The 144,179-nt window shown below is 37.3% G+C and overlaps 5 protein-coding genes, 1 long non-coding RNA gene and 1 pseudogene across 8 annotated transcripts in view; 3 read left to right on the top strand and 4 right to left on the bottom strand.

Moving 5' to 3' along the window:
• Window positions 1–549, bottom strand: part of LOC132144303 (NACHT, LRR and PYD domains-containing protein 12-like) — a gene marked incomplete at its 5' end in the record, with an annotated part of 8,689 nt that extends 8,140 nt beyond the window's left edge. The window contains one exon of the mRNA XM_059555081.1: window positions 1–549. This exon is cut by the window's left edge and continues 1,283 nt beyond it. Within this exon, the coding sequence (XP_059411064.1) occupies window positions 1–549 (549 nt within the window).
• A 10,201-nt stretch (window positions 550–10,750) lies between these two features.
• On the top strand, window positions 10,751–30,780 carry LOC132144302 (GTPase IMAP family member 9-like). Its single transcript, XM_059555080.1, has 3 exons — window positions 10,751–10,841; window positions 15,127–15,381; window positions 30,443–30,780. The coding sequence occupies exons 1-3, from the start codon at window positions 10,751–10,753 to the stop codon at window positions 30,778–30,780; spliced, it is 684 nt and encodes a 227-aa protein (XP_059411063.1).
• Window positions 23,095–24,493, top strand: LOC132144177 (uncharacterized). The gene is made up of 3 exons (XR_009434336.1): window positions 23,095–23,834; window positions 23,971–24,036; window positions 24,212–24,493. It is a non-coding gene; the product is annotated as an uncharacterized LOC132144177 (long non-coding RNA).
• Window positions 30,781–31,430: 650 nt separating the features above from the next.
• LOC132144301 (GTPase IMAP family member 9-like) lies at window positions 31,431–32,225 on the bottom strand (annotated as a pseudogene).
• Window positions 32,226–39,228: 7,003 nt separating this feature from the next.
• On the bottom strand, window positions 39,229–62,976 carry LOC132144300 (polymeric immunoglobulin receptor-like). Its single transcript, XM_059555079.1, has 12 exons — window positions 62,664–62,976; window positions 49,036–49,153; window positions 48,630–48,944; window positions 46,807–47,157; window positions 46,385–46,690; window positions 45,973–46,284; window positions 45,579–45,881; window positions 45,239–45,507; window positions 45,072–45,137; window positions 43,142–43,188; window positions 42,856–43,050; window positions 39,229–39,274 (listed from the first exon to the last, which is right to left on the bottom strand). Exons 2-12 carry the CDS (start codon window positions 49,079–49,081, stop codon window positions 39,229–39,231), a joined length of 2,256 nt encoding a protein of 751 aa, XP_059411062.1. The 5' UTR covers window positions 49,082–49,153; window positions 62,664–62,976.
• Window positions 62,977–76,282: 13,306 nt separating this feature from the next.
• LOC132144157 (polymeric immunoglobulin receptor-like) lies at window positions 76,283–101,319 on the top strand. The gene is made up of 10 exons (XM_059554918.1): window positions 76,283–76,494; window positions 76,586–76,900; window positions 79,374–79,724; window positions 79,847–80,152; window positions 88,067–88,378; window positions 88,470–88,808; window positions 88,880–89,158; window positions 100,689–100,784; window positions 100,900–100,943; window positions 101,046–101,319. The coding sequence occupies exons 1-10, from the start codon at window positions 76,449–76,451 to the stop codon at window positions 101,304–101,306; spliced, it is 2,349 nt and encodes a 782-aa protein (XP_059410901.1). The 5' UTR covers window positions 76,283–76,448; the 3' UTR covers window positions 101,307–101,319.
• A 35,667-nt stretch (window positions 101,320–136,986) lies between these two features.
• Window positions 136,987–142,807, bottom strand: LOC132144159 (polymeric immunoglobulin receptor-like). Of its 3 annotated transcripts, none has more exons than XM_059554922.1 (7): window positions 142,686–142,807; window positions 142,280–142,594; window positions 139,674–140,024; window positions 139,252–139,557; window positions 138,840–139,151; window positions 138,410–138,748; window positions 136,987–137,172 (listed from the first exon to the last, which is right to left on the bottom strand). In XM_059554922.1, the coding sequence occupies exons 1-7, from the start codon at window positions 142,729–142,731 to the stop codon at window positions 137,060–137,062; spliced, it is 1,782 nt and encodes a 593-aa protein (XP_059410905.1). In that variant the 5' UTR covers window positions 142,732–142,807; the 3' UTR covers window positions 136,987–137,059. The 3 variants fall into 3 exon arrangements, with proteins under 3 accessions (XP_059410905.1, XP_059410904.1, XP_059410906.1); XM_059554921.1 differs by lacking the exon at window positions 136,987–137,172 and adding an exon at window positions 138,025–138,338; XM_059554923.1 differs by lacking the exon at window positions 136,987–137,172 and adding an exon at window positions 138,025–138,134 and having other exon boundaries at window positions 138,482–138,748.
• Between the last annotated feature and the right edge of the window lie 1,372 nt (window positions 142,808–144,179).

Genomic DNA, 144,179 nt, shown 5'->3' with positions numbered 1-144,179 from the left:
CAGATCTTGAAGTTCAGGATGAAAGTCCAGCAGAAGTCTGTGAAGACTGTACTGATGATGACTTCGGATCAAGTTCAGCTCTCGAAATGGAAGCATAAACATGAAATCTACATCCTGATTGGCTCTTCCCTCAGCCCAGTCCAGAATGAACTTCTGCACAGACACGGTTTTTCCGATTCCAGCGATGCCTTTAGTAAGAACAGTCTTGATCTGGTCTTTTTCTTCACATAATGCTTCAGCTGAGGCTTTAAATATGTCATTGCAGTCAATTGCAGTGTCTTGTGAGTGTTGTGTTCTGGCCATTTTCTCCATCTGTAAAACCTCATGTTCTTTATTCACTCCTTCTCGCTCTCCCTCTATGACGTAGTGTTTTGTGTAGATCCCGTTAAGCCAGGTTTCATTCTCTTGGAGTCTGGTTCCTCTAAATAATCTATTGTACTTTTTCTTCATGCTGGTTTTGTACTGGTCTTTGATACTGTGCAGTTCTCCAGTCTCCAGTACGTGTGTCTGCAGTAATGTTTCAGGTTTGTCTTGCCTGATCAGCACATGAAAAAGAAAAGAGCAGCAAAAATGTCAATGACAGTGGTTACAAGGACAGCTGGAGACCATAAGAAATATGCACCTATACACTGCATGTAAATGTTTTGTAAAGTTTATTAAATCTGGGATGCACTACAGTAAATTAGCAGCCAAATGTTTGTACTAACAGAGGCACAAAAGTCAATGATTAATCACTGAATCTAAGAGGTTGATCCATGAATTTTCTACTCTTTACTGACAAACCACTGGGTTTGCAGATATTTTTGAGGCGTATTATAGTCATGGAGGGAACTGTCAGACTTCAAGGGATACTCCATCCCAAAATGAAAATTTTGTCATTATTAACTCACCCCCATCTTGTTCCAAATCCATGAAAGCTTAATTTGTCTTCGGAACACAATTTAGAGGGATAGTTCACCCAAAAATCAAAATTATGTCATTAATAACTCACCCTCATGTCGTTCCAAACCAGTGAGACCTCCGTTTATCTTCGGAACACAGTTTAAGATATTTTAGATTTAGTCCGAGAGCTCTCAGTCCCTCCATTGAAGCTGTATACTGTCCATGTCCAGAAAGGTAAGAAAAACAACATCAAAGTAGTCCATGTGACATCAGAGGGTCAGTTAGAATTTTTTGAAGCATCAAAAATACATTTTGGTCCAAAAATAGCAAAAACTACAACTTTATTCAGCATTGTCTTCTCTTCCGTGTCTGTTGTGAGAGAGTTCAAAACAAAACAGTTTGTCATATCCGGTTCGTGAACGAATCATTCGATGTAACCGGATCTTTTTGAACCAGTTCACCAAATCGAACTGAATCATTTCAAACGGTTCGCGTCTCCAATACGCATTAATCCACAAATGACTTAAGCTGTTAACTTTTTTAATGTGGCTGACACTCCCTCTGAGTTCAAACAAACCAATATCCCGGAGTAATTCATTTACTAAAACAGTACACTGACTGAACTGCTGTGAAGAGAGAATTGAAGATGAACGCCGAGCCAGATAACGAACAAAAGACTGACTCGTTCTCGGGTCAAGAACCGTTTCTCTCAGACGCGTCCGATTCGAGAACCGAGGAGCTGATGATACTGCGCATGTGTGATTCAGCATGAAGCAGACTGACACACAGAGCATCTGAACTGAACTGATTCTTTTGGTGATTGATTCTGAACTGATTCTGTGCTAATGTTATGAGTGCGGATGAACCGAAGGCTTGAATCAAGGGCAATCATCGCCAATGATGCCATTACGTCGAGCACAAAAAAACTGGGGAACCGTTTTCTTCAACAGGTTTATTGAATCAAACTGTCTGAAAGAACATCTGGTGATCCGAAAACCGATGCAACCAGTTCTTGACTCGTGAACGATTGAGTCAATCGTTTGTTCGTTATCTGGCTCGTCTCTGTGTTCATCTTCAGTTCTCTCTTCACAGCAGTTCAGTCAGTTTACTGTTTGAGTAAATGAATTACTCTGGGATATTGGTTTGTTTGAACTCAGAGGGAGTGTCAGCCACATTAAAAAAGTTAACACCTTAAGACATTTATGGATCATTGCGTATTGGAGATGCAAACCGTTAAAAACAATTCAGTTCGATTTGAACTGGTTCAAAAAGATCTGGTTACCTCCAATGATTAGTTCGTGAACCAGATATCACAAACCGCTTTGTTTTGAACTCTCTTACAACAGACATGTATTTTCGATGCTTCAAAATATTCTAACTGACCCTCTGATGTCACATGGACTACTTTGATGATGTTTTTCTTACGTTTCTGGACTAAATCTAAAATATCTTAAACTCAGTTCCGAAGATAAACTGAGGTCTCACGGGTATGGAACGACATGAATAACATAAATAACAGTGTCAATGTCCAGGAAAGTATGAAAAGCATCGTCAGAATAGTCCATCTGCCATCAGACTTACCAAAATCATGACAACTCATATTTTTGTAATAAATTTAATTTTTGATGTTATATGTCAATTTAAACTTTGACAAGCATCATACATCAGAAATTGCGCCCACATTTGCCGCAGAAAGACCGTTTTGCCCATGACCAATAAATAGGGGGAAAATATGTGAGTGAAATAAAACCATAATTTTACATTTGGGTGACAATGTGTCTCTTCAAATGTGTTAGTCTTCCACACCATGTTACATTTATATATTTGGAAAAAATAGACAGTTGTAGTGTTGTCAAAAGACCCGGTACTTCGGTACCAAGTCGGTACTAAAAACATTTAAATGTGACGGTACCAGGTTTCTTTAAGTACCGGTAGTACCGAGGTCCCGTTCAAACCCGGTTCAGCGCTATGATTCCCGCGAAGCAGAAACCGAGGATGGAATCTCAAAATCCAGTCATGAAAATGAAACTTACATTTTAATATGGACAGTCATGGAATTTGTCAAAGTTAGCATAAATTCAAATCTCCATATGGACCAGTATCTGTAAATGTTAAGCCGCAAAAGTTGTTTGAAATATGAATCCGTGTTCTGCGCGTCTCTGTGTGAATTAATGAATGGCAAAGACGTGCGGGTTTGTTTACTACATAGACAAGCGTATGACGCTTGCATTAATTTCAGCATCTGAGCTTCAGAGTTCTGTCTCCATCAAGCGATCTGAACTTTTCAGTTCATCTCAATGGACGCACAGCGCACCTGTATTTGATGCTCTGTAAACTCTTTGTGAAGGTGCACGACTCACCATCGCTTTACTGATAGCGCTGTTTCTCACACATGCAGAGAGAGAGAGAGAGAGAGAGAGTCTTACCACGCTGAATCGACACACTATATGTAAACTATTCTTTGTTGTCTTCTCCTGTCAAAATGGAGTTCATTTAGAATTATTCATATTTATTTTCGAACAAGCAGAAGACATACCGGTTTCTCCGGTAGTGGGCGGAGCTAATGCGCAAATGGCAATTTCATTGGCTGGCGCTGATTTCTTACCGTCCCTGTTTTGATTTCAGCAAATCATTTTGACCGAACGCAGAGAACGTGATTGATATTCATGAACCCAGCAGCTCATCAATTCATAGTGCATTGTATATACATTGGTATGATAGTAGAATTAGTAGTAGTATTGTCTTTTAATAATAATTAATATGATCTATTACTATAAATTTTTACAGAAACCCTCAATGACCAAAAATATCTTAAGCATCACCACCAGTCTTAAGTTCAGTTAAAATGACAAATATGCATTCATTAGGCCTAAAAGTTAATTTTTACATAAAGGCATTGTGCTAGAAATATTACTTTTATTTAGTAAAATGTATGTGATACTGCTACTACTGTTGAAAAAAATTATAAAACTTTATTTTTTTAAAGAAATAAATCACAATATTTCTTCCATGTTTTAATTTTAATAGCAAATCCCCTTTATTTACCAAAAATAAAATGTGTTTAAATTTCATAAATTAAAAGACAAATTAAATTTGGGTGAAACTTGTTTACTGTTTTTCATAATTATATAACTTGTAGAAAAACTTTAAACACAGTTGTAAATAAGTATAAAGAATGGCATTGGTTTTATTTTTAGTGCTAAAAAGTTATTTTTATTTTTAATTAGCATATTTTTTTTGTTTTGCTTTGGTACCGAAATTGGTACCGAGAACCGTGGATTTTCACTGGTATCGGTACCGAATACTGAAATTTTGGTACTGTGACAACACTAGACAGTTGAGAAAAAGCATTTCTTGCTGATTACCATTTGACATATTAAGGACTAAAAAAAATAATTGTGGTTTTAGTTAAGCTTCTAAATTACATTTTATTATTATTTATTACAAAAATAAAGAGACAAAGGAAACACAATTTGTGTATTTTTAGTTTCAGTTAGCTTCAATTGCTATTAGGGACACATGAGCATTAGGTAGATAAAAAAAAAAAAAAAAAGTTTAAGGCCTAGCATGTTACCTGGGGTCAGAGATCACTGTTGCATCACTGAATGCAGAGGAAGGATTCCCCCTGGGTTGATCACTGCTTGATCCAGCAGATGGAGAACTCATTTTAGAGTCTGTGTATTCCCACTTTTAATTATGAAGGACTGCTTAGAGACTGATTTCAGACCTTGTATAGAGATAAAAAAAAATACAGAACATTTGTATAGTACAATTATCCCATTGAATGAAAAACTGGGCCGGTACCACCATAGACATTTTGGGAAACAAGCTCCCCCAATAATCAGAAATTGCCAAATTGTTTTACCGTTCACAGAAGCAGAGCACAAATTCCAGTTTGTAGCATCAGTTTTAAAGGGTTAGTTCACCCAAAAATGAAAATACTGTCATTAATTACTCACCCTCATGTCGTTCCAAACACGTAAGACCTCCATTCATCTTCGGAACAAAAATTAAGATTTCTGACCCTCCATAGACCGCAAGGATTCGAACACGATCATCTTTAAAACAATCCATGTGACATCAGTAGTTCAACAGTAATTTTACAAAGCTGTGAGAAATTCTTCATAATAATGACTACATTCAATAATTTGTCACCTCCACATCACACTAGCATAATTTTGGAAAGTATCCACTGAATGTATGCAACGTATGAACGCGGATACATTGTTGACATTCAGACCAAAGTGAAAACAGTTTAAGCAATAGGGGTGTAACGATATGGAGTGATACACCGATGTAATGTCTAACGAGATACAATGCATCAATGCCACCCGTAAAATATCGATATTTGTAGTATAAATAGGCACCTTATTTTGATATTGTCCACATTATGACCACTGTCCATCTATGCATCACTGGCAACATGTGCATTCTTGTTCAAATGAACGTGTCGGGACGATAAGTCTGCCTGAAGGGTGAGCTTAAAAGATGCTTGAGTCAGGATGGTTGACGGAATTGTCAAGGGGTTGTGAGAAGTTTTCAGCGTGCAGTGACACGCACACACATCCAAAGAGCACGCATACAGAGAGACAGATTTATTTTGATTTCCAGAGTTCGATATTAGCTTATAGTCTGTTAGCATCTTGTGTACATTATCAATACTGTATACACACATTACCATTGTTTACTCGCTGTTACTTGCTTTAATGGAGGATGAATGTCTACCTTTGATTACAGGTAAGGACACGTTGGAGGCAGTGGAGAAACAGATTCGTCACCTTGAGGTGAGGCAGGCCCAGCTGAGAGAGCGGGGAGCTGTACTGGAATCATCCCAGGCTGATGCTCACAAGTCCGGGGTAAGTATACAGCGTGCTGTTAACAGTCCCACCACCTCTACTCCGTGTGTTTCTCTGCACAGGCCCGGTGCACCCAGGACACGATCTTCCCAGATGTCCTTCACTCCGCCGCCGGGACACCACAGACCCTGGGTGCATCCACAGCAAACTTCTCCCCCTCAGCTGCCTCGGTCTTTAGAGATTTCCAACCGGAACTGATTCTCTCCCCTCCGTGAGACAGAACGTGATGCTGTGATCGTCGGAGACACCCATCGTCCGACACGTCCGTCCTACGTTAACTAAAAGTAAAGTGCACACTCACTGTTTCCCTGGTGCTTGTGGTCTCTATGTTTCTGCGCAGATACCCATGATCCTGAAGGGCAACGAGAGCATCGGAGTGATTGTGCTGCACACAGGGGTTAACGGCAGCACACTGCCGCAGACAGAAACACTGAAGAGGGACTTCAGGAGCCTTCCCATGTATCGACAAGGACAACAATTTTGTTCCACCCGCTTAAATGATAGAAGTACTTGCACTGTCCAATCTAATGTATTTCATTTATTTTTCTGTACATTTCTGCCCTATATACATTAACTGACAGTAAATGCATATATTGTAGAAACTTAGTTTTCTGTAAAGTTGCTTTGCAATGATTTGTATCATGTAAAGTGCTATACAAATAAACTTGAATTGAATTTAATTGTAAGGATTAATCTATATTTAATATATATGGAAAATACTATGCAGTGTTATTTTACATTTGATTATTACATTTCTATACCTGATTTTTTTTTCAGATCTACCTAAAAAAAAACGAAATGCACTGTTTATTTGTGTCTTTATGTCTGAATGTCTTTGTTATATTGCATTTATTTTCTGCTATATGAATCTGTCCGCTACCACCGCTACTTTTTTACAAGAGTATCCTACAATAATTAAAAACAATTATCATTTAAAAATTCATTTAAAGATAATATAATGTTGTGTAGTCCATAATAGCCTACTAAAGACAGATAGTTTTGCTCACTTAAATATTTATTCATAAAACGATAAACTTCATAATTGTATTAAAGTCTTACACACAAGCAATACAGATAATGTAGAGTCGTGCATTATTTGAGTGATGACAGATATTATGGGAGTGGCTTGATGGAGCACAGGAGATGCAGAAAACGTGATCTTCTTGACCTTCAATGATCTTGAAGAAAATTTCATTAATGCTATCACGTAACAAATCTGTCCAAAAATGTAGATGGTTCAACATAGGTATATAATATAATAATCTAGATATATCAATCAATATTCTCCTGTATCGAATCGTATCGAAATCGTATCGTTTCATTTTTAGAAGTATTGGTAAATATAATATCGCGGGTTTATGAGAATCAATATCATCTGAACCATCTGATTTACACCAAAACAATGTACACGCATACATATGCTGCACTGATATATGTTTATGCATGTGATACTCTCCAAATGGTGCTATAGGGTGACACAGAGGAGACAAATTATGGATGAACTACTGATGTCACATGGATTATTAGGATCCTTGCTGTCTATGGAGGGTCAGAGAGCTCTCGGAATTGATAAAAAAAAATATCTTAATTTGTGTCCGAAGATGGTTTGGAACAACATGAGTAATGAATGACAGAATTTTCATTTTTGGGTGAACTATCGATTTAACTGGAAAGAGTGGGGTAATAGAGATAACAAAACAATATTTAACTACTTTTTTTTACAATAGTAATGTTTCTCATGTAATTTTAAACAGTTGTAATTGACTTTTTGCTCGAATACTGTATGTTAGTTTTGAATTGAAAATATGGTAGGCCTATCATTTAGTAATTCCTAACTGATGAGACAAGACATTTATCATTCATGTTTGCATGTAATATACATTTAAAAATGTATTTTTTTTAATTTGTTTTGCAAATAGTTCACGATGATTATTCTCCTCTACAATTTTTATTTTTTTTCCATCACTACTCAAGTTCTTTGTTTTACTACAAAAAAAAAAGAGTGCAATTACTTTAAAAATTCAAGGAGCTATTGTTTCTGAGTACAGTACGTAATACAGCACAACTTCCAATGTGTGTCCTGGTAGAGAAATATCAAGCTCTCTAGCCAAACTTATACAATTGTGTTTAAGCAAATTATCTACACATAGGATAAAAAAAAAAAAAAAAAAACTTTCATGATGTTAAACATATCAAAGATCAGAGTAAAAAAAAAATATTTTAAAAATAATCTACTGAACCACTTCCATTGCCAATGCTTCTGCCATTTTATTATTCATAATTATCATGATTTATCATTATTAATCATTATTATAACTGCATGGTTATATAAGTAATACGATTTAAAATGACCACAAAATATGCAACCATTTAAAGGCTTATGGCGTCTTATTTTTTTCTTTCACTTTCAGTATTTCGTGATCTAGTGTGAACTTCACCTAGAAACACACAACAACTATCTTACTCCCACTAGTGGCGCTAGAGAATATCTGAGCTCCCATACATGGTTCCGCTTTTATCATTCAAAATGTTTTTCCCATCCACTTTCCTGTGGTAGAATGTAACAACGGAATAATCGAGTTTGAGTTAACAGATCTGCTCACTGTTCGGGTATGTGATCTGACTTGTTTAACACCACTGTGGTCTGATCTGGGTCAGTCTATGTGTGTATTACCTTGCAGTCATGCAGTTCTCCGTGTGTATCAGTCAGCTCTCTCTCAGCTCACAGTGACACAGCTCAGATGATCCAGACACCAGCTGTGTCCCACAGATAGATGCCTGCCCTGGACACACGGACTCACAGAGACCAATGAAGACAGACTGAGAGATGAGAGATGAGAGGAGAAACCAGAAAGACAGATAAAATGGAGGAGAGCAGACAGTGTGTGAGTGTGACGTTTCTCTGAACCGTTTCTCTCTTGTGATGCCAACAAGGAAGTAATGTCAACTGTAATTCATCGACTGGCCGCTAGAGTCTGGCTGCCAAAGAGAGTCAATCCCATAGACTCCAATGTTAAAACAATATTATCTGTCTGTAATACCGGACTTTCAGGAGCTCATTTGAAGGACCGCATTTCTAGGACCCTAGTTTTTTCTCCGACCTACCAATTCGGAGAACCGCAGTCCCTCCTAGGAACACATTTCCAGGACCCTAGATTTGGAGGACCGAATAAATTTCACCCAAATACTACTTTCTTTATTGCAATTAAACCTGGTACCTAGGAATGTTGAGTAATTATTGGGTCTATATCATAATATAATAACTCATCAATAAAATAAAAAAGGAATCATGGTATAGTATTTTAATTCACTAGATTAACCACATTTTCAAGTACAGAGGGAACACACAAGGATGACTCTGGGGGTAGATTTAAGATTGTGTATATTTTATAAAATAATATATTACAATAGTTGAACTTGAACACACAAAAAAACCTCATAGAAAGAACTTGATGGAGAACATCTTTACTGACTCCTAAGAGAGAGAAAGAGATAGAAGTGAATTAAATAAGGAACATTTTAGTTGAATATGTTCTACTCTCTAATTTTACATTTCATATTTCAAATATCTTAGTGACCTATATTATATTATGTTATTATAAAAAATCATGTCAATAAAGCCCATCTGAACTGAGAAAAAAAAATTATAGAGGCGCAAGAAATCTAAATAGAAATAACATATTATTGACTACTTTTCCTGACCTTTAAATATTTAAAGCACACATTGTGATGTATGCAGCATCTCTACCTGCACCTGGATTCTCTCCCTATTTTCTTAATTGTTTCTCTATCACCCTATTATATTCGTCAACTTCACTGAAATAGTAAATTGAGAATATAATCATTGCTGGGTTAACAAAATTAGTGTTATCACTTAAAAAAGGATAGATTGGACATTGTGTAAAAACAAAGGCCACTTTACCATAAGTATAAAAATCCCTGTCATTTCCACAGACCTGGCGCAGCAAGCCCTATAATCAATAAAAGGTAAGATTAGTGATACATGAAACATCAGCTGCAGTCCTCTTTATCACATGTCTTGTATATAAAATGCAAATTACGGGCAACCATGTTTCATTGAAATATGTAGTTATGCAATATATTATTCACCACAATATCATGCCCAGTCTTCTCAGTCAAGCTACCAGGATCAATTTTTCGAGCGAGATCTCTACACAATAATAAAAAAAAAAATACTAATAATTGAAAACAGAGACACTAGGCTGTACAGGCTATAGGAATGTAGCCAAAACATGACACAATCGAACACGTGGTATTTTAACAGTCAATTATTATGATGGCCTCGTAATGTCTATTAAAATGTCATATGTCTCAATCGACATTATAAAACCATGTCAAAAGGAAGAGACATACTCATAACATGTATTGTGGGATAACGTTAAACAGGCTGACTGTGAGCATGTGACAGATAAAACATTAAGATTATTTGAACTTAATTAAAATGGTAAAACAATGAGTAATTATCAAGCTTTCACCACGAATGTGCTACAGTTAATTGTGCTATCACTAGGTCAACACAAGCTTACCAGTCATGCAACAGATTCATAAAACGAATCAGAGGCTAATATATGATGGCTATAAACATTCAAGACTATTAAGCAAATCACGAACTCTGCGGCTATGTTAACTTTCCAGTGAAATGCATCACAATTGTTTTTTAAGTTGAACAAATAAGAATTGTTTCACATTTGATACTCACACTCTGATTGTCATCCATCTTCGCTGGTCCTCTAATTCAGTAGGTGACATCAAAAGGGTCCTAGAAATGCGTTCCTAGAATTGCGGTCCTGAAAATGCAGCCTCTGGTTTTGCAGGCAGATGATTGTTAAAATTGGCAACTTTACAGCAGAAAAAAAAAACGTTTACAGCCTGGTTCAACAAATTATTTTGGTCTATATAGCTAATTTTACCCTTCATGACAACTGTGAGGGGAGTGAAATCTTTTATAACTTTTTTTAATATAAGCCTTAAAGTTCTGCATAATTAAGGGAATGGCCATGTGGCTGGTTGCTGAAGCCACACCCACCTATCGTGACAGCTATGTCAGCAGCGGCAACTCCGCTTTTCCACTGTCAGGCCAGTGTGAGCCAGGGCTTTAAATGGGCCGGGCGGGGCTTATAGCCTCGGGCCAGTAAAAAATTACAGTCCGTGTATGTTTTGATCATTTCATTTCCTATTTAGAATGCGATAACGAGAAATGGAAAAATGGATCGTTTATTCGTTTTTGAATAAATTCTTGATTTTTGCTCGATTTCTTATTTTTTCGTTTGAGGTTTACAAATCGGTTTTTGGCTTCAATATTTTATTTGCACTTGTGGGCGGAGTTGGAACGCTGCTTTCATCTGATTGGTTGAATCGCTCCGCCTTCAGAATAAGAGTCAGTACGAGTGCGGCACTGTAATGTCTGAAACCACCGCTCACTGTTAATTAGCATAATATTTGAATCAGATATTGCTGGACACATAATTCGTGCTGCTGCGACCTTCTTTGTTGGGCTTGAGAAAGCCAACATATATTTGAACATTATTATTATTTATTATTAGAGTAATTGACACCGACTAGAACTTTAATGTTTTACCAAATTCAGCTCAGATCTTCAGACTCGTTGCTGTATAACTGGTCAAACTTTTACCTTCACAAAAAATCCTAGTGACTTTTGTTATCTGAGCAATGCTGTCCACTAGAGGGGGCGACATGTTTAAAAAAAATCCAGCCTACTCTTTTTCTGTTTACATCAGTTTAAATGAAAAATAAACGAATTGATTACATGTGTACTGCCATATCTGTGTACAAGAATAAACTGCTACAAGCTGTACAACTACTTAAAACTTCAAACAAAAACACAACAAAAGTCCAAAGGGGTGTGAGACCCGCTACAGGTTGTACACGTGGACCTCGTTTAAAACTGTATAAATTAGCACAAAGAAATAAATAGAACAAAGATACAAATTAAAGATTTTTTTCTATAGATTTGCAGTTGTCAATGTTTAGAGACGGAAACCGAATAACGAAATGTAAAATATCATTGCATAGTCTTCACTTTATAAATTAAATATAGATTAATTATTATTAAAACTAAGTAATTCAGTAAAGAGCAGTGAGTGATTTTCTAAATTTTTTCTTGAATTAAATCAAGGACACCGACAGCAGCTAGTAAATTAGGCACGGACAGTCACTTTAAGAGACAACGCATCCAATATAATGAACATCTGATTTCGTTCTCAACCGTTTTTGAGGACATTACAGAAATTTTTTTTTAAGGGTACTCACAAAGACTAGTACTGACATAATTTTGTATATATTTGTCAGTTCAAGAGCAATAAGAGGCAAAACGTAGTTTCTTGTTTAAGGGGTACGAGACATGGCTCTATAAATATATACAGAGGGAGGGATACTAACAGACCGAATCACAGCGCTTGCTGTCCACGTAGAATTGATGCGCTGTGCCATTTTGGAGAGGTGCACATCAGTACACCGTAGCCTGCGCGTACTACTTATGGCATAGTTTCGACGCACAGTTCGCAGCACCTGATGATGCAGAAAATCCTACTATATCCAACAAACAATGAGGCTAGAATTTGCCGTCTTGACTGGTGGACAAGCATATAGGGGATGCTGCAGTTATGGAGGCCCCTCCCCAAAGCACGAGGCCCAATCGGCTGCTCTGCCTATAGCTTGCGCTGACACTGGCACATACTCATGAGCCAAAATATGAACACAATGCATTTATTTACACGTTAAGTGTTTTCCTCTCATATAAAGACAAGGCTTAGTGCACAGAGACAGTGATATTAAAAGAGTACATTGTGTTCACACCTTACTAATACTACTGTATGTGTGAAAAAACAGATGAGCTCAAAATATGAATTTTAAATATAACTGTCTGTCTTAATACATAAACCATGTTAAGTTTTTTACTTTGTATATTTTTCTAAAGGGAGGGAAATTCAATGTGTCACGTTAATGTTCTGGCCTCTGCAGGTCTTAGCATCAGTGTCTTTCAACAGAATTTTAAAATGGTTCAAAACTGTTCACAAGCTTCCAGGGTTTTTATTTTGGTTTGCATTTGTTTAAAGACTGACCAGTGCTTTCTTCCACCTTTAATACCATGACTGAGGTGAGACACTTGAGCAAGAACACACATTGCAAGCATGGAATACGTCCTGACATTCTTTTCCTTTCCTTATTTTGTATTTTTATAGTATGTAAGTGCAAGAGTCACAGCAAGTTGTCGCCATAGAATTATAAGGTTCTATCTGATATTTCTGTCAAAATGGAGTTATTCACATATTCTTGTTCTGTGACAACTCTTACATTATGTGATTTATTGCAACACCCGTTAACTCAATTTTCACCAGGTAAGATCCTTTGTCTTACCCACTCCTAGCACAAGGCCTCCTTTATCTCCCTCTTTAGTGCATTGATGCAAATCAGCAATTAACAATAAATCATCCTTTCAACACTTTTCAAATTGTTCTTCTGTAGATGCAATTGTAAATTTTTCAAGTACAAATTTCAACGCCCTATTCAGACGGGACTAGTTTTACTGGGGGTCGTCAAGTCAAGTCAAGTCACCTTTATTTATATAGTGCTTTATAACAAAAAAGATTGCGTCAAAGCAACTGAACAACATTCATTAGGAAAACATTGTGTCAATAATGCAGAATGATAGTTAAAGGCAGTTCATCATTGAATTCAGTGATGTCATCTCTGTTCAGTTAAATAGTGTCTGTGCATTTATTTGCAATCAAGTCAACGATATCGCTGTAGATTAAATGACTCCAATTAAGCAAGCCATTTACAGTCTATGGAATGCAAAATCTTTGAAGCTCAATATCTCAAAACTGCTCTGAATGCAGATAAAGCCTTATAATTCTAAGGTGGGAAGTGCACAAGAACAAGAATTGACCTGACCTCTAAAGTTTGCCCAAGTGTGTGTTTATACCACCATCAAGTGGCATTTGCATTTAGCTGTGTGTATTTAAACGCTGCAAGGCAAAAAAAAAAAAACTCTTGTTTTGTCTTGTGCCACTCTTGTTCAACTATTTATAAGTGTAGAAATGAATGGTCTATCAAGGTAAATAAATACTGGTATGGTCTGTTTTGATTTATAAATGATTTTAGTAGTCACACAGTGTACTGTATATGCAGCATATGATCTGTAAAATGTTTTATATAAACAGTATCAGAATGCAATTTTTATAGGAGAACAGTCCTGTTAAATGTCAACATCAGGAAACAAGTATCAAGTTCTCACAGACCGTTGTGTATTTTGTGTTTTTGAGAAATTAAAGTTAAATTACTGTGAGCGTATCATCAGCAAATCAAAAGTGAAACTAAAAGCTCTCAGGAACTCTTTAGTCACGTGATCATGGTTTGAATGAAAGCATTTGACTGGTGTCAGCAGGAGCCGCAGCATTTTGACTCTGTGCAGCTCAGCGAGAAGACGGAGCAGAAACACAAGAGACGACAGTAACAATGACTTCAACACACACAGGTCTGTGGAAACCTATAAATGTATAATATATTTTAACATAAGTTTAAACATATTCAACAAAATAAACTACAGTGTCTGTTGTAATTATTAAACAATGTCTGTTTTAGAACTGTCTCATTTCAACAATAATCGTTGAACATTACAACAATACAAAAATGTATAGTTGTTTTTGTAAACTACAGTAACTTTTCTATGTAAGACTTCATAACTTTTCAATATAAATGTTTACATATCACTGATAATGTTGCACGCATATTGCAAAGAGAGAGAGAGAGAGTCATGCTATATCAAGTAAATGACGGTGAGTCAAGAGGAAATGACTTAAAGTGTCATTATTGAGTTTAGAATATATACAGTATATAAAAAAAGCTTCTGAACATCCAGTATAAGGTTACGTTTCAAAAGATGATGATTTCAGACTGATATATAAATTTTGGCCTGCTGTTATATTTTTTTGTATTCAGTAAAGATGTAAAGTCTCATTGATTTTAAATCCTTTATTTTAGTTAATCACTCTTTATTAGATGCCCAAAAAGACTCAATTAAACTCTTATTTTGATCTGTTGTTTATGAATTAGATTATATACTTTAAACAACAGCAATAATACTAATAATACTACTATTAATAATAATAATGAAATATTAATTTCAAATTATTATTTATTTTTATAATTAAAACATTCCCTGAACATCCTGAATAAAATTGTTACATTAGTTTTGTTAAAATCACTTTGAAATGAATCAGAAAGGATCACTAAAAGCTCATAATTTAATTGGATTTTTCAGTATATAGATGTTTCAATGTATGAATGTATATGTGTGTGAATGTTAGGATTTATTATTTTTTATTAATATTATTATTATTTGTAGGGTCTGATCTGAGGATCGTTCTTCTGGGTAAAACTGGATCAGGAAAAAGTGCAACAGGAAACACTATACTGGGCAGAAAGGCTTTTGAAGTTGATGATTTCATGAAATCAACAAATAAACTGAGTGAGAAACAGAAAGGAAAGGTGGGAGGAAGAAATGTCTCCATGATAGACACTCCAGGACTGTTTAACACAGCTATGGATAAACAACAAGTGAAGGCTGAAATAGAGAAGTGTGTGCAGATGTCATCTCCTGGTCCTCAAGTGTTTCTGCTGGTGCTACAGCTAAAGAGGTATTACTGCCTGAAGAAGAACCCCCCAAAACCAACCTTGTTTCTTTCCTTGCAAAAGAAAAAAGACGATGTTACTGAGATACCCTAGCGTGTTTTTCGTTAAATAAAGTAGCGAGTAATGGCAGCTAAGGGTATTCTCTGCATCGGGAGAACCGCAAAACGAGCAGCATGTCCCTGAGCTTGGTATGAGTGGTAGGTTTTGTAACTGTTCTTGTTCCATTCCTGCAAAAGAGAAAGATAATATTATTGAGATGTCCTTAATGCAGCCTATGGCTAGTAGAGGGGTATTCTCCCCTCTAAACGTGCTCATCTGCTCATCCTCCTCCTCATTCTTCTCCTCCTCCTCCTCATTCTTCTCATCCTCCTCCTCATTCTTCTCATCCTCCTCCTCATTCTTCTCATCCTCCTTCTCATTCTTCTCATCCTCCTCCTCATTCTTCTCCTCCTCCTCCTCATTCTTCTCATCCTCCTCCTCATTCTTCTCATCCTCCTCCTCATTCTTCTCATCCTCCTTCTCATTCTTCTCATCCTCCTCCTCATTCTTCTCCTCCTCCTCCTCATTCTTCTCATTCTCCTCCTCATTCTTCTCATCCTCCTCCTCATTCTTCTCATCCTCCTTCTCATTCTTCTCATCCTCCTCCTCATTCTTCTCCTCCTCCTCCTCATTCTGCTCATCCTCCTCCTCATTCTTCTCATTCTTCTCCTTATTTTTCTCATCCTCCTCCACATTCTGCTCATTCTCCTCCTCATTCTTCTCATCCTCCTCCTCATTCTTCTCATCCTCCTCCTCATTCTACTCATTCTCCTCCTCATTCTTCTCATCCTCCTCCTCATTCTTCTCATTCTCCTCCTCATTCTTCTCATCCTCCTCCTCATTCTTCTCATCCTCCTCATTTTTCTCATTCTCCTCCCCATTCTTCTCATCATCCTCCTCATTCTTCTCATTCTCCTCCTCATTCTTCTCATCCTCCTCCTCATTCTTCTCATCCTCCTCCTCATTTTTCTCATTCTCCTCCCCATTCTTCTCATCATCCTCCCCATTCTTCTCATTCTCCTCCTCATTCTTCTCATCCTCCTCCTCATTCTTCTCATTCTCCTCCTCATTCTTCTCATTCTCCTCCTCATTCTGCTCATCCTCCTTCTCATTCTGCTCATCCTCCTCCTCATTCTTCTCATCCTCCTATTCATTCTTCTCATCATTCTTCTCATTCTTCTCATCCTCCTCCTCATTCTTCTCATTCTCCTCCTCATTCTTCTCATTCTCCTCCTCATTCTGCTCATCCTCCTCCTCATTCTTCTCATCCTCCTCCTCATTCTTCTCATCCTCCTCCTCATTCTGCTTATCCTCCTCCTCATTCTTCTCATCCTCCTATTCATTCTTCTCATCATTCTTCTCATTCTTCTCATCCTCCTCCTCATTCTGCTCATCCTCCTCCTCATTCTTCTCATCCTCCTCCTCATTCTTCTCATCCTCCTCCTCATTCTGCTCATCCTCCTCCTCATTCTTCTCATCCTCCTCCTCATTCTTCTCATTCTCCTCCACATTCTTCTCATCATTCTCCTCATCTCATCCTCCTATTCATTCTTCTCATCATTCTTCTCATTCTTCTCCTCCTCCTCCTCATTCTTCTCATCCTCCTCCTCATTCTGCTCATCCTCCTCCTCATTCTTCTCATCCTCCTATTCATTCTTCTCCTCCTCCTCCTCATTCTTCTCATCCTCCTCCTCATTCTTCTCATCCTCCTCCTCATTCTGCTCATCCTCCTCCTCATTCTTCTCATCCTCCTCCTCATTCTTCTCATCCTCCTCCTCATTCTGCTCATCCTCCTCCTCATTCTTCTCATCCTCCTCCTCATTCTGCTCATCCTCCTTCTCATTCTTCTCATCCTCCTCCTCATTCTTCTCATCCTCCTTCTCATTCTTCTCATCCTCCTCCTCATTCTTCTCATCCTCCTTCTCATTCTTCTCATCCTCCTCCTCATTCTTCTCATCCTCCTTCTCATTCTTCTCATCCTCCTCCTCATTCTTCTCATCCTCCTCCCCATTCTTCTCATCCTCCTCCTCATTCTTCTCATCCTCCTTCTCATTCTGCTCATTCTCCTCCTCGTTCTTCTCATCCTCCTCCTCGTTCTGCTCATCCTCCTCCTCGTTCTGCTCATCCTCCTCCTTGTTCTTCCCATTCTCCTCCTCGTTCTGCTCATCCTCCTTCTCATTCTTCTCATCCTCCTTCTCATTCTTCTCATCCTCCTCCTCATTCTTCTCATCCTCCTCCCCATTCTTCTCATCCTCCTCCTCATTCTTCTCATCCTCCTTCTCATTCTGCTCATTCTCCTCCTCATTCTTCTCATCCTCCTCCTCGTTCTGCTCATCCTCCTCCTCGTTCTGCTCATCCTCCTCCTTGTTCTTCCCATTCTCCTCCTCATTCTTCTCATCCTCCTCCTTATTCTTCTTATCCTCCTCCTCATTCTGCTCATCCTCCTCCTTATTCTTCTCATCCTCCTCCTCATTCTGCTCATCCTGCTCCTTGTTCTTCTCATTCTCCTCCTCATTCTGCTCATTCTCCTCTTTTCTGCTCATCCTCCTCCTCATTCTTCTCATCCTCCTCCTCATTCTGCTCATCCTGCTCCTTGTTCTTCTCATTCTCCTTCTCATTCTGCTCATTCTCCTCCTCATTCTTCTCATCCAGCTCCTCATTCTGCTCATCCTCTTCCTCATTCTTCTCATCCTCTTCCTCATTCTGCTCATCCTCCTCCTCATTCTTCTCATTCTCCTCCTCGTTCTGCTCATCCTCCTCTTCATTCTGCTCATCCTCCTCCTCATTCTTCTCATTCTCCTCCTCATTCTTCTCATCCTCCTCCTCATTCTTCTCATCCTCCTATTCATTCTTCTCATCCTCCTCCTCATTCTTCTCATCCTCCTCCTCATTCTTCTCATCCTCCTCCTCATTCTTCTCATCCTCCTCCTTGTTCTTCTCATCCTCCTCCTCATTCTGCTCATTCTCCTCCTCTTTCTTCTCATCCTCCTCCTCATTCTTCTCATTCTCCTCCTCATTCTTCTCATCCTCCTCCTCATTCTTCTCATTCTCCTCATTCTTCTCATCCTCCTCCTCATACTTCTCATCCTCCTCCTCATTCTTTTAATCCTCCTCCTTGTTCTTCTCATCCTCCTCCTCATTCTGCTCATTCTCCTCCTCCTTCTCCTCCTCCTTAGGGTTGGTTTCATATTATTTTATTTATTTATTTTTTAAATGTACGTTTGTACAAAATATTTCATGAGCAACAGACACTTTTAGCGCCATATCTTTCAAGAATAAAAGTTCAACATGATCATATGTTTAAATGCTAATACAGTGGTGTATATACGCTTAGATCTGTGTTGTATGATAAATGTGACTCAATACCACAGTGCGACTACATTAAAAAGGCTTTTACCATTCTAAAAACACAGATTTGTGGCCATTATGAGAACTGAAAAGGTTGAATAAACCCCGAACACACGTGATCTTTGTCATGTGGTAAATCTGGCCAATCGTGAACAGCTTTGTCATCATTAGCACTCCTGCAGTCGCTCTGGAGAAACTGCGGTGGCAGTAGGGTGTTCTCAAAATATTCTCGCTGTACTTTGATGCCACGTGTAACGGTCATGTGGCGTCAGCACGGTCCAAAGTCAGACAAAATTTCTAACCGGTATGCACTTATTCACAGTGCTGTGTGAATTCGAATGCACCTAATGCCTGATACTAAGCGAACCAACTGCCTAAAGAATCAGATGCAGCCAATATTTCTCACTAGTGATTCCCGATGGTTTTAGAGGATGGTTAGTCCTCGTCGCCCCCTGTTGTTCAGAGAATGGTAAACCAGGGTTCTTCAAGTAAATCCAAGCACTTCTAAGGACATTTCAATTTCCTGGACATTTCCAAATTACCTTTTTACATACACACTCTTACCTTAGTTAAGCATACGCACAGATACCCCACGGACACCCTTACTTGTAAATTGTTTGGATTTTGAAGGCACATTAGCAATTTGCATTGTTCTAAACAAAAATCATCAAATTGCCAGCAGGCGGCGCATTTGGACGGGTACAATGGTTAATCCATTCGGGATTTAACGTACAGAAACGAGCAACAAACATTCCTGATTAATGACTGATGATTCCACTGCATCTCGCGGACTACGACACAAATTAATTCTTGTTTTTGTTGTTTCCACTGTTTATGATGACAATGTTCGAGAGAGTCCAGTCCAGTGACACATGATCTGAGAACAACTGTAGCGTTCAACGCCGTGTGTGATTAATTATAATGCCAATAATACCTACCCTGAGGCTGGGCAACCCTGCATGAGATTGTATGCATTGCGGCCTTAGGATATAGTTTAACTGAGCAGGGAAATTTTGTTTACCTTTATATGCTCAAAGCACATGCTCTCCCATGGAAAACAAACCAAGAAGACTTTTTTTCTCTCTCTTTTATCGGAGGGTGGTAAAACAGCCACAGGCAAAGACTCAAGCGGAGCTGCTTTAATGAAACCATGGTTAACCATTTAGTAAAGAAGCAAATATTAACCCAATGCACACATTTTCAAGCACTTATCTAAATCCAAGCATTTTTAATTAACATTTTAATTTGACCGTTTGATCAGGTGCACGCTCAGTCAGCGGAGGCTTGCAAGTGGAGCCAGTGAAAGCATGAATCCCTCCTATGCAAACGGCAAGACTAGCACATGATACTGGACAATAGATAAGCCTCAACAAGCAAGCGGTCCCATATCCTGATAGCATTAAGCAAAGACCTTCTTAAGTGCATGGAGTTGGGTGGGATACCCTACATAGAATAGGAATTGCAAAGGGTGCTCTTTTAAAACAGCTAAAAGATCAGCATGCACCTGTAAAGCAGTATGCCATATGGTCAGAACTCTAATTTAGGCAACAGCATTAGCCCTTGTTTGGATAACGTTTTAGCCTTGATACAAGCAAAATTTATGATCTCTACATTTATTATCAAGGACTTTATTGATACACTAGTTTGAGCAACAGCAGATCACTGATTAAACCCAGTGTTTTGGAGTGGTCGGATAAGTTTGATCGACACACTGTAAAACCTGACAAGTAACTTAACTCAAACTGTTTGAGTAAACGGATATCCTTAAAAACCTGAAAAATTAGGTTTACTCAAACCGTTTGAGAAAACCGATTGCCTTAAACCATTTAAGTTTTAAAACTAACAGTTATGAGTACTCTGAACTTAATTCAGTTGAGTTCACTGAAAGAAGATATACTTTGCAATTAAGTAATTAAGTGATTAAATGAGAGTGATAATTGTGAATTAGTGATGAACAGCTGCTGTTAACAAACAGAATCACTGAAGAAAAGTGAAACACAAGAACTACAACTGACATCAGACACAGCCTTAGATGAAATCAACTGAAATAAAATACATGAAATCTCTCAAGATCTGATTAAACAACCCCACAAACAGCATCACCAGCTCAACTTATTAATAACCAGACTGACTTTATTTCTGTCAGACGTCTACAGAAAATCTTATTGAGAATGAACTAAGGTTTAGATGTTGATTTATTGTTTCATTTGAAGTAACCATGTTAGAGATCAGTGTTTGCTTTAGTTGGGCTCTTGACCCTTGATTTCAGGCTTAGTGTTTTCTCGGGCTGTTATGACCTTATGATTCTAAAACATTTTTGTTGTAACTCAAAAGCTCAGAAAAAATATTGTCAGGTGTTACATGCACACACATAAGCACAAAAGCTGCTTTTATCCAAAGCAACTAACCTTGCCTAGTACTGTACCTAGGTGCTGGTTGTTATACTGTATATTGGTGATGAACTGTCAACTGCTCTGGGTGTGTCTTCACTCTGTATGTGAGTGTTCACTACTCACTGTGTGTGTGTGTGCTTTTGTTTTTTGTGACATATCAGGACACAACTCTGTAGAATGACATGGGTATGACACAGGTATTACAAGGAGAGGGTGACTTATGAGGACATAACCCATGTCCCCATTTTGCTTATAATTCATAAGCAAAATGCTTATAAATCATACAGAATGAGTTTTTTTGAGAAAGTAAAAATGCACAAAGTTTCCTGTGAGGGTTAGGGTTAGGCAGTGGCGGCTCCATACAATTTTGATTGGGGGGGCAATGGGGGGTCCTGGTCATTTCAAGGGGGGGTCACATGAAAACCAACAAAAAATACAGTGGACACAGCTAATAACTGCATATTACTGCTACTAAACAAAAAAAGAACACAGCATATCAACTACTTTGTTTTTAATTAATTAATCAATTGCAGTTTGCAAACAATATGCTCAAACTTTAAAGGGTTGGCACTTTAAATGGTTCGCGTCACCAATACGCATTAATCCACAAATGACTTAAGTGGTTAACTTTTTTAACGTGGCTAACACTCCCTCTGAACAGGGCCATGCAGAGACCTTTGGAGGGGCAGGTGCTCAAAGTATAAAAGGGGCAAATGGAACAAGGCTTTAAATGGCGCTGTTCAAAATATCAATAGAGCAATATATTGTGATGCATTCCTTGCTGATTCATGTATAGATATGGATGATTATGTATTGATACAGCAGCAAATGCTTTGATGCAGTTTTGAAAAAGAAACAATAGAGAAGACAATTTTAAGTTTAAAATAATAATAGCTCTGAGATTAGAAACTGAAAAGTCTTAAATTGTCTATTAGTTATATTAGATTATATTTTAGTTAACTGGACAATTAAATGCAAAAATGTTGGCATAACTAGTAAAAAGACGTTGGTTCAACAATCGTTGTACCAACCTAGAATTAATTGTAAATTCAATTTGTAAATTCAAGTTAACAAGCATACAAGTTGGGTTGGAGGTTGGAGCATGCGCACTGTAACGACAATGAAATTGGCACATGTGCAATGAAGCGCGCCTTGTAATTTTAAGTTAAGTCAACTTTTCTTTTTTTACAGTGTTACTATTGTAGAAAAAAATATTTGCGTCACATTTAATATATAATTATATTTTAATTCATTTCTGAATTGTTTTTATTTTTATAATGATAATTCAGAGAATGAGAAAATCTGAATAAGTCTTACCAGTTTTGTGATAATTATTTTTAAGGCACTCTATGTGTAAAGAATAAATAAGTACTGTAATTTAATAATAGTTTAGTCAAATAACATGAAAAAGACCAGACCCTCCGATGCCTGTGAAACTTTTCTTCCTCAAACAGCACGCTAGTGTTACATCTACACTACAGGCTACACACAGCAATATAAACAACATATCTGCATGTTCTCACATCACATTGTTCTTTTAAAATAAAAATAAGTAAATAAACATCAAAATCACTTTGCTGAGAATGAAACGCCACTTACCAACTGCCGCGGTGTTGAAAATATCCTCTAGCAATTAAAAAATGCGCGTGCGGCGTAAGGAATCGTCCCGGTCGAATGAGGTCGTCGTCGTCGGGTGAAAGGTCATCATGTTGGTGATTTTATTAATGGCTAAATTATTATAAATAAATTGTACTAATATTATGATTGGGCGTGGGCAGGCATTCACAAAAGGGAATGTTATTACAAAAAAAAATTCCAGGAAATTTTGCTTTGACTAAAGGGCACTTAAGGGGCAAAGGAGCAGTGCCCGATTGCATGAAACTCCTTAAGTGAGGGTTTCCCTGAGGGGGAAAAAATCCCTGAGGTAATGGATTTCATTAAGAGCATTGCAAGAAACCTCTTAACTGTCACCCTTACCTAAGTGTTTATACTAAGCGTTTCACAGTAGTTTCTGACAACAAACGGCAAAGATCGCCGCGGTTGCTATAGTTACTACCTCTAACAGTAAACAGAACATAACGAACCACAAAGCCAAACCCTTACTAAAACCACACTTGTATTAATATATTTGTGCTATGGAGAGTACAAACATAACAGAAAACAAAAAACGTAAACCAAACTGGACAGAGGACGAAAAGGCAATTCTTTTAGAAGAATTCACAAAAAGAAAAAACATTCTCCAAAGCCGCTATAACCCATCAGTCACTCATTCGCACAAATCGAAAGCTTGGCAGGAGATAACAGAAAAAATAAATTCAAGAAATCTTGCTGTCAAGCGAACTGTAGAAGAAGTTATGAAAAAGTATGAAAACATAGTGGTGAGTTCAAGAAAAGAAATAGCAAACAATAAAAAAGAATCCGGAAAGACCGGTGAGTAACGTTCATGCTTGTGCCTGATAAATTGTATCAAAAAGGTATCGCGCTTGGTATGGAATAATGTTATTGTTTTGCTGTGTAAAGGAGGAGGGCCACCGCCACAAGACCTATCCGACACAGCGAAATTGGTACAAGATATATTAGGGAAGGATTCTCCTTCTCTAGTCGGTATTCCAGGCGTTCCTCAAAGCAGTTCGGGAAGCAGGTAAAATAATGCAAATGAGCGCTACAACCTAAATTACATATACATACATATGTATAAACTGCATTTTTTGCGTGCAGTTTGTAAAACAACTTTTGTTTTCGTAAGTGGTTATAATAATAATAATAATACTTTTCAGCCTACCTACTCATAACTGGGAAGATGTTCGAGTGACAAGCCCCACTCCCGGCAATACAGCCCAAAGGTAGTGACATCTAGGTTATTATATATATATATATATATATATATATATATATATATATATATATATGTGTGTGTGTGTGTGTGTGTGTGTGTGTGTGTGTGTAACATTGTATAACTGTTCGTTCAATACTAAAGTAACTGTGAGGTAAATAACTGGTTATTTGTTTTGTTTTCAGACGTTCGTTTGAGGAAAGAGGATTGGAAACCACCAAGGCTACATCAGGGCTGGCTGAACTTCAACGAGAAGTTCTTTTGCTGCAGAAGAGAAAAGCAGAGTTGGAGATTTCTAAAATAGAACTGGAAAAGGAAAACTTGTATATGCAGAATATAGTTCTCCAATACAAAATTAACAAACTTGCTCTAGATGGATTAATAACTATACAACCAGTACGGGAAGAGTAACACAAACTTTGATCTGTTGATAGGGTGTTTATTATTCAAATGATTTGTAATATACACATTTTTAACAACAATACTATACTATAATAATACCTAATGTGATTTGCTTACTGTAAATGTTTTATGGCTGTTTTATGTATATAATCCTGAGTCCTGAGTAAAGAATAAAGTATATAGAATAAAGCTTCGATTTTACTTATTTTGAATTATAAATGCACTGCTTTCTACAGTATCTAAACACTATTACAGCCCACAGTTTAACATATTCTAGCTCACATTAGGAAAAAAAATATTGCACAAGCACATCTCGGATAGCATGTCCCTCTGTTGTCACATCCTCCACGATATGATTTGGCTGCACTACGCCTTCAGGTTCACTGTAGTCATCCATGAGCACACCTAAGTCTTTGGATATGTTAAAGAGGATGACGCATGCAATGATGACTCTCCCTGCTCTTGCTGGTTCTAGACGTAGCTCCCCGTGAAGACAGTGAAATCTCCTTTTAAGCTGGCCAATCATTCTTTCAATGATTACTCTAGTTTTTGTTAGAGCAGTGGTGTATCTTTCCTGCAATAGGAAAAAATATTCAGTTTTACTTTTACTAATTGTATGCTTATTTATTTATCCATAAACAACTTAACTGAAGTAAATAAATTTTGCCTGTGCATCTCCTACTGGATTCCTGAAAGGTGTCATCAGCCATGAACGACAGGGATGACCGCTGTCCCCCAAAAGTAAGCCCCTGTGTGATCCATTCTCAAAACTGCGATAAATGTTACTCTCTGATAACACGCGTGCGTCATGGGAACTCCCAGGCCACTCAGCGGTAACATTTGTTATTTTGCAGTCTGGATCACATATTAGCTGGACATTTATGGAATGGAAGTTTTTGCGGTTAACAAATTGATCTTCATATTGGTGAGGGGCTTGAATTCGGACGTGTGTTCCATCTATTTCTCCGCAAATGCGTGGGAATCCAGCGACTGCAAAAAAAACGCTCCGCTATTGCATCCTCCTCGTCTTTGGAAGGAAATTGTACGTATTTGTCAATTTGGCGACACAGAGCTAAGATCACTCGATGTACAGTTCTGCAGACAGTAGATTTGTGTACTTTAAAGACGTCGGAGATGACAGAATGAAAAGTACCGCAAGCAAAAAACCTCAATGTCATGTTCAAGTGTTGCGGTGAGATGAAGGATTGACTGGCGGTCAAACCGATACTCTCTCAATAACTGCTTATTATTCATAGTCTCCAAGGGATTATTACGATCTTTAAAAACACGCCTTGGTATTTCCTCCTCTTCATTTAACACTAAATCAGCCATCTTATTTTGAGTTAAAGTTGACTTAAGGGAGCTGTTTTGGTCCCTTAAATGTATTAAGCTGAAATGGTTACTAAGGACTTTGTAGCAACGCTTAATGGAACACTTAGATAATTAAGGGGAAAAACTTAACAACAGCCTTAAATTCCTAAAGGAAACCCTTGGGTTTTTTTTCTTGCAACCCAAGTTTCACTAAGGGTACCCTTAACCTTATATCTAAGGGATTTCTTAGCTTAAGGAGTTTCATGCAACCGGGCACAGGTGCTCAAGTGAACCGGTTCTTTCGGACAGTTCGATCAAATAAAACCAGTTGAAAAAAAAAGGTTCACCGGTTCTTTTGCGCTCGATGTAATGTCATTGGTGATGACTGCCCTTCATTCAAGCCTTCGGTTTACCCGCGCTTATAACATTAGCGCAGAATCAGTTCAGAATCAATCATCAAAAGAATCAGTTCGGTTCAGACGCTCTGTGTGTCATTCTGCTCCACACTGAATCACACATGTCCAGTATCATCAGCTCCTCGGTTCTCCAATCGGACGCGTCCGACAGAAACGGCTCTCGTTCAGTGTATGAATATATGTCGAAATAATTATTATTTATTATTGTTCTGCGTAGTTTGAAGATAATTTTTTTTAATATTTATCCCTGATAAATATATATATATATATATATATATATATATATATATATATATATATATTAATCAGGAAGAGGGTGGGTGTCAAATGGGGGGTCAAGGTGTTTTTTCACCCCCAGGGCCCCCTGGCACCGCCGGTAGGGTTAGGTGTAGGGTTGGTGTAGGGCCATAGAATATACAGTTTGTACAGTATAAAACCATTACGCCTATGGGATGAACCCACTTTTCACAAAAATAAATGTGTGTGTGTGTGTGTGTGCGCATACGCGTGCACATAATGCAGAGCACAAATTCTGAGTGTGGGACGCCATACTTGGCACTTGTCACGTTACTTTATCATTTAATATCATTTTATTGGTCATGTTGTTTTGAGCAGTGTGTGGGCAAATGACAAAGCGTCTGTTGTTTCTCTCTGTATCCAAGGCAATAACAAAACATACGAAACAATTGCAGAAGTGAAAGTAAAAAGAAAGCTGATGCGTTTGAACATTATTAAATGATGATATTTTAAACTAAAATAAACTTCTGTGACATCATGTTAATTCGTCCAATCACAACCCTTCTTATGTCAGCTGACAGGTGGATTAAGGCGCTTCAAAATGTGAAGATAGTTTCACTTTGCTTCATCGCGCTGTTCTCTGCTGTGTTGCTTTAGTGAACTTCTTACCACAACATTGGAGGAATATATATGGTAATCAAAAATAATTACATATTATTAAGAGCACCTAATTTCGACTGTGTAAACGCCAAGCATTTGCTGTGAAATTAGAATTGGAAACTACATAAACTTAATCAGAGCTTCCAGAAACAGTTGATTCGTGTATTTCACAGGCGGAGAAGCAAACACCGGACAAATAGAGAAATGTCAGGGAAACATTCAGGTGAGCTGAAACCCGCATAACATGTATTATAATACTGTGCTTCTGTAACTGTAGAGAAAATAAAATTAACAGCAGTAGCCTAAGTGTGAACAATATCATACAAATGTGATTGAGGTGACTAATTGTGTTTCTCCGGGTCTTACAACTTTATTTAAATTAAGTAAAACAAAACGATAAATGTTTACTTTCAAGCAGTAGTGTAGCCAGAAAAGAGACTCTGGGTGTGCATATGAAAATCTGGGTGTGCCACATTTATTGTCAGATTACTGTGCTAAATTATGGGATAATATTTTTGTCGCGATGCTTCCGTCCAACCATACTCCTAGTGGTAATTTGCAGGTCGTGTCAAAATGTAGTTGGTTTACAATAGATAAATAACTCTTTTGACTCGTGTATGATAATTTTCTTCCAAATACACAGCAAAATCTCCAGTGTTAATTTAACACTCTGAGTGTGGACTCATATAAACACTGAAGCAGTGTTAAAAGTAACACTGAAGCAGAGTTGAAGTTAATGAGATAATTAAGCAGTTAATTGAGTTATGATTGAGCATAATTGAAGAAACCTGATGTTAACAAGCAGAATCACCAAACGAGAAAATCACAATTTGTGTGTCACCATTATAGTGGTCAGTGTTTGTTTTAGTTGGGATCTTGGCTCGTGACTTTTTACTTTTAGAATGTGTTTGTTTTGTAGGCATCTTTTGCAAGTGATTCTGATCTTTTCTTTTTTTTTAAATTAAAATATTTGATATTAGGCACACACATATAACAAGAATCAGCGTATGAATCTCAACAATGGTGACGAACAGCATATCCAGATAAACAGATCTACTCTGAACATCACAAAACTAGATACTAAAAATTCACATAAAAACTGCAAAAATAAAATATAGTTAGAATAAAAAGTTAAAAAGACAGTTCAGCTCATAATTTATTCATGCTGCAATGCATAATGGGAGCCATGGATGAGTTTTTATTGGCTACAACATGCTTTTTTGATGGTCACCGTTGTTGTGATGTTTACGCTGATTCTTGATGTCTGTGTGTCTAAACTAAAGAATTTTTTTTCGTTATGTAGAACTAAGTTTTAAAAACGTGTCATATTGTGCCAAAAATGCTGGATTGCTATCTTTTTTTCCACTTAATTTATGTATACATTAATGAAACCTGAACTCACACATTCAGGTCATTCCATGGCAATTAGTCCAAACCACAATCAATAGCACACATGATTGCCTTTGCTCTGGTCTGTATGTTATAACTCAGTTACCACAGCCACTCAAAGTCTAAAGTAAATAACTGAAGGTTCAAGATCCCAACTAAAGCAAACACTGACCACTATAATGGTGACACACAAATTGTGATTTTCTGGTTTGTTGATTCTGCTTGTTAACATCAGGTGTCTTCAATAATGGTCAATCATAACTCAATTAACTTCTTAATTATCTCATTAACTTCAACTCTGCTTCAGTGTTAATTTTAACACTGCTTCAGAGTTTATATGAGTCCAAAAACTCCACACTCAGAGTGTTAAATTAACACTTGGGATTTTGCTGTGTACGATCATTTTGAACTTCTGGTACGATACTTGGACATTTCCAATCTGGCAACACTGTCTGTTGATGTTGGGCCCGGGGAGGGAGAAACATCCTCATCAGGTGTAACATTAGGCCTTGTGTCCGACTGTCCATCAAGCCGAGGTTTTTTGCTAAAAAAAATTAGGAAGGGAGCTCTGCGACATAATGCTAGCTAGCAATGTGCAATCAAAAATGATCTGTTTATATCATAGACAGTAAGGGTTTATATGCGCGGCAAAGATCTCTGGGGAGCTGCTGGGGTCACAGTCAGCTGCTGTTTGCTGATTGGTTGCCAGTCCGAATTTCGGCAGATATATTATATTTTAACATTTTTAGCATTATTGCACCATATATTGAATTCTGTGACCCTGAGAGTCTGATTTAGAATGTTCAGTGACGTCACAGAACTGCCAGATTCAAACAGCTTCCACGCGTTGGCTGGCACTGAGCCAGAGACGGACGCGCTCAGCGCTTGTCATATATCACAGTTAATATGCAGTGTTTTCAACCACATAATGTTTATTTTAGGTTTCATATATTTAAATATACATAATCACTAGTAAAACAATACATTGGTAGTTTGTAAAATACACACTGATGTCTATGGAAGCAGCAAAAACTATCTATTCAAATGTAATTTGCCGACGGGTTTTATTCATATATAAGACACACATAGCAGAAAAATAAAGTTTACTCTATTCTTCTCCCAGTTCAACAGCCACTTACTTTCATGTATTTCGGGAGAAACTGGGGAATTCAAGTGCTGTACGTTAAATCCGGCTGACAGGACTCTGAACTGCAGCGCTCATCTCTTTATAGATCAAGATCATTTATAAAGGTTTTTAAACGAAGAATCGGAATATCAGATAGTTGACATGGTAAGCAAGTTTGTGAATATATTTTAATAAAAAAATGAAAAACGAAATAAAACTAATAGGGATACATCTGTTATTGTGGCTGCGGTGTGTCACGTGACAATCATGAAGTGTCGCCATGGAAACAAGGGGTCAGTTAAAATATTTGTAACTTACACGTGAAAGGGTTGATTTAAAAAATATATATATTTTCTAAGTAAACAACAATAGCCCAAGTTTAGTAAACATTTTTTATTCAGACTATAAAAAATAATTCTGCATCTATTTTTAGGTGTGCCAGCTGCCACTGTGGGTGGCACAGGCACACCCTGGCAAGAGCCGTCAAGTATTTGCGAGAGCGAGTTTAAGCTTGCAGGTTCCCGTACCCCGTACCTACTTGCACATCTAAATAATTTAGGACACACAAGTCTACTTGTTACATATGCAAAGTAAACTTCACTGTATATAACTAAATGTCTTAATTGTAACAGATCTGAAGATTGTTCTTCTGGGAAAAGCTGGAACAGGAAAGAGTGCATCAGGAAACACAATCCTGAACAGAGATGCGTTCACAGTGAAAAACTCTCTGAAGTCAGTTACAACGGCCTGTGAGAAACAGGAAGCAATTGTTGATGGACGAAGTGTATCAGTTACAGACTGTCCCTGCCTGTTCGACTCTTCAGCCAGTCACAGAAACCTACAGACTTTATTACATGAATGTGTCTATCTGTAAGCTCCTGGCCCTCATGCGTTCCTGCTGGTTATAAAACTTGGTGCAAAATTCACAGAGGAGGAGAAAAACTCACGGATTCAGGAGAACTTTGGAGAAGATGCTGTGAAGTACACCATCGTTCTGTTCACTCACGCTGATGAACTGAAGGGTAAACCTGTAGAGGAATATATCAGCAAAAGCAAAGATCTACAGCAACTGATTCAGACCTGCTATGGTAGATATCACTCGTTCAACAATGAACACAGAAATGATCGAGATCAAGTCACAGAACTGCTGAAAATGATTGTAAAGATGGTCAATTTCAATGGAGGGAAGCCCTGCACTAGGAAGAGGAATTAAACAAATAATATATGTTATACAATAAAAATAAAAACTCAAACTTGCAAGCACACCAATAAAAAGCTGCAAGGTTTGTGTGATTTAATTATTAATATTTTTATATTAATATTAATATACTTAACTTAAGGATGTTCATGACTCATAAAGATGATGCCTGTTTAAAGAATGCCATTTCATGGCATAGAAACCATTTCACTCTATTTGTTTAACACTTTTCATGGTCTTCTGCATTGATGGATGTATACCGAAACAGATGTAGGAACCGAAATACTTTTCATGCTTTTATGTTGGCCTAATTTCAGTTACATTTACATTTTAATGTGGATTATATAAAAAGTATTGTTGCAAATAAAACTCCCTCTATAACTACTGTAGTTTTAACTTATTTTAATATATAAATTCAGTTAAGTCATCAAACATTTGTATGACCTGACAGTGACATGACTTGAATTGCTTGACATAAGAAGTGACTTGACGTGATTTGACTTGTTTGATTCTCATAAAATTTGACTTGGACTTGCTTGAGACTTGCACATGTGACTTACTCCCACCTCTGATGTGAATACTAAAGATTACTAGATTTGTATAAATTTTTATACATTAAGTAAGGTAAAAAAAAAAAATACTGGTGCTATTATTATTAACTTTCCTCAAACTCCTGCTTGTACTGCAAATAGCACTGCTACTAGTACTACAACTACTGCTATCAACCAGTTAAGCATTGCCTGGGTTGTATGGTGCACCACATTAGTGTAGTGCTTCCCTTCATTTTTAAGCACCATTTTATCCATCTTTAACAGCAGTTTATTGACTTGAGCTTTATTTTTGTCCTCATTGTTGACTGCGTGATATCTGCCACCACAGCTGATTATTAACTGTCGTAGTAGTGAGTGTAGAGAATGATGGTAAAGCAAGCAGATTCTTCTCCAAAGTTCTCCCGAATCCATTTCACTGTGTTCATCTTTTCCTCAGTGTATCTTTCATCCAGTCTGATGACCAGCAGGAACACATTAGGACCAGGAGAGGACATGACCATACACTTCTTTATTTCAGCGTGCACTTCATTTAACTTTGTTTTTTAATCCTGGAGGCCGGGGGTGTCGATTATCATTATCAGTCTTTCACCTTTTTTTATCTCTTTTTTCTTAGACTGTCGAGTAACTGACTCTGGATTGAAATCCACTTTAAACTCATCTTTTCCCAGGATGCTGTTTCCAGTTGCGCTCTTTCCAGCTCCAGTCATTCCCAGCAAAACAATCCTCAGATCTCCTGAAGTTAGACAGACACATTGTTTTCACAATCATAACACACACTTGACTTTGATAGAACATTTTGTTTAGGTTTAAAATCAAATTAAATCACTTAAGTTACTAAGAGTTTTATTTTAATTTCCTTTTCTTTTTTTGTGATCAGTGATTTTTACCATCAACACCAACTGAAGTCATATCTAGAGACTCTTCAGACTCTTACACGAGTAGAGAACCTCCTAGAACAACCTAGAATTATGATGCCTAGTGTTATAATATTATGATATTTGGTAAGAGCTTTTATTCAGGTTATTTAATCATTTTTATTGTGTATTTTATCTTTTTTAAGTCTCTCAGTGATCTGTTTGATTTTTCATATTCTCAGTGGTTTTACGTCTAAGTTTTGCTGGAGCTGTAAAGCAGTTCAATTTGTGTTGATTGTAAATGTGCTTTAAAAACTCAACATCCCTTTGTAACTAACATATCAGTTTCTCAAATGGTTGAGTCATGTGGCTCCCATTATTTTCTAATCCATTTAACTTTTTTTTTTGTAATATAATAGTAATATCTTTGTACAGTCTACATTAGACTATAATTTTGTGGCTATTAAATTATTTATAATTGACTTTTACTGACCTGAAATTTCTGAAGCAATCTCTGTAGAAATCCTTGTGCTCAGAGAACAATTTTCTATGCAGTGCTCACCGCTCTCTTTCTCTTTCTTCTTCTATCTGGATGAATGAGAAACGAAAGGACTGAAAGAACACGAGGGTGCAGAGTAACTCCCCTTTTTTGAATTTATGGTCACATGACTGCTGTTGTTATTTTTCAGTATAACTGCTCAAAAATATTATTGTCATTATTACGATTATGTTCTTAAATAATAATCATTTGTCATTCTAAATACAAAGTGTCAGTTTGCTTATATGCATCTTAGACAATTTATTTCTAACTTGTACATTTAAGAGTTTAATTTGTTACAGAAATCTTTTGTAGAGGACTTGTAAGAAGAAAAGCAGGTAGCTTCTCGGATTCTGTCTGTATGAACGAACAACCGGAGACAAGCCTGTATTCCTTCCTAGCAAGTAATCATAGCGACAGTGGACAAAGAAATATCAAAGATGGTGCCATCCATAAAACTGGAACTCTTATCATTTTCTGACACGACAAGAGTACAATCGTAAAATCTGTAAAATCTTCATTAACCCTTTGAGCCTATGGTTACGCGGATGTGATAAGAACGTTCAGTGCCACGTGATCAACTGCTAAATTCAAATCTGCTTTCCTCTTTTCCTGGCACTGAGCCAGAGACAGACGCACTGAGCGCTTGTCAGTGTGTTCAACCATAATGCTGATTTTATGTTTTAGATATATACATACACATAAGTACTAGCAAAACAATGCAGTTGTAGCTTATAAAATACACTCCGATGTCTATGATTTGACGACATGTTTTGTTGATTTCATTTAGAAAATACATCACAACATTTTTTACTGTACTGTTCTCCCAGTTCACCAGAAACTTACTTTAATGTCTTTCGGGAGGAGAAGATGAATTTACGTGTTGTAAATCTGGAATATGATTCTGAGGGTGCAAAAAAAATAAATAAATAAATAAATAAATAATATTATTAAGAAAATCGCCTTTAAAGTTGTCCAAATAAAGTTCTAAGCAATGCATAATATTCCTAATCAAAAATAAGTTTTAATATATTTACGGCAGGAAATTTACTAAATATCTTCTTGAAACGTGATCTAATAACATGAAAAGTATTGCTTTTTATTTCTCCTCTTTCCTACTTGTTTAGTGTCTGTTTCAGTTTTTATAACAATTTCTTACTATGTGTAAGTTGTTGTTTTCTAGCATGTGTGTTTAGCAGTGTTATTATTACTACTGTCGTTTAATTAGTATTATTTGTATTTGTTATTTTGGTAAATTATGTTTTAATTTATTATGTCTGAATACGTCTCTTATTAAGCTTTAGTTTTATTTAATTTGATTTATTTTAATACTTCAACAAACTAAATGGAAATGAAATTATTTATATATACATATGTAGTTTTTTTTTTCTTTTGGTGTTTCTTATACCTTTTGCTCTTTAATATTTTTTAGTTGTTTTTATCTTTTTTATTTTAAATGTTAAGTTTTGAAATATTGTTGTATGCATCTGTCATTTGCCTACAAAACACATCCATTACACATTACAAATTGGCCTGTGATGGTTTTTCTCTTTACATGAACATGCTGATAAAAGTTAGGCATAACCTGCCTGAGGTTGGCTTTGTTAAAGTCCCCAATGAGGATAATAGCAGCATCAGGATGTTTTTTTGATGTTGCCACTGAGTGCATCGTGAAGCTCAGACAAAGCTTAGACAAATGTAAACAGCAGTAACAATGATCAATGAAAACTCCCGGGGCAGATAGAATGGGTGGGAAATAATGGATAAATGTCCCATATGAGACGAGAAGGAGCACGACAGAGTGAAGATATTCCTGGGGTCACACCATTTCTTGTTGATCATGAAACACACTCCTCCACCTTTGGATTAACCGACCGTCCTGTCCATCCATAAAACAGAGAAGTTTTCAGACGGCGTTACAGCAGAATCCTGCACGAATTGAGGGATAAAGTATCCTAAAACAGGTTAGTGAAGTTGTTACCAATGTCCAAAAGTGTTCCTTTGTTGTAAGTGATCAGTTCAGAGGTTATTTGTGTAAAAAGAGAAAGCAAAAGTAGGTAAAAAAAAGAAAATAAAAACACAATTTAAGCGCAGCGACCTGGAAGGCGACCGGACTCGGAAGCGCCATCTTGGAATGTCCGTTGTCTAATTTTTTTGCCCCTTTGATCATGTAAATGGACATTACATCCATCAACACAACATGTTCTTCCCATAGATACGACTTCATTGGTGCATAACAACAAGTAGACTCATAAAATGACGATTTTTCCCATCAGCCACCATGGTGCTAGAGCTGTGACATCACGCCCCCTTCCTCTATAACAATACAAACAAATTTAATTTGCCAATGTGTTTTATTCATATAGGATACACATAGTGTAAGTAACTATAAAGTTCACTCTATTCTTCACCCAGTTCTCCGGCCACTTATTACTTGTATTTAGGGAGAAATTGATGAATTTATGTGCTGAATTTTTGGGTGAACTCTCCCTTTAAATGCAAAATGATGATTCCTCAAATAAATAAACAAGTTATATTTCAAGTGTAATTCACTTATTTTATACAAAAAATACATTTGAGATAATGCACAATACAAAAATATGACAACTTAAAATCTTCATTAAAACACCTGAGACAAAGGGGTGCCAGAACCTAATTAACTTACAGACTAAAGCTGTTACAACAGGACCAACTTCAATTACATGAAAGGTAGTAAACTCAATATGTACAAAAGGTTTGAGCTTAGGATGTTCTGGGTTCATTCTGACTCTGTTGAACCCAAGGTACTACATATACTTTGTCACTGCTATGCTGCAATAAACATCTTCATCAAGATCTTAAACGTCTTCATCACTTTTTCTTAAAAGTACTGTTCTGATTGTGTGCAGTTAATGTGAAAGCAAGTGCAGTTTGACGTTTTCTTTACAAATCTGTTGTGAATGCCACTGAACGTGTGTGATTTTACCACAGTGCTGTAGCTTGATCCTCTTAGTAAATGCCCAGTAAAGCACAGTAACCACAACACTTACCATACCTCGACTATAATTACTGATTTTATTGTGTACTCTTTGCAGTTAAAAAATCTCAACAATAATTACATCCTTCATGCTGCAATGTATTCTTGGTGAATCATACAAAACTCATGCAGGGCTCCAAGAATGCATTGCTGCAAGATGCATGTCATCATTGTTTAGATTCATTATTTATTAGTTAAGAAAGCTTTGACTTCCAAACACACTGTAAGTGACACTGTATGATGATCACTAAATTGGTAAATTCTTCATATTATTCTCTTCTGCATTTGTGATCATCCCAAATTATCTAAACACCATAACTGTTGACTTTCATCTTCTCTATAATAATTAAGAAATTAGCATGATCGATTGTGGAGTGGAATCCGGGTCGGGGAAGCCTACTTTCTTACAGTCCCCCCTCTTGGCTCAAAAGAAGCATCACATTCATTACTGTTGCAGATAATACACCTCTGTTCTTGGGCAGGTGCCTAGTGCTGGTGGACAGGGCTGGGGACTAACGAAATACATGTAACTGCATTACGTATTTAACTTATAAAATATGAGTAACTGTATTTCATTATAATTACATTTTAAATAGGGGGTAACCAGACTACATCTCAAAAGTATTTTAGATTATCAAAGTGATTACTTTTATTTTTAATGTCATTTTCAATGTAATATTTAAGTAAACAGTCTGGGGATTTCAACCAATATGGCAACTGATTCTCTGCTGAAACAAACATTCTCCTAGAATTCACCCTTTGCATTCAGTTAACAAATCCATAAAAATAATGCATGAAATAAAAGTTTATAAAGTCAAATGATAGCTTTATGCACAGCAAAATCCCCAGAGTAAAATTAACTCTGTTCAGAGAACATTTGGTCCCTCTCTACAGAGAGTTAAAATAACTCTGAAACAGAGTAAAAGTTAATGAGATACTTAAGTGATTAATTAAGTGATGATTGGGCATTAATGATGAACACCTGCTGTTAACAAGTTCTCAGCAGAGGAGGATTCAACAACTCCACAAACAGCATTACCAGCTTCACTTATTACTAACCAGACTAACTTTATTTCTGTCATACATTTACAGAAGTTCGTATTGAGCATTGAGGTTTAGATGTTGACGATTTATTGAAAATGTATGATCACCATTATCGTGATGAATGTTTCCTTTAGTTGGGCAGTTTGACTCTAGCTTATATTTTTTGAGTGTTTATGGTTTTTGTAACAGCTTTTACCAAAACATGTAATTTGTTGCAACGAATGCCAGATGCAAAGATATTCAGGTGATCTAATTTTCAACAACAAAAAGTAGAATGATGCGCTTATATCATCACTGTCCAAAAGTGGTCATTTGATGTTAATAGATTATGTTCACTAACAATACTCTCTTGCCACAAATTGGACATTTTGAATTTTTTTAAATACATAATAGGGGATTTTTTTTTTCTGAGACACAGACATCAAGAATCAGCTTATGAATCTCAACAATGGTAACATGTTTCATGCCGCAATGCATCCTGGGAGCCATGAGTTTTATACTATTGTGGCTCCCAGCATGCATTGCAGCATGTTACCATTGTTGAGATTCATAATCTGATTCTTGATGTCTGTGTCTCAGAAAAAAAAAATCCCCTATTATGTATTTAAAAAAATTCAAAATGTCCAATCTGTAGCAAGAGAGTATTGTTAGTGAATATAATCTATTAACATCAAATGACCACTTTTGGACAGTGACGATATAAGCGCATTTTTTTACTATCTGCTGTTAAACACTATATCACCTGATCATCTTTGTTTTTGGTTTTCTTTGTAACAAATTACATGTTTTGGTAAAAGCTGTTACAAAATCCACAAACTCGCAAGAAGAGTCAAACTGCCCAACTGAAGGAAACACTCATCACTATAATGGTAATCATACATTTTCAATAAATCATCAACATCTAAACCTCTGCTAATTCTTAATAAGACCTTCTGTAGATGTCTGACAGAAATAAAGTCAGTCTGGGGTGCGTTTCCCGATGAACTTGCGACCATAGTTGGCCAACGATGCTTTCGGGAAACGCACCCCTGGTTAGTAATAAGTGAAGCTGGTAATGCTGTTTGTGGAGTTGTTGAATCCTCCTCTGCTGAGAACTTGTTAACAGCAGATGTCCATCATTAATGCACAATCATCACTTAATTAATCACTTAAGTATCTCATTAACTTTTACTCTGTTTCAGAGTTATTTTAACTCTCTGTAGAGAGGGACCAAATGTTCTCTGAACAGAGTTAATTTTACTCTGGGGATTTTGCTGTGTGTGCTTTACAGATGAACTTGAAGTCTTTATTCATTTGAAATGTTCAATAATAGATCATCTTTGGCTTGGTAATACAAGTTTATGATCCGATTCGTGAACAGAATATTCTTTTCAGTCAATCTTTTAAAATAATCATTTCTTTTGTTTAACGAAACCAATGTGGAATCCAGTGTTTCACAAACAGGATAGATCTGAGGTGCACGGCTCGCAAAATCGCTATCCCGATGTCCCAGGACTATTGTGTTTTCCAGTCGGGCTCCAAAATATATCTCCACCCTGACCAACAGGCTATCTTGAATAGTGATGTAAAATTCCTAACTTGATTTGCGTTGTGCACTCTCTTGTTGGGGTAAAACGGATTGCTGTTGTTCATTTGCACTTGTTTCTAAGTCTTGCCGACTCAAGCGTTTTAAACCATTCGCGCATATTCGGAGCTTGCACGCACTCATTCAAAGCATGTGCCGAGAGCAGCTTCAGACAATGCGCTTACACAGAATTGATTCCTCTTTTGCATATCCTTGCTTCTGAATGAACACATAGACACAACATTATTTCCATATATTTGTCTTTGCAAGTATTCTCGTAAACACAGTCGGTTATGTCTTAAGGGAACGTATACAGTGTATAAAGAAATCTCATGTGCATTATTATATTGGATCTTAAAGGGGCACCAGCCTTTACATACCTGCTGTTCCATTAGTGGCACCTGCTGTCAGAGAGTGACATTTGCGTCTCATTCACAAAGCTAAAATCGGACCATTCTGTTTTTACTTAAAAACAGTGCTTTAAGTGGCCCAAAAGAGGTGCCGGTACTCTATTATATATATATATATATATATAGTTTTTTTTTTTGATGACTCCCCTCATCCCCTGAGGTAACAACAACTATATCAGAGGTGGGAAGTCCAGGGGCCAAAGAGTAAAAGTCCTGCCATATTTTTGTTCCACCCATGAACTCAGCAGATGATTTCACCAGAGGAGGAATAAAGTCATTCCTTCCAAGTCACAAACTAGTCTTGAGTCAAATCCCAAGTCCTCAAAGAGTTAAAGTTAATGAGATAATTAAGTAACTAATTAAATGATGATTGTGCATTAATGATTAACCCCTGCTGTTATTGAAAACTACAGAGGATCAGATGTTGATGTTTAATTGGTTAAAATGATGCCACCATCATGGAGATCAGTGTTTGGTTTAGTTGTGTTAGATCTCTCTCTGTATCTGATGTTGTGGAGAAAAGAGACATGTGCTATATGAAGAACATATAGTCACAATGAGCTGGTTTAATATAACTCAAATAATACTTCTTTTTTTCACATGTTTAGATTTTGAATAATCCCACTGAAACTACAGCACACACAAAAAAGAATTGTTCTAGTAGTTACAGAGGAGTGCATTTTAAATTTGTGTAACACATATAGAAATATGAACTCCAGTGCTTGCTTTTTAGACACACACAGATATCAAGAACCAGCATATGAATCTCTACAGTGGTGACAATCAACAAAATGCTTCATGTTGTAATACATGAAAGATTCCCATAATGCACTGCACTATGAATAATAATTTTCACCACTGTTGAGGATCATATAATAAATGGTCATGGCTAAATGCCTCATCCCAAACTTTTTTATTTCCTTAATATTGAAGCTTTACGGTGGCAATTACATAATGAGATTTCTCTCTTTTTTGTGAAAATGACATACAGTAAAATATGGTGACCCAAACTCAGAACCATTAAGCCTCAAATTATTTTATTTAAAACTATAATCAAGAAAATCTTAATCAAGAACTCACAGTCATCAATTGCATAAATTACTAGCTAGACTAAGATTTGTAGCAATATTGTACAAATGTTTGCTGAAAAACAATAATGCAATTGCTTAGAAACAAATGTATAGAAACTGCTTAAAGGCTCAAGAGCTCCACTTAAGCAAATACTTACCACAATTATGGTGGCACAGTTTATTTTTCTGTCAGTTGATTTCATTCAAGGCTGTGCTTAAAGTCAGTTGTACTTTTTGTGTTTCTCTTTTCTTCAGTGATGTTGATTGTTAACAGCAGGTTTTCATCACTAATGCATCTTCATTTAATTAGTCAATTAATTGTCTCATTAACTTTAACTCTTTGAGGACTTGGGATTTGACTCAAGACTAGTTTGTGACTTGGAAGGAATGACTTGTTTCCTCTGGTGAAATCAGCTGCTGAGTTCATGGGTGGAACAAAAATATGGCAGGACTTTTACTCTTTGGCCGCTGTATTACCCACCTCTGAACTATATTGAAGGGGTTTTATATACATCAGTCAACAGACGACCTTATAAAAAATAATAAATCCTTTTAATAATTTGTGGATTTGCTTGAGAAAGAAAGAGCTGAACATAAATAAAATGTGCAAAAGGATTTTGAAAAAATACCCTTAAATTCGGGACTGGTCTTGGGTGACGGGATGGGGGGCTTATGATATTAGACTTCGTAGCCTATAATAAAAGATAATGAATTTCAAACCTTAACTAAACACATTTTTATTCAAAGATCAACCGTCTGTCATTACTCTTTAGTCTGCCACAAGAAACAACAACATTAAAATCATGAACTCAAATGTCATTGTAAAAAAACAAAAAAAACTATGACTGTTGTAACAGTGCGTAAATCAGACCTTTCTGTAACGTTAACACTAATGAGCTTAAACTTATTTTTTGTACACAGTGCCGCGAACTGTCAATCACCCCAGATAGCAACATTGTGTCGGCCCATATCCGGCCCACATCTGGCACCCATGGAAAGATGATCTGGTCCACATGCAGCGTGGAATGATGGCACTTGGGCAGTCCGCTCCTGTTTGCCAGAACTGAGCCACCTTATCTGAGCCACAAAATCTGTATGTATTAAATATGAAGTAATTTCAGCCTTAATAAGCCTGTTAACAAGGAGAATCACTGAAGGAAAGAAGAGAACAGAAAAACAGAAGAGCAAAAACACAAGAACTACAACTGACTTCAGCCAAAACCTTAGATGAAATCAACTGTAGATAAAAGAAGACATTAAATCTCTCAAGATCTCACCAGAGGACGATTAAACAACTCCACAAACAGCTCTACCAGCTTCTCTTATTACTAACCAGACTGACTTTATTTCTGTTAGACATCTACAAAAGTTTTTTATTGAGAATTAACAGAGGTTTAACTCTAATGTGTTTCACCATAACAGTGATTAGTGTTTCCATTAGTTGGGCTCTTAACTCTTATTATATAGTTTGTCTTTTTTGACTGCTGTGACGGTGTGTTTGTTAAACACGTTTGCAGCATCAAAGAAAGCTAGAGTGACATGATATTAGGTTATGGATGTTATCTGTTGATGGTTTTATAACCATCATGAAGTACACTGGTTCATTGATGTTTTTTTAATCTAACAATTATGTTGTTCCAATAATACATCCATGTTACAATCCCTGTCTTTCTGCTGCATGAGATCCAGCAGTATTATAAAAATCAGTTATAATCTTTTAACAAACATGAGCTCAAAAAGCTTAGGCTATGCTGACACACAGATACAAACAATCAGAACATGAATCTCAATGATGTTGACAATCAAAAATATTTAGATAAACTGATCAATTCAGAACTTCACTGAAAAGCTACTAGGTCACAACAAAAACAACAGCAAAAATATAAGCAAATATTTAGAATTAAACTAAATAATAGGACAGTTCAGCTGCATAATTTATTCATTTTGCAATGCATGCTGGGAGTTTTGTACTATGCTATTACCCAGCATGCATTGCAGCAAGGTACATTTGATTGTCACCATTGTTGAGATTCATGTGCTGATTATTGATGTCTGTGTGTGTCGTCATATATTGACTTTTTCATGCTTGTTAAAATATTCTAATTGATTGTTGTAATATTGCTGGATCTCATGCAGCAGAAACACATGATTTTCTGATGTGAATATATTAATGAAACAATTGTTAGATTAAAAAAAATTAGCAAATCCGTCTGTTTCATGAAGAATATAAAACCATCAACAGATAACCTCCATCACCTGACCTCAATTCACTTTAGCTTTCTTTGATGCAACGAATGTGTTTAACAAACACATCGTTACAGCAGCGAAAAAAGACAAAAGATAGAATAAGAGTTAAGATCCCAACTAATGGAAACACTAATCACTGTTATGGTGACACACATTAGAGTTAAAACTCTGTTAATTCTCAATAAAACTTTTGTAGATGTCTAACAGAAATAAAGTCAGTCTGGTTAGTAATAAGTGAAGCTGGTAATGCGGTTTGTGGATTTGTTTAATCCTCCTCTGCTGAGATCTCCAGAGATTTAATGTCTTCTTTTATCTTCAGTTGATTTCATCTAAGGTTGTGGCCGAAGTCAGTTGAAGTTCTTGTGTTTCTGCTTATCTCCTTTTCTGTTCTCTTCTTTCCTTCGGTGATTCTGCTTGTTAACAGGCTTATTAAGGCTGAAATTACTTAATATTTAATATACACAGATTTTGTGGCTCAGATAAGGTCCAGTTCTGGTTAATTTCTTTACTCTTGGCTGAGATGTGGCATTGCTCTGGCCTGCTTGTGGCTCAGTTCTGGCAAACAGGAGCGGACCGCCCAAGTGCTATCATTCCACGCTGCATGTGGGCCAGATCATCTTTCCATGGGTGCCAGATGTGGGCCGGATCTGGGCCGACACAATGTTGCTATGTTTCGTTAAATAATGTTAACTGAACTGACTGCTTCACTTCCACTTTAAGACCGGTATTAATTTGGCGAGATGTTGTGATTGACTGATGCGTAATCACAGTGAGTCTCCTCTTTACTTAATCTGACTGTAGCTTTACTGTGAGACTCTCCATGCTTCTGGAAACTGACAGCAGCATACAGGAGCCCATCAGAGGGGATTGTGGGTGACTGAATTGTGGAGTAAAGTGGATTCTGTGAATCAGAGGGGTTTGTGGGTGACTGAACTGGGGAATAGAGAGGATTTGATTCAGGATCTGAATGGCTCCTGGCATCTTCTTGAGTCTGTAAGAAGATAAATTTCCAAAACATGAAGCACAGAGTATCAGCTTAGCCATTCACATATTGAGACGTAGATTATTGTTCTGAAACTCACCGTTTCATGAGCTCCTGTCTGTCTTCTGTCTGTTGATGAAATGATTCCTGTGTGAAGAAGAAAAACATCCGAGATGATTTTAACTGCAACTGTATTTCTGACCAGCAGAGGGAGACGAGCTCAGATTTACTAAATGTGCAGCAGTGTGTGTGTGTGTTTGTTTCTCACCATGTTTGTTGTGTTTCAGTTTGAATAAGATTAACCCTATAACCAGAGCCAGCAGAAGCAAACCCACAGAAACCGCAACTATTACAAAAAAACCTGAAATCACACAAATAGATTGTGACTGAGAAACAAGGTGAGACCATAGCATTTAGCAACAAATATTCATAAACATACATCGGATGCTAATGTTTGAATAGTTAGCTCAAAATGACAAACTGAGTTTTTGGATCTCTCCAGACTTTGCTTTTTGCTTGTCTTTTTCACTTTCGCTGTCAGACGAGATCATTTCTAAAAACACAATCACAGTATGAGGATCGTATGGAAGCTTATTTCCGTCATGGATGAAGAAGACTTTTTAACTCATAATTTTGAGATACTTTTTTTCTTGCAATTTTGAGTTTATATCTCACAGTTAACATTTTTCCTCATCAGAACCAGTGGTGTGTACAGAACGTGTATAATTCACATAACCTCAATTAAAAGAAAGAACAAATGATGAAAGGATGATATAGACTATAGCCTAGACAGCACGTGCTCCCTTTATAATCATTAAAAAGCTATCACTCTCTTCAGTTCATGGCAATCTCACAAAGTTCTGTTATAATTAATGAGTCTGTTCTTTGCTATAATGAGAGGATTTTTGAGCGTGCAGAATTCAGCACTAAACAATGCTGTTTAAGCGGTGAGAGGATTGATTAACTGAATGTGTTCAAAATCAACAGATATGTCTGTGATTGTTCACATTACTCAACACTGCAAAAACACCTTTGACACTCTCCGCACACACAGATGCACTGAAAACTGCCAGGAAAAGAGAGAGAGCATTCGACGATATGCTGTAATTTTGCTGGTTGTAGATTCCAGAAAATCTCAAAAAACGTTTCAATGCTAATAACCATGCCACGGTGGGCCAGATTACCCTAAATAACCATAATACCTTACTCAGAATGACTGATGTCTGTTCCAAACAAGTCATAGTTGTCTGGGTTTTGAATTGTAGATGTTAATAATTTTGTCATAATATCTGTCATAGATGGTGGTATTGAATGATTATATTATAATCATTCAAGGGAGCTGCTAGTTGGAATCCAGACAGACAAAACTAATTAGCCTAATAGCCTAATATCACATTTAAAGCAATTAAAGAAGAACTTAGATGCTAAAATTGCATTGTGTGTGTGTGTGTGTGTGTATATATATATATATATATATATATATATATTTTTTTTTTTTTTTTTTTTTTTCATGGATCTGACTGAGTGGGCAACTATTAAAAAAATAAAAACTACTAAAAAAGCCCACAGTAAAAAAAGTCAGAATTGCAAGATATCATGAGGAGAAGAAAAAAACATTCTGAATATTGTGATAAAAAGTTCAAATTATCTTTTCGTATTTGTATTTTGTGATGAAAATAAGCTTTTTGTGCCCCCCCCCCCCCAAAAAAAAATGCAGTGACAACAGTGTGAAATCACAAAAGAAGTAGCAGCAAGTTTTACTCAAACATGAGCTTTTTGTTGCTTGCTGTTGTCTGTGGTTTTCAGCTGGTGTGAAACATCTGTTTACACACATCAGGCATGTTAGAAAAAAAAACTGTCAAAACCCGGAGAGGTGTTGTAATGTCCTGCCATGTTAAGTGTACAGACGTTTTCATTAACCTTTAAACAAACCATAAAGCAAAATTCAGGTAAAACACCTGTTAAAAAATATACATAAAAAAAGAGAAAAAAGTGTATTCTTCAATCACATTCTTTCTAATCAAACAGACCTGGACAAGCTCAGTGTCTTCAGGATTACTAAGGTTACAGATGATTAGAGCTGAACTCAGGGACAGCTGCTTGGGGACCAAACATTAATGTGTTCACCTGAAAGAAGATAATTTTGAATTCTTGGTGAATTATCCCTTTAATGGAAGAGTGATTTACCTCCGGTCACGTGTAGCTGAACTTCAGTGAATATAAAGGACCCAGAGCTCTCCTCTGCACACCAGTATTTCCCAGAATCCTCTGCTCTCAGATCGCTGATCTTCACAGTAAAGGTTTCTTCAGTTAGAGAGAATCTGCTGTTATCTGATGAAACATGAACTCCGTCTCTGAAGCAGATATTGGGCTGATCTCCTCTGCAGAAAAACCTCTGTGTTTGTTTCCTGATGTGTTTACAGCTGATGGACGCTGATCCTCCGACAGACGCTTCATGAGTGATCGCTGAAGAAAACAACATTAAACATGATGAGTATGAGAACAGAATGAGCAGAAACATTGAGATTCATTCTCACCGTCCTTCCTGATGATCATGAGCTCAATGGGAAGATTAAACACATCTTTCACTGCACACCAGTATTTCCCAGCATCCTCTGCTCTCAGCTCAGTCATGGTCACAGTGAAGAGATTGAGTTCAGTGTCGTCCTTTACTGAAATCTTTGGGTTATTAACATGACCTTCATCTGAGCGAATGATAATTTGAGCATCTTTAGTGAAACTCTTTCCTTTACACAGATACTTTACTTCTTTTGAGTGTTTTTTATCATAAGGGCATTTGATCTGGACTGAATCTCCTTCACGTCCGATCACTGGAGGCACTGATAGTCAAAGAGAACAGAGATGTATTAATACACTGTGAAATACATGCATCTATGACTGAACTGCATGGTTTGTGGTGTCTGTACATACTGGTTAAAGTCATTTGATGTTTATTGGTGAGAGAAACAGAAGTCAGATGCTCGTGTCTGGTTTCTGCTCCACACCAGTAAACTCCAGCATCTCTCAGGCTCACATTACTGATGCTCGCTGTAAAAACTCCTGCTGTACTGTCAGAAAACTCAAAGCGCTGCTTCTCTGATGAACTGATGTTCTGACAGATCTTCTTCTTGTTCTCTTTACAGATGTGTTTGATGGACTGCTGTTTCTCAGGGGAATTACAGCTGAGTTTCACACTTTCACCAATAACAGCAGCTGATTCACTTGATTCAGGGAAATGATCACCTATACACAAAAACAATTTAAAAACTGAAATCCAAATCTTATTTTCTCATTTTAACTGATAGTAATTGTCCAGAAACAGACTCACACAGAGACTCTTTACCTTGATTGATCTTCAGTGTGATCGTCATGAAGACATGATCGTTAACAGTTTTCACTCCACATCTGTACGTTCCTTCATCAGCTGCAGTTAAATCACTGATAAAAACCTTCAAAACTCCTGAACTGGTATCATCATACATGTGAACTCTATCATGATGGATCCACTGATTCTGTTCTTTAACAGAGATCTCCTGTGATGAATCTTTCTGGATGAATTTCTGGTTTTCTTTGAATTCTTCTGGAAATTCACACGTGATGAAGACTGATTTACTGATGTAGGCCTCAACCTGGACAGAAGATATCTGACCTGCAAGACAAGATTTATTTGTCGATTTATTACATTATTAACAGTCGGGAGAGATTTACATTCCTTATTTCGAGAATTTATAAAGATTTTAACATTAAAAATGAATCTAAACTCACGATGAACTTTCAGCTCAATCTCTTTAATGAAGGTTATGTGAGTAATTGATGTTTCTGAAAGTGGTTTATCTTCTCCGTCTCTCTCCACTCCACATAAATAAACTCCACGCTCCTCTTCAGAAATGTTTCTGATGGTCACAGTAAAGTGATCTCTCTGATTGTCAGACAGGATGAACTTCTCTTCAGATGATTGTGATGATTGAGAGATCTTCAGCAGAAGCACAGGATCTCCATTCACTCTGTACAAGACTTTGGTGTGTGTTTCAAACTTGTGTTCATATTCACAGCTGAAAGTGATCGTTTGACCTTTATATGCAGATCGGATAACAGACGTCCCACAAGATGAAGAGTCTGCAAATGATTTCAATAAACCATTGAAACATGCACTGAAATATTAAAATGTTACTAGTATTAATAATAAATATGCACTACAGGGAAATTCAGCCTCCCTATCTCCATCTCTGTGTGACAGATACAGTGTCATGTTTCTTGCAGAGTTATTTATGTTAAAGGTTTAGTTCACCCAAAAATGAATGCCAGCCCATAAATTATCCTTGGTGTATATGACTTTCTTCTTTCAGACAAAACCAGGAGTCGGAGTTATTATAAATTTTTTTTATCTTTTAAGCTGTTTAGTGGCACTCAGCTGGTGTTGCCTTCCTTCAGTCCAAAAGAAGTTAAATAAAAAAAACGCCCATCCATAAATATAAAGTGTCTAAACACAGCTCCGGGGGGTGAACAAATGAGCCGATGAGTTTTGTGGAAACCAATGTTTATTAACAGGATCAAAAGAAGCTCAGTTTCCTTACTTTAGCACAGGAAAACCAGTTTCCTCTTGGCTTATAACAAAATCCTCTGACATTCTTCTTTACATATCCTCGTTTTGTACTTCTAATTAATGCCCGCTGTATTGTTTTGATCTCTCCGCTGCACTTCCGCGTGCATCTCTTCTGAGCAGCGCATTCACAAAGCTGAGCTCTTACGTCATTCCCCCGGAACTGCTTCATTTACAACAGTGAGCACAAGCTAGATTAAATTGATTATTAAGTTTTAAATATGGTTATTTTTCTAACAAAAACGCACCAATTCGCTACAGGAGACACTTTTTAATTAAGGATTGGCGCTTTTTATTTAACTTCTTTTGGACTGAAGGAATGCAACACCCCCTGACTGCAATGATAGAGCTTGAAATATCACAGACAATATTTAATATAACTACGACTGGATTCGTCTGGAAGAAAAAAATCATATACACCTAGGATGACTTGAAGGTGAATAAGTTATGGGGAAATTTTTGTTTTGGGTAAACTAACACGTGGGTTGTGCTTCTTTGTTTTGTCACCTGTGACCTGTGTCATTATACATCAAGGCAGAAACATACTGACAGAAAAGGTTTGTTTTACAAGGAATATATCCAGACGAAAATTTAATTTGAACAACTAACTTTTGGTAAATGGTCTTCTTTCTGTGCACTCTCAAATAACACTGAAAGAAAACCGTTAGGGGGAGGTGTGGCCTAGGGGTTATAGAGTTTGACTCCTAATCCTAGGGTTGCGGGTTCGAGTCCTGGGCCGGCGGCTGTGTGTGTGTGACCATAATTGGCTCTATGTCACGTCACTTTCAATAACAGTGAGAGAAAACTGACATTTCAGTCAGCTCAAATTATAAATAATTTTTATACTGCTGTAATTTATTATAATGCAGTGAGGAATTTTAATAATTGAATGATGAATTTGCTTAATAATGTTGTCCTTGTAGTGCACCTTTAAACAATACTATAATAAAACAAATTACTGTAGTAAGTTATAAAGTATCATACGTACTGTTGTTCACCACTAAATCAACATTATGACTCCATTCCTGGTTGTTTCCACATTTATATTTCCCATCATCCTCTCTGCTGAGCTTCCTGATGAACACTGAGAAGAATCCTCTGTTTTCATCGTCATACAGAGCGAATCTCTCATTATTAACCCACCAGTGCCGAGTCTCAGTACTGATTCCTGTCGTACAGTCTCTGTTTCTGCAGAAATACTTTCCTTTAAACTGATCAGAAGACTCTCTCTTGTTTGGGTTCATGCACTTGAACATCACACTCCCTCCAGAGCAGCCGATCACTTTAAAACACAGAACCTGACCTGACGAACACAAGATCAATTGCTCTGGGTTATTATATAATCAACCTGGGCAATATCATATCAAATATTATTTAACCGGTAAAGAACTGACCTGAGATCAGACAGAAAGTGATGAAGATGATGCTGAAGGCCCTCATTCCTGATTGTCTTCAGTCTCACAGATATTGAGAGAGAAACCAGATCAGATCACAATCCAGAGAAATCAAGAGCTGATAAAATACAATGAATGTAGTGTATGAATATATTAATAATAATAATTATAATAATTCATTACATTTATATAGCGCTTTTCTAGGCACTCAAAGCGCATTACATAGTCAGGGGGTATCTCCTCATCCACCGCCAGTGTGCAGATGTGACGGCAGCCATATTGCGCCAGAATGCCCACCACACATTAATAATAATATTATTATTAAAAGTACACACACATTCTTCCTCCCACATTTCTGCTTCCTCTTTCTATAAACAGCTCCACCCATGAACAGGGCATTAAAAGTGAAAATATGTGTGAAATACTCTGCAAACATGCAGAGAAACATATAACGTTACTATAACGGACACAAAGCTGATGGCACAAAGTTATAACCCTCAAAGACTGAGAGAGCTGCCCGCAGCTTAAAATTACAATTGTTCTTAAATGTTTAATTACTTTTGAACCACTCATCCTGTCTGAATGCTTTAAGGGGCGTTGTACAGCAGATATTCTCTACTTTTCAGAGATTTCTCAGTCATTTTATTCTGATATTCAGGATGCTATAGTGTACGTTATTATGTCATCATATTTTGACAACATTGATTCATCAGAAGAACCAATGCATTTAGGTTCTCTGAGCCAAACGGAGCTGTTTCTCAATAAAAAGTATGCAAAGTTCGGACTTGAGCCCTTGGTAGTTTTTCCCAGATGGGTCTGGCTCATGGTCTGGCTCCACTCTCAAACAGGAAATGTGTCATCTCCACTCAGTGCTGCCAAGGCCATTGCTTCCCTCGGATTGGGCTACTTTAAAATCTGTTGCCATGGGTTGTTTTTCATGTCCACGCCAACATGGTAAAATACTATAGTAATTTATAGTAGATACTGTAGTGTTTTTGAACAATACTATAGTAAAGTGTATTACTGTAGGCTAAATTACAGTATTTACAATGCGTTGTTAATGAATGCTACAGCATACTGTAGTGTTACCTATAGTGAACTGATGAACTGTAATAAATACTGTAGTACTTTAGTTTTTATTACAGTAAACTGTAGTGTATTGTAGAATAATATACCCTATAGTTGTAGAAAACTTAGTACAGTGTTGGGTAAAGTAATTTGTTTATATTACTGTAGTTGTTATATTAGCCCATCAACTACAGAATTACAACAACAAAGTAATTAAAATACTTTACTATAGTACAGTTCAAAAACATGAGAATTAATTAGTATTTTTTTTCATGTGGGCATGTTGAAGCGAACCCAATAACGTGACATTTAGCCCCCAGAACGCATTTTTTTTTACCAGAAAACCCCCCTTGAAATACGATTGGGCTGGTTTTGGGATTTTTCATTTTTTTTATTTTTATTCAAAGAACAATAACACACAATATTTTTTATCAAGATATAACACAAAACATTTACAACATATAGGAATTGCCAGAGGAAGGTAAGTATAAAATTTCAAAGACACAAGATATACATATACATACATACTGTACATACAAAGTTCAAAAGCTTTCAAAGTTCTTACAGCTTTCTTATTAAAAAATTATCTTATACTGACTATATATATATATTAATTGCTTGCTATGTGTAGGCCTATAGTCTAAACGAGACTTGTCATTTGCCCTTACATATTTTGACTCTTTTGTTAGTTTTGATTCTTTCTATTGTCCTAATTAGTAAGTCACTTTGGATAAAGCATCTGCTAAATGACTAAATGTAAATGTAAATATATAGTAATATATAATAATAAAAGAAGCCCACAAAACCATAAAATTGGGTTTCTTATTAGATTTTAATTAGATTCTTATTAAATTACATTTGGCTCAATGTATAAGTAAATAAATGAAGTAAAAATACAGAATCAGATTAGTCAGTAAAGCCAAAGAGTAAATTTTCCAATAGGTGTTAAAAACGTCTTAAAGGTGCTGTATGTAGGATTGACACAGAGTGGTTGAACTCACAAATTGTGAAGATTGTGCCATTAAATAACAGTAATTTACTGGCAGCAGGGGTGACTCAACCAACTACAGCTCTTATTTTTATTTTACAGTCTTTTACCATAATTCTACCATGGAAATTAACTCCAGTCCCACTGCTTCAAACAGTTTGAGTTTAAAAACTAGCATTCATATGTCATTAGTACTGTGAACTTATTTAATTTGAGTCCACTGAGAAGGAATATTTCTTAATATAAAACTGCAAACACTTAATGTGTAGTAATAAAGTAGCTAAATGCATGATTTTTACTCAAATAATTGCAGTTCATTGTCAGCTATAGCCAGAGGTGGAAAGAGTACAAAAATATTCTACTCAAGTAAAAGTACCATTACATTCATGAAATTTTACTTAAGTACAAGTAAAAGTACCAGTCTAAAAATCTACTCAAGTAAAAGTAAAAAGTAGCTCATTTAAAATTTACTCAGAGTAAACATTACTTCGTTACATTTTAACAGTGGGAGGGAGTCAAAATGGGACAGGCCAAGGGTGTCGAACTCAGTTCCTGGAGGGCCACAGTCATGCACAGTTTAGATTTAACCCTAATTAAACACACCTGATCCAGCTAATCTAATCATTTAGGTTTATTTGAAAACTACATGATATGTGTGCTGGAGCGGGGTTAGAACTAAACTCTGCAGGGCTACGGTCCTCCAGGAACTGAGTCTGACACCCCTGGGATAGGTATATTAATCTCAAACTAGTTGTTTTTAATTAAAGGAATCAGTTATTTAGAATAATAAAACATTTGGGCTGTTACCAGGCAAATCAGTATCAACAAACTCATCTTTTAATGCAGAGGAAATGCAGAAGATTCATTGGAAGTGGCATTTAGATGTATTACACTGTTTAGTGCAGGACAAGAATGCATTTAACCTGCAGTTACAAATGCATGAATAATGTTTTGATATACAAGACATAAAATGTTGAATATTTATTTGAAATGATAAGAAATTAATTATTTTAAAAAATCAAAAGATACTTTAAATGTGAAATTAAAATGGCCAGTATGTGTCAGCAAGTCACTGTTAATAAGTGAGTCATTGCGATTGAACCGAATCATTTAAACGGTTGATTCATTCAGGAACGAAACACTGTCACGTTGCTCAGAGACGCAAAACTGTGCTTTGGTGGCTGTGTTTGGAATTATTTTCTGAAAAAGGCAATATGGTGTCTAAAACGCAAGTCTCTTAATTAACTTGTTTACTGAACTGTTATATATATGTATGTATATATTCATGATGATTTTTGGAGGAAAAGATGGCATTCCTTGTGTGATTTTGATTTAATATATGAAATTATATAAATATGTGAATTTTCTGCCCCTATATCTTCAATTTTGTGATCATTCTAAATGCATTTTAGGAAACTGAATCACACAGTGAAAGAACGCACTATAAATGCGCGCGCACATCATTAAAACAAAAATAGCACACTCCTCACCATTGTCTTTTTGGCTAATTTGTGCAAAACCTCTTGCTAAAATGTCAAAACTTCATTTTAACCACCAATGCAACGATGCAATTATTTAGCTTACCTCTACATTCTTGCGAAGGGTTGATGTCGAGATTTTATAAGCTGCTAGTTTGGTCTTCCTAGGCAAGTACAGCTTACACTGCATAATAGAGCATACATATGGCCATGGGTTCACTTCATTTCCTTCGAGTTCAACTTCAGAATATGACGGGGTTTCGTTTTCAGCGGTGTCTGCACCACTAACGCCTGTTTTGTCCGTCTGCATCTTTCTTGTGATTTTAGTGCCAGTTTGCCCTCCTGCCCATTATTTACTGCCGTAGTTTCCAGGGAGCGATTTATTTTTTTTATTTTAATTTTTTTTACTCAGTAATTAATGTGTTTTAAAATGTAGTGAAGTACAATACTTCAAACAAAATATACTTAAGTAAAAGTAAAATTACAGATTAAAAAAATTACTTTAAAAAGTATTAGTACACAAAAAAGCTACTCAATTACAGTAACGCAAGTAAATGTAATTCGTTACTTTCCACCTCTGGCTATAGCACACATGTATGCACTGAAATACTTAACACAAAGACCAACACTGTATCAGCGACTCCACATTCACTGTCTTTATATAAAGCAGCAGAAGATCAGCGTTTGTGTCTCATCATTGACTGAAGCACAGGCTCTACTCTCCAGCACAATGGTGAACCACAAAGCTACATTAAACTAACAGATCTCTCTTGTGCAAACACACATTAATACAGCTGAGTTCAGTATTTACTATCATTATCAGTGCATGACTTTGCATATCTTCTTTTTCTATGGATGTTCACAAATATTTCAGTAAAATTAACTTTTTTTTTCATCTGGTACATCTGACTTTTACGTTTTACAGTATATTGCGTTTTTTTTCTTTGATTTAACACCAACAAACTGTAGAAAAACAGTTATTTACTGGCAATAATTTTTTTCTACAGATTGTTGCCGTAAATTTAATTTCATGCTGTTTTTTCTTCAACTTAAACCTTTAACCCTTTAAACCCCACAACAAAATCCTCAGTTTTAAATTTACATTTATATATTTAGCAGACGCTTTTATCCAAAGCGACTTACAGATGAGGACAGTGGAAGCAATCAAAAACAACAAAAAGAGCAATGATATATAAGTGCTATAACAAGTCTCAGTTAGGTTAAAACAGTACACCTAGCATGGGCTTTTAAATAATATAATATAAAGAAAACAGATAGAATAAAAAAAGAATAGAGCAAGCTAGTGTTAGAGGTCTTTACACATACACAGACACACATACAATTGCATAATTAATGAAAAGAAAAGAAAATATAAAAAGATTAGAAAGGTAGTTAGATTTTTTTTAAAGAATAGAATTAGAATAGTGATTGTTAAAGTTAGAGGGTCAAATAAAGATGGAAGAGATGTGTTTTAAGCCGATTCTTGAAGATGGCTAAGGACTCAGCTGTCCGTATTGAGTTGGGGAGGTCATTCCACCAGGAGGGAACATTTAATTTAAAAGTCTGTAGAAGTGACTTTGTGCCTCTTTGGGATGGCACAATCAAGCGACGTTCACTTGTAGAACGCGAGCTTCTAGAGCAGGGCCGGCTCTAGGTTATTTGGTGCCCAAGGCGAGAGAGCACGAACATGATCAGTGGAGCAGTGTCGTGTATAAGTAAGGTCCAGTTGGTTGCCTGATTTGTGAGTAGCAGTAGTTGACACTCGGTTGAGATCAAAAGAGGCTAGCAGAGTGTGGAAATCAGCATGCAGAGGTTTATCTAGGTGGATGTTGAAATCTCCAAGCATAACTAGGGGAGTACCATCCTCAGGAAAAGTTGAGAGCAACACATCTAATTCATCCAAAACGTTACCAAGTGGTCCTGGGGGTCAATAGACAACTACAAAATGTATTTTAAAAGGGTAGGTAACAGTAACTGAATGAGATTCAAAGGAGCTGTTGATACTCAAAGATGGTAAAGGATTAAATTTCCAATCATTAGAGATGAGCAGACCAGTACCTCCACCTCTTCCAGTCAAACGGGGGGAGTGGGAAAATGAGAAATTATTGGAGAGTGCTGCAGGTGTAGCGGTGTCCTCTGGTTTGATCCAGGTCTCTGTTAGGGCCATGAGATTAAGCTTTGAATGACTTATAATAGAAGTAATGAAATCGGCTTTGTTTACAGCAGACTGGCAATTCCAGAGACCAATAGAAAAAGAAAGTAGTGTATTAGCAGATATAGGCAAAGTGTGCAGATTGTTAAGATTGCGCTGTTTACATTGTGTGATGTGTGGTTTGCGAGTGGTAGTGATAGTAGGGATCTGGAAACACATAGTAAGATTTGGTTAAAAACAAAAAAACAACTGAAACAGAAATTAAACAAGAAGGAAAAAGAACAAAACAATACTTATATTCCCTGCCGATGTCCCTGCCTGGTGGAGTCGCACTGTAGAGTTGATGGTCTTTACACTCTTCGGTCTTCACACGAGGAGGGCTAAACTGGAGGGCTGCCACGGTGTACTAATGATCTGCTTTTAACTCCCGCTGATTTAACTGCTTCTCACAAAGGGTATTTCTTTACACTCTCTTGGCTGGCGCTTGAACACACTTTACTGTTTATCACAACAAAGGTCTAAGCAAGCGCACAACAATAACAACGTATGCAACAGAGTACGAGACCAAACGCAGCACATCTCAACACAGTAAACAAACAAGAAATGAACAAATGAAATGAACAAATGAACACTTATAATGTGTGCACACTACACTGTAAAACCCGACAAGTAAACTTAACTCAAACCGTTTGAGTAAACAGATTGCCTTGATTTAAACCATGTAAGTTTTAAAACTTTGCATTCAAGTAATTAAGTGATTAACTAAGTGATAATTGTGAATTAGTGATGAACAGCTGCTGTTAACAAACAGAATCACTGAAGAAAAGAGAAACACAAGAACTACTACAACTGGCTTCAGACACAGCCTTAGATGAAATCAACTGAAATAAAATGCATTAAATCTCTCAAGATCTGATTAAACAACCCCACAAACAGCATCACCAGCTCCACTTATTAATAACCAGACTGACTTTATTTCTGTCAGACGTCTACAGAAGATCTTATTGAGAATGAACTAAGGTTTAGATGTTGATTCATTGTTTCATTTGAAGTAACCATGTTAGAGATCAGTGTTTGCTTTAGTTGTGCTCTTGACCCTTGACTTCTGTCTTTGTGTTTTCTCTGGCTGTTATAACCATGTGTTTCTAAAACACATTTGTTGTAATTCAAAAGCCCAGAAGAAATATCATCAGGTGTTAACCTGTGCGTAGGTTGTAATGCTTTATATTGGTGATGGTAATCATCAATCATTGAACTGTACGGAGTTTAATCTCTGATGAAATAGGTATTGTGTAATTTGATTCATTATCGTAAAAGTGATTCTAATAGCCAGTGGTTCTGTGATAATCAGTTAATCTGAATGACTTGTCAAATAGTGTGGTCTTCTACGGCGTCAAACAGTCACACACAGACATCAATAATCAGCATATGAACCTCAACAACGGTGACCATAAAAAAAAATGCTGCAGAGCATGCTGGGAGCCATGGATGATTTTTGTACTACAATAGTACCCAGCATGCATTGCAGCATGTTTTTTAGAGTGTTTGAGTAACACTGAATCAGTGAAGTGAATGAAATAATTCTGTGATTAACTGATGATTGAGCATTAGTGATGTCATAGGATCTGTTGGATCTACCGATTTAGAAATGAGTTTTCTCACATACAAATATTCACAATCATTTGTCACTGGGTAACTGTGATAATGAACCAGGTTAATTAAATATTGATTTTGATGACCTCCTTGTAGAAGCGATTCAAAGGAAAGAAGTCAAACGACAAAAGAAGAAAGACAAACGTCAAGACAAACTGAAAAGAAGAATGACTTATACTCTCAGAAAATAAAGTACATAATTGTACCTTTAGGGGTACAATAGCTTGTCACTGGGGCTGTACCCTCAAGGGTACAGCTTTTGTACCATTGGCACAGGGTAAAAATTTTTACCCTTGTGATTTGTACCTTAAGAGACCAGTTTTGTACCTGTGGTGACAATTTTGTACCTTTATTTAACAGTACAAAAGTTCACCATTCAAAAAGGGTACAATCTTTGACTATAATGATATATATATATATATATATATATATCATTATAGTCAAAGATTGTACCCTTTTTGAATGGTGAACTTTTGTACTGTTAAATATTTATATATATTATTAACACACACATGTTGAATTTAAATCGGAAATCACTAAATCCTTTTAATTTTAAAAACAACATCTAACTGCAACATAGAAATGATTCTTTACTGAGTGAGTGTAATTTGCCTGAAAATCCGTTTCATCTCCTGGTTTCAGTGTAGTTCTTTTTTTCTTCTGATTGGGGAAGTCGTGGCCTAATGGTTAGAGAGTCGGACTCCCAATCAAAAGGTTGTGAGTTCGAGTCCCGGGCCGGCAGGAATTGTGGGTGGGGGGAGTGCATGTACAGTTCTCTCTCCACCTTCAATACCACGACTTAGGTGCCCTTGAGCAAGGCATCGAACCCCCAACTGCTCCCCGGGCGCCGCAGCATAAATGGCTGCCCACTGCTCCGACGAATTCTGAGTATGGGTCACCATACTTGGCTGAATGTCACTTCACTTCACTTTGTCAGCCTTGAAACTGCATGCATGAAAGTGACACTCATTGGACAAAGGATCCACATGGTGTCTATGTTAAAGAGATACTTGATTTGCCAAAACAATGGAATAGACTCAGAATGCAGTACATCTCGAAGTCGGTTACTTCTATGCCTGCTTCTGATATTTTTTGAAGTCCAGGGGCCAAAGAGTAAAAGTCCTGCCATATTTTTGTTCCACCCATGAACTCGGCAGCTGATTTCACCAGAAGAGGAACCAAGTCATTCCTTCCAACTAGTCTTGAGTCAAATCCCAAGTCCTCAAAGAGTTAAAGTTAATGAGATAATTAAGTGACTAATTAAATGATGATTGTGCATTAATGATTAACACCTGCTGTTATTAAGAATTACAGAGGATCAGATGTTGATGTTTTATTGGTTAAAATGATGCCACCATCATGGAGATCAGTGTTTGGTTTAGTTGTGCTCTTGACCCTTGACTTGTTGTGCTCGATCTCTCTCTGTAGCTCTGTGTTGTTGTGGAAAAGATAGAACTGTGATATATGAAGAAATATAGTCACAATGAACTGGTTTAGCTATATCTCAAGTATTTTTTATCTTTCTTATCACATGGTTAGGTTTTGAATAAATTCCAGTGAAACTACAGCATGCACAAAATAAGCATTGTCTAACATTTACAGGATATGAATTTTAAATTTGTGTAACACATATAGAAGTTTGAACTCAGTGCTTTTTAGACACACACATATATCAAGAACCAGCATATGAATCTCTAATATAGTGACAATCAACAAAATGCTTCATGTTGCAATACATGAATTACTGCCATAATGCACTGCAGTATGAATAATAATTTTCATCACTGTTGAGGATCACATGATAAATGTTCATGGCTAAATGCCTAACTCCAAAACGTGTTTTTTTCCCCTTAATATTGAAGCATTATATGGTGGTATTTGTATAATGAGATTTCTCTCTTTTTTGTGAAAGGGACATACAGTTAAGTATGGTGACCCACACTCAGAATTTGTACGCAGCATTTAACCCATCCAAAGTGCCCACACAGAGCAGTGAACAGACAGCAGTCCTCTCTAACAACTAAGCCACAAACTCTTTTCTTTAAATGTATAATCCAGAAATTTAATCGAAATCATACAATCATCAAAAGCATAAGTCACCTTCTAGATTAAAAGTAGTATCAGTAGTATACAAATGTTTGCTGCAAAACAATAATGCAATTGTTTAGAAGCAAATTTATTAAAACTGCTTAAAGGCTCAAGAGCTCAACTGAAGCAAATACTCACCACAATTATGGTGGCACAGTTTTTTTTCCTTTCAATTGATTTCATCCAAGGCTGTGCTTAAAGTAAGTTGTAGTTCTTGTGTTTCTCTTTTCTTCAGTGATGTTGATTGTTAACAGCAGGTGTTCATCACTAATGCATCTTCATTTAATTAGTCAATTAATTGTCTCATTAACAGTTACTCTTTGAGGACTTGGGATTTGACTCAAGACTTCTTTGTGACTTGAAAGGAATGACTTGGTTCCTCCTCTGATGAAATCATCTGCTGAGTTCATGGGTGGAGCAAAAATATGGCAGGACTTTTACTCTCTGGCCCCTGGACTACCCAAATCTGGTAAGAATCATGCGTAACCGTTCTATGACTTCGTCTCCACCAAAAAAAAGAAAAAGAAGAAACCAACATTCTTTTAAATTGAGATTCAAGCAGCCAATCAGGGCTGGCTCTACAAATTGTACCTAAACCTTTAAAATAAATGGTACATATATGTACCTTTTACTGTACCCCTATTTCTGACAGTGTAGGATAAGAAGAATAATTCAACTTACGTGGAAACAAGAGGACTCAAACAAAAAGATGATGAAGATGCTGAAAGAAACGATTGAATTGGTTAACTTTAATTTGAGTTTCAATCTCTTGCAAATTATATCAAAGCTTTGAGATTGCAAAACCAGAAAAGCCTTAAAAGGTAACAGTTAAATATAAAATTGGTTAGATAAGAACCTTAAAAGTCAGTAATAAGAAATGCATGTTGTTATAATTTGCTCAACAGTTAAACCTGTCACATATGCCTGCTTTTTGCTAGCTGAATGATGATTGTGCAAGGAAGTGCATTTTGCAACTATGTTGCAGTGTGGACTTTCTTTCTAAAAGCTGTATTAAAAAAGCAGTTTTATCCTATCATAAAATAAATGATGCTATGCAGTTTAGATATAGTTATTTGCTTAGCCTACACCTTTAAGATGTTGTAACAGCTTAAAGATAGATTAATTTGCTTTAATGAAAGAAAATAAATCAGCAATTACTTAATATGAATATGTGGTAAGGAGAGGCTGCTACAAGAGGAAATGTCATACTTCCTGTATCTATAGCAACCTGTCTATGAGTGTGTGAATGTGGATGTGAGAGTGTTTTTCACAGATAATGGCATCTGGAAAAAGGAAGTGTTGTTTTTGTGACTATATAATGTTATGGTTTAAACACATCCCTTGCTTCACCTCGGGGTGAAAACTTATGCTATTTACTTTTGTTATTATTTTCTTATGAGTTATGGTTTAAATAAAGCGAAACTATTTCATATGGTGATGCATTTAATATCTTTTAAACAAGAGTTGTCTGAGTAATTTATTATGAGTAAAAGTGTTATAAAAACTTTGCCACCATAATTGTGGTGAGTATTTGCTTAAGTGGAGCTCTTGAGCCTTTAAGCGGTTTCTATACGTTTGTTTCTAAGCAATTGCATTATTGTTTTACAGCAAACATTTGTACAATATTGCTACAAATCTTAGTCTAGCTAGTAATTTATGCAATTGATGACTGTGTGTTCTTGATTTAGATTTCCTTGATTATAATTTTAAATAAAATAATTTGAGGCTTAATGGTTAGGTAGGACTGCTGTCTGTTCACTGCTCTGTGTGTGCACTTTGAATGGGTTAAATGCAGAGTTTTAATTCTGAGTTTGGCTCACCATACTTAACTGTATGTCATTTTAACAAAAAAAAAGATAAATCTCATTATGTAATTGCCACCATAACGCTTCAATATTAAGGAAATAAAAAAGTTTGAGATGAGGCATTTAGCCATGACCATTTGTTATATGATCCTCAGCAGTGGTGAAAATAATTATTCATACTGCAGTGCATTATGGGAGTCTTTCATGTATTACAACATGAAGCATTTTGTTGATTGTCACCATTGTAGAGATTCATATGCTGGTTCTTGATATCTGTGTGTGTCTAAAAAGCAAGCACTGGAGTTCAGATTTCTATATGTGTTACACAAATTTAAAATGCACTCCTCTGTAACTACTAGAACAATTATTTTTTGTGTGTGCTGTAGTTTCAGTGGGATTATTCAAAATCTAAACATGTGAAAAAAGGAAGTATTATTTGAGTTATGTTAAACCAGCTCATTGTGACTATATGTTCTTCATATATCACATGTCTCTCCACAACATCAGATACAGAGAGAGATCTAACACAACTAAACCAAACACTGATCTCCATGATGGTGGCATCATTTTAACCAATAAAACATCAACATCTGATCCTCTGTAGTTCTCAATAACAGCAGGGGTTAATCATTAATGCACAACCATCATTTAATTAGTCACTTAATTATCTCATTAACTTTAACTCTTTGAGGACTTGGGATTTGACTCAAGACTAGTTTGTGACTTGCAAGGAATGACTTTAAATAAAAAAAAAAAAAAAAAAAAAAAAAAAAAGTGAAGTGAAGTGACATTCAGCCAAGTATGGTGACCCATACTCAGAATTTGTGCTCTGCATTTAACCCATCCGAAATGCACACACACAGAGCAGTGAACACACACACACACACTGTGAGCACACACCCGGAGCAGTGGGCAGCCATTTATGCTGCGGCGCCCGGGGAGCAGTTGGGGGTTCGATGCCTTGCTCAAGGGCACCTAAGTCGTGGTATTGAGGGTGGAGAGAGAACTGTACATGCACTCCCCCCACCCACAATTCCTGCCGGCCCGGGACTCGAACTCACAACCTTTTGATTGGGAGCCCGACTCTCTAACCATTAGGCCACGACTCCCCTACAACATGTGGGGGACTTGGTTCCTCTTATGATGAAATCAGCTGCTGAGTTCATGGGTGGAGTAAAAATATGGCAGGACTTTTACTCTTTGGCCCCTGGACTTCCCACCTCTGGTTATAGCAAAAGTGAGTAAAAGAAAAATAAAATCTGGTATTGATGTTTACAGATTGATAAGAAAAAACATTCTCTTATTTCTGATTTAATTATTTTATCCAGTGTTTCTTTTCTAACTGAACACTGATATTAGAGCAAAAGAACAAGCCTTTCTGAGCCATCATTTATGAAAGTCTTTTAAAAACACATTACTTATTATGGATGAGTTTTGTCCTGTGCTGGTAGCCAGCATGCATTGCATCATAATGAACCTTTTGATTGTCACCATTGTTGAGATTCATATGCTGTTGATGTCTTTCTTTGGGTATTAATGATGCAGAAGCTCATAATAGTTTTAAGGCCATTGTTTTTTTTTGGGGTTTTTTTTTTTAGATTGTAGTAATGCTGAGTAATTTCTCATAGTAAAATATAGACAAGAATTAAACAATACACTTACATAGCTATGCTTCATATAAATCCCGATGCATCTCAAACGAATGTGTCCACAATTATAGGAAAAGGTGGATAAGATCAAGTTGGGTTTGACTAGTTTCATGTATTTGTTATTTATTTATATAAACTCATTTAGTACTTTAACTATCCCAAACACAACCAGACTTGATTTACTTTCTGTTGAGAAGCTGCAAACATAAAGCTACATACAAACAGAAAGAATGAGATGAAGAAGTTTTGCTAACATTATTTTTACACTATACAATCATGCTTATAGTCAGACAGACGAAAGTCAAGATCATCTACAGTCACATTCACTTCAAGAGCGATAGAATATAATCATAACCTCGACATCAACGGATGATGTTAATTATTGGCAAGCTACCTTTAAGTTCTGTGAACAACTGCAGAGCGCTTGACGAGTTTTGATGTTTTTTATTTTTTATTATTTTATTTTTTGCAGGTAATCAGCTCAGGTTATCAATCGATCTTCTTCATTGTGTCGTTATAGATGTGTGTGGTTTATCATTTTATCAGAGTTAGAGTTATAAAAAAAAAAAAACTATGGTTATTGTTCTTGCTGTGTACTGTTCATGAATCACAAACAAGATATCAGTGATCAGTTATAGCCGGATGCAAAAAAAAAAAAAAAAAAAAAAGAACAAAAAAGGCTTTGGTTCTAACATGCACTAGTGATGAAAGTTACAAAAATGTTAGGAAATAATACACATGCTGTACCTGTCATGCAGCTTTCTGGTGCTTTCGTTAGTTTCACTTTTAATCATGTCCTCCCAAAAGCCCCTTTCTGACAGGAAATTCCTCTTTCGACGTGCAGGGAGCACCCATATCCCACTGTCACACTGATTGAGTGCTCATAGAAAATAGAGTTTAGGGTATCATAATCCAGGACAATCAACTGCTCAAACACAAACTGGAGGATCCAAGATATAAACTGATACTCAATGTGGGGCAGCTATCATTTAAGGCCATATATACATACACAATGTATAAGCTAACGCTGTCCACACTGGATGTGCACTGGGTTTCTTGAAGCTGTTTTCACTCGATGCATCAAAGTGAACATTCCAAATCCTTTTTGAGCTATTTTGGATGTTGACAATGTGTAATATAGACCTACTGCAGCTTTATTTTGTTTTTATTTTGTTTTTGAAGCTGGGGTGTAATTATTATTAAATTTGCTTAAATAATGCATAAAACTAGGATTTGAAACTGAGTCTAATTCTAGGACTGTTAAATGTCTAATCACAATACTCTTTTAACAATTTTTAAAAACCATACATGTAAGCATAGTATTGCTGTATCTATTTTACTAAATGATGAAACTGTTCATTGTATGTTATTTACCGGTCCACTGAACGTTTGTTGCTGTTGTTGTTTTGTCTTAGTTTGGACCATGGAGGAGATTTCAGGATCAAACCAGGACTGATAAAGTGTAAGTCCTCACACACAGAGACACACCTGCATATTGAATCATGTCATAGATGTTCTTCTGATCTCTCTTCTCGTGTTCAGACGCCTGTGCTCTCTCACTGGATCTCAAAATGGTTTTCTTCAAAGTATATTTGCTGGTAAGGCTTTGAAATGTGTACATTTCATTTATAAAGATATTTGTTATATTATAATGTGTAACATTTGGATGTATAGTATGATTGAATGTATGTGTTGTTGGTCAGTAGTCAGTGGTGTTGATCATGAAGTGGAATCACTATGAAAGATTATTTAACTTTAAACCTCTTTTTCTGATGTCTATTTGATTTGAGTCTTTCTTCATACTGCGTGTGTTCATTAACAGCTGCTCTGTGAGTGTAATGTGAATCTGTGCCACTAGGCAGTGTGATTATAATACTACATGTGTAAACAAAATCACCTTCACTGTAAACTATTGTGCTGTAAAATAACACAATCTACTGGCAGCTGCATTGTAAAAAATAGTGCCATTAAACAATAGGAATGTACTCTTAATTTACAGCTCTCAAACGCTAACTTACAAATCTTATTTTTTTTTTCAGATGGCTTCCTGTTTGCAATTTTATAAACATTCATTGATTTTTTTTGTTATATTTTAAGTTCAATTCTTTATTTAAAGTTAAATAATAAACCATTTGAACTGACAAGGTAGTTTAACTATATTTTCTTTAGTTTTTTAACTCTAGAAAGGGCTGTTCACACCAAGAATGATAACTTTAAAGATAACTATATTAGTGCCTTTATCATTATAGCTGTGATGTGGACTCTGTTATTATTTAATACTGAGAATGATATTGAGAACTGACAGTTCCCTGAGTAGGGAACGAGACACTGGATGCGAGACTGACAGAAGAAGAGAGGAGCATTGTGACGTGGATTCAGAACAGCTTTGGAGCAGATGCTGTGAATTACACCTTCATCCTCTTCCTCACGCTGATCATCTGAATCCTGAATCTGTGGAAGATCACATCAGATGAAGTCTTGATCTCCAGCATCTGATTGACCGGTGTGATGGCAGATATCAGTCGTTCAACAACAGAGACAGACAAAACACAGATCAGGTCACAGAGCTGCTAGAGAAGACAACAGAGGTTTAGAGATACAAATTAATTTATAGCGAATTTAATACACAGGGGTATTCAAAACTGCTTAACATATAAATTATTAAAATGAAAAAAAAAAGTATTTAAAATAGATAAAATTTTAAAATGTAAAATAAATTAAAAAGAGAGAAACATAACCATTAAAGGTCCATGTGTGAATCACACTTGTGCTGTTGTTCATCTTTAGACCATTATGAACACACCCAGCAGGCACAGGATGTAGACTCCAACGTCGGCTAGACGTACGATTTTGGTTGAAAATGAAAATCGGGTTGACGTCTAAATCCAACGACTGTTTGACGTCAGGCTCCAACGTTGGGCAGATGCTGAATGTCGGCTGGAATAAACACCCCCCCCCCCCCAAAAAAAACATAAAAAACGGTTAAATGCATGGCACTACACATATTACCAACTTCACTTATTACTAACCAGTTTGACTTTATTCTGTCAGACGTCTATAGAAGTTCTTTTTGAGAATTAACAGAGGTTTAAATGTTGATGTTTTATTTGAAAATACTTGATCACCATTATTGTGATCAGTGTTTGCTTTAGTTGGGTAGTTTGACTCTTGGCTTAGTAAGTGGCTCCTGTAATAGTGTTTACCAAAACACATAATTTATTATAAAAGGGGCCATAAGAAAAATTGAGGTAAACTATTTTTCTCATCATTGATCTAAAGTGGTTATTTATTATTAACGAACAATTTTCAAGAAACAATACCTTCATCCATCAGATCAGCCATTCAGAATTTTTGTTTTTAAATACTTTTGGGAGTAAAATCTTTCTAGACACATAGACATCAATAATCAGTATATGAATCTCAACAATGGTGACATGCTTCATGCAGCAATGCATGCTGGGAGCCACCACAGTATAAAACGCATGGCTCCCAACATGCATTGCTGAATGAAGCATGTCACCATTGTTGAGATTCATATGCTGATTATTGAAGTCTGTGTGTGTGTTAGCATAGGTTAAGATTTTTGAGCTCATGTTTATTAAAAGATTTTAACTGATTGTTGTAATACTGCTGGTTCTCATGTGGCAGAAACACAGGGTTTTTAATATGAATGTACTGAAGGACCAACATAACTGTTAGATTAAAAAACATCAGTGAATCAGGTTATTTCATGATGATTATTAAACCATTTACAGATAATCACCTGATCTCATGTCACTTTAGCTGTATTTGATGCTGCAAATGTGCTCGACAAATAAACTGTCACAGCAGCCAAAAAAGACATAATAATTGTTAAGAGCCCAACTAATGGAAACACTAATCACTGTTATGGTGTTTAACTGTTACGCTATTATGGAAATTAAACACATTAGATTTAAACCCTTGTTAATTTTAAGAGCTTTTGTAGACATTTGACAGAAATAAAGTCAGTCTGGTTAGTAATAAGTGAAGCTGGTAATGCTGTTTGTGTAGTTTGTTTAATCCTAATTGAGATATTTAATGTGCTGCCATGCATTTCACCCTTTGTTGCAGTGTGGTGCTTATTCCAACCAAAATTCAACGTCTGTCTGATGTCAGAGTTTGACGTCAAACAAAGTTGGGTTTAGACGTCAACCCGACTTTTATTTTCAACCAAAATATGATGCCTGACTGACGTTGAATTAGTTGGAGTCCAACGTCTTCCTGACGTCGCATTGATGTACTGTGCCTGCTGGGCATGCTTCTCTAAAATACAAGCTTTATTTTTATGATTATTATCCTAGTTCTTTAACCTATAAATCATAATCCAAAGTGTAATGTTTGTTCATAGACTATTACGCTTGTCAATTCTTTCATTATAATACTGTAAATATATATTTTTCTCAAGTGGCAGGAGATAACCAGTTAAAATAAAATAAATTAGATATAAAACACATATTGTTTGTATGTATCTCTACATTTGTATTAATTTGTCAATATGGGATTTCCAAACACATTTTTCTGTTTCTCTTTCTTCGCTGCTTAAAATATCTTAATGCCTGGATGACTTTGATGTCTGAATATTAACTCGCACAACACTCATTCACCACTTTACAAAACTTTATTAAATAATAAAGTGTGTGTATAGCACAACTGTTCACCATCGATGTCTGATTTTATGTGTACAGTTTTGAGCAAGATGTCGTGACATTTAGGGAAAAGGTGCAATAGTTTTATTAAAAGTGATTGTGCTCAGATTAAACCTTTTTCTCAGATTCTTTCATTTGAGAATGACAGCATTATGTCTGATGTATTTCTTCTCTATAGAGTAATTTCTTCATGTAAATAAGTTGTTTTCTGTGTTTGCTGGACATTAGGAATAAAACATTTGTTTTGTGGTATACTCAGAGCTCGTGTTGTTCTTTGGACTGTTTGTTTCAAAACTCTCCCAAACTATTTTTACTTGCTCATGTCTCTCTTTCTCTTGCTCAAGACTTGAATTCTGTCAGACGATTACATAAGATCGTGTAGAGAATTACAGAGGTTTAGATGATGACGTTATGATTGGTTTATTTTAGTTGGATTCTTGACCCTTGATAACTTGTGTTACTTTTTTCCTCACTCCTGTAACTGTGTTTATAAAACACAATCATTGTCCATCAGCAAAAATAATACATACTGTAATCTCAAAAAAGCATAATATCAAACATTACCTTTCATTCATCATCAGTTCACAGATAACAGAATAATTACGTTGTAGGGATTTTCTATTTCATAGATATTTACATGGTGGAATTTCTTTGTGGTTTAACATTAGTGACCTTAGAGCACAAAAGCAGTCATCCGTACATCAGTACACACAGATCATCCTGTTTCTGTGGCTTTGATTATGTTTAGTGCTCGTTATTTAAACTAAAATGCTTCAGCAGACGTGATCAGACAGAAACTACAATCAATGATTTTGACACCAACTTTCAATCAAAACATTGGACTTTTCCAGTAAACCTCACAATAACTACATAGTGAAGTACTTCTCATAAAAACTTGGAGGGTGGTAGAAATGTGTGATTTGTCAAGTGTAATGTTTTTTCTTTTAAAGTTGTATAAATGCCAGGTGTGTTTTTTGTTAGCAGGTGTTGTTTTTTTAGCTGATGAATGATAAAAACATTGACAGTGTCAGAATCAATCCTGCTATAACGAGCTTGAGAATTTAAAGCAGCAGACGAGTGTGTTAAGAGTAGATACGGTCTGCTGGTGTGGAGGCTAATATAGTTATCTTTACAGTTATCAGTCTTGGTGTGAACAGGCCTTTCTAGAGTTAAAAAACTAAAGAAAATATAGTTAAACTACCTTGTCAGTTCAATCAGTATTTTTCACCTCATAAATACAAACTTTATTATTTTTATGTAATTGGGTGATAAAATTGGCTGATGTTAACTTTTTTTTTAATTCAGACATTTTTTTTTACAACTCAAAATATTAAGATTTAATTTAGCAATTTGCACTAATTCAAAAACACAGACCCCTTTATTCACTGATACTAAAAGTGCCCTTTTGGCCCGATCTAGATTGCAAACATCATGAAAAAGGATGTAAAGATAAAGAAGAAAGTATATATTTTATATAAGAAAAAAATTGTCATATTTTCTTTTTTTTTTTTGTATGTTTTTTTTGTTTTTAATTTGTAATTACTCGCCAAAAGTTAACAGATTAATTTTGTCAACTTGATTAATTTCATCCTACTGAAAAAAAATCCTATTGATAGTGTAGAGTATCATATCAGGTAATTTAGTTTACACTAACCCTCATGTGCTGCCATTAATTCTCATGCAGCTGACAGTTTCTGTGTGATATGATCTAAAACAGAAACTGAAAGTGTCTAAACTGAACTTTGACCTCTGAAGGTCAGCTTGAAGCTGCCACGACCATAAACAATCCCAGTTTATCTCAGAGTGTGATCAGAGCTGCTGTTATACTGTAAAAAGTGATTCTCTATATTTATTCAATAAAATTGTGTCAAAAATTTACAAGCAATATTATTAATTAAATTTAACACATTCAAAATGAGTAGAATAACATGAAGAAATTAAGTAAAATTTACACAAAATTTTTGATTTCATTGGACAAAAAACAAAAAAAATACTATGGTAATGAATACTATGTTATGCATGCCAGGCCAGTAGTTGGCGATCATGAAACATTATATGCTTGCACATGACATCAGCCTTTTTACAAATTCACATTTTTGTTGCATACATAAATATGATACAGGCATCATGTTCAAAAGGCTGTGTCTTAAGGCCCCCAAAACAGAGTTATTGAAGACACCTAAAGTTCACAAACAGAATCAAAGGGTCAATTATTGGTTACGATTATAGTGGTCAGTGTTTGCTTTAGTTGGGCTCTTGACCCTTGATGTTTTAATATTACGTTTTGCATTGCTGTTGTAACAGCTAGAAAAACTAAGAAAAAAGATGATAAGGTGGTGTTGGTTATGCTTTTACATAATCTTTGTTTCACCTGTATATCTGAACTCATTCAGAGTCTGTTCTCTGAGACAAAGTAACATTCATTATAGCAGCCCTGTGATTCAACAATTAAAAACTTGGAATTTTCAGTATAATCTAGAGTTTAAGAATTCTGTTTAAAACAGAGAGAAGGGAACCTCTTTTGGCAGACAGTGACATCAAGAACCAGCGTATGAATCTCAAGAATGGTGACAATCAGCATATTCAGACGAACTGTTAGAATCACAAAACAAGCTACTATAGAATTGTTGCTCATAATTTATTCATGCCGCAAAGCATGATGGGAGCCATAAATGAGTTTTGATTGGTGGCACCCAGAATGCAGTGTAACATGCTTTTTGATGGTCACCATTGTTGAGGTTCTCAGGCTGATTCTTGATGTCTGTGTACCTAAATGAAAACACTTTTCTTTTTTAACAAGGTTTTGAACAGGTGGCTTCTAAGAATTTCTCGGATAATGCTGAAAACACCAAAACTTATATTGTACAACCACAGGACACATGTTATTGATAAGACACACCCAACTCAGATCAAATGATGATGCAAAAACAAACAACATCACCTGGTCGCATTTCCTTTTTGGCTTATCTAGCTGCTGTATCACAACTAGCAACCAAAAAAATCTGTTTAAAATATTAAGGGTCAAGAGTCCAACTAAAGCAAACACTGACCACTACAATGGTAAGCAAATTATTTATTTTTTTCCTTCAGTGATTCTGTTCGTGAATTTAGGTGTCTTCATTAACTCTGTTTTGGGGGCCTTACAACCTTTTGAACATGATGCCTTTATCATATCTATGTAAGCAACAAAAATGTGAATTTGTAAAAAGGTTGACGTCATGTGATGTATATAATGTTTTCGAAGGGTGTTTCATGATCGCCAACTACTGGCTTGGCATGCATAACATACTATTCTTTAGCATAGTGTTTTTTTTTGTTTTGTTTTTTTGTCCAATGAAATCAATATTTTTGTGTAAATTTTACTTAATTTTTTCATGTTATTCTACTCATTTTGAATGATTATTTCTACTTAATTAAAATGTGTTAAATTGAATTAATAATATTGCTTGTAAATTTTTGACACAATTTTACTGAATAAATATAGACAATCACTTTTTAAAGTGTAGGAAATCCAATAGCTGGTGTAGGACAGAGCAGAGGTGGGACTTTCAAGTCACAAGCAAGTCTTCAAGTCATATCCCAAGTCCTCAAAGGGTTAAAGTTAATGAGATGATTAAGTGACTAATTAAATGATGATTGTGCATTAGTGATGAACATCTGCTGTTAACAATCGACATCACTGAAGAAAAGAGATACAGAAGAACTACAACTGAATTTAGCCACTGTAGTGTTTAGGATATGCAGTATGAAGTTAACGACAGTGATGTTTTACGACACTGACGCACAGTGGTACTCGGGCCGTCTTATGATAGCACTTAGCCAGCGAGGGATGGCTGTCTGTGGAAGAACTGTCTATATGTTGTCACAGTAAAGCATACTGAGTACACACGTCTGATTCTTGCCTAATACCTGAATGAGAACCTCACATTGGCGACGAGGATAAACAACGACAAAGGCCAAAAAAAAAAGAGAAAGAAAAAAAGATGTCGCTTGGAAACACTGTCGCTCTGCCAGCCTTCGATACCGAAACGGATCCGAGTTCAGTAGGACCACGCTGGACAAAATCGATACAAAGGTTTGAGAACTATATTACAGCAGTAAACATTACCGGAGATGCAAGGCAGAAAGCATTACTACTGCACTTGGCGGGAGAGCACGTGCATGACATTTATGACACGTTAGCAGCAGAGCAAGATAAGTTTGCTGACGTCAAGATGAAGTTAGGCACGTATTTTACGCCTAAAAAGAATGTCCAGTATTAAGTATATATATTCCGAAAAGCAGTGCAACAACCGGGGCGAGAACCTAGACACATACTGTACCAGACTACGCATGCTAGCAAAGAACTGTGAATTTGCCGACGTGAACCATGAAATTAAAGCACAGCTGATCCAATGCTGCAGTTCAACCAGGCTGTGTAGAAGAGCGCTCAGAGAACCCGAAAACAGCCTGGATGACTTTCTCGAATATGGGAGAACTTTAGAACTGTCCGAGTAACAAGCAGCCGGCATGGAACAGAGTGTAGCTGCATCAGTAAATGCACTGCATCAGAATGGGCTACCAGCAGACGCGCCGGGAGAGCCAAGCCCAGGAATTGTGCTGGAAATTATCCACATAACGGAAACTGCCCAGCAAAAGGAAAAGACTGTAAAGCATGTGGGAAACTAAACCACTTTGCCAAGCAGTGCAGGGCAAAACAAAGAACACCTGGAAAAGACTTTGAAATAAAACACAGAGACAACAGTAAGCAACACAAAATGCACAAGAAAGTGTATAACATCACCAGCACAACATATAGTACCACAAATGACTCGTCTAGTAGTGATGAAGCTTATGTATTTGCTGCCAGCAGCAATAAAAATACCACTCAACCACGCACACATGTTTGGCTTAATGGTGTAAAGATTTCAGCAATGATTGATTCCGGGGCTGGAGTGAACATTATTTGTGAATCGGTCCTCCGTACACTGAGACCATGCCCACAGCTCAGCCCAGCTGATATAAAGATATTTCCATATGGCAACACTGAACCACTGCCTAACCATAACCGGTGTATGCACATGTAGCACAGAGACAGATAATAAGAAAACCACAGCTGAGTTCTATGTAATGAAGGGTGATAGCTGCTCTCTGCTAGGCTACAACACAGCTAAAGAGCTAGGCCTTATCAAGATTTATTAATACTGTGTCTGCTACAACCAGCCAAACAGCAGCAGATGAATTAGTACAGAAACACCCGGAGCTGTTCAAGGGCGTTGGCAAGCTGAAAGACTTTCAGGTAAAGCTTCACATCAACACTGACATTCACCCAACCTGTCAGCCACATAGGCGAGTGCCTTTTCACATCCGACAGAAGGTCGAAGAGGAGCTGAAACGGCTCGAGGATGATGACGTCATCGAGACAGTCACAGGCTCTACGCCATGGGTCTCCCCCATCGTGACGCCACCCAAGCCAAAGGATCCGGAGAAGGTTAGAATTTGTGTCGACATGAGACAGGCCAACACCGCCATTCAACGTGAACGCCACATCACTCCAACCATGGATGATATAATCCACGAGTTTAATGGAGCTACAGTCTTCTCCAAACTCGACCTGACTGCCGGTTACCATCAGCTAGAACTCCACCCTGACAACAGGTACATCACTACTTTTACCACCCACCTTGGTTTGAGACGTTACAGGCGCCTGAATTTTGGGATATCTTCAGCAGCAGAGGTGTTCCAGAATGCAATCTGTCAGATGCTGCAAGGCATCAAAGGAGTAAAGAATCTGAGTGATGACATCATTGTGTAAAACACAGAAAGACCATGTTGACAGTCTCATAGCTGTGTTCCAGAGACTGAAAGAAAGAGGGCTCACACTTAATAAAAAGAAATGTGAATTCAACAAAAGTAAACTCGAATTCTTTGGATGTATTTTTTCAGCTGGTGGAATCTCAGCTGACCCCCAAAAAATTGCTGCCATTCAGCAGGCGAGTGATCCACAAGACCAGACTGAAGTCAGGAGTCTGCTGGGCATGGCGAACACAGTGCTCGTTTTATCAAAGACTTTGCTTCCATCTCTGCACCACTACATGAGCTGACTAGAAAAGACACACCATGGCACTGGAGCCCTGAGCACGTCAGAGCACTACAGACGATAAAAGACAGCTTGACCAGCAACATGGTAATGTCATACTTCGATCCAGCCAAAGACACAGAGCTTGTGGTAGATGCGAGTCCAATCAGTCTAGGCGCCGTTCTCTACCAAAAGGATGGAAAAAGAGAGAGGCAAACCATAGCATACACCAGCCGTGCTCTCAGTGACGTAGAAAGACGTTACTCACAAACAGAAAAAGAAGCATTGGCCATTGTGTGGAGTTGTGAACACTTTCACCTATACCTTTATGGCAACCCATTCATCCTTGTCACTGACCACAAAGCTCTAGAGGTCATATGGAACAACCCTCGTTCAAAACCACCTGCAGTGATTGAGAGATGGGGACTAAGACTACAGCCCTATAACTTCAGGGTAGAATACAGAAAAGGTGCAGACAACCCTGCCGATTACATCTCCCGTCACCCCATCCCGATGCAGATGAGTGAAAGCTCAAGAGCGATGAAAGTGGCAGAGGAGTATGTCAACTTTTTTTCAATTCAAGTGCAACTTTGTGGCTGAGCATGCCACACCCAAAGCCATGACTCTCCATGAGATAAAAGACGAAACGCTAAAAGACCCAATCCTGCAAAAGGTTAGTACCCACATCAGAGACAACACCTGGCACAAAATCACAGGCGACACACAACATGCTGAAACACTAAAAAAGTACAGAGATATTAGTGGGGAGCTCACTGTGTCCCACACTGATGACATCATCCTGCGAGGTACACGAATTGTCATCCCTGCATCCCTCGAGCACAGAGTACTACAGCTAGCTCATGAAGGACACCAGGGCATTGTAAAGACTAAGACATTGCTCAGGTCAAAGGTCTCGTTTCCTAAAATAGACCACAAAGCAGAACTGATGGTCAAGAACTGTTTAGCATGTCAAGCCAACACGCCTATGACACAGTCCGAGCCACTGAGAATGTCCGAGTTACCAGAAGCCCCCTGGCTTAACATCAGTGCAGATTTCTACGGTCCATTTACAACTGGAGAATATCTACCAGTTATCATTGATGAATACTCTCGCTACCCAGTTGTTGAAATTTTAAGATCGGTCTCAGCCAACACAGTCATTCCAATCATTGGCAAAGTGTTCTCGATGTTTGGAATTCCCAGAGTTCTAAAAATGGACAACGGGCCCCCTTTTAACAGTGAACAGTTTTCCAAGTTTGCAGGCCATCTAGGTTTTCACCATCGGAAAATAACACCTCTCTGGCCTCAAGCAAATGCAACAGCAGAACGTTTCATGCGCACGCTTGGAAAAGCAATCCGCATGGCAGAGATGCAGAACACCCCATGGAAACAGAGACTCAACACATTTCTTCGTGAGTATCGTGCCACACCACACAGCACCACAGAAGCGTCACCTGCTGAACTGTTGTTTCAGCGCAAAATCCACACAAAGATCCCTGTAATCACCACAACCTGCAGAGGTAACACTGATCGCATCATCAGAGAGCGGGACAAGAATGCAAAAGCAAAGATGAAATACAACTCAGATGCACGGCGTCGTGCTAAGCCAATCACACTCACCCCTGGTGACAAGGTACTCTACCAACAACCCAAGCACAAGCATATAGACAGTTCTTCCACAGACAGCCATCCCTCGCGGGCTTAGTGCTAACATAAGACGGACCGAGTACCACTCTGCGTCAGTGTCGTAAAACATCACTGTCGTTAACTTCATTGAATCACTGAGACATTCTAAAAAGCTTAACGTGAAAGTACGTGGCTTTATGCATTAAAACTGTGTTTTAAAAAGACCAAACTCAGTAAACAATTTATTAATAAAGCACTCTATTCACAGACATGCAGATTGGAGAACAGAATATTAAAGCAACACGTTTGATTACTTGTTAAGCATTTTCCTCCCATAACCTGCTTGTCTGTAAATAGAATGCTTTATTAAAATTTTTGAGTTTTGTCTTTTTAAAACACGTTTTAATGCATTATGCTATGCTAAGCGTTTTCTGTTTAGGCCAATGGTTTTCTATGGGAGAAAAAGTCTTAAAAAGTGGCTTATTCAAGGATGTGCATTAAAAAAAAAAAAAAAACATAAGAAAGTGTCTAAAATGCATACATATCACTCTCTAAATAGTACCATTGAATGGTATATAAAAGTTTAACTTCACGCTGTTACCATATATGAAACTGTTTGCTGAAATAACCACAATCTTAACAACTGCATTAAAATAAGAGCACGATGCACATTAAATTGTGTTCATTACTATAGCAACAGATTACAGGTATGTCCTTTCAGAACCATCACGATCGGTAGAAATTAAAGTTTCAAAGACCCCTTGCAACCCAGTCTCAGAATTTGTATGAATGACCTACACCTAACCCAGCCCCTAAACCTAACCAACACAGGGGTTTAGACAAATCGTACTAAAAATCGTACAAATGAGGTTGTACAAATTATTAGCCACCTCGTAAAACATGTACAAATTGGTCGTGATATAGCATTGTGTATCGACCTCGAAAAACGAGGGGTCTGAGAATGTGGGGCTCTGGGTGTGGGACTGTAGATGCAGCAGGCTCCGAGTCTGCAGCTTCATAATGTTGCAGTTTTTATCTTTTAATCAACATATTCTGTCCTACACCAACTAAGCACACATTTCCTATTATGTACGTCTATGAAAGATGATCGAACCAATCAGAGTAGGTATGGGGAGGGGCTGCACGTGCAACCACACCCCAGGTGCAGCCCCGCCTGCAGGCTGCAGATCCATTTGTCCCTTGTGTTTCAGACTTATGATGATATCGGTCACTTTCAGTTATTATATCTGTACAAACACAGTGCTTTATGCTGCTTTATGTTGCAAATCATTTTATCTGATTATCAGAATCATAAACACGCTGATTTGTACCATAAACAGTTTTACCATTTACTGCACTTTTTTATTTCAGTCATTTATTAATAACAGCTAATGAATCTGAAGCCTCACATATTCACAAAAAAAAAATAAAAAAAACACCTTGCGTAATGTGGCCAGGAGTTTACTGGTGACCATAAAACTCATATTATCATCATGACAGGGAGAGAAATGTTTTGCACATTTTTCTTCAACAGATACCAATGAAATGACATGCAGACACAATCATAAACATCAGAAATACTTCTGCAGTGAACTAAACCCTCAAAGTGTTTCAAGATCATGGTTGTGAGGTTGTGGGGGATTTTATCTTAAAGCAGAAGCCAAAGGATGTGGGATCCACAAACAGATAGTAAAAGATAGAAATGATTACGTACCAGAAGAGCTGCTGATCTCTTAGATTACACGGTGCATCTCTATCAATTTCAGGCCATTTCACAACATTCAGTGAACATATTTCACAGTGCATCTACTGTATGCTCTTACTCAAACAAGCGTCTGCTTTTCTGTGATTTTTGTGATGAATGCAGGATGAAGATTTGAAAACAGTTTAACATTAATTTAATATTAAAATGCGGATGTCATCTTTCTTGTATGTGTTTACACAGCATGTTTCTCTGCATATCTTTCACACATATCTTAACACATATCGGTTCTGTCAGCAGTGCATGTGGGTGGAAACCTCAGAGAATAAGGAAGCAGATATGTGAGAGAGACTGATGGGTGTTTGTGCTTGTAATCACAATTTACATTAAGGTCCACATTTCATCAGCTCTTGCTCTCTCTGGATTGTGATCTGATCTGGTTTTTCTCTCAATATCTGTGAGACTGAAGTCAATCAGGAATGAGGGCCTTCATCATCATCTTCATCACTCTCTGTCTGATCTCAGGTCAGTTCTTTACTGGTTAAATAATATTTTATATGATATTGCCCAGGTTGATTATATAATAACCCAGAGCAAATGATCTTGTGTGTGTCAGGTCAGGTTCTGTGTTTTAAAGTGATCGGCTGCTCTGGAGGGAGTGTGATGTTCAAGTGCATGAAGACAAACCAGAGAGAGTCTTCTGATCAGTTTAAAGGAAAGTATTTCTGCAGAAACAGAGACTGTACGACAGGAATCAGTACTGAGACTCGGCACCGCTGGGTTAATAATGAGAGATTCGCTCTGTATGACGATGAAAACAGAGGATTCTTCTCCGTGTTCATCAGGAAGCTCAGCAGAGAGGATGCTGGGAAATACACATGTGGAAACAACCATGAATGGAGTCGTGATGTTGAGTTAAAGGTGAACAACAGTACGTATGAAACTTTTTAACTTTCTACAGTAATTATTTTTACTATAGGACTATTTAAAGGTGCACTACAGAAGACTGTTTTACTGTGACTGTGCAAGTACACAAGTCATGAGTCACAACAGTAATCTTACAATAATGATTCATAATTTGAACTTTTGAGTCAGATTATATTGGGAGAAGGTCAGCTTTACATCATTCATGTCATTCCTACAGACTTAAGTGTTCAGTTACATTACTTTTTTTTTTTTTTTTTTTTTAAACATACCTGCTAAAAACATTGTGAGAACAATCCATGGTAATGTTCTTAGAAAATTTTTAGAACAAAAAAATTCTAGCTGGGTTTACATGGCAGTTCAATCTAATGTTATCCTACAAAAAAAGTGTGCATGTTTGTGTGGAGTGTGAAGCTGAACAGAGATGCACTTGGGCTCATTTGATCTTAAAACACTTCCTCATTTTTGGTCATACAGATAAGAGTAATGCATCTTTTGTATCTGTAAAGCCTCTAGGTTTATTTGTGTGCACTCAGAATAGTGATTAAATTTAGCTCTTTTGTAAAATAATTAAAGCGAACATGTGCACTTTCAGCCGTCTCAGACTCTGTGAACTTGAGCGCATCACTTCAAAACTGGATGCTTGTTTTTTACAGACATGACAAATATATCTATAGAGAGTGAAACTTTTAAATGAACCACTTCAAACAGAAAACAAATATTCTCAAATTATGTAATCTCTAGGAAACATGCATACAGGTGCTGTAGAGATGAGTCAGTGTCGCAGACTTCATCTCTTAAACCCAAAACAGAAAGCACTAGTGTAGCAATAAATTAAAACGTTTATGCAGTACACTCTAAGTTTTTCCCTAACACATTCATAATTATTAAAATTGCCATATATATATGGCAACAGAATATTGTGCTCTACAATATTTCTATGAATAAATCTCTGACATAGACTATCAGCCAATCACTGTGTGCATAGTAAGTATGCTGACATCATCCATAGCAACGAGCTCAGCCCCGCCCCCTACACTCACAGAAATATTTCACCCAAAATTTAAGATTTATGTAATTTTATTACATAACAAATTCCCATTTATATTTTTTTCATAATTTTAACACAAATCTACCAAATAAACTTTATACGATTTATTTTTATTAGGATAATAAAACCTATTTATTTTAAATGCATAATCCTCAGGGTTTATGTAATTAGTTTATGTAAAGTGTAATTATTCTTAATTAATAATAAAAAGTTTATTTATTTAAAATACATAAAGTTTATTGTATAAATTGCATAATAATTAAGAGAACTAAATCAGGATAATTAAAAAAGTTAAATAATATTTATTTGAATCATGTTTAATGTATGCTTATATACTAAACCAAATTAAACAATGCATCACATTTATGCAATTGTTTCCCCATCTTATAATAAAAAATAGAATTAGACAAACACAAAAACAACTCTATTAGGTTATTTGTGAACTTGCCCTCTGTGCAAAGTTACGTCCAGTGGACGTCTTTTTATGTCTTTGCAGACGTTGAAAATACATCCACTGAGGAGTCAGAATTAAAGTTTTTATGACGTCTTTTTTTGACGTCTTCTGTACGTCCGATTTAGACGTTCACAGAACCTCCTTACAAGGTTAAAAACTAGTTCAAAAGTGGTCAGCGGAAATATTTTAACATCGTTTAAGGTTCATTTAGACATCATTTATACTGTTTCTGGACCAAATCAACACTCTCAGGATGCATTAGATTTAGACTCGTGTTATTTCAATGTAATTTCCAGACACTGTGTTTGTCCTAAAATCAAGAAAATAAAATAATCTTCAATAAATGTGATGCATTGTTTAATTTGGTTTAGTATATAAGCATACATTAAACATGAATAAATAGGTTTTATTATTCTAATGAAAATAAATCGTATAAAGTTTATTTGGTAGATTTGTGTTAAAATTATGGAAAAAATATAAATGGGAATTTGTTATGTAATAAAATTACATAAATCTTAAATTTTGGGTGAAATATTTCTGTGAGTGTAACTCTTAGCTTAAGTCTTCTCTCTATTCCTTAGTAAAAGTTTGTCTCAGCAGCTTGTGAATAGGTTTTAAGAGAAAATTCTTAGCTAAAAACCTTTACTGCTATTTAGGAGAACTCTTAGTGGTAAGATGAAATGTTTTGTGATCACGGACCCAGATGATTTTCTGGATATATGTCTTGCAGGATGTTAATTTTTCTGTCAATACATCTGAATGAAGAATGACATATCTGCTCTGATCACAAGGAACCATAAATATACCTAAAAACAAGAGAGAGTTAAAAATGAACGGCAAGAAACATGACACTGTATCTGTCACACAGAGATGGAGATAGAGAGATTGAAGTTCCCTGTAGTGCATCTATAATAATACTAATAACATTTTAATATTTCAGTGCATGTCACAATGATTTGTTTAAATCATTTTCAGACTCTTCTTCTTGTGGGACGTCTGTTATCCAATCTGCATATAAAGGTCAAACGATCACTTTCAGCTGTGAATATGAACACAAGTTTGAAACACACACCAAAGTCTTGTACAGAGTGAAGCGAGATCCTGTGTTTCTGCTGAAGATCTCTCAATCATCACAATCATCTGAAGAGAAGTTCATCCTGTCTGACAATCAGAGAGATCACTTTACTGTGACCATCAGAAACATTTCTGAAGAGGAGCGTGGAGTTTATTTATGTGGAGTGGAGAGAGACGGAGAAGATAAACCACCTTCAGAAACATCAATTACTCACATAACCTTCATTAAAGAGATTGAGCTGAAAGTTCATAGTGAGTTTAGATTCATTTTAATAATAATAATAATAATAATAATAATAATAATAAAACTCTAAATAAGAAATGTAAATTGCACCTGACTATTCATACAGTTATTAATAAATCTTGTCTTGCAGGTCAGATATCTTCTGTCCAGGTTGAGGCCTACATCAGTAAATCAGTCTTCATCACGTGTGAATTTCCAGAAGAATTCAAAGAAAACCAGAAATTCATCCAAATACATTCATCACAGAAGATCTCTGTTAAAGAACAGAATCAGTGGATCCATCATGATAGAGTTCACATGTATGATGATACCAGTTCAGGAGTTTTGAAGGTTTTTATCAGTGATTTAACTGAAGCTGATGAAGTAACGTACAGATGTGGAGTGAAAACTGTTAACGATCATCTGTTCATGAAGATCAAACTGAAGATCAATCAAGGTATTTTTATTATTATTATTTCAAGCGGTGTTGGAACCTATTGTCATTGTTAGTGTTCTTGTTCTTGTTTCGCTTGCGAGACTCTGGCAGAGCTGCCTGCGAAGAAGATGTGAAATTTGTCACAGATAAGCGACAGTCTCAACATTTACCACATCACTGTAAAACCCGACAAGTTAACTTAACTCAAACCGTTTGAGTAAACCGATATCCTTAAGTTATGTTAACTCAAACCATTTGACCGATTGCCTTAAACCATTTAAGTTGAAAAAAACGAACAGTTATGAGTACTCTGAACTTAATTCAGTTGAGTTCACTGAAAGAAGATATACATTGCAATTAAGTAATTAAGTGATTAACTGAGTGATAATTGAGCTTTAGTGATGAACAGCTGCTGTTAACAAACAGAATCACTGAAGAAAAGAGAAACACAAGAACTACAACTGACCTTAGTTCATTCTCAATAAGATCTTCTGTAGACGTCTGACAGAAATAAAGTCAGTCTGGTTATTAATAAGTGGAGCTGGTGATGCTGTTTGTGGGGTTGTTTAATCAGATCTTGAGAGATTTCATGTATTTTATTTCAGTTGATTTCATCTAAGGCTGTGTCTGAAGTCAGTTGTAGTAGTTCTTGTGCTTCTCTTTTCTTCAGTGATTCTGTTTGTTAACAGCAGCTGTTCATCACTAATTAACAATCAGCACTTAGTTAATCACTTAATAAATTAATTGCAATGTATAGCTTCTTTTTCTGAACTCAACTGAATTAAAGGAGTCATCACCTCGTGTGATCTTGGATACCCAATGCTCTATTATAGTCTTTCAGGCACTTCTAAAAAAGAAAATTTGAAAAAAAATAAACACAGAGCTCCTCAGACCCTTATTTCTAAAGGCATTATTGTCTCGCGAGATCTGATGCGATGTTATGGCTGTCGTGTATGGACACCGGCCAGTTCATTCTAACACAATGTTTCTTCCTGGTGGTTTCCACGTACCAGTATGCGCTGTTTGATCCGTTAATGTGCATGTTTCTCACTAGATCTCGCAGCGATGTTATTACTTCAGTGGCGAATTCAACGAGCATTTTAAATTCAAATGCTTTCTTTACTGGTCTGGATCTCTTAGCGCTGTGTGGTGTTGCTTGATCAGGCTCGCGCACAGGGCTCGCGAGTCCAGTTTCACAGGTTAAAACTGATAAACGGTCCACACAAACGCTATTAGAGTAGCTCAATTTTGTTCCTTACATTGTGTTTTCCAGATGATGTTGTGGTCGCGATACGCCTTCATTTGAAATAACGAAATTGTGGTCGCCAGAAAAAAATGGTCCAAAGCCTCGTACCGAACGGTTTGATACGAATACGCGTATCGTTACACCCCTAATTCTTACAGAAGCCCCACTAACTGAAAGCTATTTTCAGACTGCATGTTTTGCATGAGTTTGGCTAATAATGTTTAGTGGTATATTGTTTTCATAATTGCATTTAGCAAACAGTTTTAGCCACTGAGCATGGACTCCTGTACCGTCACTACTGTTGTGTAAAACAAAGTGGAAAGATGTGGCTACAGTGGCTAGCATTCATAGAGTCCATTCCCCGTGTTTACCTCGAAGCTAACGTTACATACAATAGCCGCATTAGCAGTTAGCTGTTGTTTGTTACACACAGTAGAGCAATAAAACACAGTCTTACCGTTTCAATTTCAGGCAAGTCTCTGATGGTGGGGATGGCACCTTTTCCCAAACGGAGCTTCGAGGCCAACTTAGCCTGATATTGCCCAAAATTTGTGAATGAATCCTGTGTAAAATGTTTAGCGCAGACACCAAACGATACGCCGGTTGAAAGGGTTGTAGGAAACGCATCATTAAAAATGAATTTCATCCACTGGTCCTTGATAGTTTCGTCCGTTTTTGGTATAGAAAACACATTTGCATGTTGTTTATGGCAGTCAACCACAGAGCAACTCAGGTGTGCACTACGTTTCTCCATCTTTCTTTGTCGAATGAATATGAGGGGGAGAGGGGGAGAGCGGCAGGGCGCGGCTTCCTGCTGCGGTGTCCATATTTGGTATATCCTCCCCCCGTCTTGACGTCAAGTCGGGGCTGAAATCAAAATCTCGTATTTGAGTGCGCGTGCAAACGCGCTGGTTTATAAACCCTGAGGTAAACAAACGCTTCACTTTTAAATATCGGCTTCCCGGCCAGTGTATAATCGTTAGGCAATCATAACATACATTGATTCTCGTGGAAAAGTGCAAATTGTGGGTCATGACTCATTTAAGTTCAGAGTACTCATAACTGTTAGTTTTAAAACTTAAATGGTTTAAGGCAATCGGTTTCGTCAAACAGTTTGAGTTAAGTTACTTGTCAGGTTTTACAGTGCAATCTGGAGTCTGTAACTCAATCCATCTAGCACCAAGAACTGTCTGATTGCATTGAGAAAAATAAAAATATTAATAAACTTTCTGACATTTTTTAATTTACCAAAACCTATTTTTCAAACCTTTCCTAGACAGTTTGTCTGGTTTTCACTGATACTGGCTCAGATCATTGTTAGATCATGCTGATAAAAACTAATTATAAGCTTTCTGCTAGAGCCCTGCGAGGGTGATCCTGCTATCCCCCGCTCACACTGAACTTCTGAACATTACATTATAATATTGAATATAATTTTCATGACTCAGGGAGCTGCTGTCAATATGTGAGGTATTGAAATGGCATTTGTATGAGCACTCGCTGTTCACTTTCACATTTGATTTCGTGATCACATGCACTCAGTGTAAAGATGAGCACATTTTAGACGATATTTATCAAAGAGCTCAGGATCTGTTGAGCATCAAATACTCCTAGATCTTTCAGCCATCTCTGCTTACTCTCGAACCATGATCATTTGACTCTTGCAGGTCCTGGTGCATGCATTTTTTTTCACAGATTGGGATACTTTTACACCGTTTTTTTTTTTCGTGGGCTGAAGGTTTCAAATATTGCATGAAATACAGTTGACATGCAATATTTGAAATGCTTGTATTGAAGAATTTTGTATTCTAACCATGACAGAACTGCGCTAGATTTACATTAACGTGAAATTAAAGCAGGATTTGGCAGATCTTGATTAGGATAAAACCGAAACCAAGCAATTAGTTGTTTGTCTTACTAAACTGGGTCTAGAGGGCCGCATTGGGTTTGGGCTCCCGTGGGCAAGTCAAACATCTGGAAATCATTATTTTTTGTCACTGAATATTATTTTTTTTTTTAGTATTATTTATTTTCTTTTTTGCAATAGCCTGCTAAGCAAGCTTTTTTAAAAAGCATTCAATTTTTTTTTGTATTTATTTTGTTAAAATTATATCTAACATATTTTCAAAGTTCTCCGTGTTTATTTATTTAATGGTAAAGTTATTTTCTAGTTAATTGTTTGGTGCATGTATGCAGTAGGCCTAGCCTGTGTTTAAAAACTGAGGTGCCGCTAGTTGCGGTTTAGTTTTAATGGTTAAGGTTTTTTAATGCTAATTTAAAAAATACCTATTGTTTTTGCCATGTTTGGTGCCTTGGATTAGCATTGGTTATTTCATATTATTTAAATGCAATCATGTTTAAAATCATTTATTCTGGATAAATATTTAGTCTGCGTAACTATTTGTGTACATTATTCACAAGCTCTGAGATAAACGCTGCGGGAGCGGGTGGCTGTGGGTTTAAGGAAACAGTCCCATGCAGGGATCTTATGGGCTAGTTGCATATCTCTGCCATCTTGGATTTCCGGTCTTGCGAGTGTGTGCAAAGATACTTCAGTTATTCTAAACGTTAGTGCAGAGAACCGGAGAAATCCAAATATTACCTTCTATGTGTTTACATGATTTATTATATCACTTCAAATGCAAATAAGATGTACAATGCTATTATTACTATACTATAAATGTTAACTGAGCCAGTGGATTTGAAATTTGTGTACGTTTGGTTCCAGTAAATAAATTAAATACACTTATGTTCCCGAAATAAAGTTGAATTCATGGTGTGTACACTGTAAAAAAAAGAAAAAGTTGCGTCAACTTAAAAAAATAAGGCAACTTATTGCAAGCGCTTTTTTGAGTAAACTTAACAAACGGGGACTAAAGTCCACCCAACTTAAAATAACTTAATATCACAAGTTGTCACAACATAAATAGTCATGTTAACCTAAAAAATATCAGAACAAAATATTTTTGTTTACTGAACACAAGGCCTATTATCTATAAGCATTCACTAATTTTAAAGTGAAAAAACATTCAGCAAAGTATGGTGACCCATACTCAGAATTCATGCTCTACATTTAACCCATCCAAAGTGCGCACACACACACACACACACACACACACACACACACAGTGAACACACACACCGTGAACACACACCTGGAGCAGTGTTCATCATTTATTCTGCGGCGCCCGGGGAGCAGTTGGTGGTTCAGTGTCTTGCTCAAGGGCACCTAAGTCGTGTTATTGCCGGCCCAAGATTCGAACTCACAAGGGTTAGGAGTCAAACTCTCTAACCACTAGGCCACGACTTTATGATTCAAATAGTCTAATTAAAATAATAGACCATAACACGGGTCAAATAACTTGTTTTTTTATTGAAAGTTGGTGTCCAAAGCACAAGGACATACCGAGTCTTGTATATTAACTTCTTTACTCCATGCATTTTACACTGAACTCAACACATGGTACATAATGCATGTTAAATAAAGCCAGTGTTAATTATACCTTAATATGTTAGCAGTCTTGTGGCATGAAGTCAAATGTATTTAACATTTTTGTTTGTTTTTAAAGGAACTATTCCGTGAAAATTACTATATTGCGTATTTTAACATCAACCTAATCCACTGGGCAAAGTTACGTCCAGTGGACGTCTTTTTATGTCTTTGCAGACGTTGAAAAGACATCCACAGAGGAGACAGAATGTTTTTATGACGTCTTTTTTTTATGTTTATTTCTGTCAGACATTTAGAGAAGCTCTTATTGAGAATTAACAGAGGTTTAAATGTTGATACTTGATTCATTTGAAGTCACCATTGTGGTGGAAAGTGTTTGGTTTAGTTGGGATCTTGGTCCAGTTACTTCTTCTTCTTTTTTTTACAGTGTACAGTACACACAACTACATAATGTAGTTTTACCTTACCAGTTAGTACAAATGACTTATTTCTCAAAAATGTTTGTATTACATTTATTATTATTATTTTTTTACGAAATATTTACCTTGTGTGAGTTAGCTGTGATTTATCTTCATAAATGTCCACTTCTTAATTGTGCACATACATCAGTTTGTTTCATCATCGTTTTTCACAATATATTTTATTATTTTACACAACTTTGCATCAAACATTAAAAAAAAACAGGCTGTAAAATTATACAATTAATACATGATTAATATTAATATTTGTTTTATCTGATAATTAATGCTAAATAATTCATAACAATATACATGCTCCTTATAGACAGATAATGATTTATGCTGCAGATCTTTCACAAAACATAAACATTGATAAAAACACACATGAATGCAAACACCGATCTTTTAATTAAAGCAAACCTATTATAATTACATTACGTTCAATTGTACAGTTACAGTTATAAATTATGTTATCAAATAAATTTAATAAACTAGACTGAGCGTCTTGTTTGGCAGTCAGAAACCTTATAATCTTAAAAATAACAATCAGCACAAAATCAACATAAAAATGTAAAGTACTGCATATTTGAGTGTTTTTTTTTTATGAAAAGATCCTTGTGGACTGATTAACCTGACGCTGACGTATGGAGCTAGATTTGTGTCTATTACATGCGAGAAAATAAATGATCTGAGAGAAAAAAAATACTGAGAGAAAAAGTTATCACACTGATAGCTAAAAAGCATTTCATGAGAGAAAAAAATAATAATATTTGAGACTAAAAGTTTTGAGAAAAAGTTCTCAAATTTTCTCACAGAACATAAAGTTTGGGTAAGATGATGACACACAGCTGGCTGAGCAAGTTCAGTATCACTGAAGATTAAACATTAAAACATAACACTCATATTCATGAATGAATGTGTATTATATTATTTGCTTGCTAATGGCTAGTAAAGCTAACCAGCCATCATGCTAGGTAAACTTGCAAACTTACCTGGTTTATGCTATTTTTAAATAAAATGCCAAATGAATGTTTTGATTTACCATATTTTCCTGACTATATTTTTTTCATAGTTTCGCTGGTCCTGCGACTTATAGTCAGGTGCGACTTATTTATCAAAATTAATTTGACATGAACCGAGAGAAATGAACCAAGAGAAAACATTACCGTCTACAGCCGTGAGAGGGCGCTCTATGCTGCTAATTGCTGCTGTAGTGTACACTGAAAACATAGATTGCCCTCTCGCGGCTGGAGACGATAATGTTTTCTCTTGGTTCTTGGTTCTAAATAAATGCTACTTATAGTCCAGTGCGACTTAAATATTTTTTTTTCCTCATCATGATGTATTTTTGGACTGATGCCACTTATACTCAGGTGCGACTTATAGTCCGAAAAATACGGTTGATAGTTTCACGCCTTATTTAGTGAGTAGTGAGCTAGTTTCTACCTTTGCACTTGCTAGCCTCAAAGCACCTGAAGACTAACTGCTTGTTCATACAACCTCCTGTACAACTTTCAACTAACGTTAGTATACATGGAAGGTGGCAACCCTATAGCTAGCTAACGTTAGACAGTGATTGATATACCGTTTGAACGTGTCCCACCTAGTTTTGTTTAAAAATAGTCTTTGTATGGTTGTTGCACTACACGTTTAGCTACACTGCATGTGTATCTTGCAAACTCAGCTACACGGGGCTTATTTTAAATATTTTTTACCATCTAGCCGAGGTCTAGAGCTGACAAGGTAAATTGCAGGTCTAGGACTAACTCTTACATTAGCAACCCACGATTAGCAGGCAAATAATATAATACACATTCATTCATGAATATGAGTGCTATTTTTTAATGTTTAATCTTCAGTGATAGTGAAATTGCTCAGCCAGCTGTGTGTCATCATCTTACTCGTGCTCAACTAAACTAGACATAAGGCAGAGGCGGCATCTGTGCAGGTGAACCGAACAATGGTGTAATGATTCAGTTCGACTCCCAAGCCATGATGATGCTCACCCGACTGGCCAATAGGAACGTGGCCCCGCCCATGACACAATTCTCACAGTGAAAGCAAAATCCTGACACGAGAGCAAGAAATTGCATCGAGAGCAAAGAAAACGTTTAGAGAGAAATATTTTTTTTTTTTTTTGAGAAAATGTTTTCAGACTAATAGCAAAAAAATATATACTTGAAATATTTTGAGAAAGATTTTTTTTCTCAGAAATAATTGTAAAAATTTAAAATTGTCAATTTTTTGTGTTCTATGAGAAAATACTTTCTCTCAAAACTTTTTTTAGTCTCAAATATTATTTTTTTGCTATTGGTATGAAATTTTTTTTTTCAATTATTCTTTTTTCTCTCATGAAATGTTTTTTTAGCTATAAGTGTGATAACTTTTTCTCTCAAACTTTTTTTTTCTCTCAGATCTTTTATTTTCTCGCATGTAATAAAGACACAAATCTAGCTCCATATTGACGCTTTCAGTTAAAGGAGTCATGACATGAGAAATCTAATTTACCTTGAGGAATAAGTGGTTTAGTTTATTTTTAATGGCACACCAGATCATGATCGTAGAGTTTTGTTTTCTAATCGAGGCACAGTGTCACGGAGAGTTCACAAAGAAACATTTGCTGAAAGATAAATCTGTACTAGATCTGACTGCAGCTAAATCACACATTTTTTTTCTATTGTTTTTGTTTCTGAACACTTTCTAGCAGTTAAAATGAGGGGAAAGATTTTTTTTATTTAATATTAAGTTATTGATATATTTTTCATTGTTTTTGTGTATAGGTGATCATTTCCCTGAATCAAGTGAATCAGCTGCTGTTATTGGTGAAAGTGTGAAACTCAGCTGTAATTCCCCTGAGAAACAGCAGTCCATCAAACACATCTGTAAAGAGAACAAGAAGAAGATCTGTCAGAACATCAGTTCATCAGAGAAGCAGCGCTTTGAGTTTTCTGACAGTACAGCAGGAGTTTTTACAGCGAGCATCAGTAATGTGAGACTGAGAGATGCTGGAGTTTACTGGTGTGGAGCAGAAACCAGACACAAGCATCTGACTTCTGTTTCTCTCACCAATAAACATCAACTGATTTTAACCAGTATGTACAGACACCACAAACCATGCAGTTCAGTCATAGATGCATGTATTTCACAGTGTATTAATACATCTCTGTTCTCTTTGACTATCAGTGCCTCCAGTGATCGGACGTGAAGGAGATTCAGTCCAGATCAAATGCCCTTATGATGAAAAACACACTAAAGAAATGTGTCTGCGCAAAGGAAAGTGTTTGAGTAAAGAAGTAAAGTATCTGTGTAAAGGAAAGTGTTTCACTGAAGATGCTCAAATTATCATTCGGTCAGATGAAGATCAAGTTAAAAACCCAAAGATTTCAGTAAAGGACGACACTGAACTCAATCTCTTCACTGTGAACATGACTGAGCTGAGAGCAGAGGATGCTGGGAAATACTGGTGTGCAGTGAAAGATGTGTTTAATCTTCCCATTGAGCTCATGATCATCAGGAAGGACGGTGAGGATGAATCTCAATGTTTCTGCTCATTCTGTTCTCAGACTCATCATGTTTAATGTTGTTTTCTTCAGCGATCACTCATGAAGCGTCTGTCGGAGGATCAGCGTCCATCAGCTGTAAACACATCAGGAAACAAACACAGAGGTTTTTCTGCAGAGGAGATCAGCCCAATATCTGCTTCAGAGACGGAGTTCATGATTCATCAGATAACAGCAGATTCTCTCTGACTGAAGAAACCTTTACTGTGAAGATCAGCGATCTGAGAGCAGAGGATTCTGGGAAATACTGGTGTGCAGAGGAGAGCTCTGGGTCCTTCATATTCACTGAAGTTCAGCTACACGTGACCGGAGGTAAATCACTCTTTCATTAAAGGGATAGTGTGACCATAAATGTAATCAATGTAATTAATTATTTTTTACTAAAACCTTGTAACTAATTACTTTGTAAGTTGACAATACTGAGCAGCAGAATACATTGCTTAAAAATATTACTTTTTTCTTCAGATGAGCACAAAAGATGATATTGTGCATGTGTGATTTTTAATGCAATGCAGTGAAAGTCAATTGGGTCCAATGCTGTTTGATTACAAACATTTGTCAAAATATATTTCGTGAAAATAAACTCAGAGTACAGATTTAAATACAGAATTTAAGCAACATGGGGCTCAGTGCATGATGACCATCACAAAATGTCCAAGAAATCTTATCTCATTGTGGTCATTTCTTGGTGGGCTGTCCCTTTAAAGCAGAATGTTGTGTTAAGTCTGCAGCTTCCGTGTGATGAGTGATGAACAGAGTCATTTTCACACCAGATTTAAACCACAAACACCTGTTTAACTTTAAAATTGGCCTTGCAACAGAAGGGCCTCTCAGATCCCCTCCTCAGGGTCAGAAATTAACAGGAGCTTAAAGCAAAAAGTCAGTAATTCAACTCAAATTGTGAAACGCGTTTATTAAATAAATTCAGTACACCCAGACTGAAGTATTTTTAGTCTTTGGTTATTTTAATTATGATGATTTTGGCTCACATTTAACAGAAACTCACCAATTCAACATAAAAAAAAATGTATATAGTGAAAGCAAAAAGGAAGTGGAAGGAAAAAGTGTGGAAGAAAAAGATGCACAACCAACCGAGAGAACCACAGCCTTATGAGGATCGTCAAACAAACTGGATTCAATAATTTTAGAGAACTTCACAATAGCCGTGTTTCCACTGTAAGGCTTAAACCGGGCGTGCTAGTGTGTGCCAGGGCCAGTCGCGTTTCCACTTTCACTTCCGGGGCTTGATCGTGCCTCGCTGGGGCTTCCTCGGGGCCAACGGCCAGGGTTTTTTGGCCCGACGAAAACCTTGGGCCAAAGCGGGCCAGCTGGGGCTAGAGGAGGGGTTATGAACAAAGGCGGAGTTTCTCGGCGTCTGGAGAGCATCAGCGTGGATCATTTCAGAAAGATAACTATCGGGCGCCGCATGTAAAGCTGCTCATGCTGAAAAAAGCAGCAACATTTTGTCACATTTAGCTTCAAACAATGTAAACAAAAACGGTATGAATTTTTTGACGGTCACTTTTTAGCACATTTACAACAATATTTATCAACTTAGAGATATTTTAAATAGTTAAATATAAATATTAAATGTTAAACCTAAATGTTAAATGTTAAATCTAAATGTTAAATCTAAATCTAAATGTTAAATCTAAATCTAAATCTAAATGTTAAATCTAAATGTTAAATCTAAATCTAAATATAAAATCTAAATGTTAAATATAAATCTAAATGTTAAATATAAATATAAATATAAATGTTAAATATAAATCTAAATGTTAAATCTAAATGTTAAATCTAAATCTAAATGTTACATCTAAATGTTAAATCTAGATCTAAATGTTGAATCTAAATGTTTCGGGTGAAACTAAATATTTAGCTAATATGCAAATTCAAAATGCCGGAAGTGCCAAAAAAAAAAGCTCGATGAGGTCAGTGTGTGTTTATAGCATCGTGTTAAATAAGGAACGAATAAAAATCATCTCATCCGAGGAAATTGACTCTTGGACATGTATTCTCGTTATAATGACTACCATATTTTCCGGACTATAAGTCGCACTTTTTTCATAGTTTGGCTGGTCCTGCGACTTATCAAAATTAATTTGACATGAACCAAGAGAAAACATGACCGTCTACAGCCACGAGAGGGCACTCTATGCTGCTCAATGCTCCTGTAGTTTTTATATTTTTAATACTCCACTAATGTTTTAATATTCCACTAATGTTATTTTTTTTTTATAGAATTAGAAAACCCCAAATCGTTATCTCTATAATATTTTTTCTATTATTTTATGTGATTTTTTTTTCTTGAATAGAATCTCATATGATGACCACGTTACATTTTTATTTACTGTTTTATGGCATTATGATTGTTATTGTTAAATACAACCGTCTTACCCTGATCTTTTATGTTATAAGTTTGGCAATAATAATAAAAAGAGGTACAGGTGTATTACCACTTCACAGCATTACTAACTCCACAGTCCAGTACAGTTTCTCTCAGCGACTCTGCAATGTCTGCACACGTCGAACAGCTGCTCGAAGATCTCACCTTTGGAGAAGACTGATGATTTTATACTCTAAAAATGTAAGTAATACTACTCAAAAATGAAGATTACCCCATAATGAACTGCATCCTTTGCCCACCCCAACACTTACATGCAATAATAATGATAAATGCCAACCAATAATTATATACATTTTTTTCCTTAAAATTACATTTTAGTAAAAGAAGCTAAATGTATTTTCTGTCGTGACATAGCTATACATGAATATACACTAATGCAGTTGATGTGAATGCATCAGTTTTCAGTCAAGCAATTAATACACGAATAGATAAAATATTTATATTTTATTTACTGACAAGAAACATGTTTAAATGATTAAAAGAATGTATAAATGTTAGCATCACAATAAATGCATACATGTACAAGTCAACAACACATGATACAAAGCTTCATTCAAACTTACTGTTCTAACAATCATGTATTTACAGATGGTGAACCCCACATCTTACTACAACCCGAATTCCGGAAAAGTTGTGACGTTTTTTAAATTTTAATAAAATGAAAACTAAAGGAATTTCAAATCACATGAGCCAATATTTTATTCACAATAGAACATAAATAACGTAGCAAATGTTTAAACTGAGAAATTTTACACTTTTATCCACTTAATTAGCTCATTTAAAATTTAATGCCTGCTACAGGTCTCAAAAAAGTTGGCACGGGGGCAACAAATGGCTAAAAAAGCAATCAGTTTTGAAAAGATTCAACTGGGAGAACATCTAGTGATTAATTAAGTTAATTGATATCAGGTCTGTAACATGATTAGCTATAAAAGCTTTGTCTTAGAGAAGCAGAATCTCTCAGAAGTAAAGATGGGCAGAGGCTCTCCAATCTGTGAAAGACTGCGTAAAAAAATTGTGGAAAACTTTAAAAACAATGTTCCTCAACGTCAAATTGCAAAGGCTTTGCAAATCTAATCATCTACAGTGCATAACATCATCAAAAGATTCAGAGAAACTGGAGAAATCTCTGTGCGTAAGGGACAAGGCCGGAGACCTTTATTGGATGCCCGTGGTCTTCGGGCTCTCAGACGACACTGCATCACTCATCGGCATGATTGTGTCAATCCATCCATCCATCCATCTTCTTCCGCTTATCCGGGGCCGGGTCGCGGGGGCAGCAGTCTAAGCAGAGAACCCCCCCCCTAGACACTTCCTCCAGCTCTTCTGGGGGGACACCGAGGCGTTCCCAGGCCAGCCGGGAGACATAGTCTCTCCAGCGTGTCCTAGGTCTTCCCCGGGGTCTCCTCCCAGTGGGACGCGCCCGGAACACCTTCCCGGGAAGGCGTCCAGGAGCCATCCGGAACAGATGCCCGAGCCACCTCAGCTGGCCCCTCTCGATGTGGAGGAGCAGCGGCTCTACTCTGAGCTCCTCCCGGGTGACTGGGCTTCTCACCCTATCTCTAAGGGATCGCCCAGCCACCCTGCGGAGAAAGCTCATTTCGGCCGCCTGTATCCGGGATCTTGTCCTTTCGGTCATGACCCAAAGCTCATGACCATAGGTGAGAGTAGGAACGTAGATTGACCTTTCTTCACCACGACAGACCGGTACATCGACCGCATTACTGCAAAAGCTGCACCGATCCGTCTGTCAATCTCCCGTTCCATCCTTCCCTCACTCGTGAACAAGACCCCAAGATACTTAAACTCCTCCACTTGAGGCAGGAACTCTGCACCAACCTGAAGTGGGCAAGCCACCCTTTTCCGAGTGAGGACCATGGCCTCGGATTTGGAGGTGCTGATTCTCATCCAAGCCGCTTCACACTCGGCTGCAAACCGTCCCAGTGCATGCTGAAGGTCCTGGCTTGATGAGGCCAACACGACAACATCATCCGCAAAGAGCAGAGACGAAATCGTGTTGTCACCAAACCTGACCCCCTCCGGCCCCTGGCTGCGCCTAGAAATTCTGTCCATAAAAATCATGAACAGAACCGGCGACAAAGGGCAGCCCTGCCAGAGTCCAACACGCACCGGGAACAAGTCTGACTTACTGCTGGCAATACGAACCAAGCTCCTGCTCCGGTCGTACAGGGACCGGATAGCCCTTAGCAAAGGGCCCCGGACCCCATACTCCCGGAGCACCCTCCACAGGCCGCCGCGAGGGACACAGTCGTATGCCTTCTCCAAATCCACAAAGCACATGTGGACTGGTTGGGCAAACTCCCATGAGCCCTCCAGCACCCTGTAGAGGGTATAAGCTGGTCCAGTGTTCCACGGCCTGGACGAAAACCACACTGTTCCTCCTGAATCCGAGGTTCTACTATCGGCCGGATTCTCCTCTCCAGTACCCTGGCATAGACTTTCCCAGGGAGGCTGAGAAGTGTGATCCCCCTGTAGTTGGAACACACTCTCCGGTCCCCCTTCTTAAAAAGAGGGACCACCACCCCGGTCTGCCATCCCAGAGGCAGCGTCCCCGACTGCCACGCGATGCTGCAGAGGCGTGTCAGCCAAGACAGCCCCACAACATCCAGAGACTTCAGGTACTCAGGGCGGATCTCATCAGGTACTCAGGGCGGATCCCGTTGCCTTGCCACCGAGGAGTTTCTTGACTACCTCGGGGACTTCAGCTTGGGTGATGGACGAGTCCACATCTGAGCCCTCAGCCTCTGCTTCCTCAATGGAAGATGTGACAGCGGGATTGAGGAGATCCTCGAAGTATTCCTTCCACCGTCCAACGACATCCCCAGTTGAGGTCAACAGCTCCCCACCTCTACTGTAAACAGTGTTGGTAGGGCACTGCTTCCCTCTCCTGAGGCGCCGGACGGTTTGCCAGAATCTCTTCGAGGCTGACCGATAGTCCTTCTCCATGGCCTCACCGAACTCCTCCCAGGCCCGAGTTTTTGCCTCCACAACCACCCGGGCTGTTGTCCGCTTGGCCTGCCGGTACCTGTCAGCTGCCTCAGGAGTCCCCCAAGCCAACCAGCCCCGATAGGACTCCTTCTTCAGCTTGACGGCATCCCTTACTTCCGGTGTCCACCACCGGGTTCGGGGATTGCCGCCTCGACAGGCACCGGAAACCTTACGGCCACAGCTCCGAGCGGCCGCTTCGACAATGGAGTTGAAGATCTCTCTGACAGGAGACTCGGCCAAACGTTCCCAGCAGACCCTCACAGTACGTTTGGGTCTGCCGAGTCTGTCCAGCTTCTTCCCCCGCCATCGGATCCAACTCACCACCAGGTGGTGATCGGTTGACAGCTCCGCCCCTCTCTTCACCCGAGTGTCCAAGACATACGGCCGGAGGTCGGATGAAACGACCACAAAGTCGATCATCGACCTACGGCCTAGGGTGCCCTGGTGCCACGTGTACTGATGTACACCCTTATGCTTGAACATGGTGTTCGTTATGGACAAGCTGTAACTAGCACAGAAGTCCAATAACTGAACACCGCTCGGGTTCAGATCAGGGGGGCCGTTCCTCCCAATCGCGCCCCTCCAGGTGTCACTGTCATTGCCCACGTGGGCGTTGAAGTCCCCCAGTAAAATGACTGAGTCCCCAGTCGGAGCACTTTCCAGCACCCCTCCCAGAGACTCCAAGAAGGCCGGGTACTCTGCACTTATAAGGGAAGAATGGGACCAAATTCCAACAGCAAAACTCCAGCAACTCATAGCCTCATGCCCAGACGTCTTCAAACTGTTTTGAAAAGAAAAGGAGATGCTACACCATGGTAAACATGCCCCCTCCCAACTATTTTGAGACCTCTAGCAAAAATCAAAATTGAAATGAGCTCATTTTGTGCATAAAATTGTAAACTTTCTCAGTTTAAACATTGGCTATGTTATCTATGTTCTATTGTGAATAAAATATTGGCTCATGTGATTTGAAAGTCTTTTAGTTTTCATTTTATTATAATTTAAAAAATGTCCCAACTTTTCCGGAATTCGGGTTGTATCATCTCAACACAGCTGTTCTGATTCTGCTGCTGCGCTGTGCTTCACAGTCTCACTCTTCTCAACGGGGATGTCGTTGAGCAACAGGATGAGGAAGACCATGATGTCGGCTCTCTGAACCACACAACCTTGAAGCAAGAGCAGAAGAACACGTGCAGGACAATCTGACTGCTGCTGTGTCTGCTCCAAACAATCGTGTGCCTGCTCTCCACGAGCACCACTACCTTTAAAACATTTACACATAGTTTACAAGTACATGCATTAATTTATTACTTTTGTAGTGGGCTAAACCACTGAACTGGTTCAAAACCACCAGTATGTCTGTGAGCATGGCTCTTTTCTCCAGGTGGATCAGAGGATTGTAGGCCCCTGTAATAAGAGCACTGTCAATGACTTCAGATGAAAGCTCCATCACATTTTTTGATGATGCTTTTGAAGCTTCTGAAAGTCAGCCTTCATTGTATAAACAGAAACCAGCAGAACAAACTTTACCAAAATCAAATCCTCAGTGTCTTGTGGTCTTTCTCTAGATGCTCTCGCTGCTCTGGGGTCACTGATGAGACAGTGAGAGCTGGAGTGATGGAGCATCTCATCCATATCTCTGGACCATTTCCAGATGCTGCAGTGGACTTCTCCATCCTCAGTGCACACACCAGTCTGCAGACATTTTCATAACACTGTAAAACCCGACAAGTAAACTTAACTCAAACCGTTTGAGTAAACAGATTGCCTTGATTTAAACCATGTAAGTTTTAAAACTTTGCATTCAAGTAATTAAGTGATTAACTGAGTGATAATTGTGAATTAGTGATGAACAGCTGCTGTTAACAAACAGAATCACTGAAGAAAAGAGAAATAAAGTCAGTCTGGTTATTAATAAGTGGAGCTGGTGATGCTGTTTGTGGGGTTGTTTAATCAGATCTTGAGAGATTTCATGTATTTTATTTCAGTTGATTTCATCTAAGGCTGTGTCTGAATTCAGTTGTAGTAGTTCTTGTGTTTCTCTTTTCTTCAGTGATTCTGTTTCTAACAGTAGCTGTTCATCACTGATTCACAATTATCACTCAGTTAATCACTTAATTGCAATGTACATCTTCTTTCAGTGAACTCAACTGAATTAAGTTCAGAGTACTCATAACTGTTAGTTTTTTCAACTTAAATGGTTTAAGGCAATCGGTTTCCTCAAACGGTTTGAGTTAAAATAACTTGTCAGGTTTGAGTGAGGCTGTGTCTGAAGTCAGCTGTATTTCCTTTCTCTCTTTTCTTCAGTAATTCTGTTTGTTAACAGCAGGTGTTCATCACTAAACTCAATTATCACTCAGTTAATCACTTAATTGCAATGTATATCTTCTTTCAGTGAACTCAATTGAATTAAGTTCAGAGTACTCATAACTTTTAGTTTTTTCAACTTAAACGGTTTAAGGCAATCAGTTTCCTCAAATGGTTTGAGTTAACATAACTTAAGGATATCTGTTTACTCAAACCGTTTGAGTTAAGTTTACTTGTCGGGTTTTACAGTGTACACAAACACACACACACACACAATACAAGAAGTAATTACTTTATTTTTTTGTTTCAGGTATTTCCTTTTTTCCCCTTTCCTTGCAGGTCCTGCTCCACCACAAAAGATATGCAGCAAATGCACAGAAATCAACAATAAGAAAAGTGCTGTTATAACTCTTTGAACTTACACTAATTAAAATGTTTCATTTATTTTTGTAGTGTACTTACACAAATCCTTTTTGATGGCAGCATTCCTTCATCAGTCACTCTACGTACAGCAGATAAACATAATCTGTTCCTGTAACATCCAGACAAGAGTCAGTCTCCTCTGTGATGTATCTGTGATATACTGCATCTGCATGTTGAGTTAGTAAATGATGTAACTCGCTTTTTATCCAACACAAATGTTTCTAAAATTATCAATATTGCAAATGGACAAATAAAATAACCTGTGTATAGTTACTGTATGTAGATTTGTTTGATTAAATGACTTACACTCATCTAAAGCAGTGTTGACAACAATGAGTGAACTCAGATGCCTGTTTCATGTCTGTTAAATGTGCTCACCTGCAATACTTATCAAAGACTATCCTGTCAGATGATAGACATTTAGTAATAGTCTTCAAGATGTATATATGGTTTATGTAAATTCACTTTTGAGTCGTGAACTTAATGGAGCTCCCCTGTTAGTTATTCATTATAAAACGTGTTTTTACAGCACAATCACAAATATGCTATATTATGTAAGTAACAAACAGGGTTTCGATTAAGCCTGGATCAGGCCATGGCTCAATTAGTCTTGCCTGTGAAACCGGAGGATAGCGTCTTTACACCTTTTGCGTATATGTTGCCGACTTTACACCTTAGATTTAATAGATTATTAACTCCAAAATCAATACCAATGTATGAAAATAACTTGTACTCTTAAATTTAAATAATTATTTAGTGAAAAAATATTTTCTCACCATTGTAACTCACAGCAAGCTGTCATATTCGTCTTCTTCCCAGTTTAATGGCGGTTGGCATCCAGCTTATTGGCGCAATACCGCCCTCTTCTGTTCCGGAATGTGGGTCAGATAATAAAACTAAACGTACACATCTCTCACATTGTTCCCTAACATTAATATCTACATACACTAGCGTACTCTTCAAATACAGTTTCTCCAAACGTGTTTGTTATTTTAGGTAGTCATTATCAAGATAATCCATGTCCAAGAGTCAATTTCCTTGGATGAGATGATTTTTATTCATTCCTTATTTAACACAATGCTATAAACACACACTGACCTCATCAAGCTTTTATTTTGGCACTTTCGGCATTTTGAATTTGCATATTAGCTAAATATTTAGTTTCACCCGAAACATTTAGATTCAACATTTAGATTTAGATTTAACATTTAGATTTAACATTTAGATTTAGATTTATATTTAACATTTAGATTGAACATTTAGATTTAGATTTAACATTTAGATTTAACATTTAGATTTATATTTATATTTAACATTTAGATTTAACATTTAGATTTAAATTTATATTTAACATTTAGATTTAACATTTAGATTTAAATTTATATTTAACATTTAGATTTAACATTTAGATTTAAATTTATATTTAACATTTAGATTTAGATTTAACATTTAGATTTTATATTTACATTTAGATTTAACATTTAGATTTCGATTTAGCATTTAGATTTAAGATTTAACATTTAGGTGTAACATTTAATATTTATATTTAACTATTTAAAATATCTGTAAGTTGACAAATATTGTTGTAAATGTGCTAAAAAGTGACCGTCAAAAATTCATACCAGTTTTTTAAACATTGTTTGAAGCTAAATGTGACAAAATGTTGCTGTTATTTTCAGCATGAGCTGCTTTACAAATGGCACCCAATAGATAACAGCTTTAAAACCGGTATTAAAGACTTATTTAAATAAGGTGAGCTCAAAACTCACTTTCAGTCAGAAGCGTGTGTTTGAAATAACGCGATCCAATGTGAATTACAATCACCATACAAGGCAGAAATATTTTAAGTGATGTAAAAGACTGTGCACGCTGGGCATTAACATTACCATAGTAAACATGCTAAATATGACCGCTTGAAAAAATCACACGTCAGCTTCTTATTCTCTATCACAATCATGTTATTTAGTAACTTATATTATCTGTCATAAGTCTCGTCTCGAAAGTTCAGCTCCACGTAGCCTATCATAAAAATATAATAATCTTTTTGTTCGGGAGCTTTTATAAAAATAGAGATATCATTATCATTCATTCTAAATGTGACGGCTACTGTGGCTACAATTAAACAGAAACTGACTCGACTGAATAAGCAGGCTATTTTCATAAGTGTTAAAAATAAATAAATAAAATAGAAATGAATTTATTTCTGTGTGATTAATTTTGAGTCCTGATAAATTAATTCATTATGATCAATGTATCATGTATTCTGTAGTAAAACATCGATGCTTTTGAATTTGAATATTTAACAAAGCATGCAAACAAACAACCGCTTTTATCACGCTAGTTCCAGTGACTTATTTCTTAGTTTTCTGATAACTTCTCTTTGTTGGTGAAATGATGAGGTTGCATGATGTTGTTCCTGAGAGGCGTGTAAAGGGCGTGTTTTAGTGACGCGCAGCGGAGCTTCAGGCCCTGACTGTGGAAACCCTGCGCTATTCTGGCCTCGATGCTACTGGCCCAAGGCTATTAGCCCCACCGGCCCGCTTTAAGCCCTGGCTCGCACTGACCCCACAGTGGAAATGCGGTTAATGAATGGACTGAGACTGGGGTCAAGACATCAAGAGCCACCACACACAGACGTGTCAAAGAATTTGCAGAACCACAGACAACATCAGAGGCATATTACCTGGGCTAAGGAGAAAAAGAACTGGACTGTTGCCCAGTCGTCCAGAGTCCTCTTCAGATAAGAGCAAGTTTTGTATTTCATTTGAAAACCAAGCTCCTAGAGTCTGGAGGAAGGGTGGAGAAGCTCATAGCCCAAGTTGCTTGAAGTCCAGTGTTAAGTTTCCACAGTCTGTGATGATTTGGGGTCAATGTCATCTGCTGGTGTGGGTCCATTGTGTTTTTTGAAAACCAAAGTCACTGCACCCGTTTACCAAGAGATTTTGGAGCACTTCGTGCTTCCTTCTGCTGACCAGCTTTTTGAAGATTCTTAGTTCATTTTCCAGAAGGATTTGGCACCTGCCCACACTGACAAAAGCACCAAAAGTTTGTGCCCATGGTGTTGGTGTGCTTGACTGGCCAGAAAACTCATCAGACCTGAACCCCAGAGAGAATCTATGGGGTATTGTCAAGAGGAAGATGAGAAACAAGAGACCAAACAATGCAGATGAGCTGAAGGCCACTGTCAAAGAAACCTGGGCTTCCAGACCACCTCAGCAGTGCCATAAACTGATCACCTCCATGACACGCTGAATTGAGGCAGTCATTAAAGCAAAAGGAGCCCCAGAAGGCCAACAATTGACTGAAAATGTTTTTATTTTATTTTTTATTTAAAAAAAATTTATTGGTCTTATGAAGTATTTTAATTTGTTGAAAAATGAATTGGTGGGTTTCTGTTAAATGTGAGCCAAAATCATCACAATTAAAAGAACCAAAGACTACTTCAGTCTGTGTGCATTGAATTTAATACACAAGTTTCACAATTTGAGTTGAATTAGTTTCACTTGCTTAGTCACTAAATAATTTAGCCATTAAAAAAAATAAATAATAATAATAATTTGACTAAACCATTCAATGACTCACTAGACTTAAAACAACGATTTGCCCTATTACCTTCTGGCAGTTTAAATGTCATTTAAATGTAGCTTTTAATAATAATAGTAATAATAATTAAAATAAATCAATGTGTGATTTCAGGCTTTCCTGTGACAGCTGTGGTTTCTGTCGGTTTGATCCTGCTGGCTGTGGGTTTAGTGCTTGTGTTGTTCAAAATAAAACTCCGCAGTAAACATGGTGAGAGATAGAAACACACTACTGAACATTTAATAAACCAGAGATTGTCACCCTCTGCTGGTCAGAGTTACACAGTTAAAATCATCTCCATTTTCTTTCTCTCAATCACACACAGACATCATTTCATCAGAAAGAAGAGAGGCAGGAGATCATGAAACTGTGAGTGTAAGAACTGATCTGTGTTTAAACATGTGAGATGTTTGAATGAATACTGTACCTTTCAATTAAGAGTTCATGATTGTGGGATTTTACTTCTTGCAGGCTCAAGAAGAGAGTCAAGGCTTAGATCCTGAATCAACTAATCTCTATTCGACAGTTCGGTCACCCACAATCCCCTCTGATTCAGAGAATCCACTTTACTCCACAGTTCAGTTACCCACAATCCCCTCTGATGGGCTCCTGTACGCTGCTGTCAGTTTCCAGAAGCATGAAGAGTCTCTCAGTGAAGCTACAGTCAGATTCAGTAAAGAGGAGACTCACTGTGATTACGCATCTGTCAATCACAACCTCTCGCCAAATTAATATTACCAATGGATTGTTGCTGAAGCTGAAATGTTTCTCTGTGCCTTAAAGGAACAGTCCGACTTTTTGGGACTTTAGCTTATTCACAGTATCCCCCAGAGTTAGATAAGTCCATACATACCTTTTTCATTTCTGTGCGTTCTGTAAGTGTTATTTGACGCACCCACCGCTAGCCTAGCTTAGCACAAAGACTGGATGTAAATGGATACTGGTAGCATAGTAATCCCAATAAGTGACAAAATAATGCAAACATTTTCCTATTTACATGTTGTGATCTGTATAGTCACAGCGTGTACAAATAACAAGGCTATATGAGACAGAGAGCATTTTTATTCATATAAATATGGGGAACTATATTCTCACTAGGCGTAGGAGCACAGCTAACGTTACTTGGGCGGAGTGATTAGCGCAGCACACGAGACCGTAAACAAAACAAACGTGACTAACTAGCTAGACGTGACTCGTGATCATGGTTGACTTTGAGGAATTGTCAGACTCTGATGAATTTTACTGTGTATTAAACCAAGATCCAGAACCATATAGTTTTGAGCCAGAATACACAGACGAGGAGTTACAAACTTTGGAAGCTGTAAGACGAAGGGAGAATCACAACGAACACGGACTGGTGGTGTAAATGTGGAACATGCCAACCTATGCCGACAGAAACCGAGTGCCTTTGTTGTAATGAATGGGACCGGGTATTGCCATCAATGTCAAGGCTTGATGACAATCAAAATATTTGCGTCACTACCACGGAAGATTTCTCTGCCCTAATACACCCGGCAGTTGTCTTTTTTTTTCCCATTGTGACAAGATCAACTGGAAGAAACGCCCCATGCCGAGTGAACCTAATGGTCAGCTATCCACCAAGTAAGTGATTTTGTTATAATGATCATTCATAGTTCAATGAAATTGTAGTATAGCCATTGCATACAGTGTGTCACAATAATAACAATAAAGGCGATACATGGATCCCCTATTCACGTAATAGTGTCACTACTAAGGTTATATTACATTAGCCTGGCACTGTTACAGTATGGCTAATGTTAGTCATCTCAAAACATAACGGAACACTTACCGCAGTAACAGGTGATCCAATTTGTCCTGTCTTTATTATCGATGGGATGGCTGTATCCTGTAGCACAAATTTCATGGTCCGTGTGGCAACTTGCATTTTTTCAAAATAGTTGTCTACAGTAAAATGTTCAGAGCAAACAAAATACTTTGTGATGGTGTTTACAGGTGTGTTTGGATCTATGTCGTTTATGAGCGTTTGTGGTTGGAATTCTATGAAACATCATAGTATTACCTGGTCTCCCGTTTATTGTTGCAGTTCTTTACAATACAGCGAAAACCCATGATTGTACACTATAAATCTACTATCTAGTAATTGCTGACTCTATTACTCCAACTCTGAGTGATCTCTCTTCTCCTCACCAAGGCGCGTCTCGTGTGCTGCACTAATCACTCCACCCAAGTAACGTTAGCTGTGCTCCTACGCCTAGTGAGAATATAGTTCCCAGTATTTATACGATTAAAAATGCTCTCTGTCTCATATAGCCTTGTTATTTGTACACGCTGTGACTATACAGATCACAACATGTAAATAGGAAATTGTTTGCATTATTTTGTCACTTATTGGGATTACTATGCAACCAGTATCCATTTACATCCAGTCTTTGTGCTAAGCTAGGCTAGCGGTGGGTGCGTCAAATAACACTTACAGAACGCACAGAAATGAAAAAGGTATGTATGGACTTATCTAACTCTGGGGGATACTGTGAATAAGCTAAAGTCCCAAAAAGTCGGAGTGTTCCTTTAAGAAAACAGTTAAAACTATGTGAACTGAAGACAGAACTTTTTTATCCTTTCATAAAAGTTTTTTTAATCTTTGGAAGCATCAGTTTGTCAGAAGAGAAGCATTAGGTATATGAACATTAAGACAATCTGTGATGAGTGCATGTGTGTGCATGAAAATATTTGTAATGACAAAGTTTTTCATTATAATTGCACTGTAAAACCCGACAAGTTAACTTAACTCAAACCGTTTGAGTAAACAGATTGCCTTGATTTAAACCATGTTAGTTTTGAAACTTTGCATTCAAGTAATTAAGTGATTAACTAAGTTTTTTTTCGTCACCATTGTAGAGATTAATATTTTGATTATTAATGTCTGTGTTTGACCAATTACTGGCATAGAAGAAAAATGTATGTGTACAAAATGTTTAGAAAGTCATTTTTATATTAACTGATTATCACAGAACCACTGGCTCTTAGTGTCATTTTTTACTAGAACCACTTCTACAAATTACACTACACCTACTTCATCAAAGATTAGACTCCGTACGGCTCAATAATTGTGAATAATAATGAATAATTATCATCCCAATATAAAGTATAACAACCTACACCTAGGTACAGGTTAACACCTGATGATATTTCTTTTGGGCTTTTAAATTATAACAAATGTGTTTTAGAAACACACGGTTATAACATCCAGAGAAAAGACTTAGACAGAAGTCAAGGGTCAAGAGCCCAACTAAAGCAAACACTGATCTCTAACATGGTTACTTCAAATGAAACAATAAATCAACATCTAAACCTTAGTTCATTCTCAGTAAGATCTTCTGTAGACGTCTGACAGAAATAAAGTCAGCCTGGTTATTAATAAGTGGAGCTGGTGATGCTGTTTGTGGGGTCGTTTAATCAGATCTTGAGAGATTTCATGTATTTTATTTCAGTTGATTTCATCTAAGACTGTGTCTGAAGTCAGTTGTAGTAGTTCTTGTGTTTCTCTTTTCTTCAGTGATTCTGTTTGTTAACAGCAGCTGTTCATCACTAATTAACAATCAGCACTTAGTTAATCTTAATTGCAATGTACATCTTCTTTCAGTGAACTCAACTGAATTAAGTTCAGAGTACTCATAACTGTTAGTTTTTTCAACTTAAATGGTTTAAGGCAATCGGTTTCCTCAAACGGTTTGAGTTAACATAACTTGTCAGGTTTGAGTGAGGCTGTGTCTGAAGTCAGCTGTATTTCCTTTCTCTCTTTTCTTCAGTAATTCTGTTTGTTAACAGCAGGTGTTCATCACTAAACTCAATTATTACTCAATTAATCACTTAATTACTTAATTGCAATGTATATCTTCTTTCAGTGAACTCAACTGAATTAAGTTCAGAGTACTCATAACTGTGAGTTTTTTTCAACTTAAACGGTTTAAGGCAATCGGTTTCCTCAAATGGTTTGAGTTAACATAATTTAAGGATATCTGTTTACTCAAACGGTTTGAGTTAAGTTTACTTGTTCGGGTTTTACACTGTGAAGTGATGTCATGCATATGTCATTTTCTTTTTCTTTTTTTTTGTAATGTGAATATCATGCAGACATTGACTCACTTGGTTTTAAATGTGTTTGAGCACTTAAATTGCAGTATTGGATATTTAAAAGCTTAGTTAATTTTGAATGAGAAAAGTAATTATTTACATTGTAACTTGCCAATTGCAATCCTCAAGAAAAAAAAAAAAACCTGAAAATTATACTCATGATAGAGCCTGTGCTCTGCTTTGGATTCATATATTTCTGTTACTCTTGCATATAGATATTTTTGGACACAATTATCTGCTAAATGAATAAATGCTGTATGTTACCTGCATCAGTCACTAACGAGTCTGTTTCAGACACAGAGGACTAATGTTAACATGCACAAACCATTAACTACTTATCTTTTTTCACTGTGGAAACACCCATAGCCTGGAAAACAGCTAGTTACTGTCAACGTTATTTAATCTTTAATCAATGGTGCATTCGGTTTTGATTAAAAACACTTTCTTGTAATCAGGTAAATTAAATCTGTAGGTGGTGATATTTACCAGGAACACACTCTAACCGCTATTTAGTTGCTATATAATTTAGGCGTGTGCACAAATAGTTGAACATTCAAATATTCAGTTTGTAGTTATTTGTCATCATTTGGATTAAAACTATATCATAAATATAAAACAGAAATTATAGGGGCATACATTAAAAACATTTATTTTAACAGCAAGCATACACAACTTTGTTTAAAGTGAAAGTGAAATATGCTTTATGCATCTCTCTCATTCTCCACCAATACAAATGTTTACACGTGTGCATGTTTTACTTGAGTCGCTTCGCAAAGTCACAACACGTTTCAGTTGATAAATAAAAACAAATTATAACTTTTTTGTATGGGTGTGATTCCATGCATTATTACAATTACTCAGTTATTGCAATGGAGCAGCTGTTATGTGCTATTAAATTAAAGATAATAATAATAAAAAATGGCAGTGAAATTAATACAGCAAAGCTTGACAATAAGGACTGCTCAATGGCCCGGGGCCAGTGTGAATGATGCTCGAGACAGTAGCTGGATTTGTCACTTGCCCGTTTGGGTCGCTGCAGGGTCGTCATGAAAGTTCATCATTTGCACGTGTTTTTAAGCCTTTTTAATTAAAAAATGAAGTGATTTAAAACCATTCAGGCGTTAAAGGCAAGTACATTCAGTACTTGCTCTCTGTGTGTAAACAATGCACTGACAGCTGTATCTAATCAAAAAATACATACAAAACTAGCCTATTTCAAAATACCCATCTATATTTAATTTATACAGTGGAGCAGAGCTGCACCGATAGATCGGACATTTTTTTTTTACTTCAGACTATCTTCTGTTTTATTTGTACACAAACTGCACTGCACTGCACCACACTGTGAACAATTCATGACACTGATCTACACCGGCGGCGCCAGGGGGGTCTCAAGACCCTGCAAAAAAAACATTTTGACCCCCATCCTCTTCCTGATTAAAAAAAATATATATATACTGGATAAAGATTAAAAAATGTTTCTCTTCAAACTACGCAGAACAATAGTAAATAATAATTATTTCGAAATTTATTTGTACTCTGAACCGAGAACCGTTTCTGTCAGACGCTTCTGATTCGAGAACCGAGGAGCTGATGATACTGCGCATGCGTGATTCAGTGTGAAGCAGACTGACACACAGCTCGTCTGAACCGAACTGATTATTTTGATGATTGATTCTGAACTGATTCTGTGCTAATGTTATAAGAGCGTGTAAACCGAGGGCTTGAATGAAGGGCAGTCGTCGCCAATGACATTACATCGAGCGCAAAAGAACCGGTGAACTGTTTTTTTTTCAACTGGTTTATTTGATATTGAATTTTTTTGTAATAACATTCCCTTTTGTGAATGCCTGCCCACGCCCAATCATAATATTAGTACAATTTATTAATAATAATTTAGTCGTAAATAAAATGACCAACATGATGACCTTTCACCTGACGTCGACGACCTCATCTGCATTTTTTAATTGCTAGAGGATATTTTTAACACCGCGGCAGCTGGTAAGTGGTGTTTCATTCTCAGCTAAGTGATTTTGATGTTTATTTACTCATTATTTTACAAGAACAATGTGATGTGAGAACATGCAGATATGTTGTTTATATTGCTGTGTGTAGCCTGTAGTGTAGAGGTAATTTTAGCGTGCTGTTAGAGGGAGAAAAGTTTCACAGGCATCGAGGGGTCTGGTCTTTTTTATGTTATTTGACTAAACTTTTATTATATTACAGTACTTATTTATTTTTTAACACGTTAGTGCCTTAAAAATAATCATCACAACACTGGTAATCCATATCTAAGGAATGCATCACAATATATTGCTGTATTAATATTTTGAACAGCGCCATTTAAAGCCTTGTTCCATGTGCCCCTTTTATATTTTGAGCACCTGCCCCTCCAAAGGTCTCTGATCGGCCCTGCTCAGAGGGACTGTCAGCCATGTTAAAAAAGTTAACCGCTTAAGTCATTTGTGGATTAATGCGTATTGGAGATGCGAAGCATTTCAAACAATTCAGTTCGATTTGGTGAACTGGTTCAAGAATATACGGTTACATCGAATGATTCGTTCGTGAACTGGATATCACTACACTTCAGTGTTTTGAAATCTCACACAACAGACACGGAAGAGAAGACAATGCTGAATAAAGTCATAGTTTGTGCTATTTTTGGACCAAAATGTATTTTCGATGCAGTAATATGCAGTTATTAGCCGTGCCCACTGTATTTTTTGTTGGTTTTCATGAGACCCCCCTTGAAATGACCAGGACCCCCTATTGCCCCCCCAATCAAAATTGTCTGGAGCCGCCACTGCTGATCTATATTTAATAACTGGATCGCTCATTACTAAACTGCCGACAAACATTAATATTATTAATTCATGTGTGTGTTTGTGTGTGTGTTAGGATGACCACCCGTCCCGCGTAGCGCGTGCGCGCACAGCGTTTGAAGCACAATTCATGCGTCCCACAAATTGAGACTGTGTCACGCATAATCAATCCTTGCTCAAAAAAAGTTGGTCGCTCTATATCCTCGAGCCCCAGGCAGCCACACGAACATTACTTGACAGTTCAGCACGTTACTGTTGCCACACCCACCCCTCAGTTGAACTGCTGACTAGGTTGTTGTCAACTTTTTCGTTGTTGTCATGACAGCGCACGCACCCGTGCATACCAGACAGACTGGGAAGGAACTTTGAGATGCATGCTTTCCAATTCGAAAAAAATGGAGAAAGAGACTCTGAGGCACCGCCATCATCAATTAAAAAAGAGAAGGTGTGTCCTGTTTCAAACTGTTTTTTTTTCATGCGCCTGCCTTTTCTAACATGCAAGTTCACCATCCTTCCTCCCCCTTCTCGTTCCGTGAACCTCTGGAGTTGTGAGTTTAGACTTTTTTTTTTTAACTGTTCCTGTGGTGTTGAGCAGCTACAATTCATTTTAATCCTATAATTTTATATTATAATTTATTTAAAGTGAATAAATTGTAATGAAAATAAATAAAATTAAATAGCTAAAAGTAAATCGTAAGTAAGTCGTAAAGTAAAAAAGTGGAAGTGCATTTGTCAATTCTGTCATCAGCATACATCAGCAATTAACATGTTTAGGGGAATGGGGCATTAATAATATACCATGTAAGGTGGTATGTGCTAGAAATGGGTAAACCACTATCCGTGAGTCTGCCCATGGGGTGGGGCACCAGCGTTCACCCTAGTGTGTGTGTGTGTGTGTGTGTGTGTGTGTGTTTGCCCTCTATCGCCCCCTTATCTGGAAATGCGGTACTGCAACATGCACACACTCTGGGAAGTGTGTGGCTTTAGCTAATAAGACCAGCCCACGGAAAGGGATTAGCTGTTTATTATCGCTCACAGGTGGTGTTATACTGTTTTTAATCCATCACTTCACATGTTTGAAAGTATGAATCAAGAAAATAAACTGTTAATTTGAGCAAAAGGTATGTTTCTATTGTTTGCTTGTACATTTGCTATATTTTTGTGCCAATACCTCCCCGTATTACATGATGTAGCTTTGTTTAAGTTCTTACTGTTTTTTGGTTTGAAGTTTTGAGATACAAATTTATTTATAGCAAATTTATACACAAAGGTATTCAAACCGCTTTACATATAAGGAATTATCATAATCAAAATAGATTCATAATGACTAAAAACAGAAAATAAAAACTATTAAAATTATTATTTTTTAAAAAATAAATAAATTTTTAAAATGTAAAATAAATTAAAAAGAGCATACAGAAATATAAACATTAAAGGTCCATTTGTAAATCACTTCTGTTGTCGTTCATCTTTAGACCATTATGAACACATGCTTCTCTAAAATACAAGCTTTATTTTTCTGATTATTATCCTAGTTCTTTAACCAATAAATCAAACTCAGAGGTGTTATGTGTAATCATAGAATACTACCCTTGTTAATTCTTTCATTATAATACTGTAAATATATATGTTTTCAAATGGCAGGAGATAATCAGTTAAAATAAAATAAATTAGATATAAAACGCATATTGTTTGGACAGTATGTATCTCTACATTTGTATTAATTTGTCAATATGGGATTTCCAAACAAATGTTTCTGTTTCTCTTTCTTCGCTGCTTAAAATATTCAAATTAAACATCTAAATGCCTGGATGACTTTGATGTCTGAATATTAACTCGCACAACACTCATTCATCACTTTAGAAAACTTTATTAAAATCACACGTAAAAGGAGACATGTTAATTAAGTAATTCTTTATTTAAATAATTTAAAATTTTAACATAACACTACATTCAGAGAAAAAAGGTTAAACAGGGTTCTTTAGAACTTTAGGATCCTTGACTCAGTTTTAAACAACACTTTGTGCCAGAAAGCTTGTGTCTTAAAATGTCTTAAATTATGGTGTAACCCAAGTCAAAGATTGAGCTGATCAGAAAAATAAATATAATTTGTAATAATTATATTCTCACTTAAAATGCTGAAATAGGCAACATAATGTGTTGTAAAAGTCGTTCTGCTGTGTAATGAACATTTAAAATAATTAAATGATATTTAATAATTAAAGTGTGTCCTTGTCAAAAATAAAACGGGCGCTGTGTATGACGTCACTGAAATGAGACGCATAATTGCAGAGAGAGCACGAGTTCAAAGATCGTGAGTGAAATCTAAGTGGAAAAAAAGTGATAAATGATTGGTTTTGGAGTGGATAATAGATGATTGCGAGCCCTGTAGAGTCCGATGCTACTGATTAATTGTCTATTGAAATCCCCCGGATATGGTCATGTTTTTTTTTTATGAGATTCTGGAATAAGCTGAGATCCTGAGATGGCGAGCCTCCCAGTTGAAAAGTCCTAAAAGAGACAAGAAATCCTGTGATTCGTTGGGTGATCAGTGCCTTATCTGACGTCACAAGTGGAGATAATCCTAAGTGGTATTTCTCAGCAATTACCTCAACACTAAGTATCATACAGAGCTGATTGCTGCACTACAGACATTTTGCACTTCACCATACCAAAAGACTCATATTTTTTGGATTCATCGTTTGGACTCAATGGACTATTTGTTTTGCACACAATATTCTATTGACTGAGAACTGTTTATCTACAGTGAATTACTGTCAAGTTTATTATTTTCAGTTAAATTGTTATTTGACTTGAAGTAATCTGTTGTTTAAATTGTATTTTATTTATTTTTGGGGGGTTAAAGGTTCTAATTCAACCAAACTAATAAGAAACAACGCTCAACCAAAACAAAACACTATAATGAATTAGAACACGAGAAATTACATAAAAATAAAAAAATTATCTAAGTCTATTAGAAACAAATTGATATAAAAAAAACGATTTAAATATAAAAGTAAGTAAATATAATACGAATAGATATAATTAGGTCAAGTAACCACGAAGAAGCTCAAATTCTACATTTCTTAAAGGTAAAGAGAAAGAGACAATTCCATTGCTTTATACAGTTGTATTGTTTATTGTTATTTAATTTCATATTACATTCAATTTCAACCTTTCTGCAAAAGTAAAAGGAAAGCATCTTGGTAAAAGTCATTTTCCTGGTCTGTCTGGTTTTTGTGTTAATGTGTTCTACTTCATTTTGCCTTCTGTAGCGAATCTAGAGTTCTGGTCCATAGCATGTATCCTAACACACTGATGATACACACAGAAAGAGTAGCTACGGTGCACTACAAAGTACTATCGGTTACAATGGCATAATACTTTAATGCTGTTTATTTATATATTTATTTTTTTCTGGTGATAGAGTATGTTAACAAGCTGTTTCATTAAATTTGATAAAATGTAAGTAAAGTGAATTAAAATAAACAAATAAATCCATAAAAAAGATTCTATATAGAATATTCTTTCCTTTTAAGACTATATTCTCAGAATTAAAGAAAAGAAAAAAAGAAGAAAGTAAATCAGGAGTTAATAAATAAGCAGGTAAAACACATGTGATGTTCTGAAATATTCTAGTTTAAAATGCTGGAGAAAAAGACCTTTTCCACATCGGCTTAATCCTTGCCTCACCTACTTGATTAAACCTTAAATTTAATCGAGTTGTTACAATAAAACACAGCCAAGTGCCACAGAAAGGAAAATCACAATCCAGAGTGTACTGTACAATTTTATTAGATTAAAAAATATATATAAATTACATGTCTCTGAGGAATACTTGATTCTGATTGGTCAGTCGCGACATTCCGAGATATGTTATCCCTCGAAAAGCTAATAACACAAGCTCATCCGGAAGCTTTGCGTTCAAATATTTCAACTCAAATCAATATTTTGCGCCTAATTATTTATTTATGTGGCAAGTAGCCGTGTAACAACAGGATAAAGTAGATCCAGCCGGTTGATCCCTTACATATTAATGTGGATTTGCCTTTGAAATTATAATGTTTATCCAAATGTATTTGGTATTTTGATGGCTGAACTTATGTAGTCTACTAACTTTAAATGTATTTAAAAAAGTTATTTAGATTAAAACTTTTGATTGTCTGACCCTCAGCTGGGGTCATACTGGGTTTATTTCTAGTGAGAAATTTCTAATATAGTAATTTAATATTTGTTTAGCTATTATCGAATCTCACTCTAATTTGTTTTAGAGTGTACACATCAATCCAACTGTGTAAGATTACAGAAAAAAAAAGTATTCACAAAAATCACTTCACATGCACAAAATAAAATTATATATTTATAAAAGAATTTTCATAAATGACAGATTCTTATTTAAAATTATAAAAGTTTATTACCCAGTTGGCACCTTGATAGTGAAAAGATCAATTGACATCAATCACTTTAAGGCCTTCAGAACTGTGTAGCAGACACAGCTGGTATAAACACAAGCTTTGTCAAGACTGCGATCAGCTCCTGTGGCAGTGTCAAATCTGTAACACTGTAGATGTGTGCAGTGTAAAAACCTCTTAATTACACCGCACACGTCTGCAGCGGGTTATAAAAACCTCTTATTTACACCGCACGCGTCTGCAGCGGGTTATAAAAACCTCTTATTTACACCGCACGCGTCTGCAGCGGGTTATAAAAACCTCTTATTTACACCGCACGCGTCTGCAGCGGGTTATAAAAACCTTTTATTTACACCGCACGCGTCTGCAGCGGGTTATAAAAACCTCTTATTTACACCGCACGCGTCTGCAGCGGGTTGTAAAGACCTCTTATTTACACCTCACACGTCTGCAGCGGGTTATTAAAACCTCTTAATTACACCGCACGCGTCTGCAGCGGGTTATAAAGACCTCTTATTTACACCTCACACGTCTGCAGCGGGTTATAAAAACCTCTTATTTACACCGCACGCGTCTGCAGCGGGTTGTAAAGACCTCTTATTTACACCTCACACGTCTGCAGCGGGTTATAAAAACCTCTTATTTACACCGCACGCGTCTGCAGCGGGTTATAAAAACCTCTTATTTACACCGCACGCGTCTGCAGCGGGTTGTAAAGACCTCTTATTTACACCGCACGCGTCTGCAGCGGGTTATAAAAACCTCTTATTTACACCGCACGCGTCTGCAGCGGGTTATAAAAACCTCTTATTTACACCGCACGCGTCTGCAGCGGGTTGTAAAGACCTCTTATTTACACCTCACACGTCTGCAGCGGGTTATTAAAACCTCTTATTTACACCGCACGCGTCTGCAGCGGGTTATAAAAACCTCTTATTTACACCGCACGCGTCTGCAGCGGGTTGTAAAGACCTCTTATTTACACCGCACGCGTCTGCAGCGGGTTATAAAAACCTCTTATTTACACCGCACGCGTCTGCAGCGGGTTGTAAAGACCTCTTATTTACACCTCACACGTCTGCAGCGGGTTATTAAAACCTCTTAATTACACCGCACGCGTCTGCAGCGGGTTATAAAAACCTCTTATTTACACCGCACGCGCCTGCAGCGGGTTATAAAAACCTCTTAATTACACCGCACGCGTCTGCAGCGGGTTGTAAAAACCTCTTATTTACACCGCACGCGTCTGCAGCGGGTTATAAAAACCTCTTATTTACACCGCACGCGTCTGCAGCGGGTTATAAAAACCTCTTATTTACACCTCATGCGTCTGCAGCGGGTTATAAAAACCTCTTATTTACACCGCACACGTCTGCAGCGGGTTGTAAAGACCTCTTATTTACACCGCACGCGTCTGCAGCGGGTTATAAAAACCTCTTATTTACACCGCACGCGTCTGCAGCGGGTTGTAAAGACCTCTTATTTACACCGCACGCGTCTGCAGCGGGTTGTAAAGACCTCTTATTTACACCTCACACGTCTGCAGCGGGTTATAAAAACCTCTTAATTACACCGCACGCGTCTGCAGCGGGTTATAAAAACCTCTTATTTACACCGCACGCATCTGCAGCGGGTTGTAAAAACCTCTTATTTACACCGCACGCGTCTGCAGCGGGATATTAAAACCTCTTAATTACACCGCACGCGTCTGCAGCGGGTTATAAAAACCTCTTATTTACACCGCATGCGTCTGCAGCGGGTTATAAAAACCTCTTATTTACACCGCACGCGTCTGCAGCGGGTTATAAAAACCTCTTATTTACACAGCACGCGTCTGCAGCGGGTTATAAAAACCTCTTATTTACACCGCACGTGTCTGCAGCGGGTTATAAAAACCTCTTATTTACACCGCACGCGTCTGCAGCGGGTTGTAAAAACCTCTTATTTACACCGCACGCGTCTGCAGCGGGTTGTAAAGACCTCTTATTTACACCTCACACGTCTGCAGCGGGTTATTAAAACCTCTTAATTACACCGCATGCGTCTGCAGCGGGTTATAAAAACCTCTTATTTACACCGCACGCATCTGCAGCGGGTTGTAAAAACCTCTTATTTACACCGCACACGTCTGCAGCGGGTTATTAAAACCTCTTAATTACACCGCACGCGTCTGCAGCGGGTTGTAAAAACCTCTTATTTACACCGCACGCGTCTGCAGCGGGTTATAAAAACCTCTTATTTACACCGCACGCGTCTGCAGCGGGTTATAAAAACCTCTTATTTACACCGCACGTGTCTGCAGCGGGTTATAAAAACCTCTTATTTACACCGCACGCGTCTGCAGCGGGTTATAAAAACCTCTTATTTACACCGCACGCGTCTGCAGCAGGTTGTAAAGACCTCTTATTTACACCTCACACGTCTGCAGCGGGTTATTAAAACCTCTTAATTACACCGCACACGTCTGCAGCGGGTTATAAAAACCTCTTATTTACACCGCACGCATCTGCAGCGGGTTGTAAAAACCTCTTATTTACACCGCACACGTCTGCAGCGGGTTATTAAAACCTCTTAATTACACCGCACGCATCTGCAGCGGGTTATAAAAACCTCTTATTTACACCGCATGCGTCTGCAGCGGGTTATAAAAACCTCTTATTTACACCGCACGCGTCTGCAGCGGGTTATAAAAACCTCTTATTTACACCGCACGCGTCTGCAGCGGGTTATAAAAACCTCTTATTTACACCGCACGCGTCTGCAGCGGGTTATAAAAACCTCTTATTTACACCGCACGCGTCTGCAGCGGGTTATAAAAACCTCTTATTTACACCGCACGTGTCTGCAGCGGGTTGTAAAAACCTCTTATTTACACCGCACGCGTCTGCAGCGGGTTGTAAAGACCTCTTATTTACACCTCACACGTCTGCAGCGGGTTATTAAAACCTCTTAATTACACCGCACGCGTCTGCAGCGGGTTATAAAAACCTCTTATTTACACCGCACGCATCTGCAGCGGGTTGTAAAAACCTCTTATTTACACCGCACACGTCTGCAGCGGGTAATTAAAACCTCTTAATTACACCGCACGCATCTGCAGCGGGTTATAAAAACCTCTTATTTACACCGCACGCGTCTGCAGCGGGTTATTAAAACCTCTTATTTACACCGCACACGTCTGCAGCGGGTTATAAAAACCTCTTATTTACACCGCACATGTCTGCAGCGGGTTATTAAAACCTCTTAATTACACCGCACGCGTCTGCAGCGGGTTATTAAAACCTCTTATTTACACCGCACGCGTCTGCAGCGGGTTATAAAAACCTCTTATTTACACCGCACACGTCTGTAGCGGGTTATTAAAACCTCTTATTTACACCGCACGCTTCTGCAGTGGGTTATTAAAACCTCTTATTTACACCGCACGCGTCTGCAGCGGGTTATAAAAACCTCTTATTTACACCGCACGCGTCTGCAGCGGGTTATAAAAACCTCTTATTTACACCGCACGCGTCTGCAGCGGGTTGTAAAAACCTCTTATTTACACCGCACGCGTCTGCAGCGGGTTATAAAAACCTCTTATTTACACAGCACGCGTCTGCAGCGGGTTATAAAAACCTCTTATTTACACCGCACGCGTCTGCAGCGGGTTATAAAAACCTTTTATTTACACCGCACACGTCTGCAGCGGGTTATAAAAACCTCTTATTTACACCGCACACGTCTGCAGCGGGTTATTAAAACCTCTTAATTACACCGCACGCGTCTGCAGCGGGTTATAAAAACCTCTTATTTACACCGCATGCGTCTGCAGTGGGTTATAAAAACCTCACACGTCTGCAGCGGGTTATAAAAACCTCTTATTTACACCGCATGCGTCTGCAGCGGGTTATAAAAACCTCTTATTTACAGCACACATGTCTGCAGCGGGTTATAAAAACCTTTTATTTACACCACACATGTCTGCAGCAGGTTATAAAAACCTCTTATTTACACCGCACACGTCTGCAGCGGGTTATAAAAACCTCTTATTTACACCGCATGCGTCTGCAGCGGGTTATAAAAACCTCTTATTTACACCGCACGCGTCTGCAGCGGGTTATAAAAACCTCACACGTCTGCAGCGGGTTATAAAAACCTCTTATTTACACCGCATGCGTCTGCAGCGGGTTATAAAAACCTCTTATTTACACCACACATGTCTGCAGCAGGTTATAAAAACCTCTTATTTACACCGCACACGTCTGCAGCGGGTTATAAAAACCTCACACGTCTGCAGCGGGTTATAAAAACCTCTTATTTACACCACACATGTCTGCAGCGGGTTATAAAAACCTCACACGTCTGCAGCGGGTTATAAAAACCTCTTATTTACACCACACATGTCTGCAGCGGGTTATAAAAACCTCTTATTTACACCGCATGCGTCTGCAGCGGGTTATAAAAACCTCTTATTTACACCACACATGTCTGCAGCGGGTTATAAAAACCTCTTATTTACACCGCATGCGTCTGCAGCGGGTTATAAAAACCTCTTATTTACACCACACATGTCTGCAGCGGGTTATAAAAACCTCACACGTCTGCAGCGGGTTATAAAAACCTCTTATTTACACCGCACACGTCTGCAGTGGGTTATGGCTCCGTCACGGCCACCAGAACTGAAGTGACTCTCCATACTGCTTCACTGAAGATGCCTAGTCTACAGTTCAAATACAAAATAAACACCCTGTGCAGACTAAAACACACGTCTTTCATCCTTGTCACACATAAATTAACTTTAAGTGTATTGACTTTGTGTGTAGACTACAGCACAACAAAGCAGGAAAATAGCAATAAATTAAACAATAAACACAATTAAACTGGACAAAACATCACTACTCAGCCAACTTAACCATGGTAGAACTCAAAAATCAGGCAAAAATGTCTCGTGAATCCAGTTGCATGTCTTCTGAAGTATTCCTGGTGTGAGTTGGCGCTGTCTGAAGGATGAAACTAAACCTTGTTGGAGTCGTAACACACCGCAGACGTGTGCAGTGTGAACAAAGGGTAAGGAGTTATGTTCTCTTCAGTCACAGGTTTTTCCAACTCTGACCTGTAGATGTCAATGACTGCTCAATGACTTGCTCGATGAAACTGAATGATTTTGTCATTCTCAGTGACTGCTTCTAGCTGTGTATAAAAACGAAACTCCATTGGTAATATTAATTTGGCGAGAGGTTGTGATTGACAGATGCATAATCACAGTGAGTCTCCTCTTTACTGAATCTGACTGTAGCTTCACTGAGAGACTCTTCATGCTTCTGGAAACTGACAGCAGCATACAGGAGCCCATCAGAGTGGATTGTGGGTGACTGAACTGTGGAGTAAAGTGGATTCTGTGAATCAGAGGGGTTTGTGGGTGACTGAACTGTGGAATAGAGAGGATTTGTTTCAGGATCTGAATGGCGCCTGGCGTCTTCTTGAGTCTGTAAGAAGTGAAATTTCCAAAACATGAAGCACACAGTATCAGCTTAGCCATTCACATATTGAGATGTAGATTATAGTTCTGAAACTCACCGTTTCATGAGCCCCTGTCTGTCTTCTGTCTGTTGATGAAATAATGTCTGTGTGAAGAAGAGAAACATCTGAGATGCAGAAATTAAGAGTGATTTTAAAGGGATACTCCACACCATAATTACAATTTTGTCATTAATCACTGTTCGACTTCAGAACACAATTTAAGATATTTTGGATGAAAACTGGGGGGCTTGTGACTGGCAAATAAAGTATACTGTCAAGGTCCAGAAATGTATGAAAGACATACGCTGTTCTGTGTAAGCCGCGCTGTACGGATGCACTGTTTTCATTCAAATCAAAGCGTAAATACTCTTAGAAAACATATCCTTGTCTCATGGCTGACACAGAAGAGTGTACGCAGTTTGTATTCAGAGGATATTCTATAAAACGGTGCTAGGGTGATGTGGAGAGATGCAGAGGAGACAAATTGTCGAATAAAGTCATTATTTTTGTTTTCTTCGCTTACAAATGTAAGTATTTACATTTGTAAACAAAAAACAAAAAAGTATTCTCGTCACTTCATAAGACAGTCTCAAGCCTCCCAGTTTTCATCCAAAATATCTTAAATTGTATTCCGAAGACAAACAAAGCTTTTACGGGTTTAAAACAACATGGGAGTTTGATTAATTTCAAAATATTAATTTTGGCTTGGAGTAACCCTTTAACTATGACTGTATTTCTGACCAGCAGAGGGAGACGAGCTCAGATTTACTAAATGTGCAGCAGTGTGTGTGTGAGTGTGTGTGTGTGTATTTGTGTGTGTCTCACCATGTTTGTTGTGTTTCAGTTTGAATAAGATAAACCCTATAAACAGAGCCAGCAGAAGCAAACCCACAGAAACCGCAACTATTGTGACTGAGAAACAAGGCGAGACCATGACATTTATCAACAAATATTCAGAAACATACATACATCGGATGCAAATGTTTGAATAGTTAGATCACTTTCAGCTCCAAAATTATTTGGAATCTTACCAGATTTAGCTTTTTGCTTGTCTTTTCCACTTTCGCTGTCAGCTGTCATTTCTAAAAACACAATTACAGAAAGTGTATAATTCGCATCATTGGCTCAATTTATAAAAAAAGAGAGAGAGAGAGAGAGAAAGAAAGAAAAGAAAGAAAGAATTTATGATGGACTGGTCCAACACACTGGAGGAGGGTTGTGAGATGCATTCCAGATGTAGATGTCGCTTTGCGAAACTGCACAGTTTGTACCTTGTACCAGTTGGTACTCTAAAAATGTGGTTGCACCACTAAAAATAGACCCTTTATAAAAATGATGAGTGGATTATATAGACTATAGCCTAGAGAGTACACAAAAAGTTCTCTCTTTATAATCACTAAGGCTACGTCTACACTAATCCGGATATATTTGAAAACTGAGTTTTTGATAATTTTCAAACGTTTTCCAGAAGTTGCTCATCCACACTTAAACGTATAAAAAATGCATCCATCCCCCTACTGCGCATGAGTAAAGCTTCGACCTGCGTAATTTCCGCTAGGCATTTATTTACTTTCAGGCGAGTTCTGCTGCTAAACATCAACTGCGAGTAAACATTCTGGCTTCTTTGAAGAAACGCAATCTGCAGTATGTACAAATTGACATAAATTTTTGACAAGACTGTCAAAAGGGAGCGCATCCAAAGCAACTGCTGTACAATGTTGTTCAACATCTTGGCTGAATTGGTCATATGAGTGCACCACATGACTAAAAATGCGTCATCGTATTCAAAAGCCTCTTATCGGCTTTGGAGAGCGTTTTCCAAAAGCTAGGTTTTCGTTGACTTAAAACGCTGTCTCAGTGTGGACAGAACGCCAAAACGGAGAGAAAAATATACGTTTTCAAATAAAAAACGTATTAGTGTGGACATGGCCTAAAAAGCTGTCACTTTCTTCAGTTCACGGCAATCTCACAACGCTCTGTTATAATCAATGAGACTGTTCTTTTTTTAATAAAGAGAGGATTTGCGAGCATGCAGAACTGATTGTGTTCAAAATAAACATATATTTCTGTGCAAATACTTCAATGCAAATAACCAATGCCACGGCAGGCCAAATTACCTAAAATTACCCATGATACCTTACCCTGAATAATTCAATAAAGTCATTGTTGTCTGGGTTGTGAATTGTAGATGTTGCTAATTTCATAGTAATTTCTGTTAGTATAGATGGCAGTTTTTATTATAAACATTCAAGGGAGCTGCTAGTTGGAATACAGACAGACAAAACTACATTTACATTTAATCATTTAGCAGACGCTTTTATCCAAAAAACTATTAGCGTGAAGAACTTAACATACTGCTGCGCAACTTAATCGAGGATTCTAATTAGACTAATATTATTGTCATTATATAGTTCTAATGAAACAAATGACAACTCAAATCACATTAAAAGCAATTAAAGAAGAACTTAAACGTTAAAATTGCATTGTTGGCCCAGCTAGAATTTTTTTGTTCTAAAAATGTTCTAAGAACATTACTATTGTTCAAACAATGTTTTTAGCGGGTAGTTTTATTTTTGTTTCCAGAATGTTTTCTCAGAAGATAGGATAACATTCTCTAAAAACATTCAAAAAATGTTTATTAATAACATTATTAGAACATTATCCCCTAATATTCTAATTAAGATTTAAGCAGAGGTTTAGATGTTGATGTCTGTTTCAAGTAATAGTTTGATGTCACCATAATGGTGGTAAGTGTTGGCTTTAGTTGTGAAATTTGACACTTGACTTGTCAGAGTAGTTATTTGGCTGCTGTAATCTTTATTATGGCAAAAACAACAAGTGGACATGTGCATGATGCTGGTTGCTTGCTGATGAATAAGACATCATCACGTATGTGGTCTGGTTGCTTGGTTTCACTCAACCTAATGTATGGTGTAAGTTGTGTATTATTTATTAAAGTGACTCAATGGTTCAACAGCCTGAGACCCAGCTGAATATAAAGCATATACTTTCAAGAATTAAAAAAAAAAAACCTTTTCTTTGTCACACAAACATCAAGATTCAGTGTATGAATCTCAACAATGGTGACATGCTTCATGCAGCAATGTGTTTTGGGTACGTCATATAAAACTCATCCATGGCACCCAGAATGCATTGTGGCATGAAGCATGTCACCATTGTTGAGATTCATACAGTAATTCTTGAGGTTTCTGTGTGTCTAAGCACTATGTGATATAAAGATGTTCATGAATAAAGCAATTTAAAAAGAATAGACAAAAATATATATGATATAAATCTGCAAGATCCTATGCATTGCAACACATTTGATATAGTAACTAACATTAAAGTAATAGACTAGACTCAAGATACAACCAGTTGATCAAACCATTACATGACATGTTTAACATTAGCAAGTAACCCACATCAACTGATGATTTTTTTTAATGCTCACTGTTTCGCCGTAACAAATATAGTTACAGCAGGTAAACAAAAGGTAACATTGAAAAGAGTCATACTGCCTAAGTATGGATCACCATAATGGTGACGTCAAAAAATAAAAAAATTCAATAAACCATCAACACCTCTGTTAATCTCAATAAGAACTTTTATACATTTATGACAGAAATAAATCTTGTTTATAATAAGTGCAGTTGGTAATACTGTTTTTGGAGTATTTACGCTAGAGTTTGACACCTTTCAAACAACATATTTTGAGCAATGTCAGTCCACATCTAGTGTGATGGGAAGCTTTATTAGAATGTTAGAGAATAATGTTGTAACAATGTTATCAATAGACATTTCTAGAATGTTTTAGAGAATGTTATCCTAACTTTTAAAAGAACATTCCGGGAACTAAAATAAAACTTGTAGCTGAAAACATTCCCAGAACATGAAAAACTTCTAGCTGGGGGTGTGTTTATGTATATATATATATATATATATATATATTCATGGATCTGACTGGGTGGGCAAGCTGTTAATTCCCCAGGCCCACCCGTACATAGTCAAAATTGCAAGATGTAGATGTGAAATTCCCAGAATAAGAGTCAGTATTGCAAGATATAATCTCATAAATAATGAGGAAAAAATTATCTGAATATTGTGGTAAAAAGTTGTAATTATTTTCTCATATTTTTATTTAGTGACAGAAATGAGATATGTGGAATAATTTTTCACATTTTCAAGTTCTTAAATTGCTTGTTTTATTTTTGTGATTATTTTTCTTCATGACTTTTTTTTACTTTCTTTTATGTAAAGCACTTTGAATTACCATTGTGTACGGAATGTGCTATGTAAATAAACTTGCCTTGCCTTGCCTTGAATGTTAATGCATTAACTAAGGTTAACTAATGAGGTCTTATTGTAAAGTGATACCTATTTATAAAGTGATACCCTTTATAGTTCTTTTGCACTTTAATGTGTAAAACTTTTATATATTTTTCTGTATTGTTTTATTGTTTTAAATGTTTAGTTATTTTTGTTATAAGAAAAAAGTTATTTAACCTGTTATACTGTATTATGACCACTTTTTTAAAACAAAATTCCAATACCGTGATGATACCGTATACCATGATAAAAGCATTATCAATTAACAGCAAGAGGAAAATTTGATACCGGCATATCCCTATGGCTGAATTGGTCATATGAGTGCATCACATGACTAAAAATGCGTCATCTTATTCAAAAGCCTCTAAAGTGACATAAATACCAATCATTTTGTCATTTGAGGTGTTGTAGGGTAGTTTCTGATGCGTGAGATCCAAACAAAACATCATCCTCCAAAGTCAGCTTTATCAGATTTATTCATCACAGCTTGTACTGGTCATTTTAACTCACAGTTTTGCTGCACAATGCACTTATGATAGCATCGAATGCTGCCACATAATCGCATCCAAACACAATCAAACACGGTCAAAAAATGTTGTGCTTCCCTCTAATTACACACCTGCCCTCTCTTACTCTTTGCCTACCTATATACTCATTCAGGCCCACACTCCACCCAGTGGTAAAAAACAGAATTACAATAGACCATAATGGCTCTTACACCCAGGCCCCTAATTGTACATGGAAGGCAGACATTACAATTCAATACAAGATTAATACAAAAAGCCATTAAAGCCCAAAGCAACATTGTAAACACTGCATTGATCAGTCCTCTGTAGGTCACAAGTAAACAGTTTTTGCAATCAGTCCATTACATTTCCATGCTGTCATACAACAGACAAAGCTTTGTCACAGGTCTCTCGAGTATACTGGTTTTAGTTTGTACTCGCACAGAAAGTACAAGTCCATTTTTATCTGTAAAGACTTCCAAAACTCGTCCCATCGCCAAGATCCACGTGGAGCTGTTGAATTCACAATAACAAAGATGTCTCCAGGAACAAAGTTTCTCCTTTACTTATTCCATTTTTGCCGATCTTGAAGCAAAGGCAAATATTAATTTGTCCATCTTTTCCAGAATAAGTCACACATATACTGGACCTGTTTCCAACTCCTCTTGCTGTATAATTCAGATTTGTCAAATAGCCCAGGAGGTAGTACTGGTTTACCTTTCATCTGAAGAAGGTGGTTTGGAGTAAGTGGTTCCAAATCATTAGGATCATCTGACAGCTTGGTTTTTGGGCGATCATTCAGAATGGCCTCAATTTCGCACAGCACAGTCTGGAATCCTTAAAGGGATACTCCACCGTGTTTTCATATTAAACTATGTTTTTCCCTTACCTAAGACGAGTTGATACATACCTGTCTCGTCTCAGTGCATGCACTCAATCGCTTTGGCGCGTGGTGACACTTTGAAAGCACTTAGCTGAGCCCATTCATTCAATATGGGCCATGCAGAGAAGCTACCAAACACCTCCACGTTTTCCCTATTTAAATACATTTATCGCTCTATGGCTTCTATACATAGGGTTATAGGAACATGACAAAAATAGCCACGTTTACATGCATTTTATTTCTTCATCCAGATTTAAAGATTCGGTGGACCACATGAGACGTGATCTAATCGGATGTGGTGTTTACATGTGCTCGTGCTTAGATTTTGGGACATAAGTGGCTACGATGACATACAAATTATCAGAGAGAAAAAGAATGTTTATAAAAAAACGGGGTTGCATTAATATTTTTAATGGCTGCTCACACTTGCTTGGAATTAACAGACTAATATTGAACCTCCTAGTGTTCATTCGTGTGCTCAGTGTGTATGTGATCGTGTTCAGGCCACATGACTAAGGCCGTCTTCTATCGTACCACTGGTGTGGTCGGGGCCATTAAGTGTATACCCACTTGTTTTGTTGCTTTGCAAAATCTGTTATTTACTATCAGGAATCGTTCCCTTTAATGGTGTACCATACAGTTGAGCAACTAGTGATTCTTTGTTGTAATTGGTGCATTATCAGTCTGTCATCTCAGATTTCCCCGCCCATCATCTACTGAGTGCACGTGTCCGCTACAGCGAGACAACTCCGCTCAAATGCCATCGGGTGCACCGGGACATTTCTGGTCCGGTTGAGTGAGAGCTGATCGCCGAAGCGAGGGAGTTCTCCCCCACTTTAGGCACCATTTCTAAATTACACCAAACTGCAAAAAAGTGTGAGGCGGCGCTACGCACTGCATCAACCAGCTGAATGCAAGAGCAGAGTTTTCCGCGCAGCGCTGCATTTGCGCAACAATGTAAAGTGATAAACCGCTTCAGCATTCAGATGTTACACAGAATTATTGATACTGTCGTGTCGTGTGACACATGAGAACATTAAAGGTTCTGTAATGTTGCTGGCTGAAAACATCCAGAATAATGTTAATGGCATGAAGAGGAAAACTGGAAAACACCAAGGCATGTCAATTCAGCAAGGGGAAATAACTGTAGCCTAAGACCTTCTTTAATGCAGCTCTGGAATGAATTGTATTTTAAAAAAAAAAAAAAAAAAAGGGTAAATTTAAATGGTAAAATACATGATTCTCACCAAGTTTTGTTAAAACATGAATCACGAGGGGGCAGCTTATGAATGCAGAGTGCTTGCAATGAGCTATCTTACAACATTTACAAATGGGTTTATGAATCTGTAATAATTCATACAATAACAGGCAAATTTTGGTCAAGTGTTTTCATTGAGCTATTCACTATCATAGGCTGCATACGAAAACTGAAAAATGCTGCCTTCGGAGGTCTCATTCCAAGGTAGGAAGGCTTCAAGGCACGTCCGAAATCAATGTCCGCTTCATTTCCTGTCTCCTGGGATGACTTCATCTGGCCGGTTTTGAAAGCAGCATAGATGTATCCTTCGCTGCCTTTGATATTCCACAATCCCTTGCGTTCCATTCTGTGACAGTTAAGCCAAAAAAAATAAAGATGGCGTCTGAAAGTTGCGGTCGGTGGTCAGTTTGTGTGTAAATGTATGTTTCTGGACAACGTTTTCCACGTATGTAATTTCTAGCGAGAAATTAATATTTGCTGTAATGAAATATCCACTTAGTTATAACCAAAGCTCTCTATATTTTTATGTAGATCATTAAACCTTTAGTCCGCCTCAGAAGCCTGTCCGAAATCTGTTGCATGAGGTGCCTTTGGGAAAAAACGCTGCCTGCAAAGTCATTGAATGATTAGACAGCAAGCCAGCAAGTCATCTGCCTAAGTTTTCAGATGCAGCCATAGTGTTGTTTCTAAGCTGAAAAGCAGTTAATTGTGCTCCACTTATTACATCAGCTTTCTGCTCTGGTCATGAGATTCCAGATTCCATTCTAATGTGTGTTATTGTATATCTGGAGTTTTATTATCTTTGTCCACGATTTCCCAGTCTCTACTGTAATGTCAGTGTCTACTAATCACTGAATGCACAGCGTTGCCGACATCACATTCCCATTCTGATGTTCGACTATTGATGCGATTACATGGGTACAAGTAATCAGTTTAACATGTTTACATGGCAGGATTTTAATTTAGTTCGGTTATAGAAGGTTATCCTACCTCTCAACAGATTACCATTTCGGTTTAGGCATTTTCATTCTGACAGAGGTGTTTCTATGGAGCATTTTCATTCATACTGGACGCCATTCTAAGTTTCCGAAGGGTGCATGCTTCCCCTGCTGGACTACCACCCTCCATTATGCAATCTACAGCATTATACATATTACGTGTTCCTCATGCCGCAGCAAGGGGTCGTATGTATCACACGTTTGCTTAAAGGGGGGCTACAATGCTGTTTCATGGATTCAGAGTTGTTCAGTGTTAAAGAGATTGATTTTCATGCTAAACATGGCCAATTCGGATGAGTGGAGAAATCTTATTTCTGGGTGGTACAAGTTTTGGTAGTTTTTCGATGATGGATCTATGACGAAGACGATGGAGTAACTACTTATGAGCATTTCTCTTGGGAAAGCACGCCCATGCACATCTCGACCAGAGGAGAGCGAGACCTCACCTGTAAACACGCTTCATCAGGAAATCGTTGGCAGCGCTGCATAGGATTTGTTTGAGAATGTCTCCAAATAAGTGTGTTTTGGATGTGAGGGTAAAGTTTACCACGTTCAGCTTCTCAAAAAACCTAGCGTTACATGGACCGTGGATGCAGTTGCTTTTCTGGGGCAGCAATGGAGTGTAGCAAGTGTTGTTTTCGTCATTTCAGTGATGAGGTTGACACTGGATTTGCACATCGTTTGCTATTAAAACATGGTGGAAGACCCCAGTCAGGTAAGTACAACTGCATCAGATTCTGTCTTTTGTTGGAAATCAGCACATAAGTGAATATATGTTATGGAAACAACACAAATCAGTATTATAGCTCCACCCACAACATGCCTACAGGAGCTTGGTTTTTCCAGAGAGAATCGGAAGCTGTATTTTTGTTTTGCAGATATGACCAGGCTGGGGACTTTTGGAGATGGGGATTCGTACTGCTCTGTGGGTTCTCGGAATTGGCATGAGATTTAAGCATTTTTAAGAAACATGCTTGTTGCACATCCTCAGTTGCTTAACTTGGGGTGATGCTTCCCCCTTTGTGATTTTTACAGCATGGTAGATACATAAAAATTGGATAATACTGCCATCATATCAGACTGCTGCTGCTAGGGGCGTATGCTTCCCCCTTTACAATCACAATTGCTTAAGCATTTTAAGAACATACTTGTTGCACATCCTCTATTGCTTAACTTTGGATGATGCTCCCACCCTCCACCTTAATGTGATTTTTCAGCATGTTAGACTTAAATTGAATGATATACAAACTGCCATCGTATTAGGCTGCTGCTACTGCTGCTGCTGCTAGGGGTGCATGCTTCCTCCTTAATGTGATTTTTCAGCATGTTACACTTAAATTGAATGATATACAAACTTCCATCGTATTAGGCTGCTGCTGCTGCTAGGGGTGTATGCTTCCCCCCCATACTGTTCTCTCAAATATTTTGCATAAGCAGCTAAGCAACATGCTTGTTGTATGCTTCTCTCCGAGTTCGGGTGATGCTTCCCCCATAAATATAGTATCAAGCAACATTTCTCATTGCTGGCCATTTCAAATTGCATCAGTTGTGTTGGGGAGTTTTGGCATATGGTTGTTTTGGGGGCTTGTCTTGCTGCCCTCCCCGCTCTGTCCAAGCATGGCTGCATGGACAGGCGTGTGGAGTGTTGCCCAGAACATAACCATACCGCCAACACTAACTGTATACAATTATAATTGTCATTAAATATACTTGACAGAAGTGGTCCTGATTGAAATCGAGCATCGCGTTAGTTCAGTTAGTTCTATTTAAATTCCCATTATTCAGTGTCTCTCCATCGCATTGCTGCTTGCAATTAACTCCCTCCTCCAACCCCTACTCCACCAACTGAACCTGTAATCTGATCTAACTTGTTCTTTCTTTACAGTGTCTTCATTGGAAGCAGTCTCTATGACATTTTGTTTACAACTCATGTAATTGTGAATTGTAATTATGTATGCTTATAATGGTTCTGTTCTGTACCCCAGGGGGGTTTGTCTTGCTGCTCTCCCCGCTCTGTCCAAGCATGGGTGCATGGACAGGCGTGTGGAGTGTTGCCCAGAACATAACCATACCGCCAACACTAACTGTATGCAATAAAAATTGTCATTAAATATACTTGACGGAAGTGGTCCTGATTGAACTAAGCATTTCCTTTAACTCCCTTTCGGCTCCAACAAATTTTGTACCATTGTCTGATCTTATGTGATTTACTTGCCCTCGTCTGCAAATAAATCTTCGTAGAGAGTTGATGCATGAATCCGTGTCCAAAGAATAGGCAACTTCCAAATGAACTGCACGACTTGCCATGCAAGTAAAGATGACTCCGTAGCGTTTTGCAATGGAACGTCCTCTTTTAACTTCCACAGGACCAAAATAATCCACCCCAACATTTGTAAATGGAGTCAGACCTGGAAGCAGTCGTTCTGTTGGTAAGTCTGCCATCTTCTGCTCACTCACCTTAACTCCAAAACGTCTGCAATGGCCACAACTTGATATGATCTTTCTGGCAGCTGCATTACCCTTAATGATCCAATATCTTTTCCTTCCCACATAGCAACATTGTGTCGGCCCAGATCTGGCCCACATCTGGCACCCGTGGAAAGATGATCTGGCCCATATGCAGCATGGAATGATGGCACTTGGGCGGACCGCTCATTTTTGCCAGATTTGAGCCACAAGCAGGCCATAGCAATGCCACATGTCAGCCAAGAGTAAAGAAATTAACCAGAAATGGACCTTATCTTAGCCACAAAACCTGTGTATATTAAACATGAAGTTATTTCAGCCTTAATAAGCCTGTTAACAAGCAGAATCACTGAAGGAAAGAAGAGAACAGAAAAAGAGATGAGCAAAAACACAAGAACTACAACTGACTTCAGCCACAACCTTAGATTAAATCAATTGAAGATAAAAGAAGACATTAAATCTCTGGAGATCTCACCAGAGGAGCATTAAACAACTCCACACACAGCTTTACCAGCTTCACTTATTACTAACCAGACTGACTTTATTTCTGTTAGACATCTACAAAAGTTTTTGGTGTGTCACCATAACAGTGATTAGTGTTTCCATTAGTTGCGCTCTTAACTCTTATTATATGTTTTGTATTTTTTTGGCTGCTGTGATGGTGTATTTGTTAAACACATTTGCAGCATAAAAGAAAGCTAAAGAGAACTGAGGTCAGGTGATGGCGGTTATCTGTTGATGGTTTAATAATCCTCATGAAAAAGGCTTACTTGCAAATTTTTAACAATTGCTTCATTAATATATTCACATCACAAACCATGTGTTTCTGCAGCATGATATCTAGCATTATTACAACAATCAGTTAGAAGCTTTTAACGAGCATGAAAAAGTCAATCTATGATGACACACACATATATCAACAGTCAGCACATAAATCTCAACAAAGGTGACAAATGTACCTTGTTGCAATGCATGCTGGGTACTAGCATAGTACAAAGCTCCCAGCATGCATTTCAACATGAATAAATTATGCAGCTGAATTGTCCTATTATTTTGTTTGATTTTAAATATGTTCTTATATTTTTTGTTGTGACTTAGTAGCTTTTCAGTGAAGTTCTGAATTGATCAGTTTATCTAAAGATTTTTGATTGTAACCATTATTGAGGTTCATGTGCTGATTGTTTATATCTGTGTGTGGCAGCACAGGTTAATTTTTTTAAGATCGTGGTTGTTAAAAGATTTTAACTGATTGTTATAATACTCCTGGATCTCATGCGGCAGAAACACAGGGTTTGTAATATGAATGTATCCGTGGAACAACATAATTGTTAGAATAAAAAACATCAGTGAACCAGTGTACTTCATGACGATTATAAAACCATCAACAGATAACAGCCGTGACTTGATATCATGTCACTCTAGCTTTCTTTGAAGCTGCAAATGTGTTTAACAAACACACTGTCACAGCAGCCAAAAAAAAACAAAGTATATACAACCCGAATTCCGGAAAAGTCGGGACGTTTTTTAAATTTTAATAAAATGAAAACTAAAGGAATTTCAAATCACATGAGCCAATATTTTATTCACAATAGAACATAGATAACGTAGCAAATGTTTAAACTGAGAAATTTTACACTTTTATCCACTTAATTAGCTCATTTAAAATTTAATGCCTGCTACAGGTCTCAAAAAAGTTGGCACAGGGGCAACAAATGGCTAAAAAAGCAAGAAGTTTTGAAAAGATTCAGCTGGGAGAACATCTAGTGATTAATTAAGTTAATTGATATCAGGTCTGTAACATGATTAGCTATAAAAGCTTTGTCTTAGAGAAGCAGAGTCTCTCAGAAGTAAAGATGGGCAGAGGCTCTCCAATCTGTGAAAGACTGCGTAAAAAAATTGTGGAAAACTTTAAAAACAATGTTCCTCAACATCAAATTGCAAAGACTTTGCAAATCTCATCATCTACAGTGCATAACATCATCAAAAGATTCAGAGAAACTGGAGAAATCTCTGTGCGTAAGGGACAAGGCCGGAGACCTTTATTGGATGCCCGTGGTCTTCGGGCTCTCAGACGACACTGCATCACTCATCGGCATGATTGTGTCAATGACATTACTAAATGGGCCCAGGAATACTTTCAGAAACCACTGTCGGTAAACACAATCCGCCGTGCCATCGGCAGATGCCAACTAAAGCTCTATCATGCAAAAAGGAAGCCATATGTGAACATGGTCCAGAAGCGCCGTCGTGTCCTGTGGGCCAAGGCTAATTTAAAATGGACTATTTCAAAGTGGAATAGTGTTTTATCGTCATACGAGTCCAAATTTGACATTCTTGTTGGAAATCACGGACGCCGTGTCCTCCGGGCTAAAGAGGAGGGAGACCTTCCAGCATGTTATCAGCGTTCAGTTCAAAAGCCAGCATCTCTGATGGTATGGGGGTGCATAAGTGCATACGGTATGGGCAGCTTGCATGTTTTGGAAGGCTCTGTGAATGTTGAAAGGTATATAAAGGTTTTAGAGCAACATATGCTTCCCTCCAAACAACGTCTATTTCAGGGAAGGCCTTGTTTATTTCAGCAGGACAATGCAAAACCACATACTGCAGCTATAACAACAGCATGGCTTCGTCGTAGAAGAGTCCGGGTGCTAACCTGGCCTGCCTGCAGTCCAGATCTTTCACCTATAGAGAACATTTGGCGCATCATTAAACGAAAAATACGTCAAAGACGACCACGAACTCTTCAGCAGCTGGAAATCTATATAAGGCAAGAATGGGACCAAATTCCAACAGCAAAACTCCAGCAACTCATAGCCTCAATGCCCAGACGTCTTCAAACTGTTTTGAAAAGAAAAGGAGATGCTACACCATGGTAAACATGCCCCGTCCCAACTATTTTGAGACCTGTAGCAGAAATCAAAATTGAAATGAGCTCATTTTGTGCATAAAATTGTAAACTTTCTCAGTTTAAACATTTGCTATGTTATCTATGTTCTATTGTGAATAAAATATTGGCTCATGTGATTTGAAAGTCTTTTAGTTTTCATTTTATTAAAATTTAAAAAACGTCCCAACTTTTCCGGAATTCGGGTTGTAATAAGAGTTAAGAGCACAACTAATGAAAACACTAATCACTGTTATGGTGAAACACAGAGTTAAACCTTTGTTAATTCTCAATAAAAACTTTTGTAGATGTCCAACAGAAATAAAGGCAGTCTGGTTAGTAATAAGTGAAGCTGGTAATGCTGTTTGTGGAGTTGTTTAATCCTCCTCTGCTGAGATCTTGAGAGATTTAATGTCCTCTTTTATCTACAGTTGATTTCATCTAAGGTTGTGGCTGAAGTCAGTTGTAGTTCTTGTGTTTTTGCTCATCTCTTTTTCTGTTCTCTTCTTTCCTTCAGTGATTCTGCTTGTTATCAGGCTTATTAAGGCTGAAATAACTTCATGTTTAATATACACAGGTTTTGTGGCTAAGATAAGGTCCATTTCTGGTTAATTTCTTTACTCTTGGCTGACATGTGGCATTGCTATGGCCTGCTTGCGGCTCAAATCTGGCAAACAGGAGCGGTCCACCCAAGTGCCATCATTCCATGCTGCATGTGGGCCAGATCATCTTTCCACGGGTGCCAGATATGGGCCAGATCTGGGCCGACACAATGTTGCTATGTGGGTTAGATTGGAAAGCATATGATTTCTTCCACTGTGGCTTAGCTGCTGATGTATATGTCGCAAGATGAGTGTGGCGATATGCTGTTCCTTAGCCAGAATGATCGGATGGTTTCTTTCCTCGGGCATAACAGAATTCCTCAATCATCCTCCAACTCTCAAAAGACCATCTTGATAGATAGGATTCAATTTATATCAAGAGCCAAGCAACACCAACGTTCAACTTGGTCCAGTCTGAAAAATGAGTAATCAGCCTATGAGTAGCATTTGTTGCACTTGACATTTCATGTACAACAGTGCTATTTACCCACATGTTTCTCTTTACCTCTAGATCATCTGGTTTCCCACCTAGAAATTTGTAATGTTCTAGGAATGTTTTCAGCGGCTAGTTTTATTTCTGTTCCCAGAATGTTCTGCTAAAAGGTAGGATAACATTCTCTAAAAACATTCTTAAAATGTCTATTGATAACATTGACATTAGAACATTATTCTCTAACATTCTAATGAAGCTTTCCATCACACTAGATGTGGACTGACATTGCTCAGAAGTCAAATGTTGGTTGGAAGAGAAAACCCAACCTTTGTTTGATGTCAAACTCTAGTGTAAACGACTCCAAAAACAATATTACCAACTTCACTTATTATAAACAAGAATGACTTTATTTCTGTCATAATGTAAAAAAAAGGTTTTATTGAGATTAGCAAAGGTGTTGATGATTTATTGAAAATAATAGTTTAGTTTGACATCACCATTATGGTGATCAGTACTTAGGCCTTATGAGTCTTTTCACTGTTACTGTTCATTTACCTGCTGTAACTACATTTGTTATGGCAAAAACACTGAGAGAAAAATATCATCAGGTGATGTTGGTTACTTGCTGATGTTAAAGATTTTCTCATGTAATGACCTGATCAACTGGTTTTATCTGGAGTCTAATCTATGCTATTAATTCAATATTAGCGACTACAGCAGATGTGTTGCAATGCACAAGAGCCTGTGGATTTAAATCATATCTATTTTTGTCTGTTCTTTTTATATTACATTGTTCATGAATGAATGCTTAGACACAGAGACCTCAAGAATTAGTGTATGAATCTCAACAATGGTGACATGCTTCATGTCGCAATGCATTCTGGGTGCCATGGATGAGTTTTGTATGATGTACCCAGAATACATTGCAAAATGAAGCAAGTCACCATTGTTGAGACTCATACACTGAATCTTGATGTTTGTGTGACAAAAAAAATGTGTTCCCTTCCAATTATCTGCTTTAAATTCAGCTGGGTCTCAGCTGTTGACCAATTGAGTCACATTAATAAATAATATGTAGCTAACACCATACATTAGATTGAGTGAAAACAGGTAACCAGACTACATATGTGATGTATTAATCACCAGGAAGCAAGTTGCATCATCTTACCCTGACTCTCTCTTGCTGTTTTTGCCATAATACAGATTACAGCAGCCAAAGATCACAGCAGCCAAAGATCAACACTGACAAGTCAAGTGGCAAATTGCTAAACTAAAACCAACACTTACCACCATTATGGTGACATCAAACCAAACCATTACTTTTAAACCGACTTTAGCATCAACATCTAAACCTCTTAAATCGTATTTAGAATGTTAGGGGATAATGTTCTAATAATGTTATTAATAAAAAATTTAGAATGTTTTTAGAGAACGTTATCCTATCTTTTGAGAGAACGTTCTGGGAACAAAAATAAAACTACCCACTAAAAACATTTTTAGAACAATCATGGTAATGTTCCAAGAACATTTTTAGAATAAAAAAATTCTAGCTGGCTTAAGAGTACAATCAAATATTTGAACTGGCCATTCTTCGACTGGTTTCTTCAGATAACCTGGTCCATTGATCCATTCTCTGTTTGTTAACAGCTTGTCTGCGTTCCGATCTCTGGAGCAACAGTCTGCTGGATTTTGAGAGGTATGTATGTATCTCCACTGTAACGGTGTTGTAATTTCTCTTATTGCAGAGATTCTGTTGGCCACAAAGGTAAGAAAACGTTTGTCCTCATTTTTTATGTATTTTAACACAGACATACTGTCTGTCCAGAACACAGAGTCCACCAATGGAAACTGTATCTCTGCCCTCAACATTTTGTCCACTCGAGCAGCAAGTACCGCAGCTGTCAATTCAAGACGTGGAATGGTTACATGTTTCAAACGTGCTACTCTAGCTTTGCTGAGTAGGAAAGTTACATGGACACCAAGATTTGTCTCCATCCTAAGATACGTTACAGTGCCATATCCAAGTGTACTCCATAAAGACCATTGTCTTTGGAGATTTGAGGGTAGTGATTCATCCCATCCACATCTTGTCCTGCAAAGCTCTTGCAGAAGAATTTTTGCTGTGAGAGTGAATGGTGCCAAAAATCCTAAAGGGTCATATACAGCGCATACTGTCGACAGAACACCATGCCTGGTACAAGGATGATCTTTGATAGTCAAACCAAGAGCTCTTTCCATTGGTAGTTGATCTTTGTCCAGGTCCATAATTTTTATCCCATGGGCTCTATGTTGTAAAAAACCCATTTTGTTAACTGGAAACCTCCTGTTAAACAAACAGCTGTGAGATCATCAATCAACAAGATGGCCTCTTCCTCTGAAGCTACACTTTTCAGACAATCATCCATGTAGAAGTTTGTGTGAATTGTGTCAATTACCTTTTCCGGCAATACACCTATATTGTCTTCAGCAATTCTGCGTAGAGCATAACAAGCACAACTTGGAGATGACACAGCTCCAAACAAATGTACATTCATCCTGTATTCCATGGGTTCTTGCTTTAAGTCACCATCTTGCCACCATAGAAAATGAAGAAAGTCAGTATCCTCTGCTGCAACTTTGACCTGGTAAAACATTGCCTTTACCTCAGCCAAAAAATGCAATTGGCTCTTGTCGAAACCTCACAAGAACTCCCAACAGAGAATTTGTCAAGTTAGGACCCTGTAGAAGTTGATCGTTAAGTGATGTACCTTTAAAGGCAGCGCCACAATCGAATACCACTCTTAATGTTCCTTTCTTGGGGTGATAAACCCCGTGGTGAGGGATATACCAAACTTTCCCTTCATCCTGTTTTAACTGATGCAATGGTACATTTTCAGCATAACCTTGCTTCAGTACCTCATCCATAAAATCATTATATTCTTGATGGAAAGCTTGATTTCTTTCATATTTCCTTTTCAGTCCAATTAACCGCAGTTTAGCCACACAAAGATTATTAGGCAACATGGGGTTTTCAATAGGTTGGACTATTGTAATGCTCTCCTGGCTCTTCCTGCATGTACTGTCAAGCCTCTGCAGTTGATCCAGAATGCAGCAGCGAGGGTTGTCTTCAATGAGCCGAAAAAAGCTCACGTTACTCCTCTCCTCATCAGGTTACACTGGCTACCAGTAGCCACTCGCATCAAATTCAAGGTACTGATGCTTGCCTACAAGACGACCACTGGCACGGCACCAACTTACCTAAACTCACTGGTTAAATCTTATGTGCCCTCCAGAAGTTTAAGCTCTGCAAGTGAAGGAGGCCTTGTGGTGCCATCCCAAAGAAGTTCAAAATCACTCTCACGGACCTTTTCCTGGACTGTGCCCAGCTGGTGTAATGACCTCCCAATCTCAATTCGTACAGCTGAGTCTTTATTCATTTTCAAGAAACATCTAAAGACTCATCTTTTTCGCCTGCACTTAACCAACTAACACTAGCACTTTTCCTTTTCTTGTCTTTTCAATTAAAAAAAAAAAAAATTGTAAATTAAAAAAACCTGGCTATGTGTTCTACACTAGACTAACTGAGACTTGTCATGGCACTTGTATACTGTAGTTGTTCTCTTGTTGACCTGACTGCTTCTATTGTTCTCATTTGTAAGTCGCTTTGTATAAAAGTGTCTGCTAAATGATTAAATGTAAATCTAAAATGATTAAATGTATGTAACACCCCCCCCACCCACACACACACACACAGATGCACTGAAGCGACTGCCAGAAAAAGAGAGAGAGCATTCGACGATATGCTATTATTTTGCTGGTTGTAGATTCCAGAAAATCCCTTGCTCACAAATACTTCAATGCAAATAACCAATGCCACGGCAGGCCAAATTACCCAAAATTACCCATGATACCTTACCCAGAACAATTGAAGTCTGTTCCAAACAAGTCATAGTTGTCTGTGTTGTGAATTGTAGATGTTGCTAATTTCATAGAAATTTCTGTTAGTATAGATGTTTTTTTATTATAAACATTCAAGGGAGCTGCTAGTTGTAACCCAGACAGACAAAACTATTAGCACGAAGAACTTAACATACTGCTGCGCAACTTAATCGAAGATATAAATTAGACTAATATTATTGTCATTATATAGTTCTAATGAAACAAATGACAACTCAAATCACATTTAAAGCAATTAAAGAAGAACTTAAATGTTAAAATTGCATTATGTGTGTGGATCTGACTGGGTGGGCAAGCTGTTAATTCCCCAGGCCCACCTCTACATAGTCAAAATTGCAAGATGTAGAATAAGACTCAATATTGCAAGATATAAACTCAGAAATAATGAGGAAAAAAAATTATCTGAATATTGTCATAAAAAGTTTAAATTATCTTTTTATCTTTTTATTTTGTGACAGAAATAAGATATGTGGAATAATTTTTCACTCATTATTTAAATAATTTCTGTCACACACACACACACACACACACACACACACACACACACACGTCAAACCTGTCTGAATAAGTGCAAGGACAAAAGAGCTTCACAGAATAACGAGGCTCACCAGGCGTTTTTGTTTCCTGGACTTTGGTATCATTTTTGGTGTCAGGTGAAGTCATTTCTAAAAATATAATAAAAGAGAAACACACAATATTTCTTTCACGTCGCACGTTGCATATCCAATAGTCATATTTATCTAAATAGCATTTCCAACTCAAACTGAGAAGCCGACTTACCAGGCTTTACTGTTTCCTGGGATGTTTCTCTTTTGGTGTCAGATGTCGTCATCTCTAAAAATACACAATCATAGAGCAAAGATGGTTAACAAATTAATTAGGAAACAAATTCTGTCATTGTTGACTCAGATTTCCTGTGAAATACAAAATGTGATTGTTTGAAGATATTTTTTAAAGCAGACAGAAACTGCCAAGCACCAAAAATGACAAAAAAAGTGGTGTCAAATATCCCACGTGACTCATTTGAAGTCTTCCTAAGCTGAATGATACTGTGTGAGGAGTGAACACCTATCTATCCTTATTTAAAGAAATAACTTGTGTATATTCTTACTGAATGTATATTTGATATCATTGGTAATAAAATAGAGAAATAGTGATGAAACAGTTTGACTTTAGCAGTGTTAAACCTGTCTGAATAAGTGCAAGAACAGAAGAGAAAAAGAGTTGCTGGATCCCATCAGGCTTTTCTGTTTCCTGGACGTTTTCCTTTTTAATGTCAGATGAGGTCATTTCTTAATGAATGAATGAATGGATGAAAAAAAAAAACACAATATTTCCTACTCATGTTGTACATCCGACCCTCACATTTATCATAATTATCACTTTTAGTTCAAACTGAGAAGCAGACTCACCAGGCTGGGGTGTTTCTCTTTTGGTGTCAGAGGTCGTCATTTCTGAAAATACACAAACATAATTAAAAAATTAGAGGAACAGATTTATATCTAATATAAGAGTCGCTGTCTAATCCAATTAAAATCAACCAATCAACCAATCCAGTTAAAGACAGTAACTAGATGTCAAACTCCAGTTTAACTAAATTAGTGTCCACACCAGAGGATGATATTTTCTGTTTATTCTAAGTGCACATGTGTCTGCTGCTTTAAATTCTTGAGCTCGTTATAGCAGGATGGATTCTGATTGGCTGTCAATGTTTTTATTGTTCATCAGCTGGAAAAAATAATCTGAAAGTGATTCTGATGATATTGTTTCTCTGTGCCTTTATCGTTATAGCTGTGATGTGGACTCTGTTATACTTTAATACTGAGAATGATTTTTAGAACTAAATCTTTATCGTTATCTTTATAGTTATCATCCTTGCTGTGAATGGGGCTTTAATGTTGCAAAGTACATTAGTCAGTTCTGTAAGCTCTTATGAAGCTGTGTGACCCTATGTGAGGAACCATGTAAACAACTTAAAAAAAATAAATAAATAATAATAATAATAATAATAACAATAATAATAAATATAATACAAAATGCATTGGCTGTGTGAAAACACAAAGTAGCAGGCAGTTATTTTGTTGCTTGATGTTTTCTGTGGTCAACAGTTTTTAGGACAGTTCAACCCAAAAAAATATCACACTGTTAGAAAGATAAAAAAAAAAAAATCTGTCAAAACCCGGAAAAGGTGTTGTAATGTTCTGCCATATTAAGTTTAGAGGCATTTTCTTCTTTAATCTTAAAAAAAAAGACAAAATTCAAAATTCAGATAAAAATCATGTTTAAATCAACATGAAAAAAATGATTGGTGAACTATCCCTTTAATGAAAGAGTGATTTACCTCCGGTCACGTGTAGCTGAACTTCAGTGAATATGAAGGACCCAGAGCTCTCCTCTGCACACCAGTATTTCCCAGAATCCTCTGCTCTCAGATCGCTGATCTTCACAGTAAAGGTTTCTTCAGTCAGAGAGAATCTGCTGTTATCTGATGAAACATGAACTCCGTCTCTGAAGCAGATATTGGGCTGATCTCCTCTGCAGAAAAACCTCTGTGTTTGTTTCCTGATGTGTTTACAGCTGATGGACGCTGATCCTCCGACAGACGCTTCATGAGTGATCGCTGAAGAAAACAACATTAAACATGATGAGTATGAGAACAGAATGAGCAGAAACATTGAGATTCATTCTCACCGTCCTTCCTGATGATCATGAGCTCAATGGGAAGATTAAACACATCTTTCACTGCACACCAGTATTTCCCAGCATCCTCTGCTCTCAGCTCAGTCATGTTCACAGTGAAGAGATTGAGTTCAGTGTCGTCCTTTACTGAAATCTTTGGGTTTTTAACATGACCTTCATCTGAGCGAATGATAATTTGAGCATCTTTAGTGAAACTCTTTCCTTTACACAGATACTTTACTTCTTTACTCAAACACTTTCCACTGCGCAAACATGTTTCTGCTGAGTGTTTTTCATCATAAGGGCATTTGATCTGGACTGAATCTCCTTCACGTCCGATCACTGGAGGCACTGATAGTCAAAGAGAACAGAGATGTATTAATACACTGTGAAATACATGCATCTATGACTGAGCTGCATGGTTTGTGGTGTCTGTACATACTGGTTAAAGTCAGTTGATGTTTATTGGTGAGAGAAACAGAAGTCAGATGCTTGTGTCTGGTTTCTGCTCCACACCAGTAAACTCCAGCATCTCTCAGTCTCACATTACTGATGCTCGCTGTAAAAACTCCTGCTGTACTGTCAGAAAACTCAAAGCGCTGCTTCTCTGATGAACTGATGCTCTGACAGATCTTCTGCTCGTTCTCTTTACAGATGTGTTTGATGGACTGCTGTTTCTCAGGGGAATTACAGCTGAGTTTCACACTTTCACCAATAACAGCAGCTGATTCACTTGATTCAGGGAAATGATCAACTATACACAAAAACAATTTAAAAACTGAAATCCAAATCTTATTTTCTCATTTTAACTGATAGAAATTGTCCAGAAACAGACTCACACAGAGACTCTTTACCTTGATTGATCTTCAGTTTGATCTTCATGAAGACATGATCGTTAACAGTTTTCACTCCACATCTGTACCTTCCTTCATCAGCTGCAGTTAAATCACTGATAAAAACCTTCAAAACTCCTGAACTGGTATCATCATACATGTGAACTCTATCATGATGGATCCACTGATTCTGTTCTTTAACAGAGATCTCCTGTGATGAAACTTTCTGGATGAATTTCTGGTTTTCTTTGAATTCTTCTGGAAATTCACACGTGATGAAGACTGATTTACTGATGTAGGCCTCAACCTGGACAGAAGATATCTGACCTGCAAGACAAGATTTATTTGTCGATTTATTACATTATTAACAGTCGGGAGAGATTTACATTTCTTATTTCGAGAATTTATAAGGACTGTTTTCATTCAAATAAATTTCAACTCACTATGAACTTTCAGCTCAATCTCTTTAATGAAGGTTTTGTGAGTAATTGATGTTTCTGAAGGTGGTTTATCTTCTCCGTCTCTCTCCACTCCACATAAATAAACTCCACGCTCCTCTTCAGAAATGTTTCTGATGGTCACAGTAAAGTGATCTCTCTGATTGTCAGACAGGATGAACTTCTCTTCAGATGATTGTGATGATTGAGAGATCTTCAGCAGAAGCACAGGATCTCCATTCACTCTGTACAAGACTTTGGTGTGTGTTTCAATCTTATGATCATATTCACAGCTGAAAGTGATCGTTTGACCTTTATATGCAGATCGGATAACAGACGTCCCACAAGAAGAAGAGTCTGAAAATGATTTCAATAAACCATTGAGACATGCAAGGAAATATTCAAATGTTTTTAGTATTAATAAAGATGCACTACAGGGAACTTTATCCTTATGCCCGGAGCAGACTAACTGAGGTCCAATCCCAATTCTACCCCATCAGCCCTTCCCCTTTCCCCTACCCCTCCGTTTCGCGCGTTCCCGTGAAGGGGTAGGGGTGTCTCGATTCTCTTTTTGTTGGAGGGGTAGGGGTAAGGGGAAGGGCCAGATAGCCCTTCAAACGAAGATTTTTCGGGACCACACTTCAAACGAAGGGGTATGAATTATCTCGGCAACATGGCTGCTACAGCGAACAAAAAAACACATAAATGTAAGCTTTTTTGGCATTAATAAATATTTTAACGAAAAGTATTGTGTGTCAATTGTGAGTTCATATTAATGGTCATGTTACTCAAAGAAATGTTTGCAAAAAATCGCTACTATTTGCTAACGTCACATCATTACAGACTGCATGATAGTGCCACAGCAAATGTCTGATCAGGGCGATAACTGCCGTAGACTAATCCCCCCAATAATTAGAAATCGCTAAACCATTTTCTCAAATATTGCCTATTCGAGAGAGAGAGAGAGAGAGAGAGAGAGAGAGAGAGAGAGAGAGAGAGAGAGAGAGAAATAGAAGTTGCGTGTATTCGCGTCTGTTCGTTTATCTTTTTAGAGTGAGTTTACTTAGAAACAGCGATTGTATCCTCTCGTCGCTGGATAATATAATGTAGCGATTCAGTATTTAAACTATTTAATAAAAGTCGTGGGGCAGCGTTGACAAGTTTATTTTCTCCTGGATGTGTGAGCTGCGTGATCTCCGATATGTGTGTGTGTTTGTGTCAGTAAGCAGCTCATTAATACAGAACGATAATTAAAGGCTCTAATGCACACCAGCACACCAGTATATGTGTGTATTGTAAGAGCTAGACGACGAATGATGACGTGTGACGGCATAGTAGTGGTGTCCCAATCCTTAGGGGAATATTTTCTAGGTAGGCGGAGATGGAGATTATCAGTCCAAAAATTAAAGTATACAGGAAGTGCAACTTCATTAAATCAAATAAATAAATATGTAGGCCTAGGCTACAATCGACTGTATTTAATGTATTGTGCCCAAAATTTTATGACCTTTAAGATATATGAAATTTTTGACATAGTTTCTACTTGCACATCTGCAGTTTCTAGCCTTGCAGCCTTTCTCTCAGGTTTTATGACAGCTGAACCTTTTAAGGGCAGATATAACCTTTTATTAGCAGAACATTAAAACATTACAATCTAAAATTGCTCTTTACAGCATTAAAGGACTTAAAGTTAAATTCATTGCATTAAAAATGAAATTAAATAGAAAGCAGACTGTTCTAACTGATAAGAGGAATACACATTAACTGAATTAAGATAATAATTAGGGCAGTATTAGCTTACGTTTGATTTACAACTATCATAAAAATGCACTTGTATGTTGGATTAAAATTCTACGTCACATTTAATGTCCAACAATAAATGTTTTAGCAAAATGTATATTTACTCAGAATTATTGCACTTATTCTATTGTGCTCCATCTGTTCAGCGCACAGCAGCACTCGTTCACTCCTGACAGCAAAATGGATGTATTTGCATGACTTTCTAACATTTACAGAAGAATATAACTGTGACATGTCCGTTATGCACTGAGGAAAACACAAAGTCTCAAATGCATTGAACAGCACAAACATATTCCTGTTTGTCATGCTGGATTGATTTGATCCATGATGCATATTAAGGTTAAGAATAAGCCTGAACATCAAATTATCTTGATTCCCTAAACCTGGATCAAATTGGAGAGATTGCATGAACTTAAATTGTTTTTGACTAAACTGCTTTTGACTGAAAACTGAAATTTCAATTCAGGTTTTGGACTTTAAGCCGTGCTTTTCTTAGCGTCTTTTATGAAACAGCCCCTAGATCTGACAGACAAATGTACATCTTTCAAGACATATATCCAGAAAAACATAATCTGAACACATAAGATTGTAGGAATGACATAAATGATGTAAAGCTGACCTTTTCCCATTATAATCTGACTCAACAGCTCAAATTATGAATCTTTATTGTAAGCTACTCTTGTGATTCATGGCTTATGTAGCGACTTGCACTATCTTGCAGATTTTTATTAAAACAGTCTCCTGTAGTACACCTTTAAATATTACTATTGTAAAAATAATTACTGTAGTAAGTTATAAAGTTTCATACGTACTGTTGTTCACCACTAAATCAACAATATGACTCCATTCCTGGTTGTTTCCACATGTGTATTTCCCAGCATCCTCTCTGCTGAGCTTCCTGATGAACACTGAGAAGAATCCTCTGTTTTCATCGTCATACAGAGCGAATCTCTCATTATAAACCCAGCGGTGCCGAGTCTCAGTACTGATTCCTGTCGTACAGTCTCTGTTTCTGCAGAAATACTTTCCTTTAAACTGATCAGAAGACTCTCTCTTGTTTGTCTTCATGCACTTGAACATCACACTCCCTCCAGAGCAGCCGATCACTTTAAAACACAGAACCTGACCTGACGAACACAAGATCAATTGCTCTGGGTTATTATATAATCAACCTGGACAATATCATATCAAATATTATTTAACCAGTAAAGAACTGACCTGAGATCAGACAGAAAGTGATGAAGATGATGCTGAAGGCCCTCATTCCTGATTGACTTCAGTCTCACAGATATTGAGAGAAAAACCAGATCAGATCACAATCCAGAGAAAGCGAGAGCTGATGAAATACACTGTATGTAATGTATGGATGTAAATTATCATTAAAAACACACACATCTTCCTCTCACGCTTCTGCTTCCTCTTTCTCTAAACAGCTCCACCCACGAACAGGGCGTTCAGTGTGAAAATATGTGTGAAAGACTCTGCAAACATAGAGAAACATATACTGTAAACATATAACACACACAACTGATGGCAAAAACTATATTAACAAAAACTGACAGTATACATACATAATGACTGTTTATGATTTTAAGGGGTTTATTTTAGCTTCATGCTGCATTCATTACTGAAAACAGAATAAAATAAAGTTATGATTTATTAGATGTCAGTCATCTTAAAACATGATTAAACATACGGTTGGATTTTTATGAGTATTGGATGTTATGAAAGGCCTACAAATTGATTGAGATTGATCACAAGATCTGAGAGAGGTCTTATTTCTTCTTCTGTCACTTGTATCTGATATATTAGTGTATTTATGGATCCCACATGCTTTCACTTCTGCTTTCATGGCAGGTGGAAATTAAAATCATCACCGACCTGTCACTAGTGATGGGGGAAATGAAGCTTCTCAAACCTTTAACTCAGTCGAAGCGTTTGCTTTACAAAATGACTGATTGTTTTGAAGCGTTCGAAATATCTGCTGCTGAAAATGCAACAAAAACACAGGCCAAAACATACACGAAACAGCTTTATCAAACCAACTGCAAATGCTTTATTGAAATTGTACTCTATGAAAGGGGTCAATACAAGATTTGTATTATTATTTTAATATGTTCATATGTCCCTTGAGGTTTATTTATAGTGTTAATAAAGCTTTTTGCTCCAAAAAAAAAAAAAAAAGTGGAAGTCGTGACATTTGCCAAGTATGGTAACTCATACTCAGAATTGGAGCTCTGCATTTAACCCATCCAAGTGCACACACACAGCAGTGAGAAGTGAACACACACCCGGAGCAGTGGGCAGCTATAGATCCAGCTCCCGGGGAGCACCTGGGGGTTCAGTGCCATGCTCAAGGGCACTTCAGTCATGAGTATTGAGAGTGGAAGAGAGCGCTGTTCATTCACTCCCCCCCCACCAACAACAACTCCTGCCAGCACCGAGACTCAAACCAGCGACCTTCGGGTAACAAGTCCATGTCTCTAACCTTTAGGCCACAGCTGTCCCCCAGTCCCCCAGTCCCCCAGTCCCCCAAGTAAATATATTTTCATCCCTCATGTTGACCCTCTCTCTAAAATGACCTGCTTTTATGGGGCGGATCCTTGTCAGGAAACAGCTACTGGGAGTCGTGGCCTAATGGTTAGATAGTCGGACTCCCAATCGAAGGGTTGTGAGTTCGAGTCCTGGGCCGGCAGGAATTGTGGGTGGGGG

Source organism: Carassius carassius, chromosome 7, assembly GCF_963082965.1.
Source record: "Carassius carassius chromosome 7, fCarCar2.1, whole genome shotgun sequence".
NCBI lineage: Eukaryota > Metazoa > Chordata > Actinopteri > Cypriniformes > Cyprinidae > Carassius > Carassius carassius.
The sequence above is the reverse complement of the archived record's forward strand: the minus strand, read 5'-3'. Positions and strand labels throughout refer to the sequence as shown.

Bases quoted from the DNA above. Each gene is read 5' to 3' on its own strand.
- LOC132144300 (XM_059555079.1), bottom strand. From the start codon at position 49,081: ATGAGGGCCTTCAGCATCATCTTCATCACTTTCTGTCTGATCTCAG. The intron at 48,945-49,035 runs GTCAGTTCTTTA...TGTGTTCGTCAG, and splicing joins CACTTTCTGTCTGATCTCAG to GTCAGGTTCTGTGTTTTAAA. The intron at 43,189-45,071 runs GTCTGTTTGATT...TTCTTCACACAG, and splicing joins AAGACACTGAGCTTGTCCAG to GAATCATTTCATCAACAGAC.
- LOC132144159 (XM_059554921.1), bottom strand. From the start codon at position 142,731: ATGAGGGCCTTCAGCATCATCTTCATCACTTTCTGTCTGATCTCAG. The intron at 142,595-142,685 runs GTCAGTTCTTTA...TGTGTTCGTCAG, and splicing joins CACTTTCTGTCTGATCTCAG to GTCAGGTTCTGTGTTTTAAA. The intron at 138,339-138,409 runs GTGAGAATGAAT...TGTTTTCTTCAG, and splicing joins CATGATCATCAGGAAGGACG to CGATCACTCATGAAGCGTCT.
- LOC132144157 (XM_059554918.1), top strand. From the start codon at position 76,449: ATGAGGGCCTTCATCATCATCTTCATCACTCTCTGTCTGATCTCAG. The intron at 76,901-79,373 runs GTACGTATGAAA...AATCATTTTCAG, and splicing joins TGAGTTAAAGGTGAACAACA to ACTCTTCTTCTTGTGGGACG. The intron at 100,944-101,045 runs GTGAGTGTAAGA...TACTTCTTGCAG, and splicing joins AGGCAGGAGATCATGAAACT to GCTCAAGAAGAGAGTCAAGG.
- LOC132144302 (XM_059555080.1), top strand. From the start codon at position 10,751: ATGGCCATGTGGCTGGTTGCTGAAGCCACACCCACCTATCGTGACAGC. The intron at 10,842-15,126 runs GTGAGCCAGGGC...TATTATTTGTAG, and splicing joins TTTTCCACTGTCAGGCCAGT to GGTCTGATCTGAGGATCGTT. The intron at 15,382-30,442 runs GTCCTCAAGTGT...TCTATCTGTAAG, and splicing joins TGTGCAGATGTCATCTCCTG to CTCCTGGCCCTCATGCGTTC.